The sequence below is a fragment of the Cnephaeus nilssonii genome, assembly GCF_951640355.1.
Source record: "Cnephaeus nilssonii genome assembly, chromosome: 6".
Classification (NCBI taxonomy): Eukaryota; Metazoa; Chordata; class Mammalia; order Chiroptera; family Vespertilionidae; genus Cnephaeus; species Cnephaeus nilssonii.
Window position 1 is genome coordinate 22090739 of NC_137077.1, and position 144179 is coordinate 22234917.

Below are 144179 nucleotides of genomic sequence, written 5' to 3' on the forward strand. Positions count from 1 at the left end.
ACTCTCATGGTGCTCTCCCTGCAAGCATCTCCATTTCACAACTGAATACCTTCACCAGATACTACCTTCTTAATCGTTAGCCAAACACTCACTAGTGAAGTCTCATGGCTACAGTCTTTGGCTTTCCATTGTGGATTGCTACAATTGCCAGAGATTTGAGATATAGATACCTAAATTTTAAACTACTTCATCTCAATGAATAAAGTTATCATTTCTCTTTTTAAAATATGTTTTTATTGATTTCAGAGAGATAGAAACATCAATGATGAAAGAGAATCATTGATCGGCTGCCTCTGGCACCCCCCTCCCCCCTACTGGGGACTGAGTTCGCAACCTGGGCATGTGCCCTGACCAGAATCGAACCCAGGACCCTTCAGTCCTCAGGCCTATGCCCTACCCACTGAGCCAAACTGACTAGGGCAAAGTTATCATTTTTAGAACTGTGTTACTCTTTTTGGTTTGCACCTAAGGGAACTTTTTATAGTGAGAAAAAGTTATAAACTAGATTTAGTGATGATTACACACATCTACATATTTACAAAAATCCATCCATTCATATATATGCAATAAGTGAACAACATGGTTTGTAAATTAGACTTAACTAAAGCTAAGAGAAAAAATGCTCACATTTCTGCTCTGCATCATGAATATTGGGCATTATATTCAAATATCAGAAAAGATCATTGGAAAATATGGTTTCTTTACCGAATTCACCCTGATGTTTCAAATATTATATTTAGGGTATCTTTAGCATGCCAAAAATTGTCAGTATTTTTTTCTTCAAATTATATAATTATATCATTAGTATAATTTGAAAAATTTTATGATCAAAAATAATTTAATTGTTAGGTAATTGCAAGCTAAGTATTAGGGAGTGTAACTGAAAATTTACATATTTAGGTTAAAAACGGCAGCTATATATATCATTTAACTCAACTCTTAAAAGATATAATTTCTATTGTTGCAGAAGACCAAAGAAAACCAAAGACGTTTCTAAGAAAAAGTAGGGACACTGTTTAATACACCGGCGGACTCAGGGAACAGCCTTCCAAATCTGAGTGAAGGAACACGCATGGGGCTTTCCTTTATATCTCCCTCCCTGTGGCCTTTGTCCCGCAAACATGGGATTATGTTTCTGGTCCTTTTCGCGGGCCTTGCAAGAAGGCCCCCAGGTGTTGGGAGTCTCCAGACCGTATCTGATGGTCTGGCCTGGCGCCAGCGTTAATAACCCTCCCTCCGGGGCAGTGCACTGTTCACAGTAACAGGTTCTGCAAGACCAGCATCTGGGAAGGAGGTAGTGACTTAACTATAGGTTATCAAGAATGTACACTGAGCTTGCTGGCATGGATTCAGATCACTATCCCCCCAAATATCAGGGTTACATTGGAATTAGCCCTTTTTAGCCTTCTCACTATTTCCCTGACTTCGTGGAGTTATGAGAAGAAATTTTTTAAAGGACTGTTATGATATTAAATTAAACATGTGGTAGAAAGTTGAGAAATCATGGTATCTAGGTCGTGAGAAGAAGAAAACAAAACATTTCCTCTGAGGTTTTCACCAACGATGAAACTGTGAAGCCTTGGGTGTACCCTGAGTGGACACCTTGAAAACAAATTAGTAGTTGGAGGACAAACCGCTGATTAGCATCAGGTTTATTACTTTCTTATTACATATCATACTTAAAACAAAAATACACACATACACATACACATTTACTCACATTAAAGATGCAAGATGAAGAAAGATACATGACATTGAATGTGCAGTTGAAAAAAAGGAGTTCTGGCCAAACATCCCAACTTAAATTTAAAGGTATGGAATTCAGGTTTTTTGTTTTTTTTTTCCAAGTGGTGTGGATTGATATGGGCATGGATTTAACATGAATATTAATGTAGATAGTAATTTCTAATATTCTGTTCTTGAACTATTTCACTTTTTGGTGCTTCTGTCTTCCGTCTCTCTCTCCATCTCGCCTCTCCACCTGTTTCTCTCATTTATCAATGCGGGACTAACAGTTATTTACTTTTAAAATAATATTTTGTCTCATATAATTTATTAGGATACTCTCAGCAAATGTATACATTAAATTAAAATTAATAGTTAAAAATGAATATGAGTTGTCAGTCATGCATCTCATTATTCATAAAATATGGCATTTTAAATACCAAGTTTTAATTTAGCTTGTCAATAACTTTAAAATATGGTTTCCACGAGGTGAAAATTTTTGTTTTGGAAAGTAGAGATATTAGCCTGAAAGATCACAAAATGTGGTGGTTCCTATGTGCAATCTTTTTTCACTCTCACTTTGTAGATGTCGCATGAAAACCAAAATGTGTTTTGGTGCAGAAAAGGAGCTCAGGGCGCTACAAATTCCAACTCTTAATAATAGTGAATTAAATAGTACATTCTAATATTAATACTTTACTGTAGTGTGTAGCAAGGAAATTCCAGAGATTGCCAATTCCCATAAATCCAGTTTCTGTCCCTTTTACCCTATTCAACTAATTGATTCAACTAGTTTACTCAACTAGTTCCCCTACTGTTGGACATTTATGATATTTGCATTCTTTTAAAAATAATATTACTATTATAAGGCCTTGTACATAGGTCTTTTTTATATTTTTGTAATATGTAACTGGGACAGGTTTCTAGAAGGGTTGCTGGATGATGATATAAATGCCTATAGAAGTTTGTAAACTTCTTTAAATATCTCTCCATAGCATTGTACCATTTCACATTTCCATGTTTTTAATTGTTTGCTTGGTTAGCTCACTTGTTTGTTCTTCCAAATAATTTTATAATAAAGTTTGCAGAAATTCATCACAAACAATCCAAACCATAGCAAACTGATGTAGTTAAGTATACTAAATCACTTCTTAATTTATCAATTAACTTAGGGAAAGTTTATCTCTTTGACACAGCCTCCAGACCAAAAGTGGTTGAATTTCTATTTGTTCAAGTCTACATTTAAGCTTTTCAGTTCTTTATGTGTTTGTTTAGTTCGCCTTATGTTGGTTGTGGCACTTTGTGGTAATTTTTAAGTTTATTTCCAATTTTCTTCTTGTTTGTTTTCTGTTTTGTTAGCTACCTAAAGTGATAATTTTTCTTTATTTATATTTTTAAATGATATTGGATATATAAAGGCAATTGATTTCAGTGTGTTAATTTTATTTCTAATTGTTTCATGTATCAATAGTTTATTTTTTTTATATTGCTGAGTTATATTACATGGTATGGGTCTAAAGTTTTCTTATTCATTGAAGGACTTCTGAGTTATTTCCAGTTTATGGTTATTATAACAAAACTGCTGTGAACATTATAAAAAAGCAAATGATTAATTAGAAAGGTTTTATTTGTGTGAATATATGTGTCTGTAAGTGCCATGCACACACATGTGAGAGTGTATGTGTATGGAGGGGAGATTATTACATACGTAGATTAAAATTCTTTTTTCCAATGGTAAATTATGCTGGATAGTAGCAATATTTTAAGACTTAATATAATATTACCACCCAGAGTATTATAACTATACAATAAAGTATATTGACCACCCTGAGTAGTACAACTATACAATAAAGTAAATATTTTTCTATTTACTTAAGTTTTATGCTTTTAATTGCCTATTAGCCTTTGAAATCCAAAACCAATATTACATATAATTCTGTTGTTATAATTGCCACTCCTTAGAAATGTCCTTTTCTAAGCTAATTTATATGATTAATTTCTCAGATTTTTCTGTGAGGTTACACTGGTACAAAATCTTATTGGGAATATCTGGAACAGTAAATGGTATTCTGGTTTTGACTTTTATCTCCCTGATTCTTTTGGGTAAGTTAAAATGTCTTTAATTAAATAAATATATGAAAATGTGTACTTTTCATGTTTCTTTTCATATTATGTCTCATTTCATATTTATAGTTCCATACATTAAGATTTAATAAGGAGCTCCTATGTATCAAGCAATACATTATACTTCATTGTATTGTATTTAGTATGCAGTCAAATCAGATGAGTATTTGTTCTCAAGTGGCATACAGTCTGATAGGAAGAAAGTGTATGTGTGTGCACGTATCCATATTTTTGAGGTGAATATTAAAAAACAATATTTCTTTATTTGTCAGCTTCTTGTAAATAGATAGAATTCTATAATTTTTAATACATTTTATGTAAGATTATATTTAATTTACTCTTACTTTTTTCCAACAAATATTTTACTGAACAACAAGTATACCACAAACATTACTACAAACTCCCAAACTGAAGAAAGGAATAATCATGTGGAGGAAGCTCATATTCTATTGGAAGAAATAGATTTTCAGTTAACAATTATGGTGGGATGGGCTAAACACAGCATCGTAAGCCTCGGTAAAACATTAAGAAAGCATGAAAAGAGCATGTGTACTTCCTAGAGCAAGAACTTTGTTTTATTTGCTGTATTCTCAGGACAATACCAGGCACAGAATAGATCCTCAACAAATATATGTTATTTAAGTGAATTAATTGTACGATATTGGAAATAATTTCTCATTAGACATGAAAATGAAAAAGAAACTTTTTAGTTATCCCTTCAGTGATTTCTTGTTCCAATCATCAGAATCATGCTAAGAATTTGTCTCTGAGACATTGAGCAGGGAAGATATTTACCCAACCTTACAATAATCCTATTTTCAAGTTTCTCAAGGAGTGTTGCTAAAATGCCCAAAAGGAAATAATTCAAATATCACCCAGCATGATGATATTGGAAACCTGAGAATGAAGAGTGACACAAGAGGAACTATAAGTACTAAAGACGCAGACCACAATGCTTCAAGTGCTACAGACCATAGAGGTATTTTTCAAGGCTTTGGCCTATTTTTGTTTTAATCTTTAGACCTTCTAAGTTTGAAAAATCTCATTGAACATATATGTAACAAATTAAGTAAACACATATCTGATATAAATCTACTTGACACTCAAAACTTGATTCACATACTCGAATATATTTACAGTTGGGGGAGAGCTGTAAAACAGAACGTAAAGATTTAAAATCAAGTTGAGACATATAATTATGAAAACTTAATTGTGATGATAAGGCAATATGTAATTACTGTTTTTGTTTCTTATTTATCTTTTTTTTGAAATACAAATAGATAAAACAGTTATATCAAATAAATTGATATTGTGTTAATAAGCTTAGAACTTGAAATCACACAGAATTTTGGAAAACTGTTCTCTCAAATTTTTTAATTAAACATTTTAACAACTCTTTGAAACTTGGACATTTTTTAAAAATATATTTTATTGATTTTTTACAGAGGGAAAGGGAGAGGGATAGAGAGTTTGGAACATCGATGAGAGAGAAACATTGATCAGCTGCCTCCTGCACACCCACGATTGGAGATGTGCCCACAACCAAGGTACATGCCCTTGACCAGAATCGAACCTGGGACCCTTCAGTCCATAGGCCAACACTCTATCCACTGAGCCAAACTGGTTAGGGAGGACACTTATTTTATAGTATATGTGACGAAGCTGCAGATTAACTTATTTTATAACTACTTATCTAAGTATTTTCTCTATTCCCCTAATTTGTGTAGTCCTCTTTATCATATATGAATTGTGATAATATCACATATCACACATAAAATATTATGGTCATCCTAGCCATTTTGGCTCAGTGTATAGAGTGTTGGTCCTTGGACTGAAGGGTCCTGGATTCGATTCCAGCCAAAGGCATGTATCTGGGTTGCAGGCTTGATCCCTATCCCTGGTCGGAGCCTGTGCAGGATGTATCCCTCTCACATCGATGTTTCTCTCTCTCTGTCTCTCTCTCTCCCTTGCACTCTAAAAATCAATGGAAAAATATCCTCTGGTGAGGATTAACCAAAAAATAAAAAAGAAATTATAATGGCCACATTTGGGTAGTTATTTTGGCCTACAATTATATTGTTATATATAGTTCACTTTCCCTCATTATTATTTCAAAAGTCTCAGATCTTTTTACTTGGAGACTTCAATTTAATTTAAGAAAATTAAAGGACTTGATGAAGTTGAAATTACAAAGAGATTGAAAAAATGAATCTCAGTCTTACTTAATATCAAAAGGAAGACATTGAGAGAGATTACACAGATAAAACAAAGATAGAGATTCTAAAACTTTATGTGGATAAATTCTAAGCAAGTGGTATAGATAATCTTTTATTTACTCTCTCAAGTAGCATTAATGCTATATATATATATATATATATATATATATATATATATATATATTAATTGGTTTATGTTTTTTTAATAGTTATATTGGATCATAGCATAAAAAAACACCTTTATGTCTAGGGTTTGCTTTGTCTCACTAAATTAATTTTCTTAAGTCCCAAGAATTATATTTGTATTTTGGACACTGTGAGTCTGAACACCCTGTGATGAATGCTTTTATTATAGCTCCACTCTTATTTATATAACACAAGTATTCTCACTGTCAATTTTCAGAGATACACATACAATTTAATTTTTCTTTGTTTTTCCTATTTCTCTATAGGATTGTGCCCATCAGAATGGCTCAAATATCAAGAAAAGTGTTATTGGTTCTCTAATGAATTAAAAAGTTGGAGTGACAGTTATGGGTATTGTCTGGGAAGAAACGCTCATCTAGTAATAATTCAGGACCAATTTGAAATGGTATGTTGTTTAGTATCATGGCATTAGCCCCTTTACAGTTCAAAATGGCTTTCCTCAAATTTCTTCTGACCCTTCATTAAATTATCATTTATCTTGATTACTGAGTTTTGGGGACCCTTTTAAATTGTGTCCTCACTTTGACTCATGCTAGTCCTGATCTGAATACTTGTATTCAATTTGCAAGTAGACTATGTGTATGCATATAATATATCAAATAACATGTATAAATAAGATATGAATCAATTAGTATAAGAATCCTCATGTGGAGTGCGAGAAGACCAATTAAATTCTAAAATTGTATTTAGTATGTTTTAATTATTAAAATATTCTGTTCATCTAGTTACTCATTACTCACTTTTTAGGCTTTTATACAGAAAAACTTAAAACAATCAAATTATGTGTGGATTGGACTTAACTTTACCTCCCAGGAGAGAACATGGAACTGGGTGGATGGTTCTCCATTAGCTTCAAAGATGTGAGTCTTTACTAAAAGGCAATCTGGTTTATTGTTTATTGTAAGACTTATCTTTATAAAACATCTCTATGTCCACCAAAATCAACTCTGAAGTAATTATTGGTACTAAAGAATTTTAAAGAATGAAAAGTAATTTAATGTTCACTGGAGTAATAACAAATATTGTGATTTGGTTTACAGACTAAAAAACTCAAAAACAATAATGGTTGCACATTTATTGTTTAAAGACTACTCATGATTTGTATGAAAAGGTGGACTGAGCCAATGTACTCTTGTATTTTCAAGTTCTCAATGTTTACTTCAGGATCTTTAGTAACTAAAAAACAACTTGTGTATAATTTTTGTATTATATGATTGAACATTAAAAGATAAATGAGAAATTATAAGATCAAACTAAAGAATACAACATGTTCTCAGCAATTGCATGAGATTATTGAGGATTTTAAATTTTTCATCAATATTTTTGTGTGCTTATGTTAATTTTATAATAAAATATTTAGAGACACAAACAGTAAAACCAGTAAATTCAAATTTTATCCTGATGTTGGTAGACAAAATAATGGTCCCAAAGATGTCCATATCCAAATACCAAAATCCTTAGACTGTATTATCTCTCTTGGCAAAAAAGATTTCAAGGCTGTGATTAAATTAATAATCTTGAGATAAGAACATTATGCTGGATTAACCAGGTGGTCACAATGTAAACACGAGTCCTTACAAGAGAGAAAATAGGAGCATGTAGTCCAAGTGATATAGCCATGGCCCACGCAGTGCATGCAGCCTCTAAAAGTTGCAAAGGACAATGAACAAAACTCCCCCCTAGGGCCTGTGGAAGGCAGAGCTGTACACACTTCATTTACTCCCATAAAACTAGTTTTAAAATTCTGACATCTAGAACTGCAAGGTAACAAATTTGTGTTGTTTTAAGCCACTAAGTTAGTGGAAATTCATTAGAGCAGTGATAAGAAACTAATACATTATGTAACCAACTAACCAATTAATGATACTGTTGTGTTATTTCCATTCCATTACTTTGTCATTAAATATTACTTATTTTCCATCAGGGGGCAGATGCTCAATGCAGGAGCAGAAACCACAGGCATGGACAAATGGAACAGACTGATGAATCTCAGAGGGAAAGGGGGAGGGGAGGAGGATGGGAAGAGATTAACCAAAGATCTTATATGCATACTAGAGGCCTGGTGCACGAAATTTGTGCTTGGGGGGGGGGTTGTCCCCTCAGCCCAGCCTGCACCCTCTCCAATCCGGGACCTCTCAAGGGATATCTGACTGCCGGTTTAGGCCAAGGATCGGGCCTAAACCGGCAGTCGGACATTCCTCTCACAATCCTGGACCACTGGCTCCTAATCGCTCACCTGCCTACCTGCCTGGTCGCCTCCAACTGCCCTCCCTGCCAGCCTGGTCGCCCCACGCAGCCTGCTTGTTCAGCCGTTTGGTCATCCCTCACTAACCCCCTACGCCAGCCTGGTTGTCCCACACCTGCTTGTTCAGTCATTTGGTCATCCCTCACTAACCCCCCTGCTTGCCTGGTCTCCCCACGCAGCCTGCTACCCTGCTTGTTCAGTCATTTGATTGTCCCTCGGGCCGGCTCTGGGTGTCTGGGCAGCTGACATCCAAGGATTTCCTGCGCCATGAGCCAGTCCTGGGCAGCTGGGGGGCTGAGAGGACTGGGGGACACCGAAGGAAGGCACATAGAGTGGCCAGATCTGCCTGGGGGCGGGCCCGGCTGTGTCGTGCGCCTGCCGCCCCAGCAGGGCTGAGGGGACTGGGTGGGTGCTGCCATCTTGTGGCTGTGGGCGCTGCCATCTTTGTGAGGGCGTGATGGCAATTAGCATATTCCCTCTTTATTAGATAGGACCAGAGGCCTGGTGCATGGATTCGTGCACTGGTAGGTTCCCTCGGCCTGGCCTGTGCCCTCACTGCACTAAATGAATCAATCTAAGCAAGTCAATCAAAGACATTATTGGAATGGAGAATAAAATTATGAGATGGTATCATCTGAGAGTAGGGTTGTACCACTGAACATTCTCTGATTGATCACCAAGAAAGGTGCTTAGTTTTCCTTGCCAAATCCACTCAACACTACCTATAAGATTTAGTTTTAACTTTAGACCATGCCTGGGGATTTTTGTTCAAAATTTGTTCAATGTAAAATTCAAACATAAACTTGGAAACAGTGTATTTTCCAATATGAAAATCCAGCACTTATTTGCTCCTTATTAATTTGGAAGTTTTCTTGACCCTGTACATCTTGTCCATGATTGTTTCTTAAACTTTTTCCTAATTTTAAATAAATTCCTAACAGAATAAAATCACTAACGTTATAGTATTTTATAGATAACTTTATAATTGTATTTATCATACTTCTTTATGGATAATCTAGAGGCCCGGTGCACAGATTCATGCACTGGTAGGTTTCCTTGGCCTGACCTGCAGGGATTGGGCTGAAATCAGCAGTCCAACATCTCTCAAGGGGTCCTGGATTGCAAAAGGGCAGAGGCCAGGCCAACGGACCCCACTGGTGCATGAATCCATGCACCGGGCCTCTAGTATGCATATAAGATCTTTGGTTAATCTCTTCCCGTACTTCCCCCTCCCCGCTTCCCTCTGAGATTCATCAGTCTGTTCCATGTTTCCATGCCTCTGGTTTCTGCTCCTGCGTTGAGCGTCTGACCCTGGTGGTCAGTGCATGTCATAGATAATACAATAAATGTATAATTTAGTTAGAGTTTATATAGGTCAGTTTGTGTACAAAGTTCTATGAAAACATTAGTTCATTTAATCTCATAATAGTATCATGAGGCAAATATTATTAATACCATTGTACAATTTGATATGAGAAGCCAGCCACAAAAGTTAAGTGAGTTGTTCATGTAACTTAACCTTTTTTTTTTTTTTAACCTAAGGACCACATGGAACAATGCCAAAAATACTCAAATGGGAATGTGGGCACACATTTATTCTTAACTCTATCATTTGCAAACTAACTCTCTGAGAACTTTCTGCCAATCAGATAGTAATACTAAGTTACAGAGATACGGTAATGTTTAGTGAGTCAAAGTATTTGCACATGCCTTGAAATTTTGAATTACCCTTTAATTAAGGGAGGACATTAGCTGCAAATACAAATGGATCTCTTCAGCAGCAATGATTAACAATATATTTATCCTCTCTTCTACAGATTCTTCATAAAAGGACTAGCTACCGAAAACAGCTGTGCTGCCATCAAGGGAGACAAAATTTACTCTGAAGCCTGCAGCAGTGTTTTCAAATGGATTTGTCAATGTTAATATTCTAAAAAATAAATTGTAGTGAAATAATCAGTTATCAAAGTTTTTTGCCTATTTTTGTCTAATATTAATCTTCAAGAGTAAGAATTTAAAACTGGAATTAAACACCAAAATCTTTTCTCCATTTTCCCTTCATCATCCATATTGATCCTAGCTTCAAAATAACTCCTGCTTATAAGCTGCAATATACCCTTTCTAGTTTTTAATGTGATACTATAATCTAGTGTAAACCCATGCATTTATATTCATGATTTTTATTCATTTTTTTCATTTCATTTTTCATTTATTATGTTTGCTTTTCTGTATTTTGCCTTTTTATTATTAACAATCTTCTATGCAAATTTCATGTAGTCCTGAGTTGCATTATGGTGTGGATTTAGAGATTCTTAGGTATGAAATTTTAGGTATCATTGAATAATGCTGTGTATATTTCCTACAAAAATATTCTACCTAATCACAATACAATGACCCAAATCCACATTAACATTGCCACAGTGCTACCAACTAATTCTCAGCCTACCCTTCAGTGTTTGCCAATTATCAAAATAATGTTCTTTAGAGTAAAACAGACAGTTCAGATGTTTATTTAATCTCCTCCCATCTAGAAGAGTTCCTTAGCCTTCTTTGACATTCATGACCTTGATCTTTTGAATGCTACAAGCTGATGATTCTGTAAAATGTTCTTCAATTTGAATCTGTCTGATTATTTCTCATGGTTATAGTCAAGTTATGCCTCCTTGGCAGGAATAGCAGAGAAGTGATGTAGTGAAATTGCCTTCTTCTCAATGGCTCATAATTTCCTATTTTGATGATCGAATTGTTACAAACTGAATCACAAGAGTTGCCCTTCAAGGTGACATCTGTCCCTGATCTCCACCATCCTTTGCTTGTTTGTAGTTTTTTTTTGTTTTTGTTTTTTAATGGTAATAGCCTCAGTAGAATACTAATAATCATTTTTGCCAATATTTGAACTGGCCTTTATGTTCTAGCCCAGAGGTTTACAATTGGTGCGTTACAGAAATTTTAAAACATGCAATACCTGACTATTTAGTCAACAGCACTGACCTCTTTTTTTTTTTTTTCTTCAATTGCCTTTCATGTTGTCAGCTGTTCCTCCCATCTCAGCCTGAAATGCCCATAATAAACTTTGAGTTTATGCCTAACACCTCCAGGGTGGTAGAAATCCACAGCTTTTCTCCTGTGTTGCAACACCCTTTAAAGAGGCAGCCGGGTTCTCTTTTCTCCCTTGCGACTTTCTTCTCTCTGAAGGTGCCCTCCCCACGCCTCCAGGGTCAGGGGCACTGACCTCTTCCCCCTCAGCGTGTCAAATAAAAAAATGACAACAGCCAACACAACAATAGATTTCCTGTGTGAATGAATCAAAATTATACCCCCTTTTTTTTTTGTCAGCTTGGCAGAATACTTATTTTTGGTGAGCCACAGAATTTTAATGTTGGAGTCCTCACTCCTTGACCCTGCTCACCGTGCCAACTGTGGGAGCACAGGTCCTTCTCTGCCAGAGGCTAAACCCCTGTGGACGCCGGATATTAGATGGAGAAGATATGAGAAGTCGTGGGCATATAGGAGAGTCTTTATTGTAGTCCAAGTAGCCATTGCTAACAAGGAGCCATTAAGACAAAACAGTTCTTCAAAGTAGCCTCACCAAGTAGCTGCACAAAGCAGCCTTTGCAAATACAGTAGTAAACACAGGAGCCCTTGTAAACATGGTAGCCGTTGCTAACAAAGCAGCTTGACCGGTAGGCAGCCCTATCAAAAAGCAGCCTCGTACTGGCTGGTCAGTAACACACTTTATAACAATTTAGACAAAAGAGACTTCTTGCCAAATAGTGACACCAGTATTTGGGTTATAGAAAAGCACACCTGTGTAGTGTATACAATACAATCGCTGTGCCCTTGCTCAGATTGGCCTTGAACATCTGGCGTACTCTGGATAGGACCCCCACACCCCAATTGGCCTTGAACATTTGGCATACTTTGATTAGGCTTCCCACACTCCACCCCTTACACCAGATGGTCTTCTAGGGGTACCCTGGCCCATTTGCCAGCTCCTTGAACATGGAGCCTATAACAACAATACAAACTGTAGTATGTTATGACCAGTACTCCGGCCCCAATAGTAAACTTACAAATGCCTAACTTCATGTCCCTGATGGTCTATCCCACCAGTCTTGCGGGGGGTGGAGGGGCGGGTCTTGGGAGAGGGCTTGTATGGCATGTACTTTACTGTCTCTTGCAGGGTACTGGTTACATGGCCAGGACTGGACCAAGGGCTGAGACTGTACCTTATAGTTGTACCTGCTTCCCAAAGGGATAGGAGGGCCACCTGTGGCCTTTCCCTAGTAACAGACCATGGCCAGGTCCACACTCCCTGTGCCCCCTCTGCCAAGGGGGGAGGCCTGGGGTCACGACAGTTCATCTGTTGCTTTCACCTGCACATGCAGTGTCTGAGGATACCTCCGTATATATTCGTCCAGCCTAATCTTTTAGGCTAGGTGGGTCCACCCCTAGGTGGAGCTCACATTTCCTGTCCCTACATGGGGTGATGGCCTACTAGCCACTGTTGCTTGTGTTATCGTGGCAAGTATATAGTTAAGCCTGTAAAGACAGCCCAGCTTCTGTTCTAATGGCCAAAGGGCTACTTTGCCCGGTATCTGAATCAAACTACATAGTTCATTAGTATCCAAACGGACAGTCACAGCTGTCCGTGTAATAGGATTCTTCCCTACTAGACCCGTCTTTACACCACGTTCTTTGGGAAGGGTGACATATCCTCTCGGAACCGACTAGGGAGTAGCTCATCCATAGAAGTTTTATCCCTTGACAGGGTCTCATGTCACAGGACCCAACAGGGTTTAAAATTCCTGTGACAGAGGGCTGGTACTCACCACTTCCTTCTTTTCTAAATAGGCCCCCACTTTGCTAGATGTGGGATTTGTGCCACTCCCAACATGGGCGTGGTCACACAGGCCTGCAAGGCAGCACACATGGCTGCCAACTGTCTCTCCACAAGAGAATGTTGGCTCCCAGTTTTCTTCCATAACTGGGACTACAACCTGATGGGCACCCTTCTCTGCCCACTTGGGCAACTGCCCTCTTGGCAGCTAGGTGCCCTTTTTTTTCCTGGGGTTCAACCCCACATCTCCCCCTTCTGAGACAACTGACACATGGGTGTAACAATGGCGTCAGGTGGGGACTGGACACTTGCTAATACCCCAAAAGACCAACATAGATCTGTCACAACTGCTGCCAGCTGCGTTCAAATCTGCAAGAGATTCAGAGGTTAACACATCATGAACACAGTGAAACGTTGGCCCTATGGGAGGCTGGCCCCAGGTAGCTAAATCTCATGCCATCAAACTATGACAAATGGCAGGGCTATACAAACATTCCTGAAGGGAGGCGACCAAAGTCCACTGTCAACGCTCCTACGCAAGAGCTAACTGTCCTTGACTCTCTGCAGCCAAGTCCATCACATAGGGCATTGCTCCAAGGCCAGTGCAAGACGATCGATGCAATCCTCTAAGCCAGCACCGTGAAGTGTAGCAGGGGAGTCAATCTGGTCCCGGAGAGAGTTGCCTACATTACAGGGACAGCTCTATTCAGCACCCGTCTATATGAGCAACTGGGCCCCCATATCTATCCAGGCCACCACAGAGCAAACTGTAGTCCACAACAGCGAGTTCAACATGCGGCCTCCTGGTCCCCCAACCGGGTGCCTCCGCCATCCCTTAGTGTAGGAGATCAGACTCCTCGCTCTGGTCCAGGGGTAGTGCCTTCCCTCTGCACTCTCAGGGATCACTGCTCCACCAGCAGCTGCATCCAGAGGGCCAGCAGCAGTCACTGGGTGGCGGATCTATTTTCTCCCTTTTAACCCCTGCTGTGAGCAGGCATTGTCTTACTCACAATCACAGGCCTTGCCATGCCCCTCTCTCACCGCTTGAACTCCAGGTGGCCATGGAGCCACATACCGCTGGGGCTGCAGAGAGAATCAAGTCTTCATGCGCATTGCAGAACAGCAGCAGCTTGGGCACCAGACCCTCCTGCCATCTTTCACCTGCTCTGGCCCCATGGTGGTGCTCTCCATGGCCTCTGCTGTTGCCTTTGCGGAACTCGACTCCACCTTCATCTTTGCCTGGGTCACAGAGGCTTTGTCTCTTTCAAGCTGTGCAGCTCCCAGCCACTCCTCGGGGATCTGGTCTGGCAGGGACCAAGGAGTCTTCTCTGCTGCTACCGGTGTCACCGCTGCCAGATACTACAGCCTGGTTGGAGGAAACATGACCTCCAGCGGGGCAGATGGGACACTTATCCCCAAATCCTGTACCTGATGCAAAGTGTCCGAGTCCTTACTCCTTGAGCCTGCTGGCTGGACCAACTGTGGGAGCACAGGACCTTTTCTGCCAGATGCTGTACCCCTGTAGACAACAGGTATTAGATGGAGAAGATATGGGAAGTCGTGGGCATATGGTACTGCAGAAGACCGAAGAAACCCAAGCGAGCTTAGAGAAATGGAGTTATACAATTTTATTACCTCGGTGGTCTTAGAGGAGTTACCTCCAGAGTCTGAGCAAACCAATACGGTGGAAGCCCTTCTTTTATTCCCCTTTGGTTTCTTTGTCCTCCAAATATGGATGGGGACTTCCGGACCTTTCATGGGCTTTGCAAAAAGCCCTATGGGTTGGGATGGGGGTCATATCTCAGGGCCTGGCCTGGCGCCAGCGCTGATAACCCTCTCCGGGGAGTTATGTATTGTTCATGGTTTATGGCCTCTGTAAAATGTGAGCATTTAGGTAACAGGTCTTGCAAGACCAGATTATGGAGGAAAGGGGCAGTCACCTAATTATAGGTTATCAAGAATGCACATTAAGCTACTGCACAGATTCAGATCCCTAGCCCCCCAAACATCAGGGTTATGATAGATCCTCCCTTCCCCCAACTGGTGGGCGGAGTATGACTTAACCTGCGCCTGCTCCGGGACATCCCCAAGACACTCAACCACCAATCAGCACGCCTTCCTGTTCCTCCCCTCAAAAGGCGTGTTCACTGCTGCTTGTGTTGCTGTTCTCTCTCTCTCAGCGAGTCAGCCTGGCTTGGTCCTTCTCCTCCTCCTTCTCCTCTAATCCTGGTTTTTCTACCTCGCTGGGTAGTGCGGAATAAACTTTCTCTTTAAATGCCTTGGTCCCCGACTCCCGTTTCCTGCGCCTCAAACCTTACAGGTTACCTTGGAATTAGCCTTTTAGCTTTCTCAATGGGAGAGTATTGTAGCCCCAGTAGCCATTGCTAACAAGGAGCCATGAAGAAAAAACAGTTCTTCAAAGTAGCCTCACCAAGTAGCTGCACAAAGCAGCCTTTGCTAACACAATAGTAAACATAGGAGCCCTTGTAAATATAGCAGCCATTGCTAACAGTAGCCAGCCTTACATAAAGGCACCCTCATACCGGCTGGTCAGTAACACACTTTATACCAACTTGGACAAAGGAGACTTCTTGCCAAATAGTGACATCAGTATTTGGGCTATAGTGACATCAGTATTTGGGTTATAGTGACACCAGTATCTGGGTTATAGAAAAGTACCCCTGCGTAGTGTATACAATACAATTGCTGTGTCCTTACTCAGATTGGCCTTGAACATCTGGCGTACTCTGGACAGGGCCCTCACACTCCAATTGGCCTTGAACATCCAGCATACTTTTATTAGGGTTCTCACATTTAGTAATTAGTTTATGTGTGCCATGAGATGAAAAATGTTGAAAATCGCTGTTCTAGCCTGAACATTAATTGAATACTGAACCAGACAAATATAAAAATAAAACTTTCTTTTCTCAAATAACTTGCTTTTGTTTTCATCTTTCAAAATACTATATTTTATATTTCTCCTCTAGAGTTTAAGTTCCATGTGGGCAAGGTTTTTGCCTTGTTTGGATATCTGTTGTATCCTTATTTTCAAAGCAATGCTTGACACATAATAGATGCTCAATAAATATTAATTGAATCAATTTTGATAGGTACTATAAATTAAAAATTGCATGATACTTATATATAAAGTAGTATATCTGATGTATCCAACAGAAATAGCTCTCAATAATGAAGGGGGGAAATACTTTTTCAGACTAACAAAAGCTGAGGTAATTTATTACCAGCAGGTCTGCATTATTAACAATATAAAATGGAGTTCATATGTGGACTCTAATGAACATACAAACTGATGAACAAAAATAAATCCAGAGACATAGAAGCATGTTACAGATTGCTAACCTCAGAGGGAAGGCAGGAGAGGGTGGGTAGGAAGAGATCCACCAGTGAACATGTATGCATATATGCATAACTCATGGACACAGTAGGGTGGTGAAGGTCTGGGGTGAGGGGCAAGGGTGGGCTAGAAGAGGTCAATGGGGGAGAAAAGGGGACATATGTAAACTTTCAACAATAAATATTTTAAAAAATAAATAATAAAGGAGTCTTGCCCATGGGTGTGGCTCAGTGGCTGAGCGTCAACCTTTGAACAGGAGGTCACTCACGGTTCGATTCCCAGTCAGGGCACATGCCCAGGTCATAGGCTTGATCCTCAGTATGGGGCATGCAGGAGGCAGCCAATCAATGATTCTCTCTCTTTATTGATGTTTCTATCTCTCCTTGCCCTTTCCTTTCTGAAATCAATAAAAAAATATATTTTTTAAAAAACACCCTCCAAAAACAATAAATATTTAAAAATAATAATAATAAAGGGAGTTCTTGCCCAGCCAGTGTGGCTCTGTGGTTGAGCATTGACCCATGAACCAGGGGATCAGTGTTCAATTCTTGGTCAGGGCACATGCCCAGGTTGTGGCTCGATCCCTAATAGAGGGCGTGCAAGAGGCAGCTGATCAGTGATTCTCTCTCATCATTGATGTTTCTATCTCTCTCTTCCTTTTCCTTCCTCTCTCTGCAATCAGTAAAAACATAATAAAAAAATAACGCTTCAATAAATGCAGGGGTGCATGCATTCTTTCAAACTGTTGCCTCTGGTTTCTTCGGATATATTCCCAGAAGTGGGATCACTAGGTCAAAGGAAACTCCATATTGTTTTCCAAAGTGGTGGGAATGCAGACCTTAGAAGCTTCTCTTTCCTCCACATCTTGTTTGTTGATTCATTGATGGTAGTAATAGCGCCAATGATAAAAAGAAAGAAAAAGAAAAGAGAAAAAACTCACTTTAAAATTATATTTTTAAAAACTAGATAAAATGCCACTGATGTTGAAATATTTGAAACATTTCCCTTAAAATGTCAAACAAGTCAACACTATTCCCCATCAATAACTTTCTGGCAGTCTTACACTTTTCCATTAGACAAGAAAGAATAGTTATAACACAGGAAAAAAAATAAAGCTTATTATTAAATGCTATATCTTATAGCATTTAAAATAATCCACAGATTATTCGAAGTTGTGAGAGCTTTCAGCATGGATGTTGAACAGAAAAATAATCAAAAGCAGTTATATTTCTATATAGAAACAACTATTTTAAAAGACAATAAAATTACATAACTCCAATAGGAGAAAAATGATATATATATATAAAATAAGGATGCAAGTAGTAAATAATTTTCAGTAACTGTTTAGAAAAATTGTAAATTATATAAGAAGACAAAAATCAACAGAAGATATAGATTATAGCCCTGGCCAGTGTTGTTCAGTAGTTAGAGTGTTAGCCCATGCACCAAAGAGTCGAGGGCTCAATTCCCAGTTAAAAATTAGATAAAACACCACTAATGTTGAAATATTTGAAACATTTCCCTTAAAATGTCAAACAAGTCAACACTATTTACCATCAATAACTTTCTGACAGTCTTACCCTTTTTCATTAGACAAGAAATAAGTAATAGTTATAACACAGGAAACAATAAAACTTATTATTAAATGTTATATTTTATAACATTTAAAATAATCCACAGACTATTTGAAATTGTGAGAGCTCGTATCTGGGTTGTGGGTTCATTCCCTGGCCCCAATAGAGGCACATGTGGGAGGCAACCAATTGGTGTCTCTCTCTCACATCGATGTCTCTCTCTCTCTCTGATACCCTTCCTCCCTCCATTCCACTCTCTCTAAAAATCAATGGAAATATGCCCTTGGGTGAGGATTAATAAAAAAAGGATACATATTACTTATATATATAAAAGCCTAAGTGACCTAACAACTGGTCACTATGATGCACACTGACCACCAGGGGGCAGAAGCTCAATGCAGAAGCTGCCCCCTGGTGGTCAGTGCACTCCCACAGCCAACCTCCCACGACCCCTTCCCCTGGCCAACCTCCTGCGATCCCTCTCCCCAGCCAGCCAATCTCCCGTGGCGCCCATCGGCCCCAATCGCCAGCCAGGCTGAGGGACCCCACCCGTGCAAGAATTCATGCACTGGGCCTCTACTAAATTAATAAGAACATAATGTTATAGATATAATACTGCCAACACTGACCTATGGATCCTGTGAAATTATAAGATTCTTCTAAAATTGATATAGAAAAGCAAAGATCCAGGACATATGAAAAGTAAAAAAAGTAAGTTGAAGAAATTTAACAAAAGTTATACAGAAGGAAAGAAAAAAGGGTTACAGATATTAAAACTTTATTACCTATGGTTATAAGCCATAATCAGAAATGTTTTTCTGTAGTACTTTTTTATTCCTGCAAATCCATTTTCTTACTGTGTAGCATCTAGCTGTTGCTACACCATCATCACTGAGGTAAGCACATTTTTCATTTCCTCTCACATCAAACCTATAATAGAGAGAGTACATTAAACACTATGTACTAGGGAGTCCTATAATTTCTCCCTTGTCCAATAACACCTTTAAAAAATATCTCTCCGAATCGTAAAAATGTGTACTGTGATATACCAGTAGTATTCTCTTGCTAGGGTTAAGATATCTGCACCAAGCTGGACCATTAAGAGTCTGTCTTCCAAGCATTTATATTTATCAAGCATTTATATATATATTAAATTACATTAAGTGAGTTATATGTAATGAGTGGAACTCCCAGTTCATATAAATCAATGGTTCTAACATGGGGCAATTTTGCCTTCCCCCCACCCTCCACAAGGGACACTTGGCAATAATTGGAGACATTTTTGGTTGTCACCAATGGAGTGGGTAAAAATCAGAGATGCTGCTAACATCCTACAATGCACATGAAAGTGCCCCCCCCCCCTCAACAAATAATTATTCAGTCCAATGTGTCAGTTGTGTTGCTATTGAGAAACTTGAATAAAAACTAAAGTGGCTGGCAGTCATCATTTGTGTTGGTTACACTGAGATCATGTGTGCAGTGAGTTCAGGTCTTTCGATCCAATTTTTCTTATTGTAAAATGAAAGATACAAAGCTCAGGATAAATTATGTTATCAATGCAAATAAAATCAGGTTAAAATAAACAACAAATTGATCATGAATTGTAAAATATATCAGCAAACAGGTAGCACAAAGCTTAACAAATAGATGTAGAATTGGAAAAGATAATTTAGAATCAGGCAAAAGTTTAAATTCGTTTGGACTGTATTTGTGACTTTTAAGTCTTTATTTTCAAAATAACCAAGTACAAGAACTTCCCCTTCTTGTACTTGGTTATTGTACTCAAGAACTCACCATTTGTTAAACATTCCTCCATTTATCCATTTTCCTTTTTGATTTTTTGTCATCTCCAACCCAATCCAGAGATCATAAATACTTTTGTGCTGTCTTAGAAAATCCTTTAGAGACAAAATAAATTTCATAATTTTACTTCTCAGTTTTTACTACAGCATATTGTGAGGAGCAAGGTGACAAATGTTCAACTCCAAGCTATACCAGAAAATAAAAATATTTTACTCTCTGACCCTCAGTTTTCTTATTTATGAAACAAAGATGTGAGATACATTTTCTTTCAGATACTTTCTGATTCCTAATTTTTCAATATGAAAATCTATTCCTCCAGTATTTTCAAACAAAAAATTTATGGAAATCCAGTTTGTTATGAAGCTCATTTTAATCATCACATATATACTATAATGGTTTTTCTGTTCCTAGCAATTCCTAGTATATTGAGTTCCACGTTGTATTTTACTTCAACTTCTCTCCCAAAATTATTAACTCTCTCTCTCTCTCTCTCTCTCTCTCTCTCTCTCTCTCTCACACACACACATGCCCCTCAGATAACTACAGTAGTTCTTTTATAATCTAGTTATCAGATTGTATTTTTTGCAGATATTTTAATTTTTAAATGTATCATTCAGGGAAATTATAATTTTTCCTGATATTTCTTCTTTTCTCCTTCTTATTCATTCAATGTTATAATTGAGCTCAGTTTCAAGTCATGGAGTCTTCTCTGCTACTGAGTACATACCTGGGAAACCTTCAGCTTTACATTATATAACTCCATGTTTCAAGTTAATGATAAATATATAGGAATCATGACAAATCACAATACTCATGGTCCATTTCTATTTAAATCTAGTAACAGTGACAAAGTAGCCTTTGTCATTTTAATATGCCATCCTCTGCAGCATTTTATAAATTTACTAGTAGCCCATTTGCAGGAAAAATCCTGCAAGCGGCTGCTGCGCTGTTGCGGCTGCCGCACCTGCACCCGCGCCGCTGCCACCCGCCCCGCCCCGCCCCGCCCGGGCTTTCCCTCTGGCAGCCATCTTGCTTTCCGCTTTTCCTCTGTCTTCCTTTTAAGTTGTCTTCAGTCTTCACTCCTCCCTCCCTCAGTGTATGCAAATTAACCGCCATCTTTGTTGGGTAAGTTGCATAATCGCCCTGATTGACTGGTGGGCGTGGCTTTGGCTGGTGGGCGTGGCTTGGGTGTAGCGAAGGTGCGGTCAATTTGCATATTACTATTTTATTAGGTAGGATTTTTAAAAAGTTCATTTCATTGAGCTAAGCTTTGGGATTACAAAGAAAAAGATTAATAAAATATTCTCCCTGGATTGAAAGGGTTTAATTTAGTGAGAAAAATTATGTAAATATAGAGTTAGAAAATATCCTTCTTGTTAAGGGGAAGATAATGAGTATAATAAACACAAATTACATTTGAGTTTACACAAAAGAAGTATCTGGTTTTTATGGGAGACTTTCACATAGAATGTGCCCTAAGAGGTGAATCTGGAAGAGATTTCATGATACATATAGAGGGTGAGGGAGAAAAAGACATTCATAGTCTAGACTTAGCAAAGAGCTTGTCTGAAGGCAGAAAAAAAATATATTAGGATAAACATATTGGAAACCAGCAGGGGAGATCTATGCCTATGCCTATGCCTATATATTCATATGAAAAATAATACAACAATTAATGAATAGTAATGTAAAAATAAACTGTTTTGTGTACTTGCAACTGTAAATCTATTTTTGCCCACTCTATATGTGTATATATAAATTATTGAATAATGGGAAAATTGGATAATGTTCAGTAGCTTTGGTCTTGGTGACAGGCAACTGGGAGGTGCATTTTCTAGAACCTGTCCAATGAAAAAATATTAATTGTTATTTGTTCAACACAGGGGTGCCCATATAGCTTATTGTTAAAAATGCAAGATAATTTTAAGTAGATGGAAATAAACAACAAAAAATATTTCATGAAACAAGTTTATCTAATTTTAACTTAGGACATATTTTGTAATGTAAATATACCTATCTATCTATCTATATCTATCTATCTATATATAGATAGATATAGATATATATATATACACATATATATCCTACCTAATAATAGACAAATATGCAAATTGACCGTACCTTCGCTATGCCCGCGATTGGCCAGGAGGCATGGGGGGGCGGGACTCGAGGTGGCTGGGGTAGCCGATTGGGCCGGTGGGACGCTGAGCTCACGTCGCCAGCGGCGGCTCGAGCTCAGCGTCTGCGCCATGGCTGTGCTGTGGCACAGAAGGGGCCTCTGGGGCAGCGAGCTCATGTCCCACCACAGACCATCAAAAGCGGGGGAGCTGGGTGCCTGTCCGCTCAGGCACCAGGCCTTTCAGAAGGCTTCTGAAAGGCCTGGTGCACTATCGGACAGGCACCCAGCTCCTCTGTGATCGAAAGCAAAAGCATGTAGGGGACCCTACACGTGCATGATTCAATCATGCACTGGGCCTCTAGTATATATATAATATTTTAAATTTTTTAAAATAAAGTCTTAAAATTCTTGTATACATTATTGCCCTGGCTGATGTGGCTCAGTTGGTTGAGGGTCATCCCATGTACCCAAGGTCACAGGCTAGATTTTTAGTCAGGGTGCATGATGGGGTTGCAGGCTCTATCCCCAGAAGGGGCTGTGCAGAAGACAGCTGATCAATGTGATGTTTTATCTGCTGGACGCCAATTCTAGTAGGTCATAATTATGCAAGAAGTTCATCAGAAGGCTTATGGATCTTGGGGCTTCAGCAGGGTTGAAGATCTGTATATATTATTACCTGCTGCTGAACAGCTGTAGGCATTTTCACTAAACTGATAATCTTTTCCTATTTACCTGCTGCTGGAGGAATGGCTGAAGGAATTTCCCCTAACCTGATAATCCATTGTTCCTTACCATACCTTACCTTTGATATGTATATCTGCTTTGCCAAAAGGAAAGATCTATACTAATAAAAGAGTAATATGCTAATTAGACTGGGAGACCTTCCAGACATCCTTCCAGACAAAGACATGGTGGCGGGGCCAAGGCAGGGGCGGTCAGGGGCAATCAGGTCAGGAGGGGAGGGTAGTTGGGGGTGATCAGACCAGCAGGGGGGCAGTTGGGGGTGAGTAGGCCAGCAGTGGGGGACAGTTGGGGGTGATCAAGCTAGCAGGGGGGACATTTGGGGGTGAGCAGGCTGGCAGGGGGCAGTTGGGGGCAAGCAGGCCAGCAGGGGGGGAAGTTGGGGGTTGCAGGCTGGCAGTGGGGGGCAGTTGGGGAAAGCAGGCCAGCAGGGGGGCAGGTGAGGGTGAGCAGGCCAGCAGGCAGAGTGGTTAGGGGCGATCAGGGAGGCAGGCAGGTGAGCAGTTTAGGAGCCAGCAGTGCCAGCAGTCAGACATCCCCCAAGGAGTCCCAGATTGGAGAGGGTGCAGGCCGGGCTGAGGGACAACCCCCACCCTGTGCACAAATTTCGTGCACTGGGCCACTAGTGTGTTAATAAAAAGCCATGGGTCTGGAGATTCAGAGAGCTTAGTCACTAGAGCTAAGACTCCCCTGGCTTTCCCAAAATACCTTCCATATTTATATTTCTTGTCTAGTTTATCCATGTATATGCAGCCCCTTCTCCTGATTCCTGAACCCTTGCTGTGAAAAGACTGCAACATTTAACAATGTTTCTCTCTCTCCCTCTTCCTTCCTCTCTAAAATTAATAAAAAATATTAAAATTATTGTATATATTACTTTTATCACTCCTTTACAGACAGGTTTACCTCATTCTGTTGGTCATTTATATTTTGCCCAGATTATATAATACATAACAGGGATTACCAATCTTCAAAATACATCAGGATATTTTATGATCAGGTTTTTTTAATCCAAATAGTACAATCATTCTTATTTGTTATGTTTAATGATTTCCCTTAAGCTTAAAACTATTGTTGTGTACTTCTGTTCTTGGTGTTCCATAATATTCACTATTTTTTAAGTCTTTGCCAACATGATTCCTGTAAGTGAAGAGTTTAAGCAGTATGCCTTGTTCTTTCTTTATCCCTCAAGAATTTTATTAACATTCATTATTTTTCCATTTTGCCAGTAATTTAGCCTCTTTTTCCTTAAGAGGAACTGTCAAAGGCAGTACAAATATTTCTCAGAATGTTCATTATAAAAGTCTTGCAAAATTCATGAGTGAGATTATTTATAGAAGCTCTTCCATTTAAGCATACTTTATTTTCTGTGTCTGCTCTTAACATATTTAATTTCTCATTCAGGTTTCCATACCTTTTCTTGCTTCCAAAATAGTTTAGTTTCTTTGCACTGATCTGTAAATTGTTCCAGTCTGGTTTACATTCATTTAAATTTGTACCAATTATCAGGCAGATTATATAAATAGACTGTTCACCACAGAAATAACATATAATTCTAAAAATGTTTACTGCTGTGCTGTATTCTTTACATTTTAAATGCTTCTTAATTGTACATTATTCACAAAGATATTTAAATCAAATTACATTATCTCTTATATTGACCCTTTTAAAGAGATTAAACAAAAGCAAAACCATATGTCTACTGTAAAAGTGATTTAGGGAAATAACAGATTTCACAAGTGCAGAGTTACAGAGTTTCACAATTTCTTATTCTTGGACATTCTCTTTACTAAAAAGAAAAATTTGTCAGAGGGAAAGCAGGGTGGGGATGGGAGGGGAGTGGTTAACTGGGGAATTTATATGCATAAATGCATAACCCATGGACACAGATAATAGATTGCAGACAATAGAGTGGTGAAGACCTGGGAGGGGCAACTTCATGGTGGAGGGAGTCAATGGAGAGGGAAAACACAAACAAAGAGGATATTTGTAATACTTCCAACAATAAAGATAAATTTTTAAAAAATTTGTCATGGAAAATAATATTTATTCAACAAATACTCATTAAACTTTTATTTGTATCTGTCTTTATGCTACAGCAAAAGATACACTTTCAAATAAAGCATAATATTTATTTACTGGAAGCTCATACTCTGGTCTAGGGGGAAACTTTCAATGTCACACCTATTGCATTACCAGTAGGGAGTGTTCTGATGGAGGCTGCCATGTGACCTCAGAAGCAGACAGCAAAGCAATAGTGAGTAGTTAGAGGAAGGTGAAATGAAGAATTCCATCCACCCTGAAGCAGTTCTCTGTTTGTGGACTATTCGCTTTTAAAAGGTTTCCAAATATTATCAAGCTCTTCTAGTTATACTCCTTAAAATATAAAGTTAACTATCAAGTCTACTAACTTGATGTGTTACACTATCCAAACAAAATATCATCAGGGATCTTCCATGCCCTGCTATGAACATCTTTAATATTCTGTATACAAAGATAGGCCTGTGTAAAAAGTTTTAAAAATCATAATGGAATTTGAATATTTCCAATGCCCTTACATACACAAAAAAATTCATAAGGAATATGTATTTGATTACTTACCATTTCTTCTCTAGTGTCAATCACAGTTAGGTCAGCATGTTGAGTAAAACACTGCTTTCTACTTGAATTCCAATCCATTTCTTGTTCAGAGAAATAATAGCAATTCTTTTGAAAACCAATCCAACCATCTGGGCAACAATACTGAGTAGATCTAGGCCATTGGCTTGGTATAACTAGAAATGAGACAAATACATAGTTTAAAAACCAGATGAAACAATATACCTCTGTATTTGAGATTATTGGGGAAAGACAGGATTGTGATATAAAAGATTATGATCATGATTAGAATTGCATATCTACCACATAATATGTTTTTTAAAAATTCCTGTTACATTAAGTGACAGCAGCTCAGGATTTGACAGGACACTCATATTCCTTTTGAAGCATAATAGTAATCCCTCCTTTGGAAAAACTGCTGTTTGAAACTGCTGTTTTAGAATTCTATGTTGTTTTGAAATTCTCTGATATTTTTTTGCTAGTACCTCTGTTATTTTTTAGACTGTAAAATAACTTTGTTTTTTTTAGCTTGAATAATAGAAAAGATAAACTTAATTGTCTGACCTTGCAAGCTAGCCATCTAACATTAAGAGACTGATACGCTGATACTGATGCCAGGTGTCTGTATAGATAGATATGTACTCAGCGTTACAAGTTGTCTGTATAGATATGACAGGTGTTTGCTAGATATGATATATACTCAAGGTTACAAGCTGTCTGCAAAAATAACTTACACAAAGACTTAGAAGGATATAAAAAGGGAATACTCCTTCCTGTGTTTGTTCAGAATTTGACAGAGGTATTCTGCTCTGAACTTGTGCACAATAAAGATGGCTCCTAACTAATTGACTCATTAAGGAGTCTTATCTAGTTCGCTGGTTTCCAATACAACACTTTTAACTCTAACCTCAATGATACATAGGCATTTCAGAGTAACCATTGTTATTTGTGTCAATTTCACTTGTGTTAAATCACCTTTGCCATTTATGGGTAAATGAAATATAATAAAATCCTAGCATTATCTGCAAGTAATAAAAATACTAACTATACTAGATTGTAAAAATGCAGGAAGCATGTTAAATGCTAAGGAAGTAATGGAAAGAATAAAACAATGTAGCTAACAAGGCATGTGTTAGATTGCCTATTGTCAAGAAGGTACCACCATAACTGTATAGTTCTGAGTTAACAAATGAAAAGAACCCACACGAGATTTAGAAGCAGGGAGTGAAGCAGAAGTCATTATTCTTAAAGACTTGGGCATTGACAGTTCGTAAGTCTCTTCATGAGTAGCTTTGGCACCTAGATGTGTTAGCTTCTTAGACTTTCTTCTAATCTCTGGATTCTTCTAAAACATTATTAGTGGTTTAAGCCAAAGTTATTAGTGACTATTTCTCCTCCAGCGATGCAGCTTTCCCGACCATAACTCTACAGCTCCTTTAAAGTCCTAGTCTTGAAATATTTGTAGTGTCTGTTTTTCTGAACACAGGGAGACTTGAGTCAGTTTTTGGTTCCAAAATAGTTCTAAAGAAACAGAACCTTAAGGATGAAATATCATGATATTGGTTTTTCAATGTCATTTGCTTTAAAGGCATTAATCTAATCACCAGTTGTAAATGGGATGCTGGTGATTAAGGGTGTACAGAGAGAAAACAATTGGTTGAATTATTATCTGCACTCATTTCCACAATGAGTCAATGAAATTTTGCTTCATGTTATGACATGGCAGAATAACATAGCATAATGTGGAACAAAAGAAATGAGATGCAAAGGATACATGCAAATTGCATGTTTTTATTTATGTAGAAATGTTTTAAATGGGCAACACTAACCTATGCAACAGAAATCAAAATAGTGATTATCATTATCAGGGTGAACAATTTGTCTTAATCTTTGCATCTCCCAATGCCTTACCTAGGTCATGTATTTCATAATAACTCATTCACTGATACCCATTAAATATATCGTGACTAATGGGAAGGGAGTGAGAATAATAAGAAAAGATCATGATGAAACAAACAAACAAACAAAAAGAATCATTTAATAGTGAAACGGAATTTTTGGACTGGAACCCGGATTCTTTGTTGGCCGGAATCGAAGAATGAATCCACGGACAGAAGATGGTATAGCAAAGGTGGAAATTTATTGAAGAGCAAGTACAGACTACCACATGGGGAGAGGGAAAGAGTCCCACAGAATGGACTCCCACGTGGGGAGGGGGAAAAGGGTCCCACTGAGCTCTTTTTCCCTATGGCTTATAAAGGCTGCAGATCCTGGTGCCTTGATATCCCCTCTAATTGGTCACTATTCCCTTAGACTGGTGACTATGGTAACTCCTAGGCTCAAAGGTGGAACCTCATGTGGAAGAAGTGATGCCCTCCTCCCTCATTGTTCTTTTCTTCTGGGCTTTCTTCCTTCGTCTTTATTTTGTAAATATAGACCTTTTGGCTACTTCCAGTTCCCTTGTCTTATGTAAATGCTCCCTGCACCTGGCTTCCTGGTGTTATGGAGATGTATCTATTGCTGCTTCCTTGTCTTATGGAAATGTGACTGCACCTGCCTTCCTTGTGTTGTGAAGATGTACCTTCTCCCAAGCTGTAGCCTGTGTTTTCCCATGGACCCCAATTCTAAAAATTCCCGAAGCCTGCCTATATTCCCCTAAAATTCCTGTTTCAATGCGAAGCCCTGAACAGGGGAAAAAAAAAAAAAGATGAAGAAATAAAGTATGCCATTTACTCACCACATATACTTAAGAAAATAATTACAAGTAATACAATAGTTGACACCTTATACTTGTTAACACCTGAAAAACAGCAAAAAAAAAAATATGTTTAGATTAAGAAACAGCTAAAAGAAAAACTAAAGTTTGCCTTCATAACTGTTTCTAAAAACCTCTTTAGGCAATTTTATTCTGCTACTTCACAAAGAAATGACACAAAACAATATTTTTCCTGTGTGTCATATGAGAAAAAAATTCTGATTTTTATTTTTTTGCTTGAAATTTCTCAGGATATCCTTATATCCAATTCAAGTGTTACCATGGATTTTACTGTCATAGTCCAAGGAACCAAAGATGTATGTGTCTTTAGGCTAGAATTTCCTCAGGCCTGGAGCCACTCCCAGACCTTCACTATCCTTCCTCTATGGCAGTGATTTTCAACCTTTTTCATCTCATGGCACATATAAACTAACTACTAAAATTCTGCAGCACACTAGAAAATATATTTTTTGCTGCTCTGACAAAAAATAGGTATACTTTTGATTCATTTACAGCAGATGGATATTGTTGTGTTGATTGTTGTCATTTTTTTAAATTTGACAATGTAAGGAAAAAGAGGTCAGTAACCCTGGCTAAATAGTCAGGTATGGCATGTTTTAAAGATACTTGTAGCACACCAGTGTGCCATGGCACACTATTTGAAAACCACTGCTTTATGGTAAAATATTAGGACATCCTAACATTCTTTTAATGTTTCTAAGAAAATCTACTTTCCAACTATTGAAAAGTTTATTTTAAATTATAGACTGGATAGCATATTTGAAAGGTCATAGAATAATAAATCAAAAGATTTGGGATTATAATTTTTACCACAGTAAACAATGGGAACTTGGTTAACTCATTATTTTTTTCTGGCTGCATATTTCCTCATTGGCAAAATCAGTAGAACTCAACTCATATCTGGCCAGAAATTGTTTTTCTTTTATTAGTGCCCATTTTGGGAGAAAAATGGTACATAACTTTTAAAAAATGAAATATTTTTATTTTACATGATTATAAACTATTTATCCTTAATTGTAAATTTTTAAAATTTATAAAAGTTACCTTCAGATAGACTATAAACATTGAGAGTGTTTATCATTCCTCTTTTTCACCTAATAAAGAACTATTCTTTTGTTGAATACTTTTTTTTCCCATAGTATATGTATTAAAAATAATATTTACTAGTAAAATGCATCCAAATTTACACTACTTAGACAAAATCAGCATTCTCATTTGAGTTAACATCCTTCCATGTATGTATTTCTCTAATTCTATTTTCACACATATAACCTCTCTCCAAAATACATATAATCTTAGATGAGTACTATTATCATGTACCCATTGTTGTGTAATTTAATATTTTAGTTAACAATTTGTTCTTACTACTGTGGCGCACTGAATGAATGGCCCCCAATGAATTGTGCCTCCTGTGTCTACCATCCCTTGAATGGCTATGTTAGGATTTTGTAAAAAGATATAGCAAATGATATTGCTATGCGTTTGGTGATGACTTAGTGTAAAGGGATAAATTGCAGATGCCTGCAGGAGGGGGATGAAATCATTAAATTAAAAAGAATGCTTGCATAGGCTAGAAGGGTTGTGGTCTTAAGTACAAATGAAGGGATTGTTCCTAGTAAGACCTTGTCTGCAATGTAGCAAAGGTCAAAAAAAGGAGAAACAGAACATACATCTGTCTTTTCAGCCTTTTTGGTGCTGTATATGGCTCAGTTCAGAACTTGAGTCCAGGCTTTTAATCACCTTTCAAATATCACCTCATTAATTCATTTAATTCCTTATTAGTTTTCTTCAAATATTAGGTATCCTGGAAACAAATACTTGTTTTCCCTTTTCTATACCATCAGTCAAGTCGATTTGTTATTATGGCAGTTTGTTTATCTGTCCATGAACTGGTATGGTGAACAAAAGGATATTATCAATATCACAGGTTCAAAATCTTGATCAAATAGTTACAATGCATAACTTTATTTTCTTACCCCATTTTAGCATATATCTCTTCAACCATTAAATAATACTATCTTTTTTAAAATTAAATAATACAAATATGTTGTTTTCAGAAGGTCTGCTTTTTAACAGGAATTAAGTACAATCAATTTTTCTTATTATTTTTTCTTGTGTTAGCTGTCCCATCATTCCATATTTTAATTATGTATGGGGGGAGGTAAAAATTATTTACTGCCATATTAAGTGGAAATTTTAAGTACATTTTCTATTCATTATTTTAAGTAGGTAGTTAGGCTCTTTTGGAATTCTTTCCCTCTGAGCCCTAAAATCTAGTTTTCTACATTCAGTATAAATAGCTTTCATTGTACAAGACCCTCCTTTCTATTCTTATCCAAAAAACAAAACAACAGAAAATATTTGTCTCCCACTATAAATTTCATATTAACAGGTGGTTATTAGACTTAGTGTGATGAGCACATGGGTAAGATATGAAAATGTCAAATCACTATGTTGTATGCTTGAAACTAATGCAATACTATATGTCAACTAAATTTTAACTTAAAAATAGATGAATTTCAAAGTTGCTCAGCCCTTATGTGTTCAACAAAGGAATATGAAAAACATAACATCCTAGGACAGCTCAATAAAAAAACCTATTTAAGTAACAATTATAATCTTATCTAATAAAGAGGTAATATGCTAATTGACCCTCACACCATCACAAAGATGGCCAATAAGGGGGGATATGCTAATTGACTGCCCTGCCCTCGAAGATGGCAGTGCCCATAGCCAATAAGTAAGGAATATGCTAATGGACTGCCCTGCCCTCAAAGATGGTAGTGCCCACAGCCAATAAGGAGGGAATATGTTAATTGGCTGACTCACCCTCAAAGATGGTAGTGCCCACAGCCACAAGATGGCGGTGCCCAGTCCCCTCAGCCCCGCCGGCCTGGCCTTGCTGCACACCTGCCTCTAGAGTCCCCCAGTCCCTTCAGCCCCCCAGCTGCCCAGCAGGAAAGCCTTGGATGGTAGCTGCTCAGCCGACACCCAAAGGCACAGGAAAGCCTTAGATGGCGCTGCCCAGCTGCTCAGGGCTGCCCAAGGCCAGGCTGAGGGACCTCAGCCCCCCAGTGCCCAAATGTTGTGCACCGGGCCTCTAGTAAGAAAATATTATTAAATAAAATCCAAAATAAATATATGAATAAGTTATATCACACAGTTATTACTTTTACAAGGGTGTTTATAATTTCAAATGATATATCTATATATTTCATATATAATATTATACATAATATATGACTTAATGTAATTTAAAATTCACTTTATGATTTAAGTGAAGTTGCCTTAATCCATTTGTTTATGACAAAGACAAAAAAAAATAAGTTCTTTTTAGAAGCAAAGTTGATAGGAGAATGAAGTAAGTTGTTTCAGCATGTTATCATCTCATCTATTGTCATGATAAGTACCTCAGCTGTCACTGAGACACTGAGACTATAAATACTGAGAGTTTGTGAGAACTGTTTGAGAGTTTTGGTTTGGGTGAGCCCACTCTTTCCTAAACTTTTAATTTATATATTTTTAATTTTTATTATTTTTATTTAAGTATAGTTAGTAACCAATATTTTATTAGTTTCAGGTGTGCAATATAGTGACTCACTACTTATACACCTTACAATGTGATCACCTCTCTAACACTAGTAATCAGTCATCATGCAAATTCATCACAATATTATTGACTATACTCCCTTTCACCAAAACTCTCCCAAGACCCTTGGGACATTAGCTCCTGCTGATAAGGGTTACTATCTCATTGGTAGCACAAAAAGTGAGGCAGCTGCCCGACCCGTGTGGCTCAGTGGTCGAGTGTCGATCTATGAAGCAGGAGGTCATGGTTCGATTCCAGGTCAGGGCACATGCCCAGGTTGCGAACTTGATCCTCAGTGGGGGGTGTGCAGGAGGCAGCCCATCAATGATTCTCACCACTGATGTTTCTATCTTTGTCTCCCTCCCCCTTCTTCTCTGAAATCAATAAAAATATATTTTAAAAAAATAATAATGAGGCAGCCAACACCTGCTTTCTAGTTTCCTAGCAAAGGGTACTTTAACTTTTGTGTGGCAGTTGGAAATCAGCTCTCCTTTGATAGCTGTCCTTCCTAAGTAACTCTAAGTGCAAAAATCTACACCTCGTATTAAATTTAGACTTTATTCTTTTATCCCCCTTGCCTGGAATAGATTAATAATCTATAATTGGTGTGGTATATGTTATTTCTTTATTTGCTTATTAAGAGATAGTATCCTGTATGTTATTGGCTCGTGAAATTATTATAATTACCACAGGGAATCTGTATTTTGTAAATTCCTGACAAAGACAGAAATCAGTTTCTGAAGCATAACTTTTGCTGCTTCCCCCAAAACAAAGCAATACAATATTAAGTAACTTATAGAATATATTTGTGTGATATATAGAACTTATACATACAATATATAAATCCAAACTGTTGATTGATATGTAAAGTTGAACTTAACACTGATTTTATGCATGGCTAGAAAGTATTCTTAAAACTTTTTGTTCAGATATTTTCATGTTACCATATAATATTTGATTCCATTTTTTTCCCAACCCTCTTCGATTTAACCTTAGAAAGAATTATTAAATTATCAAAAACAAAAAAGAGAGGATTCTAGTATGCGTTCTGATACGAACTGCAACAATAATTTTTGACTTGCATGTACTGGTAGGTTGAAATAAAATGAAGTGGAAGTGTTTAAAATTCACAACAGTCCCCAAATCATGGATTGCTATATATCATGCATTTTAGTTTCATTTCCTCTCTTCTTCACCATAGTATGACTATAAAGAGCTCTCTTGAAATAACTTGGATTTTCCTGTCAGATTTAGAATTGCGATCTGAGTTTGTTATTTAATACATCCAAGTAATACCTAGTTGTTTTCTAAGGGTATTTTTTTTTTTAGTACATTTTCTTCCCTCATCCTTCTTAAGGTTGCCAGAGACATCCTCAAAAATATCAGGATACCAGCAATTACTTAGATAAGAGTAAGATAGGCAGATAATCTTTCTGCTATTTAAAATCTGAAGTGTAGTTTATCTTGAGTTCCCCAAAGCCTATAAACAATCTTTAAAATATCACAAATAATGGCCATTTTTAATATCTTCTATGTATTCTAGTCATTGAATTAGTACATAGAATATATTTAGCATCTTCTCCAGTAATAACATTATTAAATACTAAGTTAAAATGAATCTAAGTCTTGAACAATTTTAAGCTACTGTTAATCCCTTTCCATTGTTAATTAAGATAAAGTGAATCTGAATTAAAAGAACAAAATAGTTACAAATCTGAATTTTGTTGTTCTATTTCTCAATAGGATTTTTTTTTTTTTTTTTGCCGTGATGGGAGAAACTATAAAACTCATTTCCTGTTTTCTAAGTTTTTAACATTAGGCTTCATAATTTCACTAAATCACCTTGATTCTGCACAACTGAAAGTGGACTTACCTTGCTTTTTTGAATCAGTTCCTGGCACCCCTTCCTGAGGGGCAGATGAGGCGGTGTTTTTCACTCTATCTTCCATAACTTCTCTTCAAAGTTTTCACTTTAAAGCAAAAATGTTGTCGTTTTTACAACACAGTTTCAAGCTATGGTCTTATTGCTTTTATAAAGAAAAATAGACTTTTAAATAATATTTCTCAAAATGAAAGCAATCATATGACTAAGATCCTTAGTCATGCGTACTTCTCTTGTTGTGAAAGGAAACTAGAAAGTGTCAGAAAGGAAGTTCAGAAAAAAAAAAAAAAAAAAGATGAAGGCCTGGGACTGGCCAGAAACCACGTGGAGGCAGCCAATGGGAGGAAACAGAGGGACATCTCAGCAATAAAGATTTAAAAAGAAAAAAAAAAGGAAGTCATATATTCTTGTGTGTGTGTGTGTGTGTGTGTGTGTGTGTGTGTGTTTTCTGGTCAGGAAGCATTTTATTTTTCTCCAAGTTTAAGAATTTTCACTGATAGAAAATCAACACTTTCATAAAACCTCTTCAGCTTCTGAATCCTGTTTTTGACAAAGGTATCAACATAGTTCTCTCTGATATGGACACCCATTCTGTGACAGTAGTTAGTCAGGTTATTGACAAAGGAAGAGGGCAAATGGCATGAGACATTAACCCTGATGAACTGGGAAGGGGCAGCTTCACCAACACCCTAGGGAGCAGCTGCATCCTCTGCCCCAGGCCAGCAGGCAGGAAAGACTGGCTTCCAATCTTCCCAGGGAGCAGCTGGCCATCCCCCCAGACTCAAGGGGGAGAGGGGTAAACAATGAGGGGGGAGTTCCTCTGCTGAGGCCCATGCAGTAGGAGCCAAAATGGCAACTATAAAGGGGAAGAGTTTAGCCTGGGAACATGGAGGGGGGGGGGGGGCGAGCAGATATAATAAAGGCACCAAACCCCAGAAGATCCAGGAAAAAGGTTGGATAGTTTGAAAGAAAGCCTGCTCTCTCCCAAACCCAAGGAAATATAATCAAAGCTTAACAACGGCCTGAGGTTCAGGGTCTCTCTCTCTCTCTCTTTCTCTCTCTCTCTCTCTCTCTCTCTCTCTCTAGCAGCTACATAGGCAGGATGGGAACAGAGACAGTGCTGGACTCTGGACGCCTCAGATGCTGGGCTCATGGCATAGCTGCTCTGGGTCCGGGCCCTCCTCCTGGGCTTGGTGGGGCAGCTTTGGGCCAGTGGCCCCACAGGCTGGACTTCTTCTGCTGTGAGATAGAACTAAGCCACCTGGTCTTAGATAGGACATTGGGCACGGAGTCCTTTGTTTTCATTCCTATAAATCTTGCCACTATACCTCAAATCTTCCTATGTGTGTATCCATGAAATGCTTCCCCTCACATACCATGGAAGAATCCTATTTCCTTCGGCAACAGTTCCACCCACACTTGACGGATCAATCTTAACTTCCCACTTCAATATTTGGCTTTTACTTAGGAAGCTCTTCAGGATCATTTGTTTTTATTCAGAAAGAGTAGATTCATCTAAAGGAGACACAGAAGTCAATGTACAAGGCACTGCTCCATGGTAGACACTCATCATGGTAGAAATGACTCCTGGGGGTATTGTCCTAGCAACCATTTTTAGCAGGCAAATTGACCCAGGTTGGATGTGAAGGGAGAAAAAGCTCTCTTTGGAGGTCATGTCATTTAGGTTTTTCACTTTAATAGAACACTTTATGTTAGGGAGCCATAATTAAAGCAGCCATTTTGTGTTTGTGCTACTCTCAACAATTTCTTTCCTACCTGTTCCAGTTTATTCTGTTTAGATGTAGCAGAATAAAGAGCAGTGGCACAGTGACCCACGGTACCATATTTCTGGGCAGGTGCCTCCCAAATTTGGCAAAGGACCTGACCACAGATGTTACTAAAGCCTTCCACATGCTGGGGGCTCCTGGCATTGCTGGGGAGGCCCTCCTTTCCCAGGCGGCTGTAGGAACTCACATATTCTTATTGCTCCATACAGAGTCTACATCTGAACTATCCTGTAAAGTTTTTCAATTCTCCCAAGAGTGGTAAGTAACTAGTGTCCTTCCAGAACCATGAGAGATAAAAATACTGAGGCATGCTTTAGGACATTACCACTTAATTATCACGTGTTCAGAAAGTCCATCTTAAAAGTGTTGAAAGCAAAAGAGACAGAAAGCTATGGTTTCAACTGGCTACTGAAACAAGAACAAAAATCACGTTCTCTTTCGAACTCAAGTATCATGTGGATATCTGCATGCACAAACATACACAGAGGAAAAAACAGAGGGAAAAAAAGAAAAAGGTATAGTTAAAAAGTCCTCAGAATGGAGTCATGAATATTCAAGATGATAGTGTGATGCCAGTGTTAGGTTATCAAGGCACAATTTTATTTTCAGGTCTGTCCTCATCAGAGTTATCAAATTATTTTATACTAGAGGCCTGGTGCATGAAATTTGTGCACAAGGGAGGAGGGGTCCCCTCAGCCCAGCCTACACCCTCTCCAATCTGGGACCCCTCGGGGGATGTTGGACATTCCTCTCACAATCCTGGACCGCTGGCTCCTAATCATTAACCTGCCTGCCTGCCTGATCACCCCTAACTTCCCCCCGCTGCTGGCCAGGTTGCCCCAAACTACCCCCTCCTTGTTGTTCTGGTCGCTCCATGCAGCCTGCTGTTCAGTTGTTTGGTCTTCCCTCACTAACCCCCCTGCCGGCCTGGTTGCCCCATGCAGCCTGCTTGTTTAGTTATTTGGTCATCCCTCACTAACCCCCCTGCCAGCCTGGTCGTAGGCAGCCATCTTGTAAGGGTGTGACAGTCATTTTGCATATCACCTCTTTATTATATAGGATCCCTCCTCAACAGTATAGATACATGTATTATACATAAAAGGGAGAAAACTAAAGGAAAATAGCTGATGTCCCATAAGAGTAGCACAGCGTTTGTTCTGACTGGGACACTCTGAGGGGAAAATAAAATGAGAACAGAGGAAAGAGTACAAAAGAATAAAAAGAAAGAAAATGTGATGAGAATAAGAAATGCAGCATTAAACTCTTTTGGGTGGCTCCAAATAAATAGCTCTGGTCAATTCTGTCATCACCCAAAACAAAATTATGCAAGGTAAAATACACAAGAAAAGAACAAATTACAGAATTGTTGCTTCCATCTAGGGACAGAACGAAGATTAAAAGTTTTTTTGGAAAATATATTCTACCTGTGTCATCACCAAAATATTCTAGTCATAAAACTAAGAGTGCATAATTATGAGAATATAGAGAGATTGCACTGTCATGGTTGAGTGAAATTTAGTTTTGTTGTTAACCTTTTGCACTCGGATGTCATGTGTGACTCGACACAGTTAGCATCGGTAGCAGCTCGTATGTCGAATTGTATTGAATGTATCAATAATTTGAAATATAAAAAAAATCCAAATAAATAAGTTTGTATGAAAAGAAACTCCAGTTTTTTATTCTACTGCCAGACTTTGTAAAATCTGGGGTATTTAAAAAATTAAATCCCGAGTAGAATAAAGGAATCGAGAAAAAAGCAAGCGAGTGCAAAGGGTTAAAGGAAAAACAGTCAAACCAAAATTTGAGTGGAAATATTAAACATTTGCATCACCAGAATATATCCCCTGATGTGCATTTGCAGTTCCTCCCCTATCTTTGGAATCAGCCAGCCATTAATCTACTATCAATGGAGATGAATTTTGCTGCCTTCAGAATTTTACATAAATGGAACCACATAGTATACATTCTTGAAAGCCTGCTGTCTTTTGCTCAGTATAATGCCTTTGAATTTCATCCACCTTGTTGCATAGACAAACAGTTCATTCCTTTTATTGCTGAGTAATATTTCATTATGTGGGTACATAAAAATTTGTTTATCCATTACCCAATTAGGTTGTTTCCAATTTTTGGCTATCATTAATAAAACCAGCATAAGTATTTCTGTTAAAGTCTTTCTGTAGACATTTATTTTAAAATATTTTGAGGAAATACCTTGGAGTAGAATCGTTAGGTTATATAGAGGAATGTGTTTTTTTCTCCCCCTCTATTTTTGTGATTAACATGCAATCTGTAAGGTGATGGATATGTCTATTACCTTGACTGTGGTGCTGGTATAATGGGTGTTTGCTTATGTCCAAACTCATCAAATTGCACAAATTAAATATGTGCAGTTTTCTGTATATAAATTATATTCAAATAAAGCTGTGTTTAAAAAGGGAATATATGTTTAATTTTATAAACATACTAGAGGCCCGGTGCACGAAATTTGTGCACTGGAGGGGTGTCCCTCAGCCCAGCCTGCACCCTCTCCAATCTGGGACCCCTTGGGGGATGTTCGACTGACAGGGATCAGGCCTAAACCGGCAGCCAGGCATCCCTCTCACAATCCGGGACTGCTGGCTCCTAACAACTTGCTGCCTGCCTGCCTGATTGCTCCTAACCACTTCTCTCTGCCAGCCTGATTGTCCCCTAACCGCTCCCCTGCCAGCCGGATTGATACCTAACTACTCCCCTGACACCCTGATTGCCCCCAACTGCCCTCCCCTGCTGGCCCAATCACCCACAACTGCCCTCCCCTGCAGGCCTGGTAGCCCCCAACTGCCCACCCCTGCCGGCCATCTTGTGACGACATGGGGGCAGCCATCTTGTGATGACGTGGGGCGCCCATCTTGTGATGTGAGAGCTTGAGGGTCAATTTGTATATTACCTCTTTATTATATAGGATAACATTTTCCAAAGAGGTTGTACCATTCCCATCATCAATGTAGAATAGTCCCAGTTGCTCCACATCAACAGCAGTATTTGATATGGTCTTACATTTTAACTATTCAAGTAGTTATATGATGATATCTAAATGTAGTTTAATTTACACATTTTTAATGATCTGTTGAGCATTCTCATGGCCTTATGCCAATTAATACATATACATGATAGATAGATATATAATGAGTTGTAATCTATATATATAAAAAACAAGTGGTATAACATTGTAACCACTGAACAACCGGTGGCGCACTAACCACCAGGGGGTAGATGCTCAATGAAGGAGCTGCCCCCTGGTGGTCAGTGTGCTCCCACTGTGTGAGAGCCACTCAGCCTTTAGCCGGCTGCATGAGCCTCTCCCGCCTCTGGCAGGTGCAATCTCCAGCAAACAGGCTGAAGTCCCAATGCCTGGGTGGTGGAGGTGTAGCCGGAATGACCAGGGATCAGCAGTGGCTGGCCCCTGGAACTCTCCCTTCAGACCCTGCAGCTGCACTGCACCCCTTACCTATTGCCCTTTGAGTCTCTGGTTGCAGGCTCGGGAAAATCCCACAGAGGCACTTCACAAATGTACTGCCTGGGCCGGCCCCCATCTCAAGAGCAAGTGCTGGTGAAGTCCAGCCCAATGACCAACATCCACGTGTGTCTGCAGGCGAGCCCTTTGCAACTTCTACCTACCACCCGGCCCTGGCCCCATCTCCCGGAAAGGTCCGCAACCTGGCACCCAATACCTGCTCCTGGATCCCTGTTTGGTTCAGGCAGCCCCACACTTGGGCTGGGGGTTGTGTGGAAAAATCACCCCCTATACTCCGCTGGTACAATCTACTGTGAACAAATGCAGCATGGAACACTTGAGCATGACTAGGATGACCTTGATACTGACGCCGGCCCCCTGAAACTCCCCCTCAGGCATCAGGGCCATGTTCTACCCCTTGGCTATTGCCGTGTTCCTTTGGATGTGGAACTGAAATATTAAGAACGCGCCTTACCCTGGACTGCGATCCGCCTTCCCCTCCTTCCTCCCTACCACCCTCAACTGCCACTTCCAAGCTGGACTGGTCCCCACCTCCAGAGAGAGAAAATCCCAATCTGATGAGCGGGTCTCCCACGGGTGTCTGTAGCAGAGTCCATCGCACCCTTCCCAGGCCTGGCCTACATCCAGGCTCCCTCTGGGCTCCCACGTTTCCCACAGATCCCCAGTGGCTCCTGTGGGCGGGCCCAAGGATGGCAGCTCCTGTGGATGGATACCTCCCCAGCGGCGGTGCTGATACCCGGCCCCGGGATGTCCACAGCTCAGCCAGAACTTGCCCCAAGGCACATACCCATAAGCCTACAGGTACAATTTCCGGGGAACGAATGGAGTGCGGACACTCAGAGTAACCAGGACAAGCCTGATATCACTGCCAGGCTCCTGAACTCTGCCTTGGGCATAGAGATAAAATCTCATCCCTTACTGATTGCCCCAGAGCTACAGAGGAAGGCAGCAATATAAAAATGGCCATAAGGTGGCGATTGTGGTGAAAGTCAGAGAAATGGATCTGAAGGGTGGGGGCATGGGAGAGAGAGCACCTCCTCCCTCCAAGATCCCCAACTTTGTAGTGTTCACCTCTGAGCACCTCTTATCCAGCTCTGAGCGGTAGAAAGAGTTCAGCACGGCCCAAGCTGTTCACTGGGGACCTCCTGGCTCGCCAGGCATGACTCTGGCCACAGAAGGGACTTTTGGAAATAGTTTTTCAGGAAGCTGCGGGGAGGACAGACTACCCACGCAACTTCCTGGTGGCTCAGGGAACATGGAAACTCCCGGGGGCACATGGGCATGGGCTCCTGATTTCCTTTCAATGTCCCACCCCTTAGCTATTGTTCTCATAGCTTTGTGCACTAGGCCACTAGTCTGTAATAATAAAAGGGTAATATGCTAATTAGACCTGACGTCTTCTTGACGTCCTTCCTGACAAGCCAGGGCTGGAGGGAAGCCAGAGGAGGGAAGCAGCCGGGGTCCTGGGTGACAGAGGGAAGCCAGTGCTGGCAGCCGGGGAAAGGAAGGCCTACTCTTGCACAAATTTTCATGCATCGGGCCTCTTAGTGTATAAATAATATAGAAACAATCATTTTGTCAGATACATGTATTACAGATATTTTCCACCATTTGCAGAGAATCTTTTCATGGAATTTCATAAGAATACTTCTTTACTGTTTTGCCCAGGTATATGTCAGTTCTCCTGATTCCTGCCATAAGATATCTTAGTGAGAACTAGCTCATTTTGACATATCTCAGAACATGATATAGCTATTATGAAGAATAGATTCATTACATTAATGACATTAGGCTAATTGTACCTGGTGAAGAATAAGCAGTAAAGAGTCTATAACTTTAGTATGATATTCATTCACCAGCAGGAATATGATCTCATGTGACCAATTTGACCTAATAGATCCTAAAATTTGAAATGTAGAGCAGCATTCTATCATAAACTCAAAAGGAGCATATTGGAGGCTAGGCCTGAGCAATTCCAAAAAGGTACAGTAAACTACATGAGCAGATGGCTCAAACTCCCATGGTATATTTCTGTATTAATTTTCTCTCTTCACCTGAACCATGTACATAGACTTGGTGCAAGAGAGGGAAAGGGTTCCATATGATCACATAGTGGAGAAGTAAAAAGAAAAGTTTTATCACTGAATATGAAATGTATGACTGCTAAAAATAGATGCCACATTATAGTCCCATTCAGGGGGTTCCCTTGAAAAACAAGTGGAGTTAAATTAAATCTTTGAGTTAAACAGAAATTTGGGTGATATATCTGGCTGTTCATCTAGCAGGAAAGATGAGTATCTAGCGATATAAATCTAAAATGACTCATATTCAGAGATTAACGGGTTCATTGGCTGGTCAAGAACTCAAAAAGAACAAAATTAGAACATTAGTGACAAAGAGATTTGAGGGAGAAGTATGCATAGGGATTATTCAGAATGAACACAGATTGTTAAGAAGTTAATTCCTAGGTAAATACCCACAATTTTTGATAACCAGAGTTGAGGAAGAGACTTTCAATAATCAGGTAGACAGAATGGTATGTGGTGTGGGCATCAGGAAGCCTCTTTCTCCAGACACTCTGATGTTTGATCAATGGACTAATACAGAATGGCCATGCAACTGAGATGAGTCCTATGCCCGGGATCAATAAAGTTGTCATCTACTACCCAAGGATGCCCTGGAGCTGAGTGCCCAATGTGTCAAATGCAATGGCCAAATCTGTGTCCCAGATTAAGATACCAATTCTGAGAGGGACAGCAGGCTAGCTTGGTGGGAGATTACATTGTGACTACCATATTGAAGAGGGAAATAGTGGGTTTTAATAAGGTATACTCTTAATCCAATAATGAATTTGACTTCCTGCCCACAGATCTACTGTAGTACCACAAGGACTTCATAGTATGTTAGATCCATCTCCCTTGTATTCAATTTACCATCACCTCTGCACTGATCATTTCTTGGAGAGTCACCTCAGACCATCATAGCCATACCTCTCACAGGGATTTTGGGTAATTATTTAAAATAACTGTTATGACAACTGGTTAAATGTAGGTCTGATATTACCTTTCTTCATGCCCTCATTATATGCTCCTCTCACCACTGGCCTGTGATTTACCAATCACCACTAAAAAGTGATAATTTCCTCTGTGTATGCATGCACAACACTGACATATAGTAAAGATAGTAACCTTTAAAAGTTTTATTCTTATCTAGCCAAGCACTGGTTTTGTTTGTTTGGTATTTATATATTTTTTTCTCATTCGAATATAGACAGTATGTTTGTCTTCTTCATTTTTATGTTCCTAATATACTGCACACAAATGACTGGTACATAGTAAGTGTCCAATAAATATTTGTTGAAAAGAATGAAGCAAAATACCCACTTTTACTTGGCAGGATACATAATTTTACTCAGAAATTAATATGTCTGTCCATTTCATTCACCAACACATCCTGTGTGGTCAGACTATTTTTGGACTTCCTTTTAGTCTTTGGTACATTGTGCTAGCAGGAATATTCATCCAACGCTGAAACTATTCTCTATTTTCTTGGTAATATCACATGAAAATATTTGAGGAGATGGAGACTGAAGATGGCTACATGAAGCTGAATTTCAAGGATCGTTTTAAATCCAGGCAGAGATCTAAAGGTAGGAATATTGTTATTTCTCACTCAGACTTGAGTTTAAAATTGCATTATTCTCATAGGAAGACAATTATCTTTGAATAATTTTAAAGTATTAAAAATAACTATATTCTGGGATTTTACAAAATGGTCATATGTTGCCTAAGATAGGTTATTTAGACTCATTTTCTCATCAACAATAAAAAAATAAACAAAAAACCCCCACAGTACTTTTGTAGCCATGGGGGCATCGAAATGCTAATAGATAATGTATAACCTTCTCAATGTGGTATAATAAGAATACAAAGGTAACTTTCAAGTAAAAGGTCAAAGTTAGCATTTTCATAAAAATTATTCCTCCTACAAAACATAAGATTCTTGAAGGCAAATCTTTGGGTATGATATCTGTGTGAAGATGCTTATTATACTCAGAGGTAAAGATCTAGTGCCGAGGGTGGGAGTAACAGTGGTCCTATAGCATTTTACTGCTTAAAAAGACATTTTTGTATACACAGATTATATTTTATTAATCTTCTAAAAAGAGCCATGGGGCTGGCAGAATAACCCACTGGGAATGAGAGTTGGCAAAATAAATGACAATACTAATCTTTGCTGTTTAGGATTGCTGTATCTGGTCAAGGCTGTTTTGTTTTCAGATCTGTTACAGGTTTTATAGACAAGTTTTATATGCAGCATATTGATTTGGCAATGAGTTTAAAATTTCCCTTCCTGGTAAGCATGAAACCAGCTAACTTTGGATAAACATGCCTAGGATAGGTATTCCCTCATAATGTGCAGAAATAGATTTTGAGGGTTTTTAGCTAAGTAGAGGTCTTTCTACTTTTGCCGGAGGGAAGAAATATCCACAGGCCAGAAAATAAAAAGAAAAATAAACTTACTTGGGACTTATTTTGAAATACAGACAATTGAGTAGTAAATTTCAAAAGTTTTACCACAAACAGCACATCTTATAACTATGTATTATAGATATAAAGAGATACACTAGGTCCATAGAAATCAATTGAAATGAAGCATCCAGGTACATCCAGATGGGAGAAAGAGCACTCTTTTGTTACAACCTAGAACAGTGATTCTCAACCTTATTCACTGCACTCTTTTATTACAACCTAAAATAGTGATTCTTAACCTTTTTTTCATCTCATGACATGCATAAACCATTTACTAAAAGTCTGCAGCACACCAAAAAATATGTTTTTTGTCATTTTTTAATTTGAAAATCTAAGGGAAAAGAGATAAGTCTCCTGACTAGTAAATAGATATTGCATGTTTTAAAAATTCTTGTAGCACATCGGTTGAAAATCACTGACTTAGAACTATTTGTGAAATGTATGACTATGGTGATGAAATTAAGTGCATGTTTATTTATAAGCCAATACAAATTTGGGAATAATTACCTGAGTATCAAATTACTTGACTTTCTCTTTGGCCACTAGCAAGGCAAATTGGCTAGAATGCTTTTAGATTGAAATAATATTCCTATGATTATATTAAACAATATTCCTAATTCTCCGGAGGTTCCTCATTTATTCCTCTTTAAAGAGACAATTCCTGCAAACTTTGATCCAAATTAGTACTATGCCAACGTTCTGTAAATGCAGCATTGATGGGAGAGCTAAGTAGCTTAGGCTGACACTGATTCCTGTCTGAAAATTCAAAACCAGGGATATACAATATATCATATGTAAAGGTGAGATAACATGTGAATATTCCCACTACAGTGACTGGAACATAATAGAACTTCAATAATGTTCCTTTCCTTCTTTTATTTCCTGCAGTGAGCCATTAAAATAAATAATACCCATCACATATATACACTTGGCACTGAACAATCCAAAAATGAAATTAAGAAAAAGAGTCCCATCTATGATAGCAATATACATACAGAACATAATCACATATTTAATTTCTATTTTTCCATATGTAATATATGAAATATAGAATATATATATTACATATTATTTATATAGTATATACTACATAGTATTCTGTGTAATATAAAGATCATAGAAGATATATTTATATTATATATAATGTTATGTTATATATACAATACAAATTTTATATAGTTATATTGTATTTTATATAGTAATACGTAATACATATAATACTATATATTATGAATTGTGTATATTTATATAATATATAATTTAATAAATAATGCTAAGTTATAAAAAAATATCACCAAACAATTAACAAAGACAGGAAAATGTGTTTAAAGTGAATTATCACAAGAGTTCTAAAATTAATGAAAAAACAAATCAACATTTCAGATTTTGCACTGTATCTACATTATTATGGCATTTTGCTAGTATTTGGATCCATCGGGATCCTTATTTACCTGATGACAGTGATTGGCCTGAACTTTTCAAGTGAGTATGGAGTTTTTATTTATTTTTTCTATCTTAGAAGATAAACTGATCTTTACTTTTTCTTAATATCAAGTTCTGCTCCACATGTAGTCCAAAATTGGTAAATTAAACTTTCTAGCCATATGTCATGTTACAAAATTATTTTAAACTTAAGAAAAATTAAGAAACATTCAAATATAATATATGCACTTATTCTGCATCTTTTTTAAAAAAAAATAAACTTCCAGTGAAAAGTTGACTTATTATGTGCTTATTCGTATTACTTTGAAAGAGAATAATTTAAGTGTATTAATATGCTAGTTAAAACAGGGGAGGGGGACCTGTTTGAAAACCCTGTTAGGTGGACTTCTGCACCTTCCCCCCTCTTAAATGGTATTCAATGTGTGTATTATGTGTTCAATCTTTTTTAAAACAACCAGACCAATGGATGGATTCATGGTTTCTACAGTTTTCTAAATAATGCAACTAAGAAGCTGAAGACACTTGATATAATAAAATGGGAGTTTCTGGAATAAGAAGAAATAACAAAAAAGAATATACAAAAAGTAGGTATGAGGTTTAAGAATAGCCTCATCCATCTTGAGAAGGAAAAACACCAGTTGGAGGTATCACAATATCAGATATCACACTATGCTACAAGGCCAATGTAATTAAACAGCCTGGTACTAGCATAAGAACAGGCATATAGATCAATGGAGCAGAACAGAGAGCCCAGAAATAAACCCATGCCTATGGTCAATTAATTTTTAACAGAGGTTGCAAGAGCCTACATAGGAGTCAAGACAGTCTCTTCAATAAATGGTGTTAGGAAAATTGGACAGAACCATGCAAAAACATAAAACTAGACTATCAACTTACACCATACACAATAATAAATTAAAAGTGGAAAAAAGACTTAAATGTAAGCTGTGGAACCATAAAAATTCTAGAAAATACATAGGCAGTAAATCTCAGATATCTCTCTTAGCAATATTGTTACCAATGCATCTCCCAGGGCAGTGGTCAGCAAACTCCTTAGTCAACACAGCCAAATATCAACAGTACAACGATTGAAATTTCTTTTGAGAGCCAAATTTTTTAAACTTAAACTTCTTCTAATGTCACTTCTTTAAAATAGACTCGCCCAGGCCGTGGTATTTTGTGGAAGAGCCACACTCAAGGGGCCAAAGAGCCGCATGTGGCTCGCGAACCGCAGTTTGCTGACCACGGTCCTAAGGCAAAGGAAACAAAGGGAAAAATAAACAAATTTGACTAAAAAGCTTCACCATAGCAAAAGAAGCCATCAACAAATTGAAAAGGGAACCCACTGTATGGGAGAACATATTTGCCAGTGATACATCTGATAAGGGATTAATTTCCAAAATATACAAAGAATTTATACAACTTAACACCAGGAAAACAAATAATCCAATTAAAAAATGGGCAAAGGGCCTGAATAGACACTTCTCCAAAGAGGACACACAGATGGCCAATAGACATATGAAAAATTGTTCAATGTCATTAATCATTAGAAAGATGTAAATTTAATTAACATGAGATATCACCTCAAACCTACCAGAATGGCTATCATTAATAAATCAATGAGCAACACGTGCTGGCAAGGATGTGGAGAAAAGGAAACCCTAGTGCACTGTTGGTGGGAATGCAGACTGGTGCAGCCACTGTGGAAAATAGTATGGAGTTTCCTAAAAAAAATAAAAAATGGAACTGCTTTTTAATCCAGTGATTCCACTTCTAGGCATATATCCTAAGAACCCCAAAACACCAATCAGAAAGAATATATGCACTCCTGTATTCATCGCAGTGTTATTTATTATACCCATGATCTAGAAACAGTCCAAGTGCCCCTCAGTAGATGAGTGGATAAAAAAGCTATGGTGCATTTACACAATGGAATACTACATGGCCATATAAAAGAAGGAACTCTTATCTTTTGTGACAACATGGTTGGACCTGAAGATTATTATGCTAAACAAAATAAGGCAGTCAGAGAAATATAAATACATATTATCTCACTTATATGTGGAATCAAATGAGCAAAATAAACTGACAAAATAGAAATAGAGGCATGGATACATGGAACAGACTGACAGATGTCAGAGGGGAGAGGAGTGGGGAGAACTGGAAGAAAGAAGGTGAAGAGATTAGCCAAAGAACATACACTGAGTGGCCAGATTATTATGATCTCTGAACGCATAATAATCTGTTATTATGATCTCTGAACGCATAATAATCTGGCCACTCAGTGTGTGTGTGTGTGTGTGTGTGTGTGTGTGTGTGTGTGTGTATACATATGTATTAGAGCCCGGTGCATGAATTTGTGAATTTGTGCGTGGGTGGGAACTGGCCAGCCTGGCCAGGGGAAGGGACATGAGTGGTTGGCTGGCCTGCCTACTGGTTGAACTCCTGTTCGAGGGGACAATTTGCATATTAGCCTTTTATTATATAGGATATACACTGAGTGGCCAGATTATTATTCATTCAGAGATCATAATAATCTGGCCACTCAGTGTATATGCAAATAATCCAATTAAAAATGGGCAAAGGACCAGAGTAGATACTTCTCCAAAGAGGACACACAGATAGCCAAAAGACATGAAAAATTGCTCAATGTCGCTAATCAGTAGAAAGATGTAAATTAAATCCACAATGAGATACAACCTCAAACCTACCAGAATAGCTATCATTAATATATCAACAAACAACAAGTACTGGCCAGGATGTGGAGAAAAGGAAACCTGGGTGGAGGTGGGCAAATGGAAGAGGGGAAGGGGAACATCTATAATAGTGTCAACAATTTTTTAAAAAAGGAATGAATGCAATATTTAGAATTGTGATTAGCACTCAAAAGAATAAAAATAGATATGATTAAGAAATGGCTAATTCTGGGGAAGGAGAGGAGTAGAAGCCTAGTATAAGAGAAATACTTTCAGTTTTTATTTGCATGTCTTTATCTTATGTTAGTATTTTTATTCTCATATACCTAAATTGCTTTTTATTAAATGTTACTCATTATATATTTTTTTATTTGCACCGAGTATAGATAAAAAAATGGATTTCTCACAGAATGTAAATATCAGCAGCCTAGCAGGTAATGTTTGTTTGTTGTTTGTTTGGTTGGTTTTGTCTGTAATGTGCTTCTCTGTTTGAATCAAGAAATTTCAACCAACTGGTCACATAAATTTAGGCAAATTAAATATCAGTTTTTTTTAACTTTCAAATGGCGATATGATAACTATGTCATAGAATATTTAGTGTAGTTTAAACCAGCTGTGATGGTTAATTTTGTGTGTCTACTTGACCTGGCCATACATGATATTCAATATTTGGTCTAACACTAGTCCAGATGTTGCTGTGAAAGTACTTTTTAGAAACACTAGCATTTAAATCAGTAGATTTTAGTAAAACAGGTTATCCATCCTTTGCTAAATGATACTTAAATGTTATGTCTTAAAGGTGGCCGAAATTATGACTGGTTAATTTTTGTACCTTACAATGTGGTCACCCTGCTAATTCTAGTAATCATCTGTCACCTTGCAGATCTATCACCATATTTTTTATTAAATTCCCTATCCCCTTTTCACCCATGGCCAGGCTGGCCGGACCCCACCCATGCACGAATTCATGCACCGGGCCTCTATTATACATATATATACACATATATACTGAGTGGCCAGATTATTATGCATTCAGAGATCATAATAATCCCCTTTTCCACCCATCTCTCCACCCCTTCCCTTCTGGTAACCATCCCTTTGGTCTGTTTCTATGAGTCTATTTTTGTGTTGTTTTGATTTTAGATTCTACATATACCAGTAAGTGAAACCATATGATATTGGTCTTTCTCTGCCTGACTTATTTAACTTAGCATAATATCCTCTATATGCATTCACGTTGTCACAAATGGCAAGATTTCATTCTCTCTAATTACTGCATAATATTTCTTTATATATATATATATATATATATATATATATATATATATATATATATATATGAAGCTCCTAGAACCATAAGAAATGCAAAAATTTCACTGTTAATAACTCATTCTCGAATTGCCCCCTTGAAAATCAAATTGCCCTCCTGTGAGGCATGTGCCCACATTGGGAACCACTGCTCTAAATTAACTTATCTTTTAATGTTCAATTGTACTTCCACTTCAAAAACAAAGCCTTCATATATATCACATATACATGATATACAGTATATAAATATATATTGTGAGGTATTTATGCACTTCAGTTCTCTATTGTATGCTTTGAATCTTTATTTGCTATTTTTTTTCATATCACTTCATATTATTATTATTTTTTAAGAATTTCTTCCTCAGTACTTCAACTGCCCTTTTGTTCTTTTATTTTTCTCTTTCATAGATGCCATGTTCTTTGGAAGCTTGCTTAGACCAAGTTAATGGCCTTTTAGGCTTCCTCCACATGAATAAGAGTTCACTTTTGAATAACAAGAATGATATGTCGCAGGTGGTGGGGGATATCAGGATTTTAGAGATGCTTAGGTGGGGCATGGCCAAAAAAAGGTTGGGAACCACTGATTTAGATTATGCAAATAAAGGGAAAACGATTGAAGGCTAAGGGAACAGTATAAAGGAAAAACACAGGAGGATATACTAGTATGTATCCAATGCAATGGAGTAAGTAATGGTAGTGGTAAGTAATCTCCCAGAAATGAAGTGCCAGTTGTAAAGAAAACCTTGAGAGAAAGGAATTAGAATCAAATAACGAATGGACTTAAACAACAGGCTTTTACTTTTTCAGTTAATAAACAATCAAAATATTATACAATTGTTTCTTCTAACTATACAGGCCAGAATTCACAAGCTTTGCTCTTTCCAAACCTGTCACCCAAAACCCTGCCCCCAGTACTGGAAATACACAAATGAATAAATGAATCTCATTTTTATTCTAATAGAGCTGCCTTTTAATCACAAAAAAAAGTGAATTGGTAAAGGTCTATTTTCCAGTCAATCACATTAGATACTATTTATACTTTCTCTATTAACTGTAGACTTTACTTAACTTTTTCTTCATACATTTTCTTTCAGGAAATAATTATATATGCCCAAATGACTGGCTGCTGAATGAAGGGAAGTGTTACAAGTTTTCAACGTTTTCTAAAACTTGGAATGAGAGTCAGCGTGACTGTTCAAAGCTCCAGGCACATTTGCCGGTGATTCACAATTTGAAAGAGCTGGTGAGGAGTCAAAAACAGGGTCTAAGTGCCCAGGGAAAAATTCTAGGTGCAATTCTAAAAAGTGTGGCTGGTTTATAGTCATTGATTTGAACATCCATTAGCCATAATGTAATTACCATTGTTTATGATTTCAAAAACCCTTATTACTTATGAAATAAATGATTATTTTCTTTATCAAGTACCTTACTCTGGCACATTACCTTACTCTATAGAAGGCATTGACATGTTTTTGAATAAATGAATGAATGAATATACTGTTTTGTCTCTAGGAATTCATACAGAAGAGTTTAAAACCTGGATGTCCTAGTTGGATTGGATTATACGTTATATCCCCAGGAAAGCAATGGATGTGGATAAATAAACACCCTCTTGTGGAACTAAAACAGTAAGTAGTTATTTGAAGCAGAGGGATGATGTAATGATGCTGTTTTATTTATAGAAAAATATTTTTAATTAAGCTTCCTTGATTTTCAAGATTTTTCTTTCTTTCTTCTTACCTGCCTTCTTTTAAAATTATTTTTCTCTCCTTTCTTCTTTCTGCCTCCCCTTTTTTTGGTGGGGTAGGGGGTTGGAATAAATAATGTTGAGAAATAGAGTTAGAAAATATTCATTATGGCATTTGGAAATGGTTATTTGTCAAAAATTGACTACTTAAAAATGTTTAAACTTATTTGAATCTCATTTAAAATAATGTTAAGCAAATATTTCCTATATAGTAAATATAAAAATAAAATTTACATATAAATAAAAACACCCAGACTATGTAAAAATGCCTCTTGAATTGATATCTGAAAGTATGAATTTAAAATTCTGCCCTTAGAAAATTCTTCCAAACTTATTAATATCCATTTGTTCAACTGTATGAAAAGGAGAATGAAGCTTTCCTCACAATGTTCTTGTGTGAACAACATAAGGTAATGCATGGAAGAGTGCTTTAACATCCCTAAGTGTCATATACATTCACCAGTTCTCCTCTGCGCACTCATTTTCTTTGCACATTACACTATTAGAGCACCTGAGACCTGGCAAGTTGCAGCAAAGCCACAGAGTCAGAGTGATTTCAGGCTGGATATTTATACTTCTATTCTCCATCATCTTTCATGAATATAAAACTAAGGCATCCAGTACTGTTCATTTTTTGGACTTATTTTGATTGTAATCTTTGAAAATATTAGTAAAATATATGTAGGCTCATTTTACTTGGAAACTGACATATTGTTAGGGTAATACATCTTTTTTAAAAGCTTTAATTTGATTATTTAACAAAAAATGATGTGCAGATGGTTATAATAGTGTTTGATTTTTATATTTTAAACAAGAATCAGTAACTAAAAAATAGTTTTAAAAAATAGCTTTCTCCAAAAATATTCTAACTACACATTTTCCTAGCCCTATTACACTATGGAAGTTAAACAAGGAAGTTAACATTATCTAAACAGTTTCACTTAACTTTAAAAAGTAATTTTTTTTCTATGTTACTGCTTTGTAACTCCCATTAATATATTATGTCTTTACCAAAACTTCCATTTTAACATCTAATTACCTTTTAAAGAACAGTATTTATGCTGCCATGTGGAAAATTAATATATAGAAACAAAATTGAAACTGAAGTTCATTTAGAAGCCAATGACCAGAGATATGGAAGAGGTATCAGTAGCCTGGATTAGAAGTGAATAAATGTGAGGATTTATCTTGGGATAGAATACCCAGGGCTTGCTCATATACTTAATGAGAATGGAGAGGGAAGGAAGAGACAGGGATTCTTATAGTCTTCAAGTTTGAACTGATGCTATTCCAATAAGAGAGACATTTGGTTGGAGGTTCAAGGGGTTGGGGAGGGCTTGACTGGGAAGCAAATCAAGAGTGCCCAAATATAATCATTGGCAACATTTGAGGAGATACCTATACCAGTTTGGCTGAAGAAGACTTTAACAAATATAATTATCATTATAAAAATATAAATTCTCTAAAGTCTGACCTTTATCTCCTAGTTTTTCAATGATTGGACCAACTGATAGCATGAGCTGTGCTGTCACAACAAGAAATCAAGTGTATTCTGAAGACTGTGGCTCCAAATTTAATGGCATTTGCCAGAGAGATGTTTCCTGAACAATAAAAGCAAATCTGTGCATTTAAATAAGAAAGTGGTAGAAGTGTGTATGGATGTTAACAGTGGTTATCCATTTTTTTGGTAAATTTACTTCGGTTTCATTCAAATATAAATTTTTAAAATATTTGTATAGAAATAAAACTTCAAAATAAAAAAATATATTTATATTTAGACTAGAGGCCTGGTTCATGAAATTCGTGCACAAGGGGGGAATGTGTGTTCCTCAGTCCAGTCTGCACCCTCTCCAATATGGGACATCCCTCTCACAATCCAGGACTGCTGGCTCCCAACCGCTTGCCTGCCTGCCTGCCTGATTGCCCCTAACTGCTTCTGCCTGCCAGCCTGATCACCCCCTAACCACTCCCCTGCCAGCCCGATCGACGGCCAACTGCTCCCCTGCCAGCCCGATTACCCCTAACTGCCTTTTCCTGCTGGCTTGGTCGCCCCTAACTGCCTTCCCCTGCTGGCCTGGTTGCCCCCAACTGCCCTCCCCTGCAGGCCTGGGTCCCCCCCAAATGTCCTCCCCTGCAGGACTGGTTGCCCCAAACTGCCCTCCTCTGCCAGCCTGGTTACCCCTAACTGCTTTCCCTTGCAGGCCTGATACCCCCCAACTGCCCTCCCCTGCCAACCTGGTTGCCACTAACTGCTCTCCCCTGCAGGCCTGGTCGCCCCCAACTGCCCTCCTCTGCCAGCCTGGTCACCCCTAACTGCCCTCCCCTGCAGGCCTGGTCCCCTTCAACTGCCCTCCCCTGTAGGCCTGGTCCCCCCCAACTGCCCTCTCCTGCAGGTCTGGGTCCCCCATAACTGTCCTTCCCTGCAGGCCTGTTTGCCCCCAACTGTCCTCCCCTGCAGGCCTGGTTGTCCCCAACTGCCCTCCCCTGCAGGCCTGATTGCCCCCTACTGTCCTCCCATGCAGGCCTGGTTGCCACTAACTGCCCTCCCCTGCAGCCCTGGGTCCCCCCCCCAACTGTCCTCCCCTGCAGGCCTGGTTGCCCTCAACTGCCCTTCCCTGCTGGCCTGGTCACCCCCAACTGTCCTCCCATACAGTCCTGGTCCCTTCCAACTGCCCTCCCCTGCTGGCCTGATCACCCACAACTGCCCTCCCTTGCTGGCCATCTTGTGGCGGCCATCTTGTGTCCACATGGGGGAGGCCATCTTGTGTGTTGGAGTGATGGTGTATTTGCATATTACCTCTTTATTATATAGGATAAGAAAATATAATTTCTTATTGTTTTAATGTCTAAAAAAATAATTAAATTTAATCTTTTTCTAATCCTGCCTATTTCCCATGTGTGTTCTATTCCTTGGTTTCTAACTCTTTCTGAGCATTTGGTAAAACAATAGACCAGACACATAGATACAGATATGCCACTTTTTTCTTTATGGTAGGCTTTTACCCCAAGTTGACTGTTTTCAATTTTATAAAAAAGAAATCAAACTTTCAGCTGGTAATAAAGTATTCAGGTGTTGTAAGCATAAGTTGTCTATTTGTAGTGACATGTTTTTAGTGTGATTTTAGAATTTATTCTCCTTTAATAAAATTTATGTTAAATATATTGAGAACTGTCTTATCCCCTTAGTTTTCTAACTGAAAGTCTATTAAAAAGTAAAGTTTCTAATTTTTCCTCTTATTTATTCAAAACACATTCATATTACAAAATAAATACCAAAGTTTGTGTCCACCTTATAAGTGAGGTAGTTATTTAAGCTCAAGAAGTTGTGTGTAGTTAATTCTAAATCATCAGGAATTTATACCCTATTAACTGTGACTCAAAGAAAAAACAAAAAGAGGGATGAGTTATTCTAAATTGCTAAGCAATTAACAAAATTAACTTGTAACCATGAACCGACAATAAAAATAAAACCTATATTATGAACCAAATTTAACACATCTACCTATAATGCCCAATAGTGTCTAAAAATGATCATTTTCAAATTTTCTTGGTTGCAACATGATGCATAGATGTAATATGCCCATACTTGATTACATGCTGACAGTTTCCAGGATTACTTAAAGTCATTTGCTTTTACATAAAGTGCCAGGTAAAAGGAATGATGGGTGGGGTTCATAAAAATCTCCTTTTATCATTATCAGAAAATTTCATCTGCAATGAAGGAATTAAGCGCCATAAAGATATTAAAAAAGGACTTGTTTGTATGTGTTTGCCCTATAACCTAGATACTCCCCTTTTCTCCAGATTCTCTATCACTCTATCTCTTTACATACACTCACATTCCTTCTTGTGAGTACGCACAGATTATAGTTACTTAGGCAGGAAATGTAACAAACACAGAATTGCTATAATTATTCAAATGTTCTGCAGGATTAAATTTTATGACACACCCAGGCAGGTGTCATAAGACCATCTTATTTCCTTGATCTTACTTGTAAAATTAAATTTTTACAAAAATCTATTGTTTGGTCACTTTTAATGTCATTATTTTAGTTTATGTTCTATAGTCTAAGCTTTATAATTCTAATGTAATTATATCAGTGATTATTATTTATAACGTTAGGATCCTTCTTGGTAGATTTTCTCTTGTTTTTAGGATAAAGTCAAAGTTACTATGGTTAGTATCTATAATAATAAAAGCATAATATGCTAATTAGACCAGACAGCTGAATGACCTTCTGGACATCATTCCAGACATCCTTCCAGATGAAGCTGTGGTAGTGGGAGCTGAGGCAGAGGCAGTTAGGGGTGATCAACAGGCAGGCACGCAGTTAGGGGCGATCAGTCGGACATCCCCCAAGGGGTCCTGTTTTTCAAGAGGGTGCAGGCTGGGCTGAGGGACCCCCCCCCCCCCGTGCACAAATTTCATGCACCGGGCCTCTAGTTTTATAATATTTACACATATATTTCTCTAACTTTTAAACTGTAAATGTTGGCTGGCCTATTAATATAGATCCATTTAAATTTGCTTTTCATAACCATCATTGCATGTAATTGTTTACTGTTATTTTGTTTGGACCTAATAGAAATTTCCTGACTTGTGCTCATAATGAGCAATTATGTGTCTTGAATTAATGAGGTTTTGCCTGTAATCATTCACTCAATTTAAAAAAAATATATATATTTTTATTGATTTCAGAGAGGGAAAGATAGAAACATTAATGATGAGAGAGAATCACTGGTTGGCTGCCGCCTACTGGGGATCGAGCCTGCAACCCAGGCATGTGCCCTGACAGGGAATTGAACTGTGACCTCCTGGTTCATAGGTCGATGCTCAACCACTGAACTATATAGGCTGGACTCATTCAACAGTTTTTAGTTCCTTTTGTCACCTGTCCAGTTCCTATGCCCTGCCCTGTTATAGTCTGGCACCTCCAGACCCTTGACACCTGCAGGAAAGAATAAAAAACAAACAAAAAGCAAAACAAACAAACAAACAAACAAACAAAAACGAGTCTGAATGAGAAAAGCAAGTTTTATTTAGGTAGAGAATGAGTCTAGAACTCGAGTTCCTGGAGACAGGTCAGGGGTTGAGCTATGGCCTCGTTACCCCCGGAGTGGATGTAAGCCAATTCATGAGTGAATTGCACACTGTGTCAGTCAGTTCTTGGGATTTTATGTGTTTCCAAGGGTGGGCTGTTTCTGGACTCTGTCGCACCAAATTCTGACTCCACCTTCTGGTTGAGAGGGGTTCTTGTTCCCAATATGGTCCATTTTGGAAGTGTCATGGTGTTCATCCACCCCACCCTTTCTACTTATAGTGTCAGCTTTCATTACGATGGTGACATTTTTAGATTAATTTTGGGGTGATATTGGTTAATAAAATTATACAGGATTCAGGTATACAATTCTACAGTTCATCATCTGTATTGTATTCTGATTACCATCCCAAGGTAAACCTTCTTTCATTACCATTTATCCTCTATTAATCTTCTTCTCTGGTCAATGTTTCCTTGGATTGATCTGGTTGTAGCTTGGATTTCTGTGACCACCTCAGGAGTTTTTTCTGACATAAACTGTTTCCCTTTGATCATGCCTGGAGGTGGGGGCTTTGATAAGATGGCCGAAAGGCTTATCCTCCTATGATGCCCTTCCAGCTTCCTCATTTTATTTGTTGGGAGTTTTCCCTAAATTCTTCCTATCCTGCTACACTTTCACAGCCTCAGAAGTGAAAAATAACTTTAGTCTTTCACTTTATTTTTATTTTTTGTATGCTCACCTGAGGATCTGTTTGTTGATTTGAGAGAGAGAGAGAGATGAGCGGGAAACATCATTTATTTCCTCCTGAATGTGCCCCGACTTGGAATCTAACCTGAAACCTAGGTATCTATCCTGAGCAGGAACCCACAACCTTTTGGTGTACAGGACAATGCTCCAATCCACTGAGCTATCCAGCCAGGGCTAGTCTATTCCCAAACTATGGTAATAATTTTCCAGTTTTTTTCTCTATTAAAATCTAGGTTTGCTGCAAATCCACTTGATATCAACAAATCCCCTTGAACTGTAAACTCCATCAGCATTCAGAAAAGCAAATAATCCATTCCCGTCAATTTCAAACCTAAAAAGGAATAGCCAAAATCAGTTTGGAAACCACTTACAGCTGTAACAAAAAATAAAATTAAGAATACAGTGATTTTTCCCAGCCGGTGTTGCTCAGTGGTTGAGCATTGACCTATGAACCAGGAGATCACAATTTGATTCCTGGTCAGGACACAAGCCCGGGTTGCAGGCTCGTTCCCCAGTAGGGGGCATGCAGGAGGCAGATCAATGATTCTCTCTGATCATTGATGTTTCTCTCTCTTCCTCTCCCTTCCTCTCTGAAAGCAATAAAAATATGTATTTTTAAAATTACAGTGATTTGAAACACTTTATTCCAGACACTGAGCTCCATACTCACCCCTCACTGTATGCTACACAAAAATATGTGTTACATTAAAGAAATGTAAGATTGAATGTATTATTAGTGTAATCTATAACATTATTTAGAACAATGGAAGATAGATATAGGTAGACATGGAAAAGTCAATGATATAAATATATTTCTATTTCTATTACATTTATATATCTACCTCTATCATCTATCTGTCTGTCTATCTATCTATCTATCTATCTATCTATCTATCCATCCATCCATTAGCTATTTATCTATCATCTATCTATCAGGAGTCACTAAGTCTAAAGGTCTCTGAAATTTCTTAAAAAAGCAGTTTTCTCAGACTCATAGATACAGAGAACAGATTGACAATTGACAGAGTGGAATGGGATTATAGGGCTGGGTGAAAAAGGTGAAGGAATTAAGAAATATAAATTGGCAGTTACAGAATAGTCTTGGAGATGTAAATTATAGCATAGGGAATATAGTAAATAATATTGTAATAACCATATAAGGGATCAGGTGGGTACTGGATATATCAGGGGGACCACTCAGTAAAGTACATGATTGTTTAACCACTATGCTATACATCTAAAGCTAATACAAGACAATATTGAATATGTACTATAATTGAAAAATAATAAATAAATAAATAAATAAATAAATAAATAAATAGTTTCCTGGTATATTTTTAGCCGATTTTCCTTTTTAAAAGTAATAAGATTTATATATATATTTGGCACTTTTGAAACATACTGAGACAAAAACCAAAGATACTAATTATAATGTTGTTCTTATTAATTTTCTCTGCTGATGACAAAAATTATCCCTTTTTTGTAATAAATATAATTTATCTTATACACATTTTAATATTTATCTAATTTTAACTAGCACTTAATGAAATATTAAGGCAGGAATACATGTATACAAAAGAAAATTAGTACAGTTCTTATAGGTAAAATAGAATATAAGTCAGGAAACAAGATTCACTCAAGAAATGCTTTCATAAATAAATAATGTTGCTTATGATGGCCATTTGGAAAGTTAAAGACAACTACATGGTCTCTACTTAAAGAAAAGAGATCTTGTATAAATTTAAGTAGTTGGTTGGAATTAGCAAAGTAGTTGAATTTGATTTATCAATAGGAGGGCTGATAAGCAAGAGTTTGACAATGAAAAAATAAAATAGGAAACAATGGAATGGAAAATTTCACTGTCATTTAGCAAGGTAGCAAGAAGATGGGCTGCTCTAGGGCCATGGTCGGCAAACTGCGGCTCGCGAGCCACATGCGGCTCTTTGGCCCCTTGAGTGTGGCTCTTCCACAAAATACCACGGCCTGGGTGAGTCTATTTTGAAGAAGTGGCGTTAGAAGAAGTTGAAGTTTAAAAAATTTGGCCCTCAAAAGAAATTTCAATCGTTGTACTGTAGATATTTGGCTCTGTTGACTAATGCGTTTGCCGACCACTGCTCTAGGGTATGTTTCAGTGTGAAAAGGCACATATCACAACTCAAACCATTTAAGTTTTCTGTGCAACCAGAATACAACCTTTCCTACTAAATTTGAAACTCACCAAGCATTGAATGTGGTGCCATTTGTCCATTTCCAAGACTCTCCTTGTTTTCTGCTCAACCCAATCCAGTGCATAGATGTTTCTGCGTGCTTCTTCAAAAAGTCCTTTCACAAAAATCAGGGCATAATCTATTTGATATTTTAGAGCACACTGCTAAACATGCTTCTCGCCCCAGCCAGATTTTATGATTTACATCTTAACTTGCATGCCCTAATGCTTCAACAACAACTAGCAGCACAGATGTTTAGTTTAGTTTTACCAAAAAGATTTTCACTTTGCTCTTATTTCTTAAATGTCTCTAAGTAGTAGAGTGACTTTATCAAAAAGAGAATAAAAATGGCAAAAATTTAAACTCTCTGATCTGCCCTGACTCTAACTGTCTTTAAAGGTAACTTCTGTTTCAACTTCTAATTCTAATGCATAAACTATCGATATCTTTTAGTCATAGAGTGAATGACAAAGATGATAAACTGATTTGATATGATATCTTTCTGGATGGCAAAATCAGAAGCTAAGCAGTTTTTATAGGAACTAATTCAGCATGTTCTTTAAAGGTGACAGAGAACTAATGCTTATATTTTTCTTTCTGCACAGCTTTGCTCTCAAAAATCATCGAAGAAAGATTTCAGGGGGGAAGGGGTTAAATTGAAAGTATAAGTACTGTTAAAATAGTAAAAACTCAGTAATGAGCTACTTTGACTAAATACCAGAATAAAAATGCCATTGCTGTTGTGTTTTCTCATAGAATCAGAAATCAAACTAACTTCTGAATACCAGGTATTGCAATAAAATATATGGAGTGATGAGTTTAGCCCCTCTTCTATGGGTTCCTAATTATTGGACCACAGACTTAGTAGTCAGCTTTTCTTTACAAACAAACAACTTCCGCTGTTACACTGAGGCCTGGATTCCAAGTCCCTCTTTCTCTGCCCTTTTACTTATTCCATTAATTGTCTCACTTTCTTCAAACTGTATGGATTTTCTTCACATCCTCATCTCTAAATTTTCATATCCTTTGTTTGTTTCAAATTTCCCAGGGTACTTTGGAGAGAATGCCATTGTAAAGGTATTAAAAACAATCTATTTAATAATCTAAGAATACTGAACAAAAACATTAGCTATCTGAACAGTATATGTATTGTGACTAAAGACATACAATCACTGGATAATTTGCTTGTGTTCAAATCCAAGTTCAACAAATTATGACTATGACAATGACTGATACATAATCTCTCTGTGCTTCATTATCCTCACCTTTAAATGGGGATATGTAAATACTTTGTAGGTATTAGTTGAAGATTGAATGAGGTTTTGTTTTGTTTTGTTTCATCTTTATTGTTGGAAAGTATTACAGATTTTCCACCTTTTCCCCCCACTGACCCTTCTGGCCCACATCTGCTCCCTACCCCAGGCCTTCACCACCCTACTGTCTGGGTCCCTGGGTTATGCATATATGCATATAAATTCTTTGGTTAATCTCTTCGCACCCTTCCTCCCCTGCTTTCCCTCTGAGATTCTACAGTCATGCTTCTATGTCTCTGGATCTATTCTGTTCATTAGTTTATTTTGTTCATTAGATTCCACATATGAGTGAGATCATGTGATACTTGTCTTTCTCTGACTGGCTTATTTTGCTCAGCATAATACTTTATAGTTTCAGTGCTTAAAACATCATCTGACTTACATTATTGAGTATTAATTTTTGCCATTTTTATTTTCCTTTTGTACAAGCTTAAACTCTGAAATGATTGAAAACTTTCCCCTTTTCTTACCATATCTCCATGTGTATCAATTGGAGCAAGTTCTGATCCCTGTGAACTGCAAAATATTTTACTGCCTGTCCAATTCTTAGTATCTTTAGAAAAATAGAAACATTTATTTCCTATTCCAATCCATTCTCCTGAACATTTTGTAGTTTGGGGATGTTCTGACGTTTTTTCAGGGTGTGCTGAAAAAAAAAGAACGAAATTATAAAATTTTTTTAAAATTAAAAAGTGTTTCTACTCATTCTGGTGAATCAATTTTATTTTTAAATCCCATGGTCTGAGGTTTGCAAAATTAGCTTCATTCATGGGATAGTGAATGAATTCAATTCTTTCTGCAAGGAAGACCATTTAGTGGCCAAGTAGTCTATTTTATTTTCTTGGCTTCTATTTTGAGAAATGGAACCGATAACCTTTCACGGTCTTTATTGACATTCTATCAAAAATAATGTATAAAATTTAGCAATCAAGGAAGAGACCCAGAGACCTGATTATAAGTTAAGCCTCAAAGACTAAGGCAAGAAATGAAGGATTCATTTTACCTTGAAGAAATGAGAAAGTCGTAGACAAGAGAAGATATCCAAGTTACAGAAGTGAAACTCACCATAAATGATAACAAATCATTGAAACATAAGAGTTAGTAGAACATTTGTTCTACTTCAACAATAGTCAGTGCCAAAGGAGCCAGAATGATAATGAATATATTTATCTGAAAATTGTTTTGAGAATTTACTGTCTCAGGATTTTAGTTAGGTGCTGAGTAATGAGACTAAAAAAAAGTTCCCACCCTCCAAATGTTTGAATAAGTTAATGAAACTAAAAAAGAACCAAGTAAATGTTCAAATGGAGGGCCAACTTTAAAGCCTTCTCTTCTCACTTTGCAGTGATTACTGATTTACTTGTTTGTTTATTTATTTTTTATAATACTCAGAAGTGAATCCAGGCACCAAAGATGGGTAATGAAATATATTGTGTTTGATATTGTACATAGAAAATCCTAAAGACTCCATCAAAAAATATTGGACTTAATAAATGAATTGGCAATGTAGCAGGATACAAAATTAACACTCAGAAATCTATTTTTTTTATACACTAATAATGAGCTCACAGAAAGAGAAACTAAAAAACAATCCCATTTACCATTGCAACAAAAAAATCAAGATACCCAGGAATAAACTTACTAAGGAGGTAAAAGACCTGTACTCGAAAAACTACAGGTCATTGACAAAAGAGATAGAGGAAGACATAAACAAATGGAAGAATATACCATGTTCATGGATTGGTAGAATCAACATCATTAATATGTCCTTACTTCCCAAATCAATCTATAGATTCAATGCAATCCCCATTAAAATACCAATGGCATATTTCACAGACCTAGAACAAACTCCAAAAATTCATATGGAATAAAAAAGACCCTGAATAGCTGCAGTAATCCTGACAAAGAAGAACAAAGTTGGAAGGACCACAATACCAGATATCAAGCTATCTTACAAAGCCACTGTTCTCAAAACTGCCTTGTACTGGCACAAGAACAGACATATAGATCAATGGAACAGAACAGAGAACTCAGAAATTGACCCAAGCTATTATTCTCAATTAAAATTTGACAAAGGAAGCAGGAGCATACAATAGAGTCAAGACAGTCTCTTCAATAAACAGTGTTGGGAAAATTGGACAGATACATGCAAAAAAATGAAACTAGATCACCAACTTACACCATACAGAAAAATAAACTCAAAATGGATAAAGGACTTAAACGTAAGAAGAATACATTGGCAGCAAAATATCAGGCATATGTCATAGCAGTATCTTTATCGATACAGCTCCTAGGGCAATGGAAACTAAGGAGAAAATAAACAAATGGGACTACATCAAAATAAAAAGCTTTTTCACATCAATAGAAACCATCAACAAAATAACAAGAAAGCCCACTGCATGAGAGAACATATTTGCAATGTTATCTCTGATAAGGGTTTAATCTCCAAAATTTACAGGGAACTCATACAACTTAACAAAAGGAAGATAAACAATCCAATAAAAAAAATAGGAAAAGGACCTAAATAGACACTTTTCTAAAGAGGACATACAGAAGGCCAAGAGACATATGAAAACATGCTCAAAGTCACTAATCATCCGAGAGATGCAAATCAAAACGACAATGAGGTACCATCTCACACCTGTCAGAATGTCTATCATCAACAAATCAACAAACAAGTGCTGGCAAGGACAAGAAGAAAAAGGAACCCTCGTTCACTGCTGGTGGGAATGCAGAATGCTGCAGCCACAGTGGAAAACAGTATGGAGTTTTCTTAAAAAGTTAAAAATGGAACTCCCATTTGACCCAGTAATCCCACATCTAGGAATATATCCCAAGAAATCAGAAAAACCAATCAGAAAGAATGTATGCACCCCTATTTCATTGCAGCACAATTTACAATAGCTAATATATGGAAACAACCTAAGTGCCCATCAGCAGATGAGTGGATAAAAAAGCTGTGTTGAATCTAAACAATGGAATACTATGCTGCTCTAAAAAATAAATAACTCTTACTATTTGCAACACCATGATGGATCTGGAGAGCATTATGCTTAGCAAAATAAACCCGTTGGAGAAAGATAAGTATCACATAATCTCACTCATTTGTGGAATATAATGAACAACATGAACTGATGAACAAAAATAGATCCAGAGTCAGAAGCATCAAACAGACTGTCAAACCTCAGAGGAAAGGCAGGGGAGGGTAAGAGGAGGAGGTAGTGATCAACCAAAGGATTTACATGCATGCATCTAAGCATAACCAATGGACATGGGCATGGGGTTGTGGGGGCATGTGCTGAGGGGTTGGAGTGGCTTGGGAGGGGCCAATGGGGGAAAAAGGAGACATATGTAATACTTTAAACAATAAAGACTTAAACAAAAGCCATCTACGGGGCTGGGGGAAGACTAAAAGGGGTCAATGGGGGAAAAGAGGGACAATAAAGATTTAATTAAAATATATGTATATTGTGTTTCAACACTTTTAAAAATTAATCAATTAATCAATGATATAAAGACATCTCATAGAAACCCTTTTCTCCAAATATTTGAATTGCAGATGTTTAAATTGATGACATTGAACTCCTAGGACTCTATAGTGACAGAGGAGACTGTGAGCAAGAAGCATATCCAGTACTCTTGGAAATGACAAAAAAAAAAAAAAACAAGAACCAAGAGTGTAAACTATTGTACTTTAAGTGCTAAAGTAAGCAAAACATGCATAGAGACAATCAAGCACTGAAGACTACTATTAGGCCCTATCTCAGGAATAAAAATCTACCTTGTATTCTTTTCACAAAGTAAACCCATAATACCCAGAAGAAAATGAATGTCTTCCTTTTTAAAAATCTACTCAAACAGAGAAAATTTTGCAACATTACTTATGCTATTATTTTGTATTTTTCAACATAATAGTATAAAATTAAATAAATATTTAATAGAACAACTATTCGTAATATCACTTACTCTTGATCCAAAATAAATTAGAGTAAAAATATACTGCAATTATGGAGGAGTGTTGCATGGTGGTCAAAATATTAGGAATTACATGAGAGTCATAATTTTGGCACTGGAATTTATTTCTAAGAATCTACTTATTCCCTCTGGCCTCTATTCCTTTATATATAAATGGATTTCATAATTATACCTATTTCATAGTCTTGTCAGAATTAAATATATTAAACAAAATGTATTTAATATTAGTTCTTTAACTCACACAAAATACTCTCAATTCAAAATAAAAGTTATTGCTTGCCCAGTGTGATTCAGTTGTTCCCATGCACCAAGAGGTCACCAGTTCAATTCCTGATCAGGGCACGTACCTGGGATGTGGGCTCGATCCGCAGTAAGGGGTGTGCAGGAGGCAGCCGATTAATGTATTTCTCTCATTAATGTTTCTATCTCTCCCTCTTCTTCTCCCTTCCTCTCTCTCTAAAGTCAATAACAACATATTAATTTAAAAAATAGTTATTGCTGTGGCTATCTGACAGTCATCTGAGAATTTATGATTACTTTACTCCAAGATCAAAAAGTACAACAGTTGAGAAGATGACTGTAAAACCTGCTGAACTGGTAGGAACCTGAGGACAAATATCTACAAACCAATTTATTATCCCAAACTGAGAGATTCTGAATTAAGCTTGAAATATAAAAGATATAAAAGCTTAAACCTGTTGAGCATAAGTAGCCATAGAAAGTTTATGAATTAATCCACTCACCTCTAATGACCACTGCAGTAATAGCAACAACAACAGTAATAAAAACTACAAATACAAAAATCTTCAACTTGTGATCTGCAAAAAAATTAAATTAAATTAAATTAAATTAACATCTATACTAATAAAAGGGTAATATGCTAATTAGACCAGACACCTTCAGGACATTCATCCAGATGTCCTTCCGGACAAAGCCATGGTGGCGGGGGCCGAGGCAGAGGCGGTTAAGGGCAACCAGACCAGCAAGGGAGGGCAGTTAGGGGCATCCAGGCTGGCAAGGGAGGGCAGTTAGGGGCGACCAGGCCAGCAGGCAGAGGCAGTTAGGGGCGATCAGGCAGGCAGGCAGGTGAGCAGTTAGGAGCCAGTGGTCCCGGATTGCGAGAGGGTGCAGGCCGGGCTGAGGGGCCCCTTCTCCCCCACCCCATGCACAAATTTAGTGCACCGGGCCTCTAGTTTATAATAAAATTTCCAGAGAAACCCATACTGGATATTTATTATTCATGAATCTAATGTAATAAAACCCTAATATGCAAATTGACTCTAGGGTGGAACTACCAGTCGCTATGACGTGCACTGACCACCAGTGGGCAGACGCTCAACACAGGAGATGCACCCTGGTGGTCAGTACGCTCCCACAAGGGGAGCACCACTCAGCCGGAAGCCAGGCTCATGGCTGGTAAGTGTAGCAGTGGTAGTGTGAGTCTCTCCCACCTCTGCAGCAGTGCTAAGGATCCCTCAGGGGATATCTGAGGGGTCCTAAGCCGGAAGTAGGACATCCTTGTAGGGGTGCCAGACTGCAAGAGGGCACAGGCCGGGTTGAGGGACTCCCCTGCTCCGCCCCCCCAGTGCATGAATGTCATGCACCGGGCCTCTAGCTCTTCCATAATATTCAGTCCAGAAGTTCTCATTAAAAGCATCTCCCTCTTGGTGTTTTGTCTTGAAGGGTTTCTATTCTGAAAGAGCTTCATTTAAAACCAGTCTTTGTAGGTGACATCATGATCTCTGCTACTCAAATTGATAGTCATTGGGCTTGGTAGCAAAGAATAATGCAAAGAGGATATTCAAGTGGAATCTACGGATGTTTCGTGATTATTTCTGATATTATATTTTTCATTGCTTGTAAACAGATGGCTATTTATGAAAGCTACTGGGAGTCACAGAAAATCACCACGATCTGACTAGAATTATCAAGGTATTTCATTAACAAGGGTCAAATTGATGCCTCAGTAAGGAAGAAACTGATGGACACCACCTCAGGAAGATCTCAAATTAAACCTGGATGCCTTTGGGCCTTTTAAAAGTCTCTTGAGCATTTTAAAATAGAAATGAATTTGGGTTTCACAAACTTAACACAAAAAGCATCTAATTCTTTTTTTTTCTTTTTTTAAATATATTTTATTGATATTTCACAGAGAGGAAGGAAGAGGGATAGAGAGCTAGAAACATCGATGAGAGAGAGACATCTACCAGCTGCCTCCCCCCCCCCCCCCCCACACCGGGGGATGTGCCCGCAACCATTGTACATGCCCTTGACCGGAATCGGACCTGGGACCTTCCAGTCCGCAGACCGACGCTCTATCCACTGAGCCAAACCGGTTTCGGCAAAAGCATCTAATTCTTAAAGTAGTAAAGGATACAATGGCCTTACAAAGTACAAAGAAGGTAAGTGGCAATGATTGCTAGAGCAGTTCAGATGGGGTGAGGCGATCACCTAGATTTGGAAGGCAGGAGGAAAGGCACGGTTATTTCCAAAACTGGAAATAGTGGGAATGGGAATCGTAATCAAGAAAGTATAAGGGTCATCAATAGGACTATGATCAGACAAATATCTGTAACGTATATACAAATTTATAAACATCAAACATTGGAAAGAAAGGAAAGTTATAAGGTCATATGACAGAACTTGATTATCGGATACACTGTTTTCTTTATACTGCAAGCAATAACGGGAAGAAGTTGAATGTGTTATGGCCGTTGGAGTACATTAAAACACCAAAACATTAATAAACTAAAATATAAAAGATGATAGATTTTTTTCAAAATACAAAATGCCAAATATCTAATGCGAAAAAAAGAAATAATTGAAATACATATTATAGATACTGAAATGGTAATGTCCGCGTAGACAGTTACAAAGGAAAGAGAAGAAAGCAAACTAAGCCTAACTAAACCAGCAAACAGTTTCCCACTCACCTTGGGGGGAAAGCGGCATCTTGCAGGTAGGAGAACAGCGCTGCAGCTCCCGAGGGTGTGCAGGTGCTGTGCGGCGTGGACAGAGGGAGGAGCCAGCTCTCTCACGGCCCCCTCACCCCCCCCACCCCGCCACACACACATAGGCTCTTTCACGGGGCGCATGCCCAGTAGAAGCCAAGTGAGGCAGCAGAACCAAGAAGCATGCGCAGTAGGAGCCAAAATGGTGACCATAAAATGGGGGAGTGCACTAACCTGGGAAAGTCTAGGAAAGAGATTGGATCGTTTGAAAGAAAGCCTATTCTTCCCCAGAGGAGGAAGTATATGGAAGCTTAGCCAGGACCGTGAGGTAGCCACTACCCTATGGCCTGCCTGCTCTCTGCCTCTCCGTGTGTGTGTGTGTGTGTGTGTGTGTGTGTGTGTGTGTGTGTACTGTCACTCCGAGTAGTCACCTTTTGCTCTAATAAATCTTGACACTATCACTAAACTCCTTTGTGAATGTCCCTGGAATTCTTTTCCTGAGACACCATTGACGAACCACAGCCTCCGGTAAGAGTAATTAAAATAAGAGTAAATCCACGAAACTTTCAAGTGCTAGCTAATGCTTGTACTATACATCTTGCTGCAGAAAATAGAAAAAAAAAAAAAAAGACATCTGCAAGAGAGGGCATATACGCAATCACTCAGGAATTCCTTTATTCACGTTAGCCAGATGTGAGCTGTTTCTTCCCATCCTTGGGCTCTGCAGGTTGAGACAGGGGAAGCAATCTTGGTTATAAAATGGGACAACTTCTTTCTTATCTGTAAAGGAACTTTAAAAAAAAAAACATTTATATTGGGGTGTAATACACATACCCTGAAATTCACTCCAAACGTCTTCATCCACAAGCTTGTGCCCTCTCTTGCAGGCATAATACTCTACATGTTCTCCTAAATCTCTTACTACTTTACAGAAATGCTTACTTTAGTAGTTTTCCTCTACAAGTAAATTGTCAGCATTCTTAAGCTGTCCTGAGTTTGGGGTTTTGTTTTTGACTCACCCAGTGAAACGTACTTATCCAGGGTTCTGGCCTGTCTTAACTAGTTCGGAAATGATGGCAGTATGAAAAAAGTAGGTTACTAACATATGACTAACTGAATGCTAATGGAAAAACAAAATAGTTTTCAAATATGCATCAGAAAGAGTATGAACAAACTCATACTTGTTTTGATCAGAGATAAAAAGTAGATTTGTTAGTTTCAGGAAGGGAAAGAAAAATAGACTCATTCATAAAAAGAGTATCATGAAATCAGGAAAATATTTTTATCCTCAGGCAAGAAAAACATGCTAAGTGGCATTTTGAGTGCTACACATGGAGAGTAGTATCCATATTATTATAGGACTCCATGCTATTTCTTGGCATTAGTTCTCATTTTTATAGACAACCTATACACAATCATAATAATTATACACACACCATATTCAGTATGTAAAGGCTCAGCATCTATTACTTGTGAGACCTTCAGAAAGTTGCCTAACTTCTGTTGCTCAATTTTCTTTTTTGTAAAATTCAGAGCAAGACTGTCCTTAACTTATATAAATATTACAATGATCAAATGAGATAGTACATGGAGAATGCCTAGAATGATGATACCTGGCATTTATGTCAAATTATCTATTTATCTATATCTATCTATCTATCTATCTATCTATCTATCTATCTATCATCATCTATTCTATCTACACACAGAATTAGGGACATTTTTATCACTTTAAAATCTGCTTATGAATCACAGCATACATGTGAGCTAAAATAGACCTATATATGCCTTGCAGATCATTTTGTGTATGAAACTGTATTATGTTTTTTAAAATTTCTTTTTTAAAATTTAAGTTCTTTATTGTTGAAAGTATTACATATGTCTCCTTTTTCCTCCATTGACCTTCCCGCCCCCTAGTACATGCCCTTGCCCCCCTACTGTTTGTGTTCATTGGTTATGCTTATATGCATGCATACAAGTCCTTTGGTTGATCTCTTACCCCTCACCCCCTACCCCCTGAAGTTTGACGGCCTGTTACATGCTTTTATGTCTCTGGATCTATTTTTGTTCATCAGTTTATGTTGTTCAATATATGCCACAAATGAGTGAGATCATGTGATACTTATCTTTCTCCCACTGGCTTATTTCGCTTAGTACAATGTTCTTCAGTTCCATCCATGCTGTTGCAAATGTTAAGAGTTCCTTTTTTTTTTTTTTACAGCAGTGTAGTATTCTATTGTGTAGATGTACCACAGTTTTTAATCCACTCATCTACTGATGGGTACTTGAGCTGTTTCCAGATCTTAGCTATTGTAAATTGTGCTGCTATGAACATAGGGGTGCATATATTTTTTCTGATTGGTGTTTCTAAAATTTACATATTTAATTCATTAATTAGTTATATCGCTGATACACTTTCATAGTGAATGAAAGTCTGCATTTCTCTCTGGATATGAATATATATTTAAATATGCCCAAATCTGTGCATACCTCTTGCTTGCTGTGCAGAGCCATCCCACTATTCATTTTTGTAAAATTATATGTGGGAATAGTGAACATCACCATAAAATACTTACATTGTACTAGAGGCTCCGTGCACGGATTTGTACACCTTGAAAGGAAATTAATTAGAAGGTGGCTGGTGGGGCGGGACTGGGTGAGACGGGCCAGACACGCCCTGGAGCCAATCTCCTGCAGTCCCCCTGCCCCACGCTGGCCAGCCACACCTGGGGTGGCGCTGGGCTCAAAGGGCATCTGCCGAGTGAGTGGGGTCCCTCCAGCAGGTGGGGTTTCTTGGCCTGGCCTGCAGGGTTCAGGCCGAAACCCGCAGCCCGATATCCCCTGAGGGGTCCTGGAGTGCGAGAGGGCACTCTGCAAAGTTGTTGTCGCTCAGCAGCTCCTGCGTTGAGCGTCTGGCCCCTGGTGGTCAGTGTCGTCATTGCTACCAGTCAGACGGTCAAATGGTTGCTAGTTGCTTAGGCTTTTATATATAGAGATTCTTGGGGCCTGGTGGCTTGTTAGAATGCTATGAATTCCTTGGTTACACTTCAAATATATGGATTATTTGGTCCACTTCAATTTCTGGGGTAACAGCAAACCAGTGACTCCCCACTCTATCTCCTGGGAAGAATAGTCATGGAATGACCAGAAACAAAGATGTTCAGGCTATTTTCTACATTTTAGCTTCTCAATTAGCATCAATGTAATACATATATCTAAGTTTCTTTATACATACACTAGAGGCCCAGTGCATGATTTAATCATGCACCTGGTGCACCAGCGGGCTCTCCGCTGGTGCCCCAGGCCTTCCGAAAGCCTCCGGCGCTGCGGAGGCTTTCGAAAGGCCTTGCGCCGGAGCAGACAGGCGGCCAGGTCCCCCGCTTTGGCCTTTGATCGCGGGGGACCTGTCCGGCTGGCTGTCCGCTGGTGCCCCAGGCCTTCCGAAAGCCTCCGGCGCTGCGGAGGCTTTCGAAAGGCCTTGCGCCGGAGCAGACAGGCGGCCAGGTCCCCCCGCTTTGGCCTTTGATCGCGGGGGACCTGTCCGGCTGGCTGTCCGCAGGCGCCCCAGGCCTTCCGAAAGCCTCCGGCGCTGCGGAGGCTTTCGAAAGGCCTTGCGCCGGAGCAGACAGGCGGCCAGGTCCCCCCGCTTTGGCCTTTGATCGCGGGGGACCTGTCCGGCTGGCTGTCCGCAGGCGCCCCAGGCCTTCCGAAAGCCTCCGGCGCTGCGGAGGCTTTCGAAAGGCCTTGCGCCGGAGCAGACAGGCGGCCAGGTCCCCCCGCTTTGGCCTTTGATCGCGGGGGACCTGTCCGGCTGGCTGTCCGCAGGCGCCCCAGGCCTTCCGAAAGCCTCCGGCGCTGCGGAGGCTTTCGAAAGGCCTTGCGCCGGAGCAGACAGGCGGCCAGGTCCCCCGCTTTGGCCTTTGATCGTGGGGGACCTGTCCGGCTGTCCGCAGGCGCCCCAGGCCTTCCGAAAGCCTCCGGCAGCCATGGTACAGACGCTGAGCTCGCGGCGCCAGAGGCGCCGCGAGCTCAGCGTCCTTCTGGCCCAATCAGCTACCCCGGCCACCCTGAGTCCCGCCCCCTGCGCCTCCTGCTGGCCCAATCATGGGCGTAGCGGAGTGATGGTAATTTACATATTACCATTTTACTATGTAGGATTATCCTACCTAATAAAAGAATAATATGCAAATTGACCGCTCCTTCACTATGCCCAAACCACGCCCACCAGCCAATCAGGGCAAGTATGCAAATTAACCCAACCAAGATGGTGGTTAATTTGCATACCAAGACAATGTAGAAAGAAGCCAAGCCTGCAGAAGGGAGTGAAGCTGCGGAGAAGCAAGCAAGCGGGGCGGCGGCGAAGGAAGGGAAGCAGGCAGGGTGGGGAGAAGGGAGGAAAGCAGGCGGGGCTGGGGGAGAAGGGAGTAAAGCAGGCGGGGCCGGGGGAGTGTGCAGCAGGAAGCCCTATTGCAGGAATCTTCCTGCAAAGGGAACTCTAGTTTTTCTATAATCCACACATGTAACTTTGCTTTCACCCTACCTGATCTGTTCAATTTAAATATGTTAATGCACTTATGGCTCTTTTGGCTGACTGTGGGTATTTTGCTCTGTGCTTTATTATTGGTTAATAAATAATCTGATACAATGCTATCTGGATTGGGCTCATATTGGAATAGAAGTATACCAACCTTTTACAACACAAAATGTATCAAAAGAAATAGTGCATTAACTGATAGAATATCTGAAAGACTGGCAATTTGCTTTGTTTTTTTATTTTTATTTTTTTTTATTTCTTCAAGCTTTTTTAAAAATATATTTTATTGACTTTTTACAGAGAGGAAGAGAGAGGGATAGAGAGTTAGAAACATCGATGAGAGAGAAACATCGATCAGCTGCCTCCTGCACACTCCTTACTGGGTATGTGCCCGCAACCAAAGTACATGACCTTGACTGGAATTGAACCTGGGACCCTTGAGTCTGCAGACCGACACTGTATCCACTGAGCTAAACCGGTTAGGGCTATTTTTTTGCTTTTGAAAAATTTGTTTCAAAAAAATTGTCAATGAAATAAAATGTGTTTAAAATAAAATAAATAAAAATAAAATGAAGACTGAAGTCCTATTATTCTTTTTAGTTTTTCTGGTGGTTAATAAAGTAACAATATGCTTATATTATTTTTTTATGTTATCTGTTAAATTTCTTATTAATAACTGAGGATGAGTGGAAACACCAGCCCTACTTCTCCTTATCCAATTCCATATAATATATATATATTTCCAGTGGTTACCTCTACAATTAAATGGCATACTTAAAGTCTAATTCTTTTTCCATACAGGACACATACCTTGATTTCCTGCTTTATACAAAGAAAACAAAATAACACAGTCTCCTCTATCACTCTTATGCTCTTTTTATATATTTTTAAATTTCATGGTTATAAAGTGATATTTATCCAAGTAGGATAGAATATAAAATTATATTGGCTTGAATTATAAATGTGAATATTTAAATATAGGAGATGTGAGCTTCCATTTGCTTTCTGGCCTCAGGTTCTGTAAATGTTAGAGGCAAAAAAATATATATCCAATATAATAAAAGGCTAATACTCAAATCGACCGAACAGCAGAATAACTGATCCCTATGATGCACACTGATCACCGGGGGGCAGACACTCAATGCAGGAGCTTCTCCCTGGTGGTCAGTGCACTCCCACAGGGGGAGCGCTGCTCAGCCAGAAGCCCTGAGCCGGGCTCATGGCTGGCAAGCACAGTGGTGGTGGGAGCTTCTTCCGCCTCTGCGACAGCACTAAGGATGTCCGATTGATGGCTTAGGCCTGCTCCCCGTGCTCCCAGACTGCGAGAGGGCACAGTCTGGGCTGAGGGAAACCCAACCTCCCCCCGAGTGCACGAATTTCATGTACCAGGCCTCTAGTATATATATATATAATCAAATATATTTGGGCATATATATATGTGTGTGTGTCTATACACACACACACACACACACACACACACACACACATATATATATATATATATATATATATATACATATATATATACATAAATATGTGATATACCATAATAATCTGGACACTCAGTATATATATATATATATACTGAGTGTCCAGATTATTATGGTCTCTGAACGCATAACAATCTGGCCACTCAGTGTATATCTTATGTAATAAAAGGCTAATATGCAAATTGTCCCCTCCACCAGGAGTTCGATCAGCAGGCAGGCCGGCCAACCGCCCATGTCCCCTCCCCCTTGCCAGGCTGGCCGGACCCCACCCATGCACGAATTCATGCACTGGGCCTCTAATATATATATATATACTGAGTGGCCAGATTATTATGCATTCAGAGATCATAATAATCTGGCTACTCAGTGTATATATATGCTCAGATATGGGCATATATATTATATTATACAAATGTTAACAAATAATGCACATTATTCTGTACCTTCTTGTTTTTGAACAATATATCTTAAAGTTTTCTCATATAACATAACTAAGAGCTGCAAGCTGTTCTGTATGGATAACATATCATACCTGGCCCTTAGTAAGCAGTCATTTATTCTATGTCATATAGTTTTGTCTTTCCTAGAATTTCATATAAATGGAATTATATAGTATATAGTGTTTGTGTCTGGCTTATTTCACTTTTAATAATGCTTTTAATATTTTTAAAAGTTGTGCATATAAGTAGTTCATTCTTTTTTCTGAGTAGTATTCTCATTTTGTGTTTATATCACATATTACCTACCAATCATCACATGATATACTTTTATTTTTCTGTGTTTGACTATTAGGAATCTGCCTTGCACATTTCATAACAAGTCTTTTCATAAACATACGTTTGATTTCTCTTGGATAAATTCCCAGAAGTGGGATTGTGGCATCATAAAGTACGTATATATTTAGCTTTATAAAAAAACTAGAGGCCCGGTGCCCGAATTTGTGCATGGGTAGGGTCCAGTCGGCCCACCCTGCTGGGGGTATTGGGGCCTATCAGGGGCCAGGCCATCTGGGGGCAGAGTGGGGGGGTTATTAGGGCCTGGATCAGGCTGGTTGGCTGCTGAAGTGCACGTCATAGCCACTAGTCATTCTGGTCGTTCTGGTCATTCCGCCGCTCTGGGCTTTTATATATAGAGGTAAAAATTGCCAAACTGGTTTTCAAAATGGGAAAATTTTCAGTTCCCACCAGCAATGTATGGAAGTTTCAGATGCTCCACAACTCAACAACACTTTTGTTAAACTCTTTTTAATTTTAGCTATTCTATTGGAGGTATGTTGCTCTCTCATATGGTGTTAGTTTACATTCCTCTAATGACTAATTGTGTTTTGCATCTTTTATGTCCTTGTCATTTAGGTATCTTCTTTGATGACATGTTTAATATTCTATCAATTTTTAATTGTATTATTTCTTACTTAGTTGTAAGAGTTCTTTATGTATTTAGATACAAATAAGTCATCCTATATATGTTTTGCAAATGCTGTGTCCCAGCCTGCAAATTAACTTTTCATTTTTCTTAGAATGATAAAAGTTTGTTTAGAATGATAAAAGTATTTTATTTTAATAAAGTCAAATTTATCACCTTTTTTCTTCCATGTCCTATGAATTATGAGCCTTTTGTATGAAATCTTTGCCTAACTTAAGGTATTATAGCTTTCCCTCTGTTCTTTTCTAGGTATTTTGTAGTTTTAGTTCTTATATTTAAATTTTTTATTCACTTAGGAAAGTTTTGCCTGTGGTATGAAGTAAATATTGGAGTTAAAATTCTAACATAAGGATATCCAATTGTTCTGGGACCATTTGCTAAAAGACTATGCTTTATTTTGTACCCTGTCAATTTTGTTGAAAATTCCAGGACCTATGTTTGAGTCTCTTTCTTGATTCTATTTGGTTTTATTGATATATTTTTTGTACTTATGCCAATGCCACATGATCTTGATTGTTGTAGCTTTGTGTTAAATCTTGAAATCAGGTATTATAGGTCCTAGAACTCTGTCATCCTTTATTAATAAAATGTTTTTATTATTATAAGTACTTGTCCTATTCTTATAAATTTTAAAATCTGCTTATCTCTTAGAAAAAAAAAAAACCACCAGGATTTTTTATTTTTCAGTTTGCATCAAATCTATAGATAAATTTGGAGAAAATTGACATCTAAATGACATTTAATCTTCATCTATGAGCATTGTTTCTCCTTCATTTATATAGACTTTTAATATTTATTTAGCAATATTTTATAGTTTTTTAGTGTTATTTCCCTCAGTATTTCATGTTTTTATATCTGGAAATTGATTCTGTATTTAATTTCCATTCATCTGCTGTTAGAAAATAGAAATGCAATTGATTTTTGTATATTGACCATGCATCCTGAAACTTTGTCAAACTATTCATCCAGCAATTTTATTATCTACTAGAGGCCCAATGCACAAAATTTGTGTAAGGGCCTTGGCCCCGGCCCCCACACGCTGCCGCCGCAGCCCCTGCACACTGCGGCTTTGTCAGGAAGGAAGGACGACTGGAAGGACGTCTGGTCTAATTATCATATTACACTTTTATTATTATAGATTTTCTAGAATGCTTAAGATTTTGTCCATAGATGTTTACACCATATGAGGGTAAAAGTCCTTTATTTCTCTTCTAATTAGTATTTCTTTTGTTGCTCTTTCCTGCCTTATTGCACAGGCCAGTATCTGCCATAAGGTTGAATAGAGGAAGGAGGTTGTTTATTCTTGTAATGTTCCCAAACCTATGAGGAAAACGTCTCCCGCTATAAAATATGTTAGCTGTAGTATTTTGTAGATACTGTTTATCAGCTGGGAAAAGTTACATTCTATTCCTAGTTTGCTGACCAATCTGTCTAGATGTTCATCCATTTTATTAATCTTTCTAGAGCACTTGGTATTGTTTACATTCTATTTCCTTTTGTTTTTCTCTCTTCTCTTTCATTGATTTCTTTTTACATTTTCTTTTACTCTTTCTTCTTTTTTTACATTAGGTGCAGTTTTCTCTTATTTCTTTTACTTTTTAAATGTAGGTGGCTATATTAATTTGTGGCTTTTTTTTCTTACATAGCAGTCTATTGCTTTCTGTTCCCTCCTGTGCTTTACTTTCACTTCAACTCACAATACGATATATTGTTTTCATTTTTATTCAATTCTAAATGTGCTAACATTTCTTATGATTTCTTTTTTTCCCTTGTGGATTAATTTGAAGGTTTTTACATTCTCAACATATACCGATTTTCCAGATACCATGTGGTTGGTTCCTAGTTCATTCTGTTGTGGTCTGAGAAGTACTTTAAAAAAAAATTGAAGTCCATTTAGTCTTTTATTGTCCAGATATATTTTGTCTAAATTTTTTTTTGTATAAACTTGAAAAGAAATAGACTCTGCTACTGTTAGGTGAAGTGTTCTATAAATATTAGTTAAAATTGGTTGATAGTGTTGTTCAATATTCTTGTTTTATAAATTACTATAATTCTATCAATTTCTGAGAAAAGGGGATTAAAGTGACAAGATATAATTGTGCTTTTCTTCCTCTTCTTTTAAGTTTTTGTTTCATGTATTTTACATCTCTTTTTTTTAAAATATATTTTATTTATTTTTTACAGAGAGGAAGAGAGAGGGATAGAGAGTTAGAAACATCGATGAGAGAGAAACATCAATCAGCTGCCTCTTGCACACCCCCTACTGGGGATGTGCCCACAACCAAGGTACATGCCCTTGACCGGATGCGAACCTGGGACCTTTCAGTCCGCAGGCTGATGCTCTATCCACTGAGCCAAACCGGTTTTGGCTACATCTCTCTTATTAAATGCACACACAATTAGGATTATTTTATTCTCTTATTAAATTGACCCATTTATTATGAAATGAAGCTCTTTATTCACAGTAATATTCCTTCTTCAGAAATCTGGCAGAAGAATTATAAAGAAAATTTTTTTGGAAAGAGTTCTTGTCATGTTGATATTTTGCAAGGCCCAACAAAGTATATTCTTCTTTTTTCTATCAGTGATCAGAGCCAAGAAGAACAAGTCAGGGAAAAGTTAGCTTTATTCCTAAAAACATTTATTTTGAATAATATGATATAAATGTACATAAACATGGGCTTCCCAATTCTTCCCTTCAGAATGAAGCATATTCCCCACCCAGTCATTATCATCAATTGACAATAGCAGAGCCTCTGATGGTGATACAAAGTAAAAAATCCTAATTAATTTCTGAATATTTCTCCCATAGACCTCCTTTCCTAATCCTAAATGAGTTACATACTCATTCAAGGCTGAGTGGAACATCAAAGCTCACCTTACATTTTATATTTTTTATCTCTTTTAGGCAGATTTAATTGAACTTTGGATAAGTAGAGGTATCTTTCCCTCCCTTCTCTCTTCTCTACAATCTGTTTCACTGAGGCATGCTGATTTTCCCGTTATGACCAAGACCACCACTATACTCATAAGATTAGATGCACCAACATCTGTGGTCCAGTATAAGTTGTAAAAACATATTGCATATATTAATCTCTTGGTTCTTTTACATTTATACAGTGTCTAGTATGTACTGGGTATTTTTCTGGGTATGTGAGAGAGATTCATGAACAAAGCAGACAGAATTCCCTGTTCTCATTCTAGAAACATTAAAATTTCACATTAATTTCTTGGCTTGTAAGAGATGCTTTTAAATAAAGATATAAATCATGTAAACTTTTATCAGTAAACTTAAATTATATGTTTGATGGGAAGGAAATGTATCTATGTGAATTTATAATACATAAAAAGCTAGCTTTTCTTTAATTGCTTTAACTCATATATGGGGAAACTAACGACAAACACCTTTTCTACTGCATATAAATTTTTTTGCATTTTCACAATTGGCACTACTTATGCCCTTCTTAAAAATGAAGGCACAATTTCCACTTCCTTCAATAGTGAACCTAGAACAAAACAGAGAAATTATTTACTAAGCCTCATGAAAAATAACTAGGCACAGCCTAACGTATATAATGTAAACTTTGGTGACCATGTTTTAAAATGTGCAATGTGAAACTAATAGAGGGAATAAAATGAGCTCCTTCTCTTCTCTTATTAGTCTTCAAACTTACCCAGGACCATGGTTAGGGGAAGAAATGAACACTATGGAAGTTTACTGCCTTAATAACAAAGACAGTCATGGAACGTTATGCTGTTTTATAATGTAGTAAACATTGTAAATCCTTTTGTTGATTACATTCTTCTCTTTATACTTTCAGATAAGAATTAATAACTCCATTTACTTAGCTATTTAAAGATTATATAGAGGGAAAATGTAATTGTTATTTCAATGACCACCCTTCACACATTTAAAAAATTGGTCTGTGTTAAGGCTGAGACATATATTCCCTTGTCCACTCTTTGCAGCCATCATCATAGTGAAATAGGTATTTTGTATTTGACTATAATAAACATAAAATTATAAATAAAATATCTAGAAAGAGTTTATGAATTCCTATTTTAAGTCATATAAAACATAGGAAATTAAATGTTCAAAAGAAAAATAGAATGGTAAATCATGAATTTATGGTTATATCATAATTAAAATGCTTTCAGCACTTCTTTTTTTGGCGGGGGAGGGAGGAACTTTGTGGCACTTGGTGTGTATTTTCTTAATTTCTAGGGTATCTTCACAATTTTATCCTGCCTGTTTTAAAAATATATGTGTATTTCTGTGCCTATCCATTCCTTAGTGCCAACTGAGAACTTACCAACTCTGATGGACTGAATTATGACCCCCCAAATTTACATGTTATAGACTTAACCCCTAGCAGCTCAGAATGTATTTGTGTTAGAACATAAAGTATTTACCAAGGTGATTATGTTAAAACTAGAGGCCCAGTGCATGATTAAATCATGCACATGTAGGGTCCCCTACATGCTTTTGCTTTCAATCACGGGGGAGCTGGGTGCCTGTCCACTGGTGCACCAGGCCTTTCAGAAACCTCTGCCACGCCAGAGGCTTCTGAAAGGCCTGGTGCCTGAGTGGACAGGCACCCAGCTCCCATGCTTTCGCTTTCGATCACGGGGGAGCTGGGTGCCTGTCCGCTGGTGCACCAGGCCTTTCAGAAGCCTCCAGCGCGGCGAAGGAGGCTTCTGAAAGGCCTGGTGCCAGAGCGGACAGGCACCCAGCTCCCCTGCTTTTGATGGTCTGCGGCGGGACGTGAGCTCGCTGCCCCAGAGGCCCCTTCTGTGCCGCAGCACAGCCATGGCGCAGATGCTGAGCTCGCGCCACCGCTGGCGACGCGAGCTCAGCGTCCCGCCAGCCCAATCGGCCATTCCGGCCACCCCGAGTCCGCCCCCCCCCCCCCCCCGCGCCTCCTGGCTAATTGTGGGCATAGCGAAGGTATGGTCAATTTGCATATTTGTCTATTATTAGGTAGGATGATGTCTTTAGGACAGGCCTTAATCCAATATTACTGGTGTCCTTATAAGAAGAAGATAATTAGATACAGATAGGTGTTGGCAGAGGGAAGGCCATGTGAAGACACAGAGGGAGAAGATGGCCATCTACAAACCAAGGAGGGAAGCTTTATAAGAAATCAACCCAACTGAAACTTCAATCTGGGACTTCTAATCTCCAGAACTGTTGTTTAAGACATCTAGTATGATATTACAGTAGCCTAAGCAAACTAATATACCAACTGTAAGCAACATATAGCTCTTTTACTTCTCCCTCATTTTTAAAATGAACTACATATAATATACTACACTATAACATGTTAAGCTGTCAATATTTTCTCTCAAGAAAATACCTTATTAGCTTTTGTAGTCAGAAAATTTATTGTACTCTTTCTTAAATTTTTTAAAGTTGAAAACATAATTACTGACTATATTATTTTCCTTAAATCATTGTGTATATATTTTTGCCCCAAATTGGATATTAACACAATGGTAACAGGAGAAGTTTCTCTAAATTTATGCTGTTTTTTTAATCTAGGAAATATCATAAAACTCTTGATATGCTACTCTTTTTATATAGCTAGTAAAAGATAGCTAGTGGTCCCCTCTACGAGAAACTCAATATCCTTCCTATTTCTTTCTCTTCCTTGAAGTTGGAGAAAATCTTTAGTGTTTCAAAAACAAAAATGGAGTCCAGAGGTACAATAAGTTCCTCAAGCTAAATAACATAAAAAAGTTCTAAAATTTGAAATAAAAGCCAAGAGGAACAAATATGTTATATTTCTCACTTATTCTCTTCCATTTCAGGCCATCAATGGATGGAGTAAGTGTCGGCTTCAGTATATTTTCTGAGACTCCCCTGTCAATGAGAGTCTACAGCAACAACAAATGAACAAAAGGCAAAGTACAGATGAACAAGGTGGGAAGAGGCAAGGATCAAACTACTTAGACTTTCGTTTAGTCTAGGATAAAAGGAATACTTGTGGCTTGCAGGTGCTATAGTTCAAGTCACCATGTAGAAGTAAATATTGGTATCTGATGCCAAACGCTCACTAAAGACCAAATGCTTGTCTGAAGGTTCTCTCTGGCATCTACTTGTTGAGGCCCTTTTTGGGACATGGAGTGGAGGACCTATGGGGCTAGAATCCTTATCATGCTTAATACATTTAATAACAAATACATGTTTTTAAGACTTACCTATTGCTAAATGCATTACCATTCGCCCACATCCAGCGTTCACTTGCATTTTGCTTTTTCAGTCCAATCCAATAAGAAGAGGTCCCCAGATGGTAGGTCAAAAAGTCCTTTTACAAGATACAGACTGTTGTAATGAATGTCTCCTCACTTTTTCATTCTCACTATCTTCAATGTTAATATCCTTCTTTGAGCTCATTATTCTCTTGTTAGGGTTACTGCAACAGCTTTGTAAGATGACACTGTGCTTTTATATTTGCCATTCACTAGTCCATTAGAGCAAAGACAATGATTCTTTTAAAACTTAAGTCAGATCATGTCATATTTTTGTTCATAATTCTGCAATATCTCCCCATTTTACTTTACAATAATCTACAAGTCCCTAATAATCCATATCCTTTACTCACCCTCTCATTCTAGGCACACTGACTGGCTGCCCCTTTTCTGTTCCTTGAATATTCCAGGCAAATATCTATCTTAATGTCTGTGCTCCAGTTGTTTCCTCTTCCAGGGAAATTTATCCCTCAGGTTCCCTTGACTAACTCCCTCATATACTTTATATCTTTGCTCAAGTGTCATCATCTCAATGAGAGAAGACCATCTTACTTGCAGCCTACCCACTTGGAACATTCACGATAACCACTTAATTTAAAAAATATGTATTTTTGCATAAAATTTACTAACTTCTATCCTACATAATTTACATATTTGTTATAACTATTTTTTATTCCCTGTCTCTTCCCTTGGGATGTAAGCTCCATAAAGGTAAATATATTTGTTTTGTTGCATGATATATCATAACTATGAAGTATACTTGTCAGATAGTAGCTCAAAAAATTAAATGAGATTTATATTGCAAAGGAAAAATCTAACCACTTCATTCTGGGAGCTGAATATGACCAGAGTTCCATAATAGGCCATACAGTTTGCCTGGCTGTCTCTCCAAGTTTTTTCTTGTTCAGATCGAAAGAAGCATTTATTATGGATTTGATTCCAGCCTTGTGGACATGTAATTGCATCCCAAGTGCATGACTTTCCTTTAAAGATCCTTGGATTTTTAACTAAAATTAACACAGTGATAGAGAAAAAAAAAGAATGAAGTGTAAGAAACAGAAAGAATTTAACCTTTAGGGTAAAAGGTTATCATTTATTTAACATTGAAAAAATGTATTTTTCCATATTCAATTCAAATGGTTTAACTTTAAACATCAATTCAAAAAAATTAAAGATAACAAAGTATAAAGAAATCATGATTGAAGAATTCAGATCTATGCTTAAGTTAAGATAGTAATAATAAACAAATAAACAAACTTCCAGAAACTCAAACTTTTCCCTCCCAGTTTCTTCATACTATTGCTGTTTTCTCTATTCATCTATCTCTTTTCTGTCACCTACTATGGCATCTGGAACATGTCCCACTGTGAATAAACCCATTCTCTGTATTCATAACCTGGGAGGGTTGACTCCCTTTTGCTAACTTAACTGTCAATAGATATATTTCAAGAACTACATTTCCCCAACAGTTGGCATTGTTTCTTTGTCCTTAAACACAAAACAATGGAGGGGAAAATGTTGAAATGTTTAGTTTTTTACTCTCCACTCTTTACTCTCCAACTTACTGCAATTAGATAAATAAAGTTACTTGTTAATGTATAGCCCTGAGAAAAACAAGGTTTACCAAAAGGACACCTCCTACCCACAGCTGAAATAAATTACTGGTTCATAGTCAAGCCTATGAATGGGAAGATCTTCAAATGGAGCAATAAACTAGCAGTGTGAAACTGGTATAAAAGCTAAGTGAAACTATCAGGTTACCAAAACTGTTTAAAAGTATCAAGTTCAAAATGATTTAAAAGCATCAAGTTCCAAAACATAGCTAGCACAAAAGTCAAGTATTTGGTTCAGAACTTGAGTCACCAGAAAACAAAGCTTTCTCATTCATTCATTCATTCATTCAACTACCAGTTGAGTTTTTATTATATGCAAGGCACATTTGTAGTAGCTCTGGAAATACAACAGTGTACATAACACAAAAAAATGTTTGCTCTATCGGATTTACATGTGTAGGTAATTATTAATTGGTCATAAAATATATCACAGTGAGGAAGAGTGGGATTGTTGGTGGAAAGAGTTGCAATTTTAATGCAGTTGTCAGGATAGGGTTCAATGAGAAGTCGCGATGTACTTAAGGCTTGAAGTAAGTAAGCACGCACAGGAGAAGATCTTCTCAAGCAAAGATAAGAGATAAAATATAAAGTGTTTGGCTTGTTTACAAAAGAGTGAATATGCCTATATGACTGAGGAAAAGGCAAGTAGTAAGAAATGAGATCACAAAGGTAATAGGTGACTGGATCTGATAGAGCCTTAGAGGCCATTGCAGGCTTTTGGCATTATTCCAAGTGAATAAAAAAATTGCAATACTTTAAACAGATCTGATTTCTTTAAAAGCTTTGTTAAAAAATATACTCTAAAACTGTACTGTCCAGGATAGTAGCCATTAGCCAGATGTATCTGTTGAACACTTGAAATATGACTAGTTCAATTATAGATGTCCTGTAAGTATAAAATATACACTAAATGTCAAAAACTTAGCACCAAAAGTGAATGTAAAAATCTTATTAATACTTTTATATTGTTACATGGTGTAATGATACTATACTGACTATACTGGGTTAAATAAAAATACAATCAAAATAATTTTTATTAGTTTACTTTTTACTTTTTAAAAATGTGGCTTCTAAAATATGACATTTTTGGCTAACATATTTTCACTGGAAAATTTTGCCCTAGAAGGTTAAGAGTGGAAAGGGGAAAAATATATAGTAGGGAGAAGATGTTAACTGGGAACAGGGTGGTGAAAAGTACTTAGATTCTGGTTATATTTTAAAAGACCAGGCAAATTTGCTGATTATATTTGGGTTTGAAAGGAGGAAAAAAGAGTCAAAACATGACTATAAGGATTTGTATTTCAAAATTGGAAGATAGAGGTGTTATTTCCTGAGATGAGGCAAACTTCAGAGAGAAGAGATTACAGTAAAGAGGTAGATAAACATTCCAGATTGGAGATGTGTATTTGGAGGTCATCAGTGCTTATGTGACATTTAAAGTTGAAAGTTTGGTCCAGATTGCCAAAGATGCAAGGGTAGATAAAGAGGGAATTGACCCTTTTCAGGGATTGACCCTTGGGGCACACCAAAATTAAGAGGTCAGGGAGAAAAGAAGGAACAAGCAAAGGAAATCTGGAAAGAGGGATAAACTAGATAGGAAGCAAGCCATGAGAGGATGGTGTCTTGGAAGCCATATGAACAAATTATTACCAGGAAGAGGGAGTGTTGATTGCTGCAAATAGGTCAAGTAAGAAGAAAATTGAGAATTGACTACTGGATTTAGCAATATGGAAGTTACTAATGAAATTGAAAGACAAATTGGGTGGAAAAAGAGGAAGTGGGAACCTGATTCAAATAGATATAACAACAAATGGGAAGATAGAAATTAGAAAAAAATTAGCAGAATTTTTTTCAAGGTGATTGCTGTAGAGTAGAAAATAAATATATCGGCAGCTAATGGAAGTCTAATTTTTTAAGGTAGGTTATATACCACCATATTGTATTGCTGATGAGATGTTTTCATTGAACATAAAAAACAAACAAACAAAAAAAAACCACCTTGATGCTGTAGAAGAGAGAGAGAGAGAGAGAGAGAGAGAGAGAGAGAGAGAAAGAGGAGAATTACTAAAGTATTATTACTGATCGGGCTATAGGCTTTAGTGTGGAACATGACTACTTCATCAATAGTACCAGGAGTCTGAACAGATAGAAATGGAGGCAAGTAAGTAGATGTGATCATGAAAGTATTTGAAAGTTTTCTACTAATTGTTATAATTTCTGAAGTAAAATTGGAAGCAAAGATATATATTTGAGAGTAAAGATGGGGAAAGAGGAATTAAAGGTTTGGAGAGAAAGGAGATCTATGGGAGTGAGAGTGTTAATGCACTAGGGAAACGTAATACAATTACTAGTCCCCACCCCCACTTCTTTTTAAACCTATCAAAATCACACCTGTGTGATTCTGTGACACTCCTGCTCTTTTTCTCAGATGAAGAGCTCTGATAAATGCCTATTGGACCTTAAGATTCAGCACAGATGCTTCTCCCTTCATAAAGCCTTCATTGAATACCGAAAGCAAATTTATAATCTCCTGTTCTGCTTCAAATTGGGCATACTTCTATTTGCAATTATTTGTGTTATTACTGTTTATTAATATGCTTGTTTCTTAGGTATAGATAGATTCATTTGAGGCCAGAAATTCCATTTTTTTCATTTGGTTATCATCACCACCTAATACTTGCTTGAAGTTCAATAGATATTTATTGAAAGAATGATCATTCTAGAAGGCAAAGCAAGTGCCTAAATTTGAAGATAAATTAGATGCTCTTTATGGGAGAATAATTTCTGTTTCAATTGTTCAATGTAGAATAAGAAAAGTACCATTAACATTTTTTTAGCAAAAAATTGTTCACTTACATTTTCTAGGAAATCCTAACATTGCCCAAAGAAGAATGGTGATGCCTCCAAATAGCATACTTGATACGATTAGCATTTTCTTTGTTTCTATACCTAGGGAAAAGACGTATGTCATTGTTTATCTTCTACAGAAAAGCAAGCAAACAAACATCTTTTTTTCCCTATTTTCTCTATGTTCTGTTCACAACCCAGTAATTAATATGTTAGGAAGGTAAGAAAGGGCATGAGCATCTGAATTTTCATCAGCAACAGCCTCAAAGTGCATTGGCTCCACTTTTTGGTGCCATTTCTGAGAACTATGTTACTCAGTCTTCTGCCCCTTTTCCAGCACAGATAACCAAATATCCTCCTGGGACATATTAATGAAAGACTGTCTAAAAAAATAAAAAAGAAAGAAGAAAGAAAGAGAAAGAAAGAAAGAAAGAAAGAAGAAAGAAAGAAAGAAAGAAAGAAAGAAAGAAAGAAAGAAAGAAAGAAAGAAAGAAAGAAAGAGAAAGAAAGAAGGAAAGAAAGAGACTGACTTCTCCAAATGCTGTGATGGTGGGAGTGTAGGGTTGTATTTTCTTTGGGTGCAAACTGGGATCAGGAAAGGATGATAGGTAGATAAAACAAGGCGTAGTCCCTGTCTCCACGGCCGACCTCTGTCTCTCCCTTACCTGGCCTCTTGGCCTCCTGCTCCACAGCTTCCGTCCCATCCAGACTCTCAGTCCCTGTTCTCTCCATCTCCTTTGCGCTCCTGGATAAATTCATCTGAGATCACAGCTGCTGGGATAATCCTGGGGTTGAACTGCAAATTGCTAATTATATGTGGTGAATACTACAGGAAACTGAGACACCAGTATTTTAGGAAGATGGTGTCGCAAAACGGAAGTGGAAATAGCACATCAAGCTAGTATCCTCCGCTCAGGCCCACGGCAGGACTTGGGCTAGATGTGCAGTGGGCAGCGCCTATCAACTGCCATTGCCTGGGATGTTTTTGAAGAGGCTGGGACAGTAACTGCTACCCAGCTAACAACAGCCCGCCCCCTTGCCCGGGTGGCCAAGGCTCCACGCCCAGGATTGGCTGGAGGACTCTGAGAATTCAATCTCTGATTGGCTCCTGCTAGTCACACCTGCTAACCGCTCAAAGCAGGGAGTGGAGAGACCCATACTTTCAATTGTTGATGCTGTTGTGCAGTCTCCCTAAAATCTCAAACCCGAGACAATTTTACAACACACAGGTTATTGGTTTGTATCCTGTGCATACTCTCCAGCACTAAAAAGTGGCTCTGCCCTTCGCCCCACGTTTCTTTCTTTCTTTCTTTTTTATAAAGTATATTTTATTGATTTTTTACAAAGAGGAAGGGAGAGGGATAGAGAGCCAGAAACATCAATCAGCTGCCCCCTGCACATCTCCTACCGGGGATGTGCCCGCAACCAAGGTCATGCCCTTGACCGGAGTCGAACCTGGGACCCTTGAGTCTGCAGGCCAACGCTCTATCCACTGAGCCAAACTGGCCAGGGCTCGCCCCACATTTTTAAAAATAATTTTTTCTGTTCTTAATTTCTGAGTTCTAAGTTTATCTGTTAATTGCTTAGGGATATATTTGGGGCAGACAAACCCATTGTTCTTACATGTTTCCATTGTACTTGAATGAAGGTTTGTTTCATACACAGGGAGTCCTCATTTTGAGCAGTAAAGCAGGATAATAAAAATGTGAGAGCTACGACCATGTCATGTTACCGTATTTTAATAATCAAAGGGGGGAAACTATGATTTACCTTATTTTTTTTTTTTTATCCTCACCAGAGGATATTTTTCCATTGATTTTTAGGGAGAGTGGAAGAGAGAGGGAAAGACAGAGAGAAACATTGATGTAAAAGAAACACATGAATTGATTTGTGGCTGTAACTTCTCTGAGATATCTCCAACCTTTTCAACACACGCACTTTCCTTATTTTTCTGTTGATGTTTGCCTTCACTAAATTCCCTCAGCTGCATAGGTAGAGTCTCTTCAAAGTGAAAGTGTCAGTATCCGCATGAGCAACTATTCCTTTTATAAGTCCATTTACCTTCTATTTGATTATCACTTTTTATTTCTTTGCTGCATTTTAATAATTATTGACCAACTCCTCCTTCTGATTATCTATTTTTGTAAAGTGTTGTATGAATTTATCATTGTGAGACAATTATCTATGAATTAACTGATGAGAAATACACATTAAATAATCATTGAAAGACTTAGAAGTGATATGGTGGGTCATTGATCATGATGTATAATGATTTGTAGGCTGAAAAACTAACAGTGAAGTTTGTACTTTATATAATTACTTATAGTCAATGTAATGTAAATATGTTGTAAGTATACGTAAGCATACTGTAAAACTGAAATTTAAATGTACATGTAAAACATGTATTTGGAGGGGGTGTTATTTAATTAAACCATGATAACTAAATTTGTTCATAATCAGAATCATACAAAACAATTCACAATCATCCTCCACACATTCTCTTGCAAATTTGCCTATAAATACATCCTATCTAAAAAAAGAGTAATGTGCAAATTGACCATCACTCCAATACACAAGATGGCCACCGCCATGTGGTCAAAGATGGCTGCCCCCATGTGGACACAAGATGCCTACCACAAGATGGCCAGCAGGGGAGGGCAGTTGTGGGCAATCAGACCAGCAGGGGAGGGCAGTTGGAGGCAATCAGGCCTGCAGGGGAGGACAGTTAGGGGCTACCATGTTGGCAGGGGAGGGCAGTTAGGGGTGACCAGGCCAGCAGGGGAGGGAAGTCAGGGCAATCGGGCTGGCAGGGGAGTGGTTAGGGAATGATCTGGCTGGCAGGCAAAAGCGGCAAGGCAATCAGGCAGGCAGGCGAGCGGTTGGAAGCCAGCAGTCCTGGATTATGAGAGGGATGTCTGACTGCCCTTTTAGGCCCAATCCCACCAGGATCAGGCCTAAACGGAGAGTCAAACATCCCTTGAGGGGTCCCAGATTAGAGAGCATGCAGGCTGGGCTGAGAGACACCCCCCACCCCCCATGCACGAATTTCATGCCCTGGGCCTCTAGTACACATATAAACATACATTAAATATACATATACCTTATTTTACTCCTAAATTATAGACTAAATGTTTGTATAGCTCAAAATACATGTGTTGAGCATCTTCCCCCTAATGTGATATTATTAGGAAATGAGTTCTTGGCTAAGTAATTAGGTTTAGATGAAGTAATGAAGGTAGAGCCCCCATAATGTGTCTGTGTTTGTGTGTGTGTGTGTGTGTGTGTGTGTATTCTATCTACATTAATTTTTCTACTCAGCCTGGTAATTAGGACAAATTAAAGGCTCAATACTATATTGCATGCACTATGCTGACATCTGAGTTGGTTTGTTTCCAAAAACACCTATACAACCTCACTACTAAGATCATTTATTTTGATAAAAGGAAAGGGAAAAATAGAACTCAAATACAGACAAATGTTCAAGTATGATGCCAGGCTCTTGCTGGAGTATTGTCTTTCTTTAAGAAAATACTAAAGTTATTTGCTAAAATAAGAATGAATGTGTAGATTAAAATAGACTAGAAAACATTTGAACTCAGTCCAACAGATAATTGAGTGGGAAAGGGACTTGCCTAGCATAGATATTTTTCCAACTTTATTGAAATAGAATTGACAAATAAAAATTGTATCTATTTAAAGTATACAACTTGATGTTTTGGTATATGTATACACTGTGGAATAATCACTACCACCAAGTAATAATATAACTATCACTTTACATAGTTACCATTTTATTTGTGTGTGTGGTGATAACACTTAAGATTTACCCTTTTAGCAAATTTCCAGTATATAATATGGTTTTGTCAACTATAGTCACATTTCTGCACATTTGATCTCCAGAACTGATTTATCTTGAATAACTGAAACTTTGTACCCTTTGACATTGCCCTATTTCCTCCTCCCTCCAGCTCCTGGGAAGTGCCATTCTACTCTCTGCTTCTATAAGTTTGATAATTTTTGATTCCATATATAAATGAGATTATGCAGTACCTGTCTTTATGTAAATGTATACACAATATAAAAAGCAGCAATTTTGAATACAAGAACACAAAGTGGTATGAGAGGAGTAGAAGTGTAGAGTTTCTGTATGTAATTCATGTTAAATTGATATCCATTCTTGAATCCAATCAACCATCTCTTATATAAAAGGCCCGTGGCTGTCATGCTGTAACACCATCACGACCAAATGAGCAGCGGCTCTCGCGGTGGGCGGGAACTTGACTCTGGGCCCACGCCCACCCGTGCGTGCCTCAAAATCGCAGGAGACCCAGATCCGGCCAGTCCCACTTCCATCAAGCCCCGCAGGGTGGGGGGAACATCCTCAGGTCCCCCGTCAAGCCCTGCTGGGCAGGGGGCGTGGCCTCAGCTCCCGCTGTCCCAGCTCGAGGGCATGAAGGCACGAGGGCGAGAGGGTGCGATGACCATTTGCATATTAGCTCTTTATTATATAGGATATTTACCACAGTTAAAAAAGCAAAACAGAACTACAGTGTATCATAGGGGATTCAAGGCAATGAAACCCTAATAGTGAATGTGGATAGAATCCCAAAACCTGAGAAAGAATCAGATCAAGAGAAGTGTCTCTAACAGGAAGTAGCAGCCAGATAAGGGGATTTCCACAGAGCCCACATAAATCACTCAGTAAGGAAGCCAGCAACAACATACATCTGTGCTTCTCTTCCTACAGCTTTCTCCCCTCCAATGTGGGGTCAAAAACAGTAGCTATTAAATAGAGGCTTTATTGAAGCAAAGGGAAGAAGGGGAAGCAAGCAGAACATCCCGTCCTCTGAATGCTTCCAGGTCTGAAATAGTTCATGTCAGAAGATGGAAGAGCTTTGAAACTGAAGTTTCAGTTTGGATAGATGAGCTTAGAGTTTTGATGTTATGCTGGAGATAAAATTTCTGAAATTATACTGTTCTTGTTATTGATAGGGACCCCAAAGCTACCCAGATGTGTGAAAATACGTCTCAGAGTGAGTTTAATGCGATGAGAGAATCAAGTTAATTTCTGTGTGCACATACAGAGCTGCAGGCCTTTCTTCCCTTCTAATGGGGCTGGGGGTTGTTGTTTATGGTCCTTGACCATAAACTTGGTGATGTCAGTTCCTGTTAGGTGGACAGGAAGGGAGACGGAACCTTAAGAAATATCCCAATCATACAAACTACTGCTTAAATATATACAATGTTTTCTGGAATCTCATGGTTGTGTTGAAGTTTTCTCCTATGTATTTCATTAACTGTTTCATAAGGAAATGTTTCCTCTGATTTCTCAGAATGTACTGCTTCTTTTAAGCCTTTAAATCACTGAATGTGCCTAGCCTTTCCCCCCACATTTTGCTCAGGTTTTTCTACTACTAAATGTTGAGATGAGTTACTACAGAAGGAGTTTTGAATACTTTGGACCCAAAGTAGAAAATATATATAAATATTATTGGATAGATAGCTTTTGTGAAATTTAGAATCCAACTGCCTTGAAGTGCAGTAAACAAGAATGTGGAATATAATGGCCATAAGACCTTCAGTGTCTAGTGTGCAATGATTTAAAGATGGTCTGGGGTTGAGTTGGTTGCCTGGCAGGATTCTTTTGATTCATCTCGCCTCCAGTGCCTGCTGTACTCAGCTTGTGGGGTACTGTTCCCCACCAGATCTCCAGTGGCTTTTAAAAATAAGCAAAGGTAGAGATGGTCACTACTGGACCAAGCATTCTGTTGTGTACCTAGGCACCAGCTTTATACTATTTCATTCCACTTCGTGTGGCAGCCTGGATGTATAACTTTGTGCTATGCAGTTTCATTTACTGGCTAACTGACTTTGCAGAAATCTCAGTAGCTATGCTCTTGCTTCATTCAATAAGCTTTCGGTGACTTGTGAAGGGCAGAGCCTGACAGAGTGGGCATCCAGTCCATAAAAATCACAATGTCCCGGCCAGTGTGGCTCACTGGTTGAGCACCTATCTATGAACCAGGAGGTCACGGTTGGATTCCTGGTCAAGACACATGCCCGGGTTTTGGGCTCAATCCCCAGTGAGGGACATGCAGGAGGCAACCAATCAATGATTCTCATCATTGATCTTTCCATTTCTCTCTCTCTCTCTCCCTTCCTCTCTGAAATCAATAAAAATATATATTAAAAAAAACACACAATTAATTTCCTGATGCCTTTCCGTCACTTGGAAAACATTAATTGGGTCTTAATACTTGATAAATTCTATGAAAAAAAGCATGGAATTGGGTAATGGATAGATTGATTGATATGTATATATATTAATGAAGAGGAAAGGAAAGAATACTTTTTGGTGAGTGGTCAGAACAAACATTTATTTCTCATTAAAAGAATTTTTGCTGCCCATACAAATTTGTCTTTATTTTTCCAGCCAATTCACTCTGTATGTATGCACAGGGTAGACAGATTTGGAAAATTAAAATACAGAATTCCCAGTTAAATTTGAATTTCAGATCAACCAAAAATATTGCAAATATAAGAAATACAAACATTGCATGAGAAATACACTAAAAAGAAACCATTTTTTAAAATCTGAGATTTAAATTTAACTGGATATTTTTGTATTTTACCTGATGGCTCTGCACAGGTCACAAGTTTTCTTATCTTTTAAGTTGTTAAGTGTTTGGGGTTTTTCTCCATTTCCTGCTTACACCTCTCAGAGAACCCTTAGGTAGTGATGCAGCGCAGGGACTGGGGGCAGGAAAGGGCCGCACAACACAGGAAACAGAGATTGCTGCCCCGGTAAGGGCGGAACAGACCTGCAGGAAGGGGAAAGCAGCAAAGATGCCCAGAGACGCTTGGAAGCAGGACTGGAGGAACCCAGTGAAAGCAGTGCATTTGGAAGGTGAGAACCACTGCAGGAACAAACATGAAGACAGGGTGCAGTACCACTGTGAGTAACTAGAGCTGAATTTAGCAGAGGACTCCTAGCAGCATCGTAAATGCTATCCCCGTGTTTTTCAGTCTTTTCCCAGGAGGATAACGTTTCTATTTCACTTCCAAATGCAAGGAGCCTTCACCTGCGGTCTGAGAGGCCGAGTCTGCGGCTTTGTCTCCAGTGCCTTCAGGAGAAATTTCCAGGCCGGGCTTTGTGTCTTTTGTACAACAACTACTGTTCATCTCCTCCAGGCTTGCAATATACGGGGAAACTTTCTGAAGTCTCTCTCTTTTTTTAAGTTTTATTTTATTGTTTAAAGAATTACATATAGAATTACATATGTCTCCTTTTCCCCCCATTGACCTCCACCTGGCCACCTCCTCCCCCACCCTCTCCCCGACACACATGCCCTCACCCTTCTGGTGTCTGTGTCCATTGGTTATGCTTATATGCATGCATACAAGTCCTTTGGTTAATCTCTTACCTCCCCCCCACCCCGACCCCTTCCCTGCCTTCCCACTGAAGTTTGACAGTCTGTTCTATGCTTCTCTGTCTCTGTATCTATTTTTGTTCATCAGTTTATAATGTTCATTATATTCCACAAGTGAGTGAGATCATGTGATATTTATCTTTCTCTGACTGGCTTATTTCGAACTGGCTTTCAAAATTTCACATCCGGTGAGGTCTGTAGAGTGCCTTCAGCTAGGTGTGATTTACTGCTGAGTTCTATGCTTTCATCCAAACCCACATTCTGCCTTTACTAACTTGTTAAAACCTTTAGCCGACTGTTTATAACAACTTGTATGAGTTATTGATTACCCCAGGTAAGTAAGTGTTCATGACCTGTCTCCCCTTGAAGGTGCCTTTCATTCTGACTTCGTTTTCAGTTGAGTTGACTGCCCTGTGACCTCAGATTTCTGGTGAGTTTAAGAAAAGCTGTGAATTTGCAAATTATCCAGCTTTACTTAGCTGTTGCAAAAGCAGGACTGACGTCCTTTCCAGTTTTCTGCATGAACCTGAGTCTTCCCCTCCAGTGGCTTTGTGCTCCAGAGATCCAGCCATGCAGCCTTTACACACTGAAGTTTTGGCTCAACTGGAGAGGGATACATTTCAGCCACACTTTGGAATCAAGACTAGAATGAGAGGCAAGAACTACCTCATCCCAAACTGATTCGCATCAGGGTTAGTTCCTGTACATTTCCAAAGTAACTGGCTACCGTTGAGGGCTTAAGACTGTCAATGTAGAGAGTGTACTTCAGGGAGGTCTCAGCTGATAGGTTCTGAGATGTCTATAGTTACAGATATAAGAAGTAGGACTAGTGGTTTCTGTGGTGAAAATGCTAAGGCAGCAGAATAGGGGAGATACAAGATTTCCCATGCTACAATGTCATCACCAAAATGCTTAGAATGCAACCCCTAAGCCTGCCAACAGAAGGCTCTCCCAGCCATGCATCAAAAACACCCACATGCAGCATCAGAATTCCTTCATGGCAGCTGACATCCTACCTGCCAGATTGCTGGGCATTGCCCCAGTGTGATAGTGAGAGGACAGCTAAGCAGCTACTATTGCCTCTGCATCTGTGACATTGTCTCCTAGTAAATGTTGTCCCAGAAAAACTGATGTGAATGTATTGGTTGACTATTGGCTCTTATATATGCTCAGTATATAACGAGCAATAGGGAGATCTCCAGTTCTGGACATTGACCTGTGGCTTATATGGCATGGAAACTCCTACAAAAAGATCATTATAAAAGTTGGACATTTGCCGTGAGTACATGGTGCAATATACAGATCTTGTAGCATAGAAACACATACCTGAAGTCTATATGATCATGTTGACCAATGTCACCCCAATAAGTTTAACAATAATTTTAAAAGTTGGACAAAATTCTAAAACAACTAACAAGACAAAACTTGAGGAACTCCAATTGGTTATAACTTACTGTTTATGTTTTACCTGACTGCAAGGAAAAAATAAAAATCTCCTTGTAGAACTATATTGTTTTTATACACAATGCCCAGCATTTCATAAAATATTATGAGGCACCCTAAAAAAAGAAAGAAAGAAAAGAAAGAAAAGGACTAAATGAAAAAGCTCCAATTAACAAGCCAAAAAGTTTCAGACACTGATAATATCAAACAGAAAATTTAAAATAAAAATGATTTATGTGTTCAAATAAAGAGATAAAAGTATAAAGAGGTTCAACAATATGGAAATAATTCAAGAGCCAATTAAGAGTTCTAGAACTGAGGTAAGTAATAATTGTAATTTAACATCATTTCATTAAAGATTAAGTGATGCCAAGATAGAATCCAAGAATTAAAAATGTTTAAGAAGGAAGGAATGGCCATTGGCATCAAATACTTCTGAGAAAAAACAGCTAAACAAATGTTATTGTTTCCGCATCTGTGATATTTTCCCTAATTAAATGTCCCAGAAAAACTACTAACTTGTAAGTTTAGATAATATACAAAAAATATTCATTGGACATAGTGAAAATATAGTCTTTGTTGGATTTTATTAGGCCCATTTTGTTAAATTAGAGAAAAGAACTCATATTGGACTAGATTGATCCTACCTAGCTAGGTGTGTGTGTGTGTGTGTGTGTGTGTGTGTGTATTTGCAAAACAAGAGAAAATTGAGTTTTAAACAATGATTGGGACTCTGCTCCAGACATAGATTTGTCTTCCTTACTTTCAATGCATCTGATAGCACCATTAATCTTGGATTTACAGGGCAATCTATTAATCTCCATTGTATTCCTTACAACATGCCTTCTGACAAAGAAATTCATTGCAAGGCAAGGGAAGTGGGCAATGAATAACAATTCACTGGACATGCCTCACCACCCAAAAGCTGCTAGCTTAGTAGAGCAGAATAATGATGTAAATGTTTTTTAAGACTCAAATGTGGTACAATCTGGGAGACAGTACTTAAGAAATATATAAAGGGAGAAACCAAGATGGCGGCATAGGTAAACACCTGAACTTGCTGCCTCGCACAACCACTTCAAAACTACAACTAAAAGACAGAACAAGTATCATCCAGAACCACAGGAAGGTTGGCTGAGTGGAAATTACACAACTAGAAGGAAAGAGAAAAGCACACTGAGACTCACAGGAGGTGCAGAGGTGCAGAAGTGAAGTGCAGAAGTACGGAGGCGTGCGTGGAAAGGGCTGGCAACTGAGTATGCTGTTGTCTTTTTCAATTGGGATGGAGATACAAGCTTCAGACTGCTCAGAACTCCAGTTCTGGGCGAGACTCTGGGGACCCAGACTCATACGGGGAGAAACTGGACTGTCTGGCATGGGGCGGAACTCGAGGGCGGCTTTCTCTCAGAGGTGCTTGTAGCAAGGATTGTTCCTGCATGGTGCCATGGGACACAGAGTCCCAGGGACCTCTTCCAGGCAGGGCTGACCGTCAGCTATTGCTGTTTGCTCCACCCTGGTGATTCCATGAGACCCTGCCTGACCCAATTTACAACCCCACCCAAGCTGTGCGCAGAGGCTTTTGCATATGAATGGCCTGGCCCTTTGTAATCTGAAACCTAACGTATTGCAGCTGGGTCAAAGAGCCCCAGAGCCTCGAAAAGAAGACCCAAGGCTCAACAGCAGCTTGCATTGCTTCACAGCTGCGCCTCATCTGGGCACCTCCAAACCCCAAACAAAGAGAAGGAATCTGCAGATCTCTCTGTAGCTCCTGCTGGGTGGCCTCTCTCCTTGGAGATCCAAGAGGCAGTGTACACAGTGGTCAAAGAGACACCATTCAGACTACAACTCTTCAGATCCATAAGAGACACACTCAGGGAGCAGACTCAGTGAGTGCCAAAACCCCACTGAAGCAAGTCTTGCCCCATAAAGGTGTCTCCAGGACAGAAGTTCTCCCATCATAGACACAACTGATCCTCACAGCCAATTGGCCTGGAAGTCAATTCCACCCAGTGATACCAACAACAATCAAGGCTTAATTACAACAAGACGCTATCAACACAGGGAAGCAACCAAAATGCGGAGACATAGAAACAGGTCACAAATGAAAGAAATGGAGGAAAGCAAATGACTGGATATAGAGTTCAAAACCATGGTTATAAGGTTACTCAAGAATCTTCTAGAAACCTCTGAGAAACTTAGTGAGACCCTCTAGGATATGAAAAAGGACCAACAAGAAATTAAACATACACTGACTGAAATAAAGAATAATATACAGAGATCCAACAGTAGACTAGAGGACCCCAAGAATCAAGTCAAATATTTGAAATATGAAGAAGCAAAAAACACCCAACTGGAAAAGCAAAAAGAAAAAAGAATCCAAAAATATGAAAATAGTGTAAGGAGCCTCTGGGACAACTTCAAGCGTACCAACATCTGAATTATGGGGGTGCCAGAAGAAGAGAGAGAGCAAGATATTGAAAACCTATTTAAAGAAATAATGACAGAAAACTTTCCTTGATGAAAGAAATAGACTTACAAGTCCAGGAAGTGCAGAGAACCCCAAACAAAAGGAATCCAAAGAGGACCACACCAAGACACATCATAATTAAAATGCCAAGAGCAAAAGACAAAGAGAGAATATTAAAAGCAGTAAGAGAAAAACAACTAGTTACCTACAAGGGAGTACCCATATGACTGTCAGCTGATTTCTCAACAGAAACTATGCGGGCCAGAAGGGAGTGGCAAGAAATATTCAAAGTGATGAATAACAAGAACCTACAACGAAGATTACTCTACCCAGTAAAGCTATCATTTAGAATTGAAGGTCAAATAAACAGCTTCACAGATAAGAAAAAGCTAAAGGAGTTCATCACCCCCAAACCAGTATTATATGAAATGCTAAAGGGTATTCTTTAAGAAGAGGAAGAAGAAGAAAAAGGTAAAGATAAAAATTATGAACAACAATGTGACAACAAATACATATCTATCAACAAGTGAATCTAAAAAGCAACTGAATAAAAAATCTGATGAACAGAATAAACTGGTGAATATAATAGGATCAGGGACATAGAAAGGGAGTGGACTGATAATTCTCGGGGGGAAAGGGGTGTGGAGGGTGTGGGAAGAGACTGGACAAAAATCGTACACCTATGGATAAGGACAGTGAGGGGGGGGGGTAAGGGCAGAGGGTGGGGTGGGAACTGGGTGGAGGAGAGCTGGGGGGGGAAGAGGAACAACTCTAATAATCTGAACAATAAAGATTTATTAGTTAAAAAAAGAAAAAAAGAAATATGTAATCTGTACTAATAATAGAGGAACATGCAAATTGTCTGGGATGCCATCACAGTAATAGTAACAACCAGCAGGCTGCCCAGGGATACAAGGCCAGCAGGGGGGTTAGTGAGGGACCACCAAATGACTGAACAGCAGACTGTATGGGGTGACCAGGCTGGCAGGGGGGTTAGTGAGGGACCAGCAAACGACTGAACAGCAAACTGTGTGGGGTGACCAGACTGGCAGGGGGGTTAGTGAGGGACCATCAAATAACTGAACAGCAGACTGTGTGGGGAGACCAGGCCGACAGGGTGGTTAGTGAGGGACTATCAAATGACAGAGCAGCAGGCTGCATGGGGTGACCAGGTCAGCAGGGGGGCACTTAGGGGCGACCAGGCCAGCAGAGGGGACAGTCGGGGGTGACCAGACCTGCACGGGGGCAGTAAGGGGTGACCAGGCTGGTGGAGGGGGAAAGTAGGGGCAACCAAGCCAGCAGGGGGGGGCAGTTGGGGGCAACCAGGCCAGCAGGGGGGGCAGTTAGCGGCGACCAAGCCAACAGGCTGGGGGGGGGGCAGTTAGAGGTGATTAGGCAGGCAGGCAGGTGAACTGTCCCAGATTGTGAGAGGGATGTCCGACTGCAGTTGGATATCTTCCGAGGGGTCCCAAATTGGAGATGGTACAGGCTGTGCTGAGGGGACCCCCCCATGCACAAATTTTGTGCACCAGGCCTCTAGTCTATATATATAAAAGCCTAACTGACCATTACAGCAGAACGACCGGACGCTATGATGTCCACTGAGCAGGCAGGTGAGCGGTTAAGGGTGAGCAGTTTTAGATTGTGAGAGGGATGTCCAACTGCTGGATGTCTGGCTGCAGGGATCAGGCCTAAACTGGCAGTTGGACAGGACATCCCCTGAGGGGTCCTGGATTATGAGAGGGTGCAGGCCAGGCCAGGTATAAATTTCATTCACTGGGCCTCTAGTATATATTATAAACACATATAAATATATTATAAATATATATAAATATGTATAATTTTGTTCATTTTGCCATGGGTATTTTACTTTATTATATTTTGTCATATAAACAAATTTAGCTCTTCTATTGTCAATTGTGTAAATCTTGAATGGCTTTGTTCATCTTGTTTCTAAAGGTCTTTCCCACTTAAAGATAATAATTTAAAAAAATCCACCAGTGCATATTTTCTTCTAAAATGTTAATGTTTTCATTTTTTATATATGAATATATGATCCATAAGGAAAATAGAAGGGCTAGTCTATTCCCACCACAAGAAGCTTTTTAAAAAAAAAATGAGGCATTATTGCCTGTGGATATATTACACTAGGCAGCCAGGATGCTTGGGTCAGGTCTCAACTCTATTACTTGTCATCTGTGTGATGTTGGATAAAGACATAATCTCTTTTTTATTTTATTTATTTTTATTTTAAAATATATTTTTATTGATTTCAGAGAGGAAAGGAGAGGGAGAGAGAGATAGAAACATAAATGATGAGAGAGAATCATTGATCAGCTGCCTCCTGCACACTCCCTACTGGGGATCCAAGGCATGTGCACTTGGCCGGAATCAAACCTGGGACCCTTCAGTCCGCAGGCCGACACTCTATCCACTGAGCCAAACTGGCTAGGGCATAACCTCTTTTTGCAAAATTTATTTTATTGATTTGAGAGAGAGAGAAAGGAGAGGGATAGAGAGATAGAAATATCAATGGTGAAAGAGAATCACTTATTGGACGTCTCCTGCATGCCCCTCATTGGGAACAGAGCCCACAACCAGGGCTGAGAATCAAACCCATGACCTCTTGCTCCATGGGTCTACACTCAACCACTGAGTCACACCAACCTGGTCAGGACATAACCTCTTAATAGCTCACTTCCCCATTTGTAAAATAAGGGTGATTATAATAGTATTAGTACACCTATCTTTACATAGTATTATGTAAAGATAAAACTAGCATTAGTAAAGTGCTTAGGATGAGATAATAACATGTTTTGCATATTCTTTCTTTTAAATGTTGCTGGCAAGATGTTCACTCTTATATTTTTAGATAAATTTTTATAGCATTTTTCAAGTATCAGGAGGAAAATCTGTTAGTACTTTGACATTGCTTGTTTAGATACATTTAGGAGAAGTGACTTTTTTATTATAATATTGATACTTGCAATCCAAAAGCATGTTTTCTTATTTTTTAATTTTTTTGTTCAAGGGTTTTAAAGTTTTCTTTATTTTGGTTGTGCATATTTCTAATTATTTTGTATCTATGATTTTTATTATTTAGTATCTCTTGTGAAAGGGATCTATTATTTTATTTAATCTTACTGACTATTCCAACATATAATAAAACAGTTAATATTTTTATTACGTACTTAAAAAAAATCTTTACATATTCGCTTTAGTAAAAAACAAACAAACAAAATGTCAATCCATTTTATGGTATTTATGGGAGGCAATACCAATGCAAAATTTCAGGTAAGATTTGCTAATGAAATTAGAAAGAACTTACTCAAAAACAATCGTTCCACAACCCCACCTCCACCTTGCATACTTGATCAAGAAATGAATGAGTCTCTGCCTCCTGAGAATGCTGTGTCACACTTACCAGACGCCTGCGTGCATAACCCTGCAGACGCATTTCCTTCCTCTTTTTGGTAGCTTAGCTGAAATCTGGCTTGAATTGATTGAGCCATCTGCAGAAAGATAGCAAGGCTGAGCTCAGCTTTTCCGGTCTGCCAAACCATTTTTAGAACCTTTGGTATACCTGCATTGACATCGGTATGCAGACTTCCTAACATGGTCCCTGAGCCCCAGGTCCCTTAGTATATTTCTTGTATTCTAGGGAAACTAGGTATTCTATCTCATCTTGGCTAATCCATACCCATGTCACAAACTGCCAAGGTAGAGCTTACACTCTCCCTTTCTCCGGGCGTGCCCTTTGTGTCTTTGCTGTCTCCTGGCTATGACAAACCCCCTCTGTCAGAACCTTTGCCATGACATGTGCAGAGCATCTATGCCAGGCCATTTTTGTGGAGCAGTGAGTGTTTGAGAATTGTGCCCTCTTTGTTATTTCTCTGCTTGAAAGTTTGTGTCCAATAAATTTGATGTCTGCATCATGTTTGCCCTAGTGATCCATAACCCCTTGTACAACACTGGTAATACCCAGACACAAATTTGAAAATTACTCTGTAGTTGGTAGACACAGAGAAATAAGAAAAAGGAAGAGATAAGAGGAAGAGTGTCAGGATAGTCCTTCTTGCACAAGTTCTCTGTTCTTGTCTCAGGCCACAGTAGGGTTGCAGCTCATTTTCAAACTTGTTGGAGGTTCATACAGAGGTTTAAAAACAGAAGTTTAAGTTTTAGTTTATAAACAGAATTAAAAATCACAACTCCTGTTTAACATTCAACTGTTAGTTTAACCTTCATCTTTTTTTTTCTTTTTCTTTTTCTTTTTTTTTTTTTTTTGTTGTCAAGCTTTCTTTTCATAGCTATCAATGTCTGAAGAAGTTACTTATGCAGATCTAAAATTCCAGGACTCCAGTGAGATGGAAAATATTAAGGAGTTTGATCAAGTTGGTGTGAAAGGTAAGATTCTGAGCTATGGATGTTTTGTAAGATGGAAGAAGTATAGAAGGTGGTAGAAGTGTAAGGGCTTTACCAGGACATGTTAGGGAAAAAAAAATATTCAAAATGAATGAATGAATCAAATTAAGGTGTATACCGTTTCCAGGCCTTTCTGCTAATTTTGCTTTCCACAGCACCTCCTGCTCCTTCCCATGTGTGGCGTCAAAGAGCCTTGGCTCTGATTCTTCTGTGCCTTCTGCTGCTGATTGGACTGGGAGTGTTGGGAAGCATGTGTATGTATTACCCAAGTTTTCTTTGTGTGTGTGTGTGTGTATGTGTGTTTAAATCTTTACCCAAGGATGTGTTCATTGATTCTTAGAAAGAGAGCAACTGAGAGAGAGAGAGAGAGAGAGAGAGAGAGAGAGAGAGAGAGACATAGATATGAAAGAGAAGCATTGATTGGTTACCTCTAGTATGCCCCCCTACAACCTTTTGGTGTATGGGACTATGCTTCAACCCAGCTACCTGGCCAGGGCCTCACCCATGTTTTGATTGAATGGAAAGGCACTTAGAATTGCATGAGTTTTACAAGGAAGTTCACTTTTTGAATTGAGGCTTTGGAATGATTATAAGCAATATGTGAACACAAAGGGGAATTTATAACTAAGTCCTTACAGTATTGTATTTCGTCTCTTTCCCTCACTCTTGTGAAATGAATGCTTCCCTAGACCTTCAATATTCTTAATATTATTTCAGCAAAAATGAGGTGATGAATGTATTCAGGGATTAACATTTTTTATCATTTCTTTTTTTTAATGGAGTTTACCTAACTTTGAAAATAGAAATGGAAAAATTGGAAAAGCTACAAAATTTCAAAGACAAACTTCAGAATAATGTTTCTCTACAACTAACATATAATATGGATAGTCTCAAGGAGATCAGGAATCTCTCTAGCACACTGCAAGAAATGGCCACCAAATTATGTTATGAGCTATATCAAAAAGAACCAGGTAATCCTATATTCCTGTCTGAGTTATTTATTATACAATGAACTAATCCTAGGAGTCACTTGAGAATCAGTCTTTCCTTAGGAAGTCATTATTTGGGGGAAGGAATTAAATCTGGTTGACAGAGTACTTAATATTTCTATTTAGTTAAAGGAAAAACAGAAAAAGTAATAATAACTAGACCCCAAAATTATAGGGATGACAGTAACTTAATGAAACATTAAACAATATACATTTTCTCTAATCTGACATTCATTAGGTTTTTCTGGGTAATGAATTAATAGAAGATTGGGAGAAAAGTATATTTCTTTATAGGTGACTTAGTTCCTAAATTTCAGTGAATTCTTAATAAGAGTCAGGAGAAAATAAAGGTATGCCTTGCCCTTGTAACACTTTCTATAACTATTATAAATAAAATATGTTCTTTGTGCCCTTGCAAAGTTTCCCAAATATTCAACAAGTCAGAGCTAGAAATGGTCTCTTTGAAGAAGGCAGGACTGATGTAGGTTTGTGGGCTTGATTCTCACTACCCAATGTTTCTTAGGATCAGCCTTTATTACCTTGTAGTAATATCAAAAATGACAAAGAGAGAAAGAAATTAATTAATTATTATCCAGGGCTCCTGAGGTAGGAAAATGTACTGGAAAATAAGTGTTTAATTTGAAATGTGTTGTTCAAAATATGTTTTAGACACATTGTGGTGGTATAGAGGGTCCTAGAACACAAGATTCATTTTCTTCACCTTTAATGTACAAAGAAAAAAGACAAGTAAATTTGGTTAATTTAACATAGAGGACAATGGGAATAATGAGAATAATGATGATTATCAAACACACCACGTTATTTTTTTATCAAATACAAACTACATTATTTTTCCAGAGCACAAATGTAAACCTTGTCCAGAGAAATGGATGTGGCATGAAGACAGATGTTATGGAGAATTTAAAAAGTATGAGACATGGAAACAGAGTGACTTAATATGTTCTATTCACAATGCCAGCCTGGTGAAGATTAAGAACAAAAGTGTATTGGTAAGCTCCTATGGATCTCTGCTTGTGAGGAGGGAAATCATTTTCCCCAAGGTAGAATAAGTAGGGGTGAGGCATGTTGGGGAAGATCTGTACCAATCCTGTCATGATTCTGGCTTATTCTAGTTGGAGTATGATGTGACTTAGACTTGGCACATTTATCTCAGGTAGCCAAGGTAAAGCATATAAAACTTTAGCTTAGGACCCTAGCATCAGTCTGCCTAAGAGGCTGGGCAAATGAATAGATATGGGACACCCAGAATCAGGTCTGTAAGCTTTTCCAAAGTTTAGGATCAACCTTTAAGACATGATTTATGAGCATTTATCTAAAAACAGAAGATCTGGAAATTTTTCCTGAGGTTTACCAATTCCAAAAGATATACAAAGGAGGAGATTCTTTATTTCCATTTTTTTTTAACTAAGAGAGAAAGCCAATATATACTAGAATAAGAATACAGTTTAATGTATAAAAAAGCAGAATTAAGATGGGATGGCAAAGACAAGTGCCAAGCAAATATATTGCACAGAGTTCCTGGGTCCGAGAAAAAGTGAGCTCTCTGGAAGATTTGTTTATATATTTATTTTTCAAATATCTAAATAGTATCTCCATATTTTACTTATTACTCAACATTTCTGGTATCAGATGGTAATCACATATTTATTTTTCAAGGCAAAAATTCATTTTCCCCATAGTCTCAGCTTCCCTACTCAAACATCTTCCTCATCCTTCAAAAAAAAAAAAGAGCGGGAAATCAATCTATAGCTCTTATTCATGTGTTTTTCCTCAAATGATCCATTTGAAGTATTTATTTAAAAAATGTTACTTTGACTACACAACTCTGGACTGGTTTTAAGTTCTGTTCCATAACCACTCTCATTTGACTTTGCTACATTTTCTCCTCCTCTTTCTATTCTATTTACATATATTTATAGCCACCTCTTTGCCCCTAGACAAATATTTACTGCTCAATATTTGAATCCTGAAGTTTGTGAACGTCATTGACTCTTATATTAAGATTATGAGTGGATTGGTAGATCCTTCTTCATGTGAGACATTTACTGATGTATAAATGCTGGAAGAACTCTTATATTAGTAGTGAAAAACACTGCCTCAATTTTCTTTAATGACAATGAAAAATAGTAGTACAATGTTTAAAATGTTAACTTAAGACAGTTATTTATAAGAAATTATGTTGTGAGGTAAAATACAGAAATAGAAGGTAGTTATTTTAACAAACTATCTCTATTTCCTGTAGGAATTTATAAAGTCAAAGAAGTTCTATGGCTATTGGTTAGGATTATCTCCCAGTAAAGATAGAAAACCTACAGAGCACTTGGATAAAACAATTATCTCCTCTGACTGGTAAGTCTTTAGTCATGTTGAATGTTTCTGGTTGATTTGAGTAAAAGAGTTTTTCTTCAGGAGAATTGTTTACAATTAAAACTGGCTTCGATTAAAATTGCATCTGGAAAGCATTATTTTCCATAAGGCTTCCTTAATGCATCTAATAATGCAAGAAGTTGACACAAATGTCTTTCCATTATCTTGACAAGTTACTAACAAACTTATGGTAGCCAAATAAGGGAGAATTTCTAGGGATAGTGCTTTTATCTAAGAGAACAATAGAAACCAACAAAATTCAGTGGACTCTAACATGTACTTAAAATGATGCTAAGTGCTGTGATTCACAGATGAGCGAAAGATGGATTCTGCCCTTAGTTTCTTAACCATTAATTGTATGATTAGACTAGTTTTAAAGATCTACAGATAAAAAGAATAGAAGTGAAAATGCTTCAGTCAAAATAACAAAACATAAATTTTAGCTTTGAAATTTGTGTTATAAACTGACATTTGAAATGGCCATCTTGAATGGAAATTCTAGAGATAGACTAAAAGAGAATTTTTGGTAAAGAGAATAAAATGAACTTGGGCATGGTATATTGCATATATGCTTTATATAAATTATTTCATTGTGTAATATATTTAAAATGTAATTATATGCCCTAGCTGGCTTGGCTCAGTGGATAGAGCATCAGCCTGCAGACTGAAGGGTCCCGGATTCAATTTTGGTCAGGGGCACATGCCCGGATTGTGGGCTCAATCCCCAGTGGGTGGTATGCAGAAGGCAGCTGACCAATGATTATCTGTCCTCATTGATGTTTCTATCTCTCACTCCTTCTCCCTTCTTCTCTGAAATAAATAAAAATATATTTTAAAAAATAATTAAAAAAAGAGGTAATATGCAAATTGACCATCACTCCAACACACAAGATGACCCCTCCCATGTCGTCAAAGATGGCTGCCCCCATGTGGACACAAGATGGCCGCCACAGGATGGCTGGCAGGGGAAGGTAGTTGTGGGTGACCAGGCCTGTAGAGGAGGGCAGTTAGGAGTGACTGGGCTGGCAGAGAGGAGCAGTTGGGGGCGACCAGGCCTGCAGGGGAGGGCAGTTGGGGGAACCAGACCTGCAGGGGAGGGCAGTTGGGGGGGGGACCAGGCCTGCAGGAGAGGGCAGTTAGGGGCAATTGGGCCAGCAGGGGAGCAGTTAGGCATCTATCAGGCTGGCAGGGGAGTGGTTAGGGGGTAATCAGGCTGGCAGGCAGAAGCGGTTAGGGGCAATCAGGCAGGCAGGCAGGTGAGCATTTGGAAGCCAGCAGTCCTGGATTGTGAGAGGGATGTCCGACTGCCCATTTAGGCCTGATCCCAGTGGGCTGTTGGACATCCTTCAAGGGGTCCCAGATTGGAGAGGGTGCAGGCTGGGCTGAGGGACACCCCCCACCTCATGTACAAATTTTGTGCACTGGGCCTTTAGTGTAATTATAAGTGGATTCACATGTTGTATTTGTTCAGTTTGTAATGAGGAAAAAAGCAAGACTTAGATAAAAATAATATCAAAATTTTATTGGTAGTATATAATCCCTTTAATTTCAGAAGTAGACAAAATTAGACTAAAGAAAGAAACTGAGTCTTAACCTATTGTATACTGTTGCAAGCCCATGAATTTACACATATCTGTTTGTTGAGGACATATCAATCCAGAGCGAACTCAGGGTGACTGTGTTGAGGTGTTGCCACACTGAATCTAAACTCTGAGATTCTTGCATACTCAGTACTTTGGGCTAGACAGCAAATAGAATCTTTGACTACTTTTTTTGTTTTGTTTTGTTTTGGTTGTTTTTTCCTTCAGATAAAAAAATAGTAGGTGTAGGAATATGAGTGAAAAAGACAAGGCATATCTAGCTTTGGCAGTTTGCAATGACAGGATAGAGTAGGGGTATATTTAAGGAGAAAAGGATATATAGTTTAAAGATCTCATTTGGAGTGAAGGACTAGTGGTAGAGGTAATGTGTGTATCAAGGGAGAGTGTAAATGGGATCTTTTTTTGAAAAAATAGAATTTCCATGTGCTTATTTGCAATTTTTGCTAATCCTATCTAATAAAGAGGGAATATGCTAATTGACTGCCCTGCCATCAAAGATGGTGGCACCTACAGCCAATAAGGTGGGAATATGCTAATTAACTGCCCCACCCTCAAATATGGCAGCACCCACAGCCAAAAAGTAGGGAATATGACAATTGACTGCCCCACCTTCAAAGATAGTGGTGCCCACAGCCACAAGATGGTGGTGCCCAGTCCCCTCAGCCTTGCCACGTGCCTGCCTCCAGAGTCTCCCAGTCCCCATAGCCTCCCAGCTGCCCAGGGCCAGCCCAAGCGCAGGCAAGCCTCAGATATTGGCTGCCCAGCCACTCAGGGCCGGCCTGAGGTGCAGGTATCTAGGGCCTGCCGAGGCTTGCACTACCGGCAATGGCAGCAGCAGAGGTGTGATGGGGCATCGCTTCCCCTGATCGCCGGGTCACTGCCAAACCCTGAGGTCTTTCAGACTGTGAGAGGGGGCAGGCTGGGCTGAGGGATCCCCCCTCCAGTGCATGAATTTTCATGCACCGGGCCTCTAGTGGGAAGATAATCTAAAATGGGCTGAAAACATAATAGATTATTTCTAATTATCTATCTAATAAAAGAGTAATATGCAAATTGACCATCATTCCAACACACAAGATGGCTGCCCCCCTGTGGACACAAGATGGCCACCACAAGATGGCCAGCAGGGGAGGGCAGTTGGAAGGGACCAGGCCTGCAAGGGAGGGTAGTTGTGGGCATTCAGGCCTGCAAGGGAGGGCATCTGGGGGTAATCAAGCCTGCAGAGGAGGGCAGTTAGGGGTGACCAGGCTGGCAGAGGAGGGAAGTTGGGGGTGACCAGGTCTGTAGGGAAGGGCAGTTGGGGAGGACCAGGCCTGCAGGGGAGGGCAGTTAGGGGTGACCAGGCCTACAGAGAGGGCAGTTAGGGGCAAACAGGCTGGCAGGGGAGCAGTTAGGCATCTATCAGGCTGGCAGGGGAGTGGTTAGGGGGTAAACAGGCTGGCAGACAGAAGCGGTTAGGGGCAATTAGGAAGGAAGGCAGGTGAGCAGTTGGGAGCAAGCAGTCCTGGATTGTGAGAGGGATGTCCGACTGCCCCTGATAGGATCGGGCCTAAACGGGCAGACGGACATCCCTCGAGGGGTCCCAGATTGGAGAGGGGGAGAGGATGCAGGCTGGGCTGAGGGACACACACCCCGTGCATGAATTTCATGCACCGGGCCTCTAGTAAATAAATAATACTGAAATAAAAATTATACAATAATATATGTATATAAAACACATTATATTTGTGTATAATACATAATTACATATGTTTGCATATATGATTCCCTTTTTGAACTTTTTTCTGAAAAGGGGTGTGATCAATGACATCAGTATATCACCTCAAATAGAAATTTTTACTTTTGAATATTTAATTGATGAACTTATTTATTGATTAACTAGAAGCCCGGTGCACGAAATTCGTGCACGGCAGGGGGTTGTCCCTCAGCCCAGCCTGTACCCTCTCCAATCTGGGACTCCTGGAGGGATGTCCGACTGCCCGTTTAGACCCGATCCCACCAGGATCGGGCCTAAACGGGCAGTCGGACATCCCTCTCACAATCCAGGACTGCTGGCTCCCAATTGCTTGCCTGCCTGCCTTCCTGATTGCCCCTAACCGCTTCTGCCTGCCAGCCTGATCACCCCCTAACTACTCCGCTGCCAGCCTGGTTGATGCCTAACTGCTCCCCTGCCAGCCTGTTTGCCCCCAACTTCCCTCCTCTGCCAGCCTGGTCACCCCTAACTGCCCTCTCCTGCAGAGTTGATCACCTCCAACTGCCCTCCCTTGCAGGCCGGGTGCCACCCAACTGCCTTCTCCTGCTGGCCATCTTGTAGTGGCCATCTTGTGTCCACATGGGGGCAGGATCTTTGACCACATGGGGGCAGCTATATTGTGTGTTGCAGTGATGATCAATCTGCATATTACTCTTTTATTAGATAGGATAGAGGCCTGGTACAGGAGTGGGGGCCAGCTGGTTTGCCCTGAAGGGTGTCCCGGATCAGGGTGGGGTTCCCTTGGGGCATGGGGCGGCCTGAGCGAGGGGCCTGTGGTGGTTTGCAGGCCAGCTACGCCCCCTGGCAACCCAAGTGGAGGCCCTGGTATCTGGAATTTATTTTCCTTCTACAATTGAAACTTTGTAGCCTGGAGCGGAGCCAAGCCTGCTGCTCCCTCCGGGGCGGCAGCCATTTCTGTGGCAGTTAATTCACCTTCTACAATTGAAACTTTGTAGCCTTAAGTGGGTGAGCCCGGCCAGGGTGTGCGGAAAGCTTTGCTTCCCCTGTTGCTGCCGGCAACCCTGGCCTGCTCTCTCAAGCTCCATTCTGCCGCCATTTGTTTGAATTTGTTTACCTTCTATAATTGAAACTTTGTAGCTTGAGTGGAGGCTTAGGCCTGCAACGGCTATGGAAAGCTTGGCTTGCTCTGTTATCTGGGAAACCTTGCTCTCTGTGGCTGTAGCCATCTTGGATGGGGTTAATTTGCATACTCGCCCTGATTGGCTGGTGGGCGTGGCTTGGCTGGTGGGCATGGCTTATGTAGCAGAGTGATGGTTAATTTGCATATTACCATTTTATTAGAGAGGATGATCATAATTTATCAGCTCAAGTATTAATACTAATTTTTTTCAAAAGATAATATTTTCAATTTACAAATTTGTCTTAATTCATAATCCCTGACCAATTATCTTGTATTAGGGGCTGGTAATAATTCAGAACTTCAGAGTAAAAATCTCTAAAAAACACCTAGAGGGAGAGAAGGGGGTCTTAACATATGGTAACAGGAGAAAATTCAACTTTGGGTGGTGGGCACATGATACAATTTCTATAATAATAAAAGCATAATATGCAAATTGACCGAACAACTGAACAGAGAACGACCATCCGGACAACCTTCTGGACGACCACACTATGACACGCACTGGCGCCAGGCCAGCCAAGGCAGGTGTGATGCAATTGGTCGGGGGGCCCGCCATTGACCCATGATCACCCCACATAGGGAGGCCCAGGACACCCTCTGTGGAGCAATGGAGGAGGGGGGGCTCCATGATTGATCGTCCCAAAGAGGGAGGCCCCAGCCACCCGGCCAACGGCACTGCAGTGGGTGGGCAGGACCTCCCTCTACATGGTGATCGATCGTGGAGCCATGGCTGGGTTGGTGGGGCCTCCCTCTGAGGGGCAATCAATCTGGGGGCCCCACAATCGATCACCCCACAAAGGGAGGCCCAGGCCAGCCAAGTGATCACACCCACAACTGCCGCCCATAGAGGGAGGAGGCAACTGGTGGCGGGGATGCAGGGGCAGCGTGGCCAGATGGCAAGCAGTGGCAGCAGCAGGGGCAGGGCCAGCTGCCGGAACCTTGGGGAAGGAAAGCCCCAATAGGCCCTGATTGCCATCCAGGCCTAGGGCCTTACCTGAGGGGTCCCGGATTGTGGGAGGGCACAGGTCGGGTTGAGGGACACCTCCCCAAGCACAAATTTTGTGCACTTGGCCTCTAGTATGTTAATATGACCAATGTAACACCAATAAATCTAATTAAAAAAAAGAACACTTTTAAAAATGGACAAAAACTTAATAAAATGTGGTATACTGTCCTTATCATGAAAATAAATTAAAAAAAAAAAACTAGAGGGATATATCACTTTGGGATGATGTTGAGCTTAAGGTATAATATTAGGTTAATTATTGGGTTTGGTGATTATGAAAAATATTTGAGGAGGACAGTGTCAAAGATTTACTATTGAGCCAGTTAGACTAGAACATCTAATGGAATTGCATTATTCTAAATCATACTAGGTATTAGGGAAGGGAGATGCTATGTCTAAAAGAACAGCAAATATTCCAGATGTGAGAAAGAGAACAAGGCAGAGAAAAATAAGGCAGTGTTTGACATTGTATATATGTCAATAAAAATGAGTAACCTGAATGCTGTAAATAATAATTAAAGCTTATTTTAGATGATGCAGAGCCTAGGAGCAATGATATACTGGAAAAGCAATTTTTGTGTTTGTGAATATGTTTCAAATGTTTGACTAGCCTAGTGTGATTCATTATTTTCTTTTTCAGGTTTACAAGAAACACAAGTGACTTAAATGGTGGAATGCATTGTGGATATATATATGGTTCATATGTTTCCTATGATTTATGCAGTAATGAAAAAAATGCTATATGTGAGAAGTTAGATAATCCAGTGAAGATTGAAAGCATACTAATGAATGAAGAATCAAATGGAAGAATGTAGGTGTAATTATTTTGCCTTAGCAACTTTAAGGTACATACATCTTGTAGACCTCACAAATGGAATAAAGATGCTGTGAAACTAAATTTATGCCTCTCTCCTAACAATTTACATTTTCAAATTTCCTCTTTCTCTTCATTTTCTAAGTAAAAACAAAACAAAACAAAAAAACCTTGACATACCTAATGTCAAACCATATAATTTAGATACAATCCAGATAATATTAAGCATCAATACAGTGTCTTGAGTGAGAACACTGAAAATGAAAATAATTTTTTCTTGTTTGACATAAACAAGATAAATACCAACCTCATGGAGAATCAGAGAAAATTGAATCTAAGAATATATAGGAGGGTAATAAATCATGACCAATTGAGATTTATTCTAGTAATACAGATTGATTTCAATTTTGAAAAAGAGAGAAAGATAAAGAAAGAAAGATGAAAGAAAGAAAGAAAGAAAGAAAGAAAGAAAGAAAGAAAGAAAGAAAGAAAGAAAGGAAGGAAGGAAGGAAGGAAGGAAGGAAGGAAGGAAGGAAGGAAGGAAGGAAGGAAGGAAGGAAGAAAATGAAGTTGCTTGTCCTGCCGATAGGGTGTCAGCCAGGACTGAAATCCATGAACTTAGAGAGTCATTTGGTCAACTTAAGAAACCTTATAACACCTCATGCCTGACTGGGACACACACATTCTAACATAGAGGTAAGAAATGTGGGCAATTGACCATTAAATCCACTCATCATATCACAAACTAAAGCAACATAAAGCTGGAGATAGATTGAGCAATGGAAAGAACTCAGGGCTGTTTGAAAGCACAGATGGAGAGCCAGCTCAGAGTTAATACTTATGATAACATTAGGGGCCCAGTGCACGAATTCATGCACCTTGAAAGGAACTGTGGGCCTCGAAGCTGCGGTGAGCATAGGGGTGGGTCTCGGCCCATCCTCTGCCACTCTGCCCAGCCCTTCCTGCCTCAGCCCCCATCCCACTGCAGCCCTCCCACATGCACCCACTGTATTCTGACTGGTGTGGAGTGATTGGGGCCAGCGCCATCAGTGGGTGTGAGCAGTGGCTGCTGCCCTGATTGCCCCTCAAGAGCACGGTGAACTGGAGAAGCCCTCGGGGGCAATCAGGGCTGGTGGGTGTGAGCGGTGGCTCCGGCACCGGCAGCGGATGCCAGCAGGGCCATCGCCAGCATCAGGTGTGAGAGGCGGCTGCTGGCTCCAATAGTCCCTCAGGAGCATGGGAAGGTGGAGAAGCCCTCAGGGGCAATTAGGGCTGGCAGCCACCGCTTGCACCTGCTGTTGTCCTGAGTGAACGGGGCCTGTGCCAGGCACTGGCATCAGGTGTGAACGGCTGCTCCGGTGCCGGTTGCGGGTGTTAGTGTGGCCAGCATCGGCAGTGGGTGTGAGCGCTGGTAGCAGGTGTGAGTGGAGCCGTTGCTAGCAGTGGGTGCGAGAGGCGGCTGCTGGCCCCAATCACCCCTCAGGAGCAGGGGTAGGTGGAGAAGCCCTGAGAGGCGATCGGGGCCAGCAGCTTCCACTCGCACCCACTGATGGCACCGAGTGATCAGGGCTGGCACCAGGCGCCGGCAGTGGGTACGAGCCGTGGCTTTGGCACCGGCAGCGGGTGTGAGCACCCGACAGGACTGTGGTGTGTGGGATCAAAGAATTTTCAGTAACCACCAGAGGCTTGCCCCAATGATAGTGACCAGCGCCCCACCTTGGTCTGGCACCCCTGCTCACCTGCTCCACCATCCCACCACGGCTGATGCCTGCCATGTTCCAGGTTTACTGCCTGCCAATGCCTGCCATGTTCTGCGCATGCCCCCTGGTGGTCAGCGCACATCATAGCAACCGGTTGTTCAGTTGTTTGTTTGACTGTTTGGTCTATTTGCATATTAGGGTTTTATATATATAGATGATGCCATCTTCCAACATACAGTGTATGCTTTAATTCAATAACCTTTATATGGTGCTGTGTCTTTGGTAGATAGAATGCATGGGTCTGGAAACAAAGGGCAAAAACAATAGTGACCCTGCCTTACCATCATTTCTAATGACCAACTTGGGAAATAAGTGCCTTCTGTCAGCCTAACTCTGAGTTCTGTAGGTTTAGAGAAACTGGTCCTTAAAAAACAAGTTCTTCTACCAGGAGGCACATCTCGTGGGATGAATGATTGTCTTGGAATGAGAAATGCTCAACAGGAGAAAGTAAAGCTGCTGTTATGCAATAGGGGCAGGAAAAAATATTTGGCACCTAGTTTTCCCATTTGAGTACATCTTTATTTTTATTTTTAACTACAGTTGACATATCATATTATATTAGTAACAGGCATACACCCTAATTATTAGACTTTATGTAACTTACTAAGTGACCATCCCAATAAATCCCATATTCATATGATAACATGCATAGATATTAGAATATTATTGACTATACTAGAAGCCTGTTGCGCGAAGTTTCGTGCAATAGACTTTTCCTTCACCTGGCTGCTGGCACCAGTTTTCCGCCAGCAGCAGTTTTCCTCTGGCCACCCGCCGATCAGAGCGCCTCCCGCCAATATGATCGGCCACCCCAAGAGGAACTCCGATCGGGAGGCGCTCCGATCCGGCGGGTGGCCAGAGGAAAACTGCTGCTGGCGGAAAACTGGTGCCGGCAGCCACACAATCGGCCACCCCGAGTTCTGCCACCAGCGCCTTCCGCCGGCCCCATGGGTCCTTCCACAGCGGGAGGAGCCGGGGTCGGGGACTCGCGAGTCCCCGCCCCCCCGCTCCTTCCGCCAGCCAATCGGCCCCCCTGAGTCCCGCCCCCCTCGCCTCCAGCTGGCCCAATCGTGGGCATAGCAGAGTGATGCAATTTGCATATTACCTTTTTATTATGTAAGATTCTCTATGCCAGCGGTTCTCAACTTGTGGGTTGAGACCCCTTTGGGGGTCAAACGACCCTTTCACAGGGGTGGCCTAAGACCATCGGAAAACACAGATATTTACAATACAATTCATAACAGTAGCAAAATTACAGTTATGAAGTAGCAACAAAAATAATTTTATGGTTGGGGGTCACCACAACATGAGGAACTGTATTAAAGGGTCGCGGCATTAGGAAAGTTGAGAACCACTACTCTATGCTGACTATTCTGTGACAACCAATTTGTACTTTTTAAAAAATATATATATTTTTTATTGATTTTTTACAGTGAGGAAGGGAGAGAGATAGAAACATCGATGAGAGAAAGATAGATCAGCTGCCTCCTGCACGCCCCTTACTGGGGATGTGCCCGCAACCAACATACGTGCCCTTGACCAGAATTGAACCTGGGACCTTTCAGTCTGCAGGCTGACGCTCTATCCACTGAGCCAAACCGGTTTTGGCGAATTTGTACTTCTTAATCTCTTCACCTTTTTTCACTTATTCCTCAATCCCTTGCCATCTGGCAACTACCAAAACATTCTCTTTATCTATGAGAATATTTCTGTACTGTTTTTTCATTTATTTTGATTTTTAACTTCAGTTGTTGATAGATATGTTTTTATTGCCATTTGATTATTCATACTTTTTATCTTCTTTTTCTAGAAAACTCTTTTACATTTCATATAATACAGGTTTGATGATGATGAGTTCTTCAGTTTTTTCTTGAATAGGAAGCTCTTTATCCTTCGATTCTAAATGATAGATTTGTAGGCTAGAGTATCTTGGTTTTAGGTCCTTGCTCTTCATCACTTTGAATATTTCTTGCCGATCCCTTCTGCCCCACAAAGTTTCTGTTGAGAAATCAGCTGACATTCTTATGGGAGCTCCTTTGTAGGTAACTAACTGCTTTTCTCTTGCAGCTTTAATATCCTCTCTTTGTCTTTAAACTTTCGCATTTTAATTATGGTGTATCTTGGTGTGGGCCATTTCATTTTTAATAAAGTAAAGTAAGGCCTAGAGACTTCTCTAATTTCCTTAATATTAGAGAAAGAAATAAAGCTCATGTTACCCACATATTTCCTGCCCCTATCTCTGCCTCATCTCCCAGTCAGAATAGAGTCTCTTCCTCTGTCAAAAGAAAAGCCTTACTGCATTTGTACATAATCACAATGAATTATGAATATTCCTTAAGTGTGTCTTACCTGTTCTGTTTTGAAAACATGTTTCAAGAAAAAAAATATGTTTCAAGCTTTGTAGTAAAAGATAATGCCTTTTTCCTTGTGTCAATTATCATAGCAAAAACTTTCCTAAATTTATTCCTTATAGTTCTTTTTGTTTTTAATCCCCAGAGATGGACAAGGAGCCCAATCTTTCTTGAAAGTCAATGCAGATGTTTTTATTAATAAGAATATTTAACTGTTGCTTTTCACTGAGCAGAACTGTGATTATTTATGAATGAGTTAATAATTTATTCATTGACAGGTACTGGTTGAACATGCATCGCATGGTTGTCACTACGCTAGATATTCAGGACATAGTGAGCATGCTCTTCACTGACTAATCTTGTGCTGGAGCTCAAGCAGAGCGCTTGGTTTCCTGTTTCAGCTCTGCACTATTTAAAATAGCTTCATATAAATACTTGTCCTACCTTCCTGCCAGAATTCAAGTAATTAGAATTCATATCCTAACCTAATGGGTACACTCTAAAGAAAGAACTGCCACTCAAATATATCTCCCTTTGTTTCAGAGGCCACTTTGTGTGTGTGTGTTGGGGTGGGGAGAGTGGATATCTAATTACCTCAATTCTTAGTAGCCACTCACTTTTTCTTCTCTTCCTCTTAGTACTACTTTTTTCTTGATTTTCTATTGTTCATTAATATCCTTCTTCTAACTTCTCAGGACTCTTTTCAATCCAGAAAAATAGGAAGTAAAAAGGAAATAAAAACATTTTGGTGAGCATTAACTCACCTGTGGTTTTCTGGGAATTAGTAGTGGGTTACATCCTATATAATAAAAGTCTAATATGCAAATTTACCATCACTCCAACACAGAAGATGGCTGCCCCCATGTGGTCAAAGATGGCCACCCCCATGTGGACAAAATATGGCCACCACAAGATGGCCAGCAGGGGAGGGCAGTTGGAAGGGACCAGGCCTTCAGGGGAGGGCAGTTGGGGGTGACCAGGCCTTCAGGGGAGGGCAGTTAGGGGCAATTGGGCCAGCAGGAGAGTAGTTAGGCATCAATCAGGTGGCAGGGGAGTGGTTAGGGGGTGATCAGGCTGGCAGGCAGAAGTGATTAGGGGCAATTAGGCAGGAAGGCAGGTGAGCGGTTGGGAGCCAGCTGTCCTGGATTGTGAGAGGGATGACCAACTGCCCATTTAGGGCAGTTGGACATTCCTTGAGGGGTCCCAGATTGGAGAGGGTGCAGGGTGGGCTGAGGCCCCACCCCCCATGCACGAATTTCATGCACCAGGCCTCTAGTGCAATTATAACACTGTTGTCATGGGCACAATGTGATTAACAACTTTATATATGCAGAAGAAAATATATCTATATTTGTATTTTCACAGGGTACTCTCAAGTCTGGAGATCCCTATGGTTTTTCCACAAATTAAAAACAACAACAACTTGTTTATGTTTAAAACCTACACTTTTCTCTTAAGACCATTTCTTCAACTTGGTGTTTTACTAGAGGAAGTTAGAGAAAGGGAGATATGATGTATGCAGAAGTAACAGTTCTCTTTTTGACACTATTTTTTTTTTTTTGCTTGGTTTTTACAAAGGTAGTTCACTCAACATAGTCCCTGCCTTCCCAGATCACCCAACAACAGCAGCTTCTTCGAACTTCAGTGGGACTGCACAGCACACAGAGTGATTGGATTGTGCTTTATTAGTTCAGCAATGCCTGAGGAAGTGACTTACGCTACCCTCAAATTTCCAAATCCTTCTCAGTCAAAGAAACTTCTGGAGAGCTGCAGCCTCAAGAGAACAGGTAAGATCCTCTATGCAGGATCCGACAGACCAGAGAAGAGATTATTCGCTAATACTGGTGGGCTCTCCTATCTTCAACTCCAGGCTCTTAGACTCTTCTAAGATTCCATTATGGAGTGCTAGTTCATAGTGAAGTCGCTGTGCCAGGGCCTAGTTTTATCTAGCGTATTTATTTTGTGAGATCATGGAGTGTGTAAAAAAAGACTCTGGTCTAAGCCTCTGGGAATGCAGATGTCTGCTGTCACCACAATAGCATTTCTTATATATATATTTTTAGAGATTATAGGCTATTAGGGGAAGGGAAAAAAGTAATAGCATGAGGATAACTCTCCAGGATTTTTATTTAACTGCTAAAAGATATAAAATAGACATATGCTATGAGGTTCATAGGACCATCTCACTCTACGCTGTGATGTCATTTTCTTCTTTTCTTTCTGAGAAGGAATAAGACTGAAAGGTCCTTATCTCAACATAGTATATTCCAGTCTGTTTTATTCAGCAATTCAATCCCTACAAAGTTAGAGATAACAATGAAGCAGTAGGAAGATAATTTTGGAAAATATCAGAATTGTATTTACTGAAATGTGTTTAATGGGACACATGGTTTCTTGTACATTCCTGAGACTACTTTTGTTATTTCTACTTTATTTACATATTTCAATACTTCTGTATATTTTTAATTCCTTTTGCTGTTAATATGAAATTATATCTTCTATAAATATGTGGAATTTTTAATTTACTAATTTACCTTCAAAGTATTTTATATTCAAATGTTTTAAGTATCAGGTTGGTAGATTATGTGTTAGAGACAAATGTGCAAACAGAGTCATCTTTTCCATGATGTTTGATGAAGGTACTGTATGTATTTAGGGAGAAATATTATATCATCACCATCCAAGCAATATCATAGGCAACTGACTTCAAGAGCTTATAAAAGTGGAGAAGCAATTCGTGTTCAGTCACATATTTCCCAATAATTAACAATCATTATTAAAAAACTAGAGGCCTGGTGCACAAAATTTGTGCACTTATGGGGCCCTGCTCCCCAACCCTCCAATATTCATGTATTTTTGTATATGTGTGTATGTATGCACTGTTGGTTTTTTTGTTAATCCTCACCTAAGGACATTTTTCATTGATTTTTAGAGTAGAAGGGAAGGAGAGAGACAGAGAGAGAAACACGGATGTGAGAAAGACATATCAATTAGTTGCCTCCTGCACATGCCCCGACCAGATCAGGCCGAAATAGCGCTGCCAACAGGGCCGACTGCTGGCAGCCCACTGGGGCTCAGATGTTGAGTGTATGGCAATTTTCTGTTTCTGCTTCCACATCTGGTAGAGGTCCCGCTTGTAGGAGCTGCTGATGTAGCCACCACTTTCTGTCTTGATCTTCTTCTTGTCCTCTTGTCCTGACTGTCCCACAAACCACTTCTTCTTCCAGTCCCACTTGAGCTGCTGCCGGCCCCTGGTCAGGTTCTGGGCCTCGCCCCCCATCAGGTCCAGGACAGCACCAGCCACCTGCTGCTCAAATGCACCTCTGGTCCCCACCAACACTTAGGACCCATTCACTGTCGAAATCTTTGAGCTGATAGGGGACATAGAAATCCTGGTCCAGCTGCCGGGCCTCCTCCTTCCACCCCTTGGCTCCCCGTTCAGGTCCTGGCTGTTGCCGTTTTCAGCCCACAACCTCTATGAGACATCCTCCATGCTCTCTCCCGCCACCTCCTCCTCCTCCTCCTCTTTCCCAGGCTGCTCCGCCTGCCACACTGGCAGCTCGGGGCTGGACCAGCCAGGCCCTCCTGCCGCTCCCGCCGGCCCTGCTGGCCCTGCCGGAAGCTGGCGATGTCCTTGCAGTCCTTCTGCCGCTTGGCCCACATCACCTGGCTGCTCAGGTCCCAGCTGGAGGCGTTGATCTCAAAGATGGTCGCCTGTGAGCGGTACTGCTTGATGCTGTCCCACCAGCCTCAGCTGCTGCAGCTCCTCCTCCTCAAAGCTCAAGCTGAAGAGGGGTTGTAGGCCCAGCCCCGCAAGGTCCAGCTCCTTGGCCTGCTTAATGGACTCTGGCAAGTACACCAGCTCCTCGCTTTTTGGCCTTGGAGCCGGAGCGGACACCCGGCTCCCCACTTTAGATGGCAGGGCAGCCGGGTGTCCGCTCCGTCTCCCTGCTTTCGATGGCAGGGGAGCCGGGTATCCGCGGCAGCCCCCCTCAGCGGCCACTGATCTGGTCTTTGTGAGGCGCGGGGGGTGGTGGGGACTTGCGAGTCCCGCCCCCTGCACCGCCGCCGATCCAGCTGTTGAGAGGCGCGGGGGGGCGGGACTCGTGAGTCCCCCCTCCCCCCCCGCGCCTCTCAATCACCGGATCAGCCACAGAGTCCTGCACCCCGTGCCTCTCAACAGCCAGATTGGCGGTGGCGCGGGGGGCGGGACTCGAGAGTCCTGCGCCCTGCGCCTCTCAATGACCAGATAGGCCACCCCGAGTCCTGCCCCTAAGCCTCCTGCTGCCCAATCGTGGGCGTAGCGGAGTGTTGGTTATTTGCATATTACCCTATTATTAGGTAGGATTATGAGAATTTTATTCTTTACATACATCTGGGTAGGTTGCTTGAATTTCATTTTTGTGAAGTTTCATAAATTGTTTGTCTATTTACAAATATCTATCATCAGAATCAAGTAGAAACACTGGGGATATCTGAATAGTTAGAAAAAAAAAAGAGACCAGAGCCAGGAGTGGTTTTTTAAAAACACTTTAACTTTTCCCCTGAAAAGAAAATCATGAAATGCCAGAATTGGAGCTGAATAATGCAGATGAAAATGGACCAAAGACTATTGAGAGTACAGCTGAGTTGCCAGAAAGCAGAGCAGTGAGAGGTAAGACCTATTTGAGTAAATAGACCCACTGGCTCCAGAAGAAAATTAATAAGAATGTGTGTGTGTGTGGGGGGGGGGGGGAGGAGGGAGGTGGAGATGTTGAAGCATAAAAATTAAAGATTACTTTTATTTTATCATTTGTAAATATGTTTTTATTAATTCTTAGAGAGAGGAAGGAAGAGGTATAGATAGATAGAAACATCGATGAGAGAGGAACATCATTGATCAGCTGCTTCCTGCACCCTACTGGGGATCAAGCTCACAACCCCACCCAGCATATGCCCTGACTGAGAATCAAACGGACCTTTTGGTTTCTGGGTCGATGCTCAACAGCTGAGCCACACCAGCCAGGCTAGAGATTACTTTTTAAAAATAAAAGATAAAAAATTTTCAAGAAATGAAGTAAGGAGGATAAACTAATGTTCTTTAGTTATGGGAAACAATCTCTTTTTTTTATGATTTTTGCATCTACCCCAGAGTTTTCATGGCCTTTTCTTGATCTTTCCTATTTTTATATTATTAAATCTCATTTTCTTATTCCCTCTCTTTTTAAAAAAATCATTTTATCCTTTTGTTACAATTCATGAGTGATTTTCTTAAACTCTCTTTTAATTTTTCTATCAAAAATATGTTTTTGGTATCATTTTATTTCAACAAATCTTGTTTTCTAAATGCTTCTTTTTATAACACTATTTTGTGTGTATATGAAAAATCTTACTTTTCTGATTATTTTATTTTCAAGTCAACCTTATTGAAGTATAATTTAAATACAAAATAATATTCTCACTTTAAATGTATAGTTCATTGTACTTAACAAACATATACCTATATACCACCGTCCAAAAGACACCTTGTGTGCCAGGCTGGTGTGACTCAGTGGTTGAGTATCAACCTATGTACCAGGAAGTTATAGTTTGATTCCCAGTCAGGGCACATTCCTGGGTTGTGGGCTCTATCCCTAGTAGGAGGCATGCAGGAGCAGCTGATGGATGTCTCTCTCTCATCAATGTTTCTATCCCTCTGTCCCTCTCCCTTACTCTCTGAAATCAATAAAAAATATTTTTTTAAAAAGATACCTTGTGTACCTTTCAAGTTATCCTAATCACTGACCTACTTTCTATCATCCTGAACTATCATGCCTGGTCTAGAATTTTATATAAATGGATTCAAATAACATATACTCTTCATTATTGTCTTCTTTCATAAGCATAATGCTTTTGAGATTCATCCTTGTTGTGTAAATCAGTAGTTAATTTCTTTTCATTGCTGAGTAGTAGTCCATTTCATAGATATACCACGGTATTTATCTATTCACCTGTAAGTGGTTATTTTAGTTGCTTCCAACTTGGGGCTAGTATGATTAAAGCTTCTTTCATATGCAAGTCTTTGTGTAGACTTTTTAAAGAAATTCCATTAGGTAAATATCAACCCAGGAATAGAATTCTAGATTGGATTGGGGTGTGTTTGACTTTGTAAGAAACATTCAAGAGTGTAATACCAAATCAAATTTGTGGAACCCAGTGTATATGAGATGGGTTTGTTAAATTGTTAAATTGTAGCCTTCACTAAAGAACTCATTGTCAGTATTTGTAGGTTTACCACCCCTCTTCCCTTCTTGGCCAGTTAATGGCTCTGGAGATGAATCCTCTAATACATTGCTATAGACAGTGTTTTATGATCATGAATAAGAGAAGGTAACTCAAAAGGACTTGTATGCATGCATATGGGCGTGGCCAATGGACACGACACTAGTGGGGTGACAGCATGTGCTAAGGGATGGGGTAGCCTGGGAGGGGTCAATGGGGGAAAAGGGAGACATATGTAATACTATATGTAATACTTTAAACAATAAAAAAAAAACAAGAGAGAAGGTAATTCAATTGTATGAAATGGGGGAGAAAATACAGGGTGAGGGGAGTCTACCTGTATATTACATAGATTTTTAGGTACATTTTCAGTTTTCAGGTCATTTATATCTCTACATGGAAAGTACCAGGTAACACCAATTCATGAAGCTTTGGAGGAGGGGGGTGTTCTTAAGTGAGAATCAGGTTGCTTCTTTTGTTTCCTCAGTGCTGAATGTGATGAACAGTTTCTAAGGGCCCACAAAGTTACTAGTAGTTTTTGTGTCCGCTTTCTAAAATTCACGTCGTTTTCCTGAATTCAGGCCTCCCGGTAGGACATTCTGTTCCATTGAAAGTGTGGGGCCCTGTTGCTTTCATTTTGCTAATGCTGAACTTGGCCGTGCTGGCTGGACTGGGAACCCTGATCGTAATGAGTAAGTTTCCACTTTTCTCTGAGGCTGTCCCTTGGTTTTATCAGGCACATTACATTACTCTGATACGTTATATTAACATTTTGAGTACTAACGTTTTCTCAAGGTCTTCACATGCAATCTTATATTCAATCTTTACTCCAACCATATCCTATAGTTACATTTTTTCCCTCAATTTCCAGGGCCAGAGTGCCCAAAGTACTTTTTACATTTTGTGTGGTTATTAAGTGACCAATGGAGAATATTTGATCATATATCTATCATTTTATTTTACACTTTATGGTTTTAATATCCCTTTGTCTTTCTTTCATATTTCTATCCCTTGCCATAGCCATCATATTTTCTTTTCTTCCTTGAATCCCAATCCCTGCAATCATTTCTTTAAATATTCATTAATTATTTATTTGAGAATTAAAAGACTTTTTGAAACACTTCATACTTTGGGAGTGTTTCTTCCCAAGCCTGGATGCTAGTGGGAATGCTCTCCCCCCTTCCTTCCCTCCTACAGCAGCGAGTACAAAGGCATCTGGAGGAAATAGAGGACAATATTACAATGATTGCTAACATTTCTTGAATGCCCATTCTTGCTGATTTTGATCTCACTTAATCTTCATAAAGCTTAACTTTGAAAATTGAAAGATTTTATTAATTTGAAGGACTGCCAGGTAAACTAATATCAGTATATCAAGAAAAGCCAGATTATGTTGTAATGATACACAAAATAGATAAATTATGAAGCTTTCTGAATCTTTTGGAAGATCTTAAAGGCATGATCCCTGTCTTTCTAATTTTTTTTCTTCAATTCTGAGGCTGGGGGTTAAATTATGGTAATATCTATTCAAGAACCTGAAATCCATTATACAAAGGCTCAGCAATATATTATAATACCTCCTAATCTCAAAAGTGTGGTTTGCATTTTTATAAACTAAATACTGTATTACACTGTTTTTTATTTTGAAATCTCTGTTTCAAATGGATCTTTTTGTTTTGCATTTAAACTTATTTGGGCATTTCCTTTAATAAGGAACTAGTGCTCCATTGAGTAACTTAAGTCATTTTTATCTCAATTAATTTTAATATTAAAAGTATGAAAGGTTGGTGTTCTACATGTATGTAGCTATTATTCTATTTTTTCCATTAAATTGTTAAATAACTATTATGATATTAATATAATTTATTGGAAGGCTTTGTGTTAAAATCTAATTAACCTCTTGCTGTGAATTATAGATTACCAGGAACTCTTCTCCAGCAACAGAACAGCTTATGACAGGCAACAAAACATAATAGATCAGCTGGAGAGAAATATAATGTTATACATGGATATATATAAAAACATCTCAAGTGAGCACTTTGCTTTCAAAAATATGTTTGAAAATACATTAAAATCATGGAAAAACTTTACCTCAAAATACGATGAATATGTAAAGAAGAAGGAAAATGGTGAGTGAAATCATTTATCTGTTTCATAGTCTCATTAATAACTTAGGGTTGTCTAATTTTCCCTAGTCTTTTCACTGGGTTCAAAATCTTTAAATATTTTTGAAATTAAAAATATCATGGAAATTTGATAACCATTTATAAATTCTTCTATAAAAAACACTTTCTGTCTTTCTTCACTTTGTTTCTTTATATGCTGTTTAACTATTACTTTTATCAAACTAATATCTATCTATCTATCTATCTATCTATCTGTCTATCAATCATCTACCTATCTATCTATCTATCTATCTATCTATCATCTATCTATCTATCATCTATCTCTCTTGGGTTAGATTCAGTTTTCTTGAATCCCTTCTTTCTTCTTTTTCCTTTTTTTGCACTCCCATTTATTTATCCTCCTATTTTAATGAACTTTAGCTGGATATATAGGAAATAAATGTTCTGCATATTTGCATGTCTGAGAAGGTCCTCATATGGCTTGATATAAAATTGAAGGTTAAAAGGAGTTTCTTCAAGAATATTGAAAATGTTGCTTCATTTTCTCTAGCAAGCGATGTTGTTAATACGAAGTCTGTTCCCAGTGTGACTTTCATTCTATAAAAATGACCTAATTTTAGGTTTTAAAATGTTTTCTTCATTTTGGGGAGCTGAAGTTTTAAGATATTCTGGGTATGAGTGTTTTCTTATCATTTACTGGTGTGTACTCTGTGGGCCTTCTCAATATGAAAGCTTATGTCTTTCAAATTTAGGGAAAATATGTGCTATTACTAATAAGTTATTTATTCTACCTCATTTCCTCTGTTCTTTTCATGACTTCTTTGCTTCAAATGTTAAGATTTGCAGATTGTCTTCTCTTTTTGGTTTTGCATTTTCTGTATTATTTTTTACTATGGGAGATTGTCTAAACTTTTTTTCCCAATCTTTCTATTGATTATTATTTTGACAATCATATTTTTAACCTGATAAAACCTTATGTGATTCTTGAGAATTGTTTTTGTAGCATTCTGTTCTTACTTTTAAAGTCATGTAAGTATATTAATCAGAGGAGTATTTTAAAATATGACTCTTGTCTTTCCTAAGAAAATTATTTTGGGAGGTAAACAGGATTTTTGCTTTTTTCTTTTCCTTTTTTTATTTTTTCTCGTGGTAATTCTCATGTTCTGGTGCTCTAATATACCTTATAATTCTTGCTTCTCTCTTCAAATGTATGAAAGAAAGGGATCCTGGTTTGTGTTGACTGTACTGCTATTAAAAGAGGGTAGGTTTTCTGTTAGATCTATCTGGATATTTTAAGGGTGGGAGACCAGGGTGGAATGTCTGAACAGACAACTTTTCTTTTCAAATGAAACTGGATATAAAGTGTGGCACTAACAGTCAGTCATAGCAGAAACCTAGGCTTTGCTAGATAGAGTATTCAATTTCTTCATAGAGGAACCATGCGCTTTCCTCTGCCTAAAACCCTTTACCCTCTCACTGATTTATCTCCTTTTCATTCTTCCAGTCTTTCCTTTCTTATCTTCTTTTATTTAAAAAAATTGCATACCACTTGGGTGAAGACCCTAAGAATATAAAATTTTCTGTATAACAGTTTAATAATTCTTTGCCTTGAGTAACTAATGATATGATAGAAAAAAAACACAGATGAGTAAAGAGATAATTACAATCCAGTGTAATAAGTGCACATAAACATAAATATATAATGCAAGAAATAATATAGTTGGAGGGAATAGTCCAGACTGGGTGGGGGTACAATATTCAATGCTGGAAGGGAAGGAGTATTGAAATAAAAGTGATGAGCAATATAGCATGACACTCTCAGGAGAAGTTCAAGGTATTCAAAATAAGATTAATAAGAAATAAAACTGGAGTGTCATTTGAGTTCCTGTAGATAATGGAGAGGGTTTGGATTGTAACCTGGAAACAATGGGAAAACATTGTATAATTTAAAGCAAGGTCTTATAGAAACACTAGAGGTCCAATGCACGAATTTGTGCACAGATGGGGTCCAGCTGGCCCAGCCCCAATCAAGGTGGATCGGGGACAGGTCTGTCTGGAGAAGACAGTGGGAGGTTGGCTATCCCATCCCAATTAGGTGATTGGCTGGCAAGCCCCATCCCCTATTGGGTGGAGGGGGCCATGGGGAAAGGTTGTGCATGGTTGGCCAGCCAGCCCCACCCTCAACTGGTGTGTGTGTGGGGGCTGATCAGGGGCGGAGCTGGCTGGGGGGGGGGGCGTGCTGCAGGCTGATTGGGGTGGTGGGGGCTGATCTGAGGTGGTCCAGCTTTGGGGCGGGGCTGTGGGCGGTGGGCCAGCTAGCCCCACCCTTGAATGCAGTGGGGGGGTGGATAGGGGGCCAGCAGCCTGGGGGAGGGGCTATGGGTGGTTGGCTGGCTGGGCCTTCCCCTGATTGGAGTGGGGGGGCCGGTCAGGGGTGGAGCTAGCTGGGGGAAAGGGCTGTGGGCCAATCAGGGTAGTGAGGGCTGATCTGGGGTGGAACTGGGTGTGGGGAGGAGCTGCAGGAGATTGACCAGCTGGCCCCACACCTATTGGAGTGGTGGGGGACAATCAGGGGTGGGGCCAGCCCGGGGGAGGGACTGCAGGAGGTTGGCCAGCCAGCCCTGTCCCCTATTGGAGTAGGGGGGGTGACCAGGGGCAGGGCTGGCTGGGGAGGGACCACAGGAGGTTGCAGATGGCTCCACCCCCGAATCGGGCTGGTTCGCTGGCTGCAGTGGGCGTCATAGAGACCAGTTGTTCCAGTCATTACGGCATTCCGGTCATTGCTTTTTATATATAAAAAAGGTAGATCACTGAAAACAGTGAAGTGATACGGTTTCTGCAGAAAACTTAACAGAATAGAGATGGACTAGGGTCCTGTTGCAGCAATTCAAACATATTGAAGTTTTATCTGAGTGCTTTTAATAATCCCTTCATCATTTTTTTCCTATGTATCTATGATTCCTTTTCTGTCTCACATTGTTTCAGGTTCAAATTCCATTTCATTTCAAACACATTCTGTTCCTTCTCTCATATTTTAAGCAATCATCTCATTCAATATATAACCTTTGTAACCTTTCAATATATACTAGCAGTGCAGATGTTTGGAATTCTGATATGTATGCTTATTGATTGTATATCTGTGAATACATATTATGCATATGTGTGTGCCAGCCTCAAAGACTTTCTCATTTGATTTTCAGACCTCAGATTTTGCTCATGTTCAGAGTCATGCATATGGCACGGAGATAGTGGGAAGAATTTCTCCTCCCTGATATGTGACATTGAGAAAAATGGCAATAGAACTCAGGTCTGTGTTATGATTTATGGTATGCCCACAGAAATTTCCTGGTATTGCTAAGGTACAGGTGAGAAGGATTTGAGTGACAATGTTAATCCTTGGCTGTTCCTGATAAATGGCCTTTATGCCCTTTCTGTGTGCCCCTTCCCTCTGAGTGGAGTCATTAGAGAATTCCTATACCACAAGTTCAAATAGCAAGGACATACAATTATTAGAATCACCAATCCATGAAACATATCACAACAGGTAAGTTAGGGCTATGTATTTCTTTGGTATTTCTTGTTCCCTGTGATTATTGGTTCTTACAGAACCAGAGAGTAATGACTTAGTTTCAGTTGTGAGGCATATTTTAATGGACTATTGATACAACTTAAATCATGGGATTCTCTTTCTCCTTTGAGCTGTTGTACCCTGATGAAAATCTACAGTCTTGACTAAGCCATTTGGTATAATCATATAAATCATTTATTTTATTTTCACATGTTACAACCCTACTTAGTGTTATTAAAGTTAAAATACAGATAAATCGATAAAGTTACTGCAACACCCATGATTATTTTGCTGTTATTGTTTTTATTAATATTTGAGTGTTGATAAAATGCCAAATTCCTAACTATGGAATGCTAAAACCCTTACTATCCCGGCACACTCACTTGTTTAATTTGCTGTAATATATAGCATGCTCCAACCCAACAGATGTTGATATCAGCATGAACTTGAATTTAGTTCATGTCTCTGTGTGATTTTTACTCTTTCTGATTTTACTAGAGGCCCGGCACTCAAAATTCATGCACGCGTATGGTCCCTAGGCCTGGCCTGTGATCAGGGCCATCTTCCCTGGCTTCTCGCAGCAGGCCCCTCCCTCCGCCATTACCCACCCCTGGGTCCCCATTCACCATTGGTCGATTGGAGCTTGACGGCCAGGGTTGGGCCTGAGAGGTCCGTCATTCCTGCCTGCTTGCTGGCCCCACCCCCACCGTGGGTTGTCCTCTGTGTGTGGGGTGACTGATGGGATGGGAGCCTTGGTCTGATGCCACCCACATCCTCTGCTACCCAACTCTGGTTCCCCATTTGCCATTGGGTGATTGGAGCCTGCTGGCCAGGGAAAGGGACCAAGAGGTGGTCAGTGCACCTCATAGTGACTGGTCAAGCGGTCATCTGGTCGTTCCACCATTAGGGTCAATTTGTATATTACCCTTTTATTACATGGGATAGAGGCTCGATGCACTGGTGGGGGCTGTCCAGCCTGCCCTGATGGGTGCCCCAGATCGGGGTGGGGGCCCCCGCTGGGGGATGGGGATGGCCAGGGCAAGGGGCCATGGCGGGTTTGCAGGCTGGACACATCCCCAGTCAGGGTGGGGTTCACCCGTGGAGAGCAGAGCCAGACAGGGTGAGGGACCGTGGGTGGTTTGCAGCCCAGCCATGCCCCCAATTGGAATGAGGGTCCCCACTGGGGGATGGGGCCAGCCGGGGCGAGAGGCCACTGGAGGTTTGCAGGCTGGCCCCGCCTCTGATCAGGGTGGGCATCTCTGCTGGGGCATGGGGCTGGCCAGGGTGAGGGGCCACAGGTGGTTTGCTTGTCGGTCCCACCCCGCTGGGGGGCAGGGCCAACCGAGGCAAGGGGCTGCATTGGTTTTGGTCTTCGGTCATTCTCATCATTCTGCTGTTTTGGTCACTGGGCTTTTATTATATAGGGTAGGATTACCTGAACTAGAAGCCCGGTGCATTAAATTTGTGCATGGGTGGGGTCCCTAGGCCTGGCCGGCAATCAGGGCCAATTGGAGCCAGGCATCAGGGCCAGGCTGGAGAGGAGGCAATGGTCATGGGGCTGGGCATGGAACAAACGAATGCCAGCCATCGCTGCCACCATTGTAGGCACACTGCCACCATGTGGTTCTCCACCTCCCCCGTCCTCCTTCCCTCACCACCATGCCACCACTGTAGTGGGCAGGAGATGGGCTGATTGGGCCTGCCAGCTGGGAGAAGGGACAGGGCACAGGAGACTGGCCATCAGCCCCAAGGAGGGAGCTGGCCCTTGGACCCCCTGGGAAAGGGGCTGTGTCCACTGCTACCCACTCCAGTTCCCTATCCCAGCCCGAGGCCTGCCGGCTGGCGGGAAGGGACTATGGGAGGTTGGCTGGCCAGGGGAGGTTGGCAGTGGGAGCGCACTGACCACCATGGGGCAGCTCCTGCATTTAGCATCTGCCCCCTGGTGGTCAGTGCATGTCATAGCACCCGGTCGTTCTGGTCGTTTGGTTGCTTAGGCTTTTATATATAGACTAGAGGCCCAGTGCACAAAATTCATGCATGGGGGGTGGTCCTCTCAGCCCAGCCTGCACCCTCTCCAATCCGGGACCCCTCAGGGGATGTCCAGCTGCCAGTTTAGGAACCGGCAATTAGATATCCCTCTCACAATCTGGGACTTCTGGCTCTTAACTGATCACCTGCCTGCCTGCCTGATCACCCCTAACTGCCCCCCTGCTGGCCTGGTTGCCCCCAAATGCCCCCCATGCCGGCCTCGTCGTCTCCAACTGCCCCCCACACTGGCCTGGTCACCCCTAACTGCGCCCCCCACTGGCCTGGTCACCCCCAACTGCCCCCCTCTGCCGGCCTGGTTGCCCCTAACAGCACCCCCCCTCACTGGCCTGGTCACCCATTACTGCCTCTCCCCTCCCTCCCCCCCCTTGCTGGCCTGGTTGCCCCATGCAGCCTGCTGTTCAGTCGTTTGGTCATCCCTCACTAACCCACCTGCAGGCCTGGTCTCCCCACATAGCCTGATGTTTGGTCTTCCATCTGGTCGTTTAGGTCATGGTGGTCCCTGGCTTTTTATATATTAGGATAGATAATTATTTTTGTTGTTGTTGTTAATCCTTACCCAAGGATATTTTTTCCATTGATATTTTTTAAAAGAGAGTGGAAGGAACAGAGAGGAAGGGAAGAAAGGAGGGAGAGTGAAAGAGAGAAAGAGAAACATTGATGTGAGAGAGAAACATCAATTGGTTACCTCCTGCATATGCCCTGAGCAGGCCTGGGGTTCTAACCTGCAACCCAATTACATGCCCTTGACAGCAGTCAAATCAGAGACCCTTTGGTGCATGGCTGACATTCTAACCACTTAGCAACATTGGTCAGGGCATTGACTGAATCATTATTTTGTCCCTTTTGAACTTGATTAATCTAACTCTATTTTCAAATTTTAACTCTGTTGCTTCCTTGGGAATTTACTTCCATTACAGGAGGCTCAATTAGTGGCTTTCTCTTTTATATTCACACATCACAATATTTTTTTGTCAATAGCTATAAATGTGTCTGTTTTGTTAGACTTTTAGCTTCATAAAGATAAAAAAGTTTTATTCATTTTGTATATCCATTTGTAATACTGAGAACACTTTAAGCCTGGCTGAAGTACAAGGTTTCTTCAATAGCTTGATTTTAAAAAACTGTGCTCTTTTTTCTATAGGATTATACTTAGAATATCAAAGGGGAGACATTTCATTGTTTTAACATATTCTTTTTGATAATTTACTTTATTAAAAAGAGAAACATCTCAATCAGAGAAAAATTAATAAACTGTTAAGAAATTAAGAAAAATTAAGAGATAAAATTGTTTTTAGACTAAAATTAATTAGATATGAGGTATGAATGAAAGGGAGTAGACTATGATAATTTTAAAATTTCTATCTTATTTTTTGTTTGTTTTGTTAATCCTTACCTGAGGATATCTTTTAATTGATTTTTTATAAAGGGTGAAAGGAAGAAAGGGAAGGAGAGAAGGAAGGAGAGAGAGAGAGAAACATCCATGTGAGAGAAATGCATTAATTGGTTGCCTCCTGCACATGCCCACATCTGGGTGGGGATCAACCTGCAACCCAGATATCTGACTTTGACTGGGAATCAAACCTATGATCCTTCAGAGAATAGGCTGACACTCTAACCACTGGACAATACTGGCTAGGGCTTAAATTTTTTATCTTGAATTTATACATAAGAAAACAATGATCCAGTGTATGTGTGGCATTTTTATGTTTGGAACTGATATTGAGTGTAAACTCTAATATGTCAAATTTATCTGAGAATCACATGAATAAAATATAATTTTGCTTGGAAGTGAATGGGGGATGACTATAATGGAGATTTTTTTAAAAAAAAATTATCCACTCATAATTTTACTAAACATTAATTACTTTCCAAACATTTACCAATGATCACCATGTTCTTTTCATTGGGAATGCCAGAGGAATAAAGTACTGATCCCCCTTATGAAGGGGTATTTGAGCCTGGTAAGGAAGATTTTGTTTAATTAAAAAATCAGTAGGCTGGGTGACAACATCCAAAATGAACTGAGAAAAGGAGAAGCCACAGGATAGAATCCTATATATCTGTACCACATGTGAGTCAGGAAAATAGGAAAACCAGCATAAGCATTTAAGAACAGATGATTTAAAAAATAAGGAGAAAAAAGAAGGCATGATCCAATGGGAGCAGATGATTAAAAAAGGGGGGGGGGCAGTTTAAAGAATAATGTAATCAACAGTGGAAATACCTCAAAAAAGGCTAAATAATGCACAAATGATGACAAATACTATGTATTACATGCCTATAATGAGCCAAAAAGACTGAAAAAGACCTTTCTATCTAATGTTTTATTTAACCTTAAAACAGTCTAAGATGTAAGTATCATTATCACTAAATTTCAGATCAGGAAACTAAAGTTCATAGAGAATAAGTAAATTTCTTAAGGTCACATGAGTAATAAGCACCAGAATGCAGGCTCAAATCTTAGTCTACCTATTTCCCTTTATATATATATAATTGATTTCAGAGAAGAAGGGAGAGGGAGAGGGAGATTAAAACATTAATGATGAAAGAAAACCATTGATCTGCTATCTCCTACATGCCCCCTACTGGGGATCAAGCCTGCAACCCGGGCATGTGCCCTGACTGGGAATCAAACCTTGACCTCCTGGTTTATAGGGCAACTCTTAACCACTGAGACACACAGGCTTCTAGTCTGCCTATTTTCAAAGCCTAAGACATATCTAAGAAATAAAGTGTTAGTTAACAATTAATAGATGTCTCTGGCAAGAGTATTATAAATGAAGTCATGCAGATTAATTATTGGTAACATTTTATTATTTTTCAAATATTTCTTGTGCCTACTAAGGTCGGCAACATATACTAAATTCTGGGGATGTAATAATAATAAGCCCTGCCTTCATACATCTTACAGAAGCTTTGATCTAAGGTGAATCGAAACAATAAATCGAGAATAATGCTAATGATTATTTTACTGCAATTATGATATTTCATATATAAAAAATGAGAAGTACAGTGCTCAAGGAGAATGTTAGAGATAGCTTAAAATCTGAATGAGGAAGAAGCAGTAAAATAAAGCTTAAGCTCCAGATTTTCTCTTTAGAATCTTTGAGGGGAGTGGAAGACGTTACCTTTCATATCACTAAAGAAAATTCATGACATCAGGAGTTTTAAAGACATTATGACTTACTTCAGGATAGGGCCCAATGGAGAGGGAAAGATGAAAAGAGTTGGAGAGAGGGTGGTAGTAAGTTGGAAAAGAGTAGAAAGGCTAGTCTTGAACGAATGGGAACCCATTCCACAGTGGATGCAGAAAATAAAATTAGAACCTCTACAGATGTAGATATGGTGGTATTTGGGGGACTAGGACTTAGCTCATCTGATACCTTCTGTTTTTGCTTATCGTATGCTGAAAGTTAAGAGAGTGATGGTGTTAAGTAGGAAACCTGAGAATAAAGATGGTTTTAACATTTCACTGAGGGAAAGGGGACAAGGAACCAAGAGGAAGTAAAATGATTGTTGAGTGGAATTTGGATGACATGAGTCTGGTTCTGTTGTAGTTGAATTAGCTCCCAGTGGGACAAAGGAGCAGTAACTGATGTTTCTTTTGTGTATAGCTGTTCATTAGGTGTCTTCCATGACCTGTCTCCTGGATGCATCTGAATTGTACATTACCCAAGAAAAATAAGAAGACAGAATATGTTTCAAAATTTTGCATTTTTACCTGTGAGTTAGCCCCTTCTATTTTGTCAAAAATAAAGGAATGCCTGATATGCTAATTTTGGATATATTTATCTGACAGTCATCCTCCATATATGATCAAAGATGAAAAAGAGAAGGCAAGAAATTATGGGAGCATTTGTCTATACCCCAAGCAATTATTTTTTTTTAGCAAAATACCTATCTATATAAAAGGAGACCCTTGGAATTAAGAGCACAGAAGGTAAAAATTCAGAAGTTTTGCTATACTTCCTACCCTTCCTTTCACACTAAGAAGTGGAAAGTATAAATGCAAAATCAAATCATGGTCAAGGGTGTTACCCTGTGTGATACACAATAATGTGTCCCTTTGTAGCCAAGAAAATTCTGCTGTGTTTCTACTTTGCATATTGTTTAAGTAAATAATATAAGTTTACATACTTTATTAAAAGAAGATTATGCAAGTATTTTTAAGAGACTTCCAGTGAGGGTAACCTTATGCTTTATTGCCCAAACCAGAACACTTTTCAGAGTGAAAGGAGGCACTGTAGATAGTTACATCAAGACATTGGGTATAAAATCAGACGTGTCCTGAACAAGCCAAGATTACTCATGGCCTCTTGGATGAAATTGGGAACAGAAGGCCAAGAGGTAACTTGAGGGTTTTAGAGAGTTGAGGGCTCTTGTGAATTCTCACAGTGGTATAAGGAATCACCTTAGCTATTGTCACTTTTTATCTCTTTTAACTTAAATAATCTAACAAGAAAATTAAAAGTAAGTTATGGATATAACAGATTGGATTCATGAAGTAATTGTCCCTTATTTAAGATAAAGGAAACATGCAATCCATTTTTATTCATTCATTTATTTACAGTTTTGGCACCCTTATAAATGTTGCAAGTGGTGAAACAGTGAAGTAGGCAATATTCAATGGAAATGAAATAATTGGAAAATCTGATGACTCCAGTAGTTAATATTTGTGGAAACAAAGTAGATATGCCACGTTTTTTATCCTAGGTAAATGCAAACTTATAGCTTATTGTAACACTACAGGATATAAAAAGAATTATATCAGCTGAAGCCATGCACAATCTCAGAATCAAAGGGAAAATTTTGATTGTTTTGTCTCAAAAGATTAAAAACTGTATTTCTGTTGATGATATATATGTGTATATATATATATACATGTATATGGGAATAAAAATAGTGAAATTAATATTACTTAGTACATTATCATTTAAAATATTAGAAACATTAAGAATTAAAGTGGTTTATTTCATTTTTTAAGAATTGCATGAATAGTGGTACAACTTCTTCTGGGGTGGCACAACTTCTTCTGACTAAACAGATTGAACATCTTTTCCATGCCTTAGCAAACTGTTATACTTCTAAGTTGGGACCAGCTTTTAACATTTTATCCTTTGTGCTCTCAAAGATATGAAATATTTTCTACAGTTCCTTTCACGTGAAGTTTTTGGCTGGTACCATTTATCTCAACTACTTTTCTTATTTATGTTAATAAATTTCTTTAGTTTCTCTGAAATAATAGCAGTGTCAACATTTCTATGGTCAGCTATTCCTTCTGTAACTGTAGTTAGATGATTATTTAGAGTATCATTTGTACAGTGTGCTGAAAGTTCCTGTCATACTTCCTTTTGCTGTTACTTCCTCTCAGGATGCTTGAATATTTTCAATGGTATCCTTCATATCATTTTTTAACAAAATCTCAACTAAAGAAGTGACATGACTGTAATATCAACAACCTGTCCAAATGTCTACCAAAGGTAAAGATTTTAAAAGTTGAAATAATGCTTTGGTTCATTGACTGGATTAATGAAGTTGTGTTTAGTGTTAAAAATCATATCAGCTCTAGCCAGTTTGGTTCCGTGGATGGCTCGTCAGCCTGTGGACCAAAGGGTTCTGGGTTCAATTCCAGTCAAGGGCACATACCTTGGTTGCAGGCTCCTCCCCGGCCTGGCCCTGGTTGGAGAGTATGCAGGAGGCAACCAATCCATGTGTTTCTTTCACATGGATGTTTCTCTCTGTCTTTCTCTCTCTCTTCCACTCTCTATAAAAGATCAATGGAAGAAGATCCTCAGGTGAGGATGAACCTAAATAAATAAATAAATAAATAAATAAATAAGCCACCACTCAAGGCCCTAAGAGAATGAGTGACATTTTTGTTTTGTCTTGTGAAGACAGCAAAATTAGACTCCAGAAATTGATATTGTCTTTGCAAGCAATTTATTTAACACATGTCAAAGCATACAGGATAATCTCTTTTAATAAGCCAAATAAAGAAATAACATACTCCAAACCAATGTCAGATCAATCTCTCTATTGTTCTAGGCAAGGGGAGATGAAAGGAATAAAGCATAAATTGTGATATGCGATGTGCCTTTTTATTCGAGGTGGAGGCACACTTGATAGAGTAGGTGACCAACCAAGAGCTGACTTCCAGCTGCCAACACAAAGTAAAAGTCTCCTGTTGCTGGAGCACGTTGCCAGGGAACAAAGATGCCTTTGTTAGCAGGTAGGCTGAGCTGCTCCAAGGGTTATCACCCGGGAGACCTCTGCTTGGTTTAAACACGACTAAAGACCAAGGAGTTGCCTTGGCTACAGTAGGAGCAAATGTCTAAAGGGTCTTCAGAGAGTTTTTAGGTTAGCAAAGAGTCACCGCACTCAAATAGTCCTCACAAACTTTCAGTCTTTATAGTCTAAATGCCCCCTTGTTGGCAACCAGACCCCACCCCTTTCCGGATGTACAAAAGTCACCTTATTAACATAAACTCAGCCAGGCAGTCCTGGTTGAAAGGGGCTTGTGATGAGTAACAAGACACTCATTTCACCTGTAGGTCTCAAAATCATTTCCCCTTTCAGTTCTACCGGTTTTCTGTTTCTCATAATTGGGTGCCATGTTGTTAGGTACACACTCATTTAAATTGTTATATCTTCTTAGAGAATTGACCACTTTATCATCATGCAATACCCCTCTTTACCCCTGAATAATTTTTTTTTTTTGTTCTAAGTCTGCTTTGTCTGAAATTAATATAGCTACTCCAGGTTTCGTTTGGTGTTAGAATGATTCATCTTTCTCCACCCTTTACATTTAACTTGTGTCTTTATAATTTAAAGTGGTTTCTTTTGGCAACTAATAGTTGAATCTTTTTAAAAATAAACTCTGAAAAGCTCTAGCTTTTAATTTGAGTACTTGGACCATTCACATTTAAAGTGTTGGTTGTTAGAGTTGGATTAATATCTGCCATCTTGTATCTTTTTTCTACTCTTTAAACTAGTTGTTTTTTCCCCTCCTCCCCCCCCCCCCCCCCCCCGCCCGGTCTTCTCTGGTTCTATTTGAGCATTTTATATAATTTTATCTTCTTTCTTAGAATATCTATTATACCTCCTTTTAAAATTTTGTCGTGCTTGCTCTGGAGTTTGTAATATATATATGTATGGCTCTGAGCATCTATTCTGACTTTAAAAAAGCTAGCTTTTCTGCCTTCTGAAAACCATTTATTCACCACCAAAATCTTTAAAAAAACTAAATACTCACTAAACATTTCCTTTACCTTCTTGCTTTAATTAAAACCCACTTCTCCTTTTAGGTTCCCCACAGATATCCCAAGTGTTGGTGGCTTTGTTTATCACATTTTTTGTACTAGTGAACCCGAAAGTTCTCTCTCTTCTGTTTTCAATTTCCAGATCACCTTTCCTCGCCCCATCTCTAAAAATTTCTAACGCTGACTCTCTTGACATCAGACTGCTACAACCACTACACAACACTGTTTCAGTCACCTTCCAACTCGTGGTCACTTCCCTGGCTCCTTGAAAATTTCAGCTCACTGTTAATCTCTCTAGCACTAACACTCTCCTAATATTTAGCACTTTGTCTACATAGACCATTTTTCCAGCACTCTAGACACTTAATTACTTGACCTCTAGTAATCTTGTATTTTTTTCTCACTTATTCTATTAACCCCTTTGGTCATAATCTAAAATTTATTATTGTCAATATCTGGAACCCCTCCATAATCATAATTTGAAGTGACCCATGCCCTAAATTCAGCCTCCTGCATTTCCAAATCATTTCCTCCGTTATTCAGACTCCATAATATGTTTGCTTCACCAGATCATATTATCCAATGGCCCTTTGCCCTTTTGTCACTTGCCTCCCTCATATTCTTACTCTCCTCATTTCTCACTTAAGTTAGTAAAAAATTTATAATCATCCCCTCAAATATACTCTCAACTCTCTTGCTCCTATTTTACTTCCTTATACTAGAAAAATACAAACAAAAGATACACTGAATCTTAGGCTAGCTCACACCTACACCTATTTAGTTGATAGTGACTAGACAAATCCATAACTTCTAACCTCAAGTAGGGCTTAACACTGCTAAAACCTATATTTAATCTCACTAGTTTATTTACTCATCAGCTCATCTATTTAATTATTTCATATATTTTCCCTTCAAAATTTACTTATTTTTTATCCTCACTCACAATAATAACCTTACTTCTTATATCACTAAAAAAAAAAAAACAGAAAAAAATAAGTTCACTAATTCCATAACTAACATAGCTATGAAAGTATGTGCATCATTGTCCACATAGTCTGCCCTCATTTATTTTACTATGGATAGGATATCCATGATCCTAACAAACATTTCCACTTTTTCACTGTATTCCAGCCCCACCCTGCTTTACCTACTCAAGGTATCATTATAGCAGTTTTCTTTTCTCTCTCCTATATTATCCAATTTTCCTCTCTACTAAATCATTCCCTCATACATAAAAACATGTACTAGTACTTCTTTAGCTATTACATAGTACCTTTTCTGCCCTTTATAGGAAAGTTCTAGAGTTGGAAATACATGTTGTTTTTGATTCTCTCCCTGTCCTCTCCTGAGCTTACATTAACCAAGCATTCTGTCACAACACCAAGATTTTTTTTCAACATCTCTGACAACAACAACATAAATGATGTTAACACCGGCACCAAGGAGATCTATTAAGAGGCTGTTGGGCTGTGTCAAAAAATATGGAGTAAATTCAGTGACTCAAATACAACTCTAATTTATGGTGCCTATGAGTGAATGATACAGACCTTCCAAAGTTACTATCAGGAAAGACAAATATGACCTAGTAAACTTCTTGCTAAAAGTGCCTTCACTATCTGTTTCAAATATTCTATTCTATTCTATTCTATTCTATTTATTCTATCCTATCCTATCCTATCCTATCCTATCCTATCCTATCCTATCCCATCCCATCCTATCCCATTCCATCTTGTTCTACTCTATTCTATTTTATCGTGTTCTACTCTATTCTTTTCATCACATCTAATTCCTTTTTCTATTATACACATCATGCTCTGGAAATAATCTTTTCACCATTCCTGTCATTTTCGTTGTTTTTCTTTGCAAACTGGCCCATCATTGTACAATGTGCACCCCTCTCTTCTAAATCCGATATACTCCCATTTTATTAGAATTGGTAGGAGAAGAAATCCAAATTAAAGTCAACTTTATATTTAAATGACTAGATGGTAATATATTTCATAAAATGTAATATAAAGACAAGAAACATCTGAGAGATGAATTGTGTTAGAAACTCTATTGAGTTCAATTTTTACCACATGAACGTAAACATTTAAGATTAAATCTAAAAAAGAGAGAATGACAGGAGAGAGAGGAAATATGTTAGAATTATTATAGAATAATAGGTGCTGGTTAAAATAATAAGAGTGAAGAATTAGGAAAGAAATGGCCAAGAACATAGGAGCATACAAGTTATGAAAGGGGAGTAGATAAGAATCTATATATTAGTCAGGTTTCTGCAAAGAAACAGAAACAATCCTATATAATAAAAGGGTAATATGCAAACATACCAAATGGCCAAACAACCAAACAACCAATCAAAGCGTAATATGCTAATGATATGCTAAGGCTGCTCAACCACTCGCTATGACATGCACTGACCACCAGGGGGCAGATGCTCCAACTGGTAGGTTAGCTTGCTGCTGGTGTCCGGCCAGTCGGGACTGAGCTAGACGGGCCGGACACACCCTGGAGCCCTTCCGTGGTCCCTCCCCTGCCCGATTGGGCATTGGTGGGGTCCCTCAGCCTGGGCTGCACCCTCTCGCAACCTGGGACCCCTTGGGGGATGTCAGAGAGCCGGTTTCAGCCTGATTCGCAGGCCACTCCCCTTGGGAGGGCACCAGATATAGGACTCCCAATTGGGACTGATTGGGCGTGAGCCCGTGGCTGGCACAGTGGGGTCGGGATGAGCGGGAGAGGCAGGTAGGAGCTGCAGGCGGCATTGGACTGCGGGTTGGCCCGATCCCTGCAGGCCACCCAGAGGGACCCCACCCATGCACGAATTCGTGCACCGGGCCTCTAGTAGGATATATTTAGATAAGAGATTTACTATGGGAATTGGCTGAGATTTGCCACAATCTGCCATGTGCAAATTGGAGATCCAGGAAGCCAGTGGCGTAATACAGTCCAAATCTGAAAACCAGAGAAATCAATAGTAGAAGTCCCAGTCTGAGGATAAAGGCCTGAGAACAGGGGTACAGGCCACTGGTTATCAATCACAGATTCTGAAGGCCCAAGAATCAGTAGCTCTGATGTACAAGGGCAGAAGATGGATTTCCAAGCTCAAGAAGAGAGAAAATGTGTCATTCCTCTCTGTCTTTGGTCTATTTGGGGCCTCAGTGGATTGGATGATGCCCGCCGCATTGTTGAAGGTGGATTTTCTTTCCTCCGTCTACTGATTCAAGTGCTAATTTTCTTTTCTTCTGGAAATAGACTCACAGATATAACCAGAAATAATTTTTTTAAACCCTCAACTGAGAATACATTTTTATTGATTTTAAAGAGAGAGGAAGGGAGGAGAGAGAGAGAAAGAGGAACATTGATCAGTTGCCTTCTGTGTGCACCCTGACCAGGGATGGAACCCCCTACCTAAGTATGTGTCTTGACTGGGAATCAAACCCATGACCTTTTGGTGTATGGGATGTGGCTCCAATCAACTGGTCCATACTGGCCAGGGCCAGAAATAATTTTTCACTAGCTATCTGGTCATTTCTTAGCCCAGGCAACTTGACACATAAGATTAACCATCACAATCAATCTAGTACTGAATAAGTGTTAGGTCTAGAAAGTTGCATTGTCCAAGGGAATGATATAAGTGAAAGTAGAGGAAGAAAAAAAAACTTAGATGATAATAAGTTAATGCTTTTTTATCATAGCAGTGGATAAAATGACACTGCATAACATATTCTGGGAGTTATAATGCGAAGTACACAAGCAATTACCTATTTTTTATCACAATATGAAAACTTTTCATTATAAGAGAAGCTTATTAATGGGTAATTTTATTTATTATTTGCACTTTCTCACCTTTAAATTTCTTCTCAATACACTCTAGAGAACTTTAGTCAGTTAAGATCACTGTTGATCATAAAATTGCTGGTTATAGAGGCAGTTTTCAGTTCTAGAACATTTCACACTATAGATAACTAATGTCTTTGAAATGCTTTCATTCTTAACCTCACTCATGGTGGTCCTCTTGCTTCTTTGACTAATTTTCTACCTCTACAAACTCTTTCTCTCTCTCCACTGTCTTTTCTTAAAGTTCTATTTTCGAACTTCTTCTCTTTACACATGCCGTTTTCTTCAAATGCATAAATATTAACACCCAAATGTAGATAAAGCTCACATTATTATTGCAAGTAGTCCTCTCTCTTAATCTCCAGAGCAAACTTTTTATCTTCCCAATTGGGCAGGTTTTTTTTTCTTCTGATTAATCCAAAACAATAAACAACATCAAACTCAATTAAAACTTCTAATTTTTCAGTGAAGAAATATGGGAAACATTTCCTATTACAATTTTACCCCCTCTCCTAACAGAGCCAAATAATTTCCAATATAGAAACTTTATTCTTCTATATGTCACATTCTCCACTTTAGCTCACTCTATGTTCTAATCATCTCTCACCACTGATGATGCAGTTTTCCAATGTCTCCTCAATCATTTTTTTAAAAATATTTTTATTGATTTCAGAGAAGAAGGGAGAGGGAGAGAGAGAGAGAAGCATCAGTGATGAGATTCATTGATCAGCTGCCTCCTGCACGACCCCAACCAGGGACCGAGCCCAAAACCTGGACATGTGCCCTGACTGGGGATCGAACCATGACCTCCTGGTTCATAGGTTGACACCCAACCACTGAACCACATCAGCCAGGCTGTCTCCTCCATCTTAATGTCTGCTTTTAGGTTAGTCATATTTCTTTTAAAAATCAGAAAATGTCCAATCCCTAATTGCATTTCATTGATATAGCCAGATTCTTAGCACATTTTTTATAAGGTCTTTAATTATGCACCATGACATTAATACATATAACTTATGCCCAATTATATGTTATGCAAATGTACATGATCTAAACACATGATCCTTTTACTCTTAACCTATCTATGCTATTTAAATAGTAAACCAGTTTAAGATAACCCAGACCTCTGTAACTTTTTTCAGTTATTCCCTACTTTCCATTCCATTTACAACACTAGTGTAAAATAATTTTGATGGCTTCCGTTCCTTTTTCTCTTCTCCCAGAACAGTGTGTGTCTATTTGGTATATAAAGCTCTTAATTATATAGGGAGAAATATCTCCAGTGTTATTTATTGTGAACCACATTGCTTCAGAAAATATCTATAATGCTTACTTTCCCCAAACCCACAACACACACACACACACACACACACACACACATATATCTTGCATCAAAACTTTTACCTATGTTTCTCCTTGCAACTTTAATATTATATTTTACATTTGCCAGATTAATTGCTAACCATTATTCCACACCTAGTGCAGGTGATTTCATGTTAGTAGAACATATCAAAATCATGTAATCAATTAAAATCAACTTCAGTCAAATTATTAATTGGCCAATAGTTGAGAGAAGATACAGAGTGGTGATCTCTTGAAGTAGCAGCAGCAGAAAGAAAAAAAAAAGAACCACACAACTTTACTATACTTCATTCTTAATTTCTAAATAAACAAGCTTTTTTATACTTTAATTTTACCTATCATCCAACCATTTCAGTCAAGCTGTTTATTGATTGTGAACTAGCATTCTACCTAATAAAATGGTAATATGTAAATTACCATCACTCCGCTACGCCCACGATTGGGCCAGCGGGAGATGCAGGGGGCGGGACTCGGGGTGGCTGGGGTGGCTGATTGGGCCAGCGGGACACTGAGCTCGCGTCACCAGCGGCGGCGCTAGCTCAGCATCTGCGCCATGGCTGTGCTGCGGAACAGAAGGGGCCTCTGGGGCAGCGAGCTCATGTCCCGCCGCGGACCATCAAAAGCGGGGGAGCTGGGTGCTTGTCTGCTCTGGCACCAGGCCTTTCAGAAGCCTCCACCATGCCGAGGCTTCCGAAAGGCCTGGTGCACCAGCGGACAGGCACCCAGCTCCCCCGCGATCAAAAGCAAAAGCGTGTAGGGGACCCTACACATGCATGATTCAATCATGCACTGGGCCTCTAGTCTGAACGTAACTTTGAGCGCTACTATTGAATTCTTAGGAGTGGGAAATGTAGAGCATGGGTTTCCGCTCAGCCCAAAAATATGTCTGCTGTAAGCTTGCCTCACTCAGACTTAGTAGAGCCCTTTGGAACGACTTCTGGTTTCTCAAGAAATGATGTTTTGAAGATGGAGGAAACACCCTTGCTCAAGTGTTGTAATCTTTTGTGAGATTAGCACAGAGGATGTCTTTGATGACTCAATCTTTTTTTTTTTTTTTGACACCAAATATCTTCCAATTTCCCCATTTAGACTATGCATGCAATTTAGAATAACTGGAGAGGAAAATAAGAGAATATTTAAGATTAAATTGAACGGGAAGATGCATACAAAAACTTTCCCCCAAAAAATGTGCATTGCTTTCAAATATAGTAAGTGGAAAAATTAATTTTCTCTTGGGCATTAAAAATACAAAATTTTCATGTAGGCGATGGCAAAAAGTTAGTTCCCTTTCTTTTTTATGGCTTAGAAAAGTGTGCACTTAAGTTTTCTATTGAGCATCTTATCATCAATAGGACAAATATTTTACCATGGATATGCTTTACAGAAAAAAAATTCAGTTTTTTTTCCTGAAAACTATATCTGTCACCTTCATTTCTTCCTTTATGACTATTGCAATTCACAACTTTTACTCTAAAATTCTTAAGTTGCATTCTCTGCTTTATACCTTTCAGTTATATGTTGGGGTTTTGGGGCTTCACATGGACATAAATCTAAAGATTCTATTACATTCATGACTGTTCAACTGGAGCTTGGAAGAATTGCTCAGCACAAGTCTTTTTCTAAGGAATTGAGTGATAACAGATTTTTTTTTAAATGATGCCAAGTTTTAGTGAAGTAACAGAACAAAAATGATCTGAGAGAACGTAGAAAAAAATATATTTTCCATTGTTAACTTTGATTTTAAAGCCTTGTCTTTTGTCCTTAAATCAAGAGATCCTTCCTACTTTCATAAGGCATAGAATAATAATTAAAAAAGGTAGAAGACAACATGTGAAGAATTACTGATGAGAAAGAAGATTACAAGGCCAATCTGAAGTTTAAACCAGAACTAAAGATGGAAGCATAAAAATCATGTTTTTAAACTTTGCTAAGAACCTACCACGATAAGAAATAAGACCTGAAAAACTTCTGTAGTACAATAGTGAATTCAATGAACAAGAGTTTTCATTCTCTGTATGGACCATATGTTTTCCCAGTTTATCATGTATTATGTTCCATAGTGTTCTTTGAAATAAAATGCTTATGTTGCAGCTTTTCTCAAAGTATTGCTACTTTTATTTTTACATTTAGATTTGAATCTGAAGTTTAGCTTCATGTATAATGTGAAACCAGGATCTACATCTAATTTTACGCCTTTATAACTGGAGTTCTACCATGTTGTACCTTTGAAACAATACACCAAAGGATGGAGAAGAAAATGATGCTAATGAAAAAATTACATTTATAAAGCACTTGACATTAAAAACAAATGATCAGATATTTCCTTTTTGTCTCACATGTGCCTTGTGGTTTGCATAGATCATCATTCTAAGTCTCACAATTAAAAAGAAATTGAAATTTACAATTTAGGTTTGATGTCTAAGGTTGTATTTAACACATTATGAAGCCAAACATTATCATAATTCAATTATTCTTGTACTCTAAGCTCTGTCTTTATTTTTTTTTTCATTTTAGTACATTACTATGGGACTTATATAATGGGAATAAATGGAGAACCATGACTATATATCATTCCACGATTCCTTTTATTTAATAGAAGTAGATATGGTTATAAAATTTTTAAAAGTGTTAAGAAAATATTTGATTAGAAAGTTCTAGGACTCACTCAGTTGAGGTCCCTAGTCAGTAAATTAATTTATCCCCCGGCTTTTTATTAATTGGTTACAATTGTCTTTATTTAGTGGAAAGATGAGAATTATGACAATAGTGGTTAACATAAGATTAAATAGCATCAATAGTTTCCAGGTTGGCAAACCCATATTATTCGTATGGAAAATAATACAATAATTAACAAATAATAATACATATAAGAATAAACAGTGTTTCAGGTACTCACAACTGTAAACCTACTTTTGCCTCACCCTGTATTTTCTCTTTTTGTTATATATTTACTCTTGAAGG

General features: G+C 39.0%; 5 protein-coding genes across 7 annotated transcripts; 3 read left to right on the plus strand and 2 right to left on the minus strand.

The window, feature by feature from the left end:
* Positions 1-1727: 1727 nt before the first annotated feature.
* Positions 1728-10443, plus strand: LOC307101944 (killer cell lectin-like receptor subfamily F member 1; the record flags this gene model as incomplete). The annotated part of the gene is made up of 6 exons (XM_079775453.1): positions 1728-1812; positions 3730-3828; positions 4673-4828; positions 6518-6657; positions 7020-7132; positions 10335-10443. 6 exons carry the CDS (start codon positions 1728-1730, stop codon positions 10441-10443), a joined length of 702 nt encoding a protein of 233 aa, XP_079631579.1.
* Positions 10444-12023: 1580 nt separating this feature from the next.
* Positions 12024-34019, minus strand: CLEC2B (C-type lectin domain family 2 member B). 2 transcript variants are annotated; one of them, XM_079775213.1, is made up of 7 exons: positions 33786-34019; positions 28285-28347; positions 25551-25723; positions 20081-20184; positions 19072-19216; positions 17551-17576; positions 12024-14876 (listed from the first exon to the last, which is right to left on the minus strand). In XM_079775213.1, exons 1-5 carry the CDS (start codon positions 33859-33861, stop codon positions 19078-19080), a joined length of 555 nt encoding a protein of 184 aa, XP_079631339.1. In that variant the 5' UTR covers positions 33862-34019; the 3' UTR covers positions 12024-14876; positions 17551-17576; positions 19072-19077. The 2 variants fall into 2 exon arrangements, with proteins under 2 accessions (XP_079631339.1, XP_079631338.1); XM_079775212.1 differs by having other exon boundaries at positions 12024-17576.
* An 8637-nt stretch (positions 34020-42656) lies between these two features.
* KLRF2 (killer cell lectin like receptor F2) lies at positions 42657-52426 on the plus strand (the record flags this gene model as incomplete). Its single annotated transcript, XM_079775467.1, has 6 exons — positions 42657-42744; positions 45011-45109; positions 48153-48200; positions 50169-50317; positions 50587-50702; positions 52309-52426. The coding sequence occupies 6 exons, from the start codon at positions 42657-42659 to the stop codon at positions 52424-52426; spliced, it is 618 nt and encodes a 205-aa protein (XP_079631593.1).
* A 4404-nt stretch (positions 52427-56830) lies between these two features.
* On the minus strand, positions 56831-67055 carry CLEC2A (C-type lectin domain family 2 member A; the record flags this gene model as incomplete). Its single annotated transcript, XM_079775514.1, has 5 exons — positions 56831-56939; positions 58827-58930; positions 60599-60774; positions 64847-64921; positions 67037-67055. 5 exons carry the CDS (start codon positions 67053-67055, stop codon positions 56831-56833), a joined length of 483 nt encoding a protein of 160 aa, XP_079631640.1.
* Positions 67056-100675: 33620 nt separating this feature from the next.
* Positions 100676-110713, plus strand: CLEC12A (C-type lectin domain family 12 member A). Of its 2 annotated transcripts, XM_079775258.1 has the most exons (6): positions 100676-100956; positions 101130-101228; positions 101757-101945; positions 102822-102973; positions 104227-104333; positions 110493-110713. In XM_079775258.1, the coding sequence occupies exons 1-6, from the start codon at positions 100866-100868 to the stop codon at positions 110665-110667; spliced, it is 813 nt and encodes a 270-aa protein (XP_079631384.1). In that variant the 5' UTR covers positions 100676-100865; the 3' UTR covers positions 110668-110713. The 2 variants fall into 2 exon arrangements, with proteins under 2 accessions (XP_079631384.1, XP_079631385.1); XM_079775259.1 differs by lacking the exon at positions 101130-101228.
* The last annotated feature ends 33466 nt before the right edge of the window (positions 110714-144179 follow it).

What these genes read in the sequence shown, in the direction of transcription:
- CLEC2B (XM_079775213.1), bottom strand. Translation starts at nt 33,861, where the DNA reads ATGGAAGATAGAGTGAAAAACACCGCCTCATCTGCCCCTCAGGAAGGG. An exon ending in AACTGATTCAAAAAAGCAAG is followed by an intron (nt 28,348 to 33,785) that starts GTAAGTCCACTT and finishes GCTGTTTTTCAG; the next exon opens with GTGTTAACAAGTATAAGGTG. An exon ending in TATTTTCTTAAGTATATGTG is followed by an intron (nt 25,724 to 28,284) that starts GTGAGTAAATGG and finishes TCTCATTTCTAG; the next exon opens with TTATACCAAGCCAATGGCCT.
- CLEC12A (XM_079775258.1), top strand. Translation starts at nt 100,866, where the DNA reads ATGTCTGAAGAAGTTACTTATGCAGATCTAAAATTCCAGGACTCCAGT. An exon ending in GGGAGTGTTGGGAAGCATGT is followed by an intron (nt 101,229 to 101,756) that starts GTATGTATTACC and finishes TTTTTAATGGAG; the next exon opens with TTTACCTAACTTTGAAAATA. An exon ending in TTAAGAACAAAAGTGTATTG is followed by an intron (nt 102,974 to 104,226) that starts GTAAGCTCCTAT and finishes TATTTCCTGTAG; the next exon opens with GAATTTATAAAGTCAAAGAA.